This window comes from Leptosomus discolor, chromosome Z (assembly GCF_034619465.1).
Source record: "Leptosomus discolor isolate bLepDis1 chromosome Z, bLepDis1.hap2, whole genome shotgun sequence".
Lineage (NCBI taxonomy): Eukaryota > Metazoa > Chordata > Aves > Leptosomiformes > Leptosomidae > Leptosomus > Leptosomus discolor.
Genome location: NC_141419.1, coordinates 93,731,808 through 93,875,986, shown reverse-complemented (window position 1 = coordinate 93,875,986; position 144,179 = coordinate 93,731,808). Strand labels below are relative to the sequence as shown.

Sequence of the window (144,179 nt, the reverse complement as noted above, 5' to 3'; positions counted from 1 at the left end):
GACAGGGTATTGGGAAACCAACACTCCCCCACTCCCACAGCTTCAGAGAATTAGTTTTGTTGATATTTCATGCCGGTGTAAAAGCATCCCCTTACTGCATTGAGCTGGTGTGCTCAATACTGATGACAGCACAGAGACAATTAGTATTTCCCTTATCTGGAAAGATGGAGGTCTCGATCCTGCAAGTGACTAAGCTCAGATGGATTCTCGGAGCACCCATCTGCGACCATAATTCCATCCCTACAGATGTTTGCAGGACTGAGGCATAACTTTCTTCCTTATTCATGAGTCAAAAACTTTGAGAAAATGTTGTTTACACCTCTTGGCCAAAATAAGCCTAAGGCAGAAACCGTAGGTCTGTGTGAGGGTGTTTATACTCCACATGTCTGCGGAACACAATACGATGAAAGACTGTGCTGTGTTGCCTTCTAAAGAAAAGGTGATGGCATTCTTGTCCCCTGGCAGTGAGCATAAGCAAATCTTTTAGAATGTTTTCCTCTGTGGGGAACTGTCCTCCAAGCCCACTGGTGGAGCATTAAGAACTCAGGCCAGGTTCTGATCATATTTCTGTTTTTTGATGGGTTTGAAGTTTTTCATTCGTCTTTCAACTAGACTTGACATCTGTACTCAAAAGCTAATTTTCATTTTCTTATTATTGATGTCACAATAATAAATGTGTACATGGAGCATTATATAATAACAAACCATCATATTCAGATTAAGTAGACATACACACAGATAAAATAGATGCTTTTCCACTGCTCAGGAGTTTATTTAACCTATTTATTTTGTTTGTTAATAGTCATATTACATTACTGAGTCACAGTTCCTGAATTTCTATCAGCGGAAAGTCGAACTGATGATAATAGGAGAACCTGGCAATATGCTGGTTTAAAGCAGTCATTTTTCTGTAATAGAACAAAAGCTTCAGTTATAACAATGGCACATGATCCTGTTAAAATTCAGTCCATTGCCCTTGAGTTCAGCTACATGTGCAATTACATTAAAATAATTATACATTAGTAGCTACCAAAAGTAGAAGATTCTTGACTGATTACCTCAAGTTAAAGCCATCTGGACAAGTTTTAAAACCTTGCTCTGTCATGGTACTCAGATGGTTGCTCTTTGATGTACCTAAGGGAAGTAATCAATTGAGTCTTCGCCTTTTGTTTGTTTCCTCATTGCCCCATCCTCTTTCACACTTGCTGAGCTGCTGTTCTGCCCTCCTGTCTGTCTTGCTGAGTGCATCTAAACTCTACCTTATACAAGGGTCTAGACCAAGAAGTCAGACTGGGAAAAGAAAGTTTGGTCCCTATTTGTGTTGATTGTCGTTGCTGCCAGAAGAAAGATTCACGTAGTAGAACTGTGCTTTTACCCTGCTGTACCTATGTTACCAATATGCATCACTTGGATGTCTGCAAAATCATTAGCAGTGAAGTAATATTTATCAGTAGGGTAAACGGTATTCTCATTTGGCTCTAGAGGTACTGGTGCGTTGAGATGAAACAGCCCCCTGTTTTACAGACAGCGTTTTAATCTGAGCCAAAGACTGCGTTTTGCCTTTTACATAAGGGAACCAAAGCATGGGTTTTGTGAGCAAGTCAAATAAATATGTATTCTAATCTCAGCAGAGACATCAGCAAAGCAGAAACTGGAACCCATTCTTTAAAGGAGCACTTGGAGGTTAATTCTTGCTGCTAGCAGCTGTGTTATTATGTTAATAAAGACTGTTAAGCACGCACAGAATGAATGAATTGCACTGTGTCCTGATAGCAATTTCAAACTGTTATGCTTTTCATAGGGCACCACTGTAATTTAGGCTGAAGCACTAATGCTTCATGATTTCAATTCTATTACACAGACTAACAATGATAAAACACTCAAGAATGGAGTCAGTAAAGCTTCTACAGGGTGTTTCTTCTTGTTCAAAAGTAATTAATCACACGAATGGCCTATAGGTTTTTAGATGTATGTGTCCTTATAGATAAACTGGTAATTTTATCTATTCTTTCACAGTTTTTAAGTACTTTAAAAAACGTTTGAGCTGCAGTGCTAATGTTTTTCAAAAACACCTAAGGCAGTTCAATGTATAAGTCCATATCCACAAAATATTAAACACATAACTCCTAAGCTGATCTTTTTTCCAAAAAGTGTCTGTAATCCTTAGGACTTTCTTGCTCAGTGGAAACTGGCCTCCTCAGTCCCTTTTGAAATAGAACCTTGACTACATTTAAAACTGTCACCAGCATGTTCAGAAGTGTTTGGTGGTAGCAGTGAAGGAATCACTACAGCAGTCTTCCACGGGTGCAAGAAGACAGCTTGCACTTTTGAAAATCAGCACACCATAGCTGGGAATCAGCTGTAGACTCTGGTTCCTTTAGCTTTAGATCTTAAAGAACAATCTCACCCACAAGGAGAAAGTCAGTGGGTATAGAAAACAGTCAACCTGGTCCTGAAATACGGGGAGATATGTCTGGAGTGCAGAAGAATTTTCTCTAAAACTGTAAAACTGAGAAACTTCCAATCAAAATGTCTGCAGCATTTTTTAACCAGTGTGGGAAGATAGATCCTTGCCACAGCAGTTAGATTATCCTTCATTTCACGTTTCCAAATGAAAAAAGCCAGACTGCTAAGTTTCAGGATTTGAATCTGTGACTGACTAGTCTTGGATGAATAGATCATCACAGCGCTGTGATATGTGTTCCCAGTCCTTATGCATACACCTGCTCTATAAATTGCTTGGCCCCAGGTCTCCAGAGGATGCAACTTCAGAAGGTAGCTGATGTATTTCGAATGCTGTGCCTTGAATATTTATCCACTTCGGGGAGATGTAAGATGGAGGACCCTGTTAGAAAACAGGCAGTATGTTTCCCAATCCATTCCTTGTACCACATAGCAAGAGAAAATTGTATGCAATTCTTACTGGAGGAGCTTTTCAGTGTAACTCCCGCAGCTTAACCTCACATAACCTAACAGCGAACTGCAGGGATGCAGCTCCATTATGCCTTAATGTCTTTTTTTTTTTTTTCTCTTCAGGAAACTTCACTGTATCTAATACTTGTGTGGGTGCTGTAAAGGTCACATTGCTCTACAATAAAAGCCTCCATAAATAACTTTTTGGTTTTGACTTTTAAGAGCACAGTAGTAAGAAAGTAATAGAGAGAGAGCTATCCTGCCCCAGAGCACGGGGGGAAGGTTAGAAACTGTTTGAGCACATGGTTGTTTGACTGAATGTTTTAAACGGGTTTCCTTTAGTAACATTACAAGTAGAAGCTGGGAAGCCTGCACTGCCATTCCACCACTGGAGTAACAGCAATGGTATTTCATGTTTTGCTTCTCTAAAAGAATGAATGATGTGGAATAAGCTGTGATGACACTGCAAATTGTAGAGGTAGTCCAAAATGACAGACCTAATCTCCAGCTCTTTCTGTTGATATGATGTGGATATTGTGCTCAGGCAAACAGCACATGGGGCTTACTGAGTGGGAGGAGGGAAACAGCCTAAGATGTTTTTCAAATAAGTGCCAATAATCAGGAGAAGGGCAAGCAGGACTGGTACAGGCTCCCTAGAAAGCACTGCAGGCATGGTGAGGGAGGGAAGGGACTTCATTTATCTCTCAATCAAAGGCTGAGAAGAAGAGTAGCTGCTGTGAAAAGATTACACGGAGGGCCTTGCAGACAAGGTCACTTTTGCTTTCCATCCTGCAAAGCCAGAGAAAAGAGAAAGGAGTTCCAGCTCTCTTGCCCACCCCCACCCCCCAATTCATCTGCACAAAGATTCCCTCAGCTAGAAGCTCATTCTTAGCAAAGACCTTTTGAAAATGAGCCATAATTAATCTGCAGCTCTGCTGATTTCACTGTGAGTCTGCCATAAAATATTGTGGGTGTGAAACTACTGTGATGTGCTGAGTCTTGGGCAGCAAGAGAATATTGGCTTTGGGAGCCTTGCTGGATTCTGGCCATGTTCGGGGATGACTGAGGTGACTAATTTTGCAACAGTGGCAGAACGATGTCCCTTGTTAGTGTTAATGCTAGTGGTCTTATAGATGCCGGGTCTGTGCCAGACGTTTTGGATCTGGCCCACTACGTCAGTCTTCCAATGCTTTTATGTGCTCCTTTCAGACAAAGGATAGGGCCCAACCTTATGCTGTGGGGCAGCCCAGCCCTTGCCTTGCCCTTTTGACCCTTTTCACTAAGAACCTGCAGCCTTTTTCTTTTTACGCAGCTGAACGCTCACCACATGAGCCATGTTCGCGTTCCCCCAAACACACAGTAGATACGCATTTCGTCTTGTGATAGGGGTGCACACGGGACCAGACGATGAGAGCTGCTTGTTTGCTGTGGCTAGATTTGTGCATGCACATGGCAGCACGGTGTGTCACAGCTGCAGTTCGGTGACACGACAGTCCATATCGAGTGTTGTAACAGGGATGGACTTGTCATCAGGACCCAGCAGAAAGCCTTCGTGGCACACCCCAAAGGGCTGGTACTGCTGCTACAGAAATGTGTTTGAATGAGCTTCCTGTGTCATGTAGGAGATGTCAGAAGGGAGGAGCAACATCAGGATGTTTCTATCCATCCGTTCATGCTTTATGTGGTAGCCAAGGTTAAGGTTTACTGTTCCTGAAAGCAAAACTGGACCAGGGCAGAGGAGGCCAGCAGGTACATATATACTGGAAGGGCGATGTCAGGGAGGTGGGCCAGCAGTGGATAAGCATCTGGCACAAGTCTCTCGAAAGAGACTTTGTGTCCCTCGGAATGACGTTGAAGGGATCAGGAGCACAGGTGGGGGTGTCCTCTGTCCTCCCAGCTGGAGAAGATGGTTTGAGAGAAAGGAGGAGAATTGAGCAGGTGAAGGACTGACTGGTGCCATGCTCGAGCTCTCAGCTTCCCACACCACTTGCTTCGTCCCTGCCCTCACAAGTCCACTGTTGCACCTCTTCTCCACCTCCTACCATTGCCCCTGCTCCTTCCCCTTCCCTCTCACTGTGCCTGATGTTTATTTGGCATGGCAGGGTTAGAAGAGGGGAAAAAAGCAACAAAAAGTCTTTCTTCTTCCTGTAGATAGTCGGCTTTATCTTCTTCCTTTTGCAAGACCTGTTCTGCAGTGACTGATCAGGAGGCTATGGGATTACTCTCCATTCAGTCACCTTTTATTGCTGTATCGGATACCTGCACAGAGGGGCAGTGCAGGTTTTCAGAACAGATGGTCACAAAATAAAACTGAATGCAAAGAGTGATTAGGATACGATAAGGTTTAGGAAACCTGTTCTGGGATCCTCTGTGAAGACCTGTTGTGTTATTGTAATTTGAAGTGCTGAGAATTCTTTTAAAAGTACCTAGACTGGAAAACAATTTTAATATACAACATGGTAGTTCTTCCATTAATTTTCAGCAGAATATGTTGCTAACGACTGTTCCATGGCAATTATTCATGGAAGAAAACAGTAATAATAAAATTAAGTAACTGTTGGGAAACACTGTGTAATAAAATTAGTTGCAAATGGAAACACAGTATAATTTCTAAATGATAAATTTCATGTATTTGTCTATGCTTTCTTCCAGCAGCACTCTACACCTCACAGCCATAGGAAGCTTCCTATTCATTGTGTATGCCTGGTTACTTAGCGCCAGAGATCAGAGGAAAGGTGGAATTTGGAACGTGCTGGTGAATGTTAAGGTTACCACTCTCATCGCAAATCAGAGTGCAACATTCTCTGAGCCTAAATCTTGGATTATTCAGTGGGATTTAGGCTTCTCATTGCAGTGTTGGTGCCTGGCTTTCATTAAGCCCTTTGAAAGTTCCTACAGATTATTCCTATTCTTTACAATAGTTTTAGAAGCATTTCTGTGAGAAAATTGTGACCATTCCCAAAACAGTAGTTTTACAATGTAAGACGATGAACTGGAGTGTGGTGCTCAAATCGTACATACAGTTGTGACATGGAAGGGAACAAAGCTGAAAGCATTTGAAACCTGAATAAATGATGTTTCAATTTAGAAGTATTAGCTTTTTATCAGAATTTCAGAAAGTGTTCTGTTTGAAAAAATTTCACAAGCATCTCAGTCAATTCATGTTCCAAATGTGTGTTTTAATTTGGTGCCAAAATAAGAGCCAGAGTTTCACTACATCAGCTAATTGGCTTCAGTATTCTATTGTCCTGGTCAATTCAACAGGAAAAAGAAAATCCCAAGCTGGTCTTGTGTTTCAGAGGTAACCACAACCCCATTGATGCCAATGAAATCGACGTTGCTAGCGGTGACACTGTAACAGTGATTCCTTAAAGTGACTTGTGTCCTTTACACTGGGAATCTGGAAGCGCTTGTAGCAGAGTATGTATTTCCCACATGTTATGGTGCTTTTGCGTATGAAAGAAAGAAAGAGCAGAGTCATCCTGACATGTATGTAGAAAGGTTATTTGTTCCTCAGCATGTTGGGAGAACATACGCTACAGTTCACATACTTTTCTGAACCGATGTCTTATCCACCAGTAGCTATTTAGTGTGATAATGGCGTTTGATAGACTGGACACAAACACCATTGTCACACTCCACAGCTCTGGTAGTAGCAGATCGCTAGTCCATGGAAGAAGTAATATACACAGTGTGCAGACTTCAGCATGGGGGCTTCAAAGATCTGCAAAACACAGAGGAAAGACCATGTTTATGCATATTTATATGTGGTACATCAGGATTTTTACCCAGCAAGTGGGAGATGGGATTCTGAATTTCTTTACGGTGAATATTTTGTCTCTGCTAGCTCTAGTAATGTAAAAGCTAAATAGCTTTAAGTGTGCCTTTACAGGCAAAGGAGATGGGCAGGCATCTTGAGAAAGTAATCGATCCTGTCCTAAGAGACAAATTTGTGAAGGGAGGGATGAATCATTCTCTGCAAGGACCTGTGTCTTTCTCTTACTGATGGAGACAGCTCAGAATGAGCACCTGACTTTTACAGAGACATGTTAGATCTGAGGAATCACAATGCTAAAGGTAATACTTGTTTTCCATATACTTGTTTTTACCAGCGTTTTATAGCTAGCCCACTTACAAGACAGCAAGTTGGTCTGTACTCCCAGTCCCACTTCACCTGTTTTATTCCATGCCAGTCCTTCTACGGCACATCAACACGGTGTTTCATCTCTTCCCAGGACAGTTTTTTTGATTTAATAGGACAGATTGTGTTTCTGTGTTTGTGTAGCCTGCAAGTCTAGTAACATTTCTGCATATTAGTGAGTATAAAAAAATCCCATAAAAGATCCTGCTTGTCAGGAGCAGACCAAGAGCACACAGACGGTAACCGGGGGTCACATGATGCACAGGGATTTGTAAAGCCATGGAAATTCAGTTATGTGTCATCATCACATCTGAATGCTGCAGAGAAGCAGAGAAAACAGAGGAAGAGGAGCATAGGGAAGGGAGGAGATTAGAAACCAGGGCTTGGGTGAATAGTAGTAGCCTTTGGATCTTACTCTTCTAGTTATTGCTTTTTCCTCAGTGTATGAAGACTGTCAACTAGTGTGATCATCTATGCAAGATCATACTGGATATTAACGGGAAGAAACACTGACCTGTGCAGATCGAATGTAGCTTTGTGAAAGTGCAGACCAGATAGTGAATGTTCACTAACAGGAATAACAAAATAGTACCAGTAACTGATGGATAACTGTAATGGGGTCTGCTAACTTAAAGAAAGGGGAAAAAAAGACAAGACAGACCACAGAGTGGAATTCCTTTATTCCCCTGGAATTGGTAAAAATCTCTCAAGGAGAGCAGAGTACCTTAAACTTGAATGTTCCATTTTGCTTGAATTTGGGTAGGTTTTGTGCGTGCTGCATACCAAAATGTTTTTTGTAGCGACTGAAAACTTGAACTTTCTGACTCAAAAAAGAATGCTTTATGGACTAGTTAGAAGCAGGGGATGGAGTTGTCTTTTTGTGCCAAGAGATGAGGACGGAATGTCTTGCTGTAATGCTTTTAAACAAACTGTCTCTTTTTTTTTTTTAAGCTTGGTAAATGCATTCCCATTTTTACATAATCGGGAGCATTTGCTACCCGTGTGTAACAAAACTAGACTCTCCAGTAGTCTTCTGGATCTGATTGCATTTAACATAGCAGAAGACTGTTGAGCAAGTTAAAGCATTCAAAAGGCACTCTCAGATCCTGTGAGAACTCCTGCGATGTGCTTAGCCTTTCCGTCAATCTCATTTTTTTGTCTTTCCTACTTCGCTGCCCTGGTCATGTGTCACTCCCATTCATTAATAGCCTTAACACCTCTGCTTTGTTCTCAGTCTGCTGTCAGCACTCCTGTTGTGCACTCCAGCTGAGAAACCAAAGAGGCACAAGTCTCTTTCATCAGTTGTTTGTAAAATCTAAACATTTGAGGTACGTATGCTGAATGTGGTACAGCTATGGAGGCAGATCACATTTCCGTACTTGTTGGGACCAAGTGGTCACCATTTGAAACACCAGCATTTGTAAGTAGGAGAGGCGATCCCTGGCTTGAATCGGGGCATGCTGCGGTTTGTGAGAAGTGCAGCTCTGCGTGCCCCAAAATAGGAGATTGTGTATGGGCAACTGCCACTAGGTCAGCTGAAGGACTGGAGCTTGTGGGGAGTAGAACACAGCGCTCTGAAGGAAAGGATCCAGAAAAGCATCTGCTCTCCAGATGAGATGGAGGTTGACAGCTACTGCAGAAACAGCAGCTCTGGTTTCAGCCAGTGGAAGGAGCTGTAACAGGTTAAGGACAAGGGCATAGGGCTCCCAAATACAAATGCTTATATGCAGATCATAAGGTAGGGAAATTTAGCTCACTGTTCTACAGCGTCAAACGTTGAAGTGCCAGCAGAGGGGAGACACTAACACTGACGTGTATGGAATAAACCTGAAGCACCAGCTTACTCTGTGCAGGGTAACAATTATTTCCTCTCCAATCTTTACCTTTTGATCCAACTTCATGTCTTTTCTGTATCTTTCTTAAATGTAATCTAGTTCAACCAGTGTTCATTGGTCAATGCAGACTCATTAGGGCTCTGGACCAGTTTAACTGCTGGTTTGCAAATACATCTAATCAAAGCTCAGGGAAAGCATGAACTGGCTGTATGAGTATGAGCTGAGTTCTGAGTGGCCCTTGTCTGGTGAATAGCAGAGAAATGAACATTCACTGGCTGCTTACCAGGTCAGACTGATTTGTTTTTCAAATGTGATTATTACAACTGCTCTGTCATTCGCAACCTTGTCAAGGAGTCAAGCATATAAACGCCTGGGGAGGGCTGAAGCTTTTCCAAGTGCTTTTTGTCTTTCACTGATTTTGTCTGTGTTTTGAGTCTGTACATGCTGCAGTGGGAAAGAGTCGTGCATTGGAATGCATACACCCAACTGTCAATCAGATTTGCAGATCCAGTCAGGCCGCTGTGCAGTCACAGCTATGAAGGAGACTTCTCGAAAAGAAGGAAAGGAGCTGCAGCACCCCTGTGTATCAAAATGGCACTGAATCTTTTGAATTAATGATGCCAAATACACAGTCACCCCCAGAACATATTCTGTCTGGTCAGGATCGAGCTTGCCGTTGTAGACCTGAGGTCCACAAAGTTATTTTTAATAGATGTGCCTATGCTTTAGCTGGTGATAATGAGAAATGAATGCCAAAGGAACAGAAGTACCCTACATAGCTTTCTAATTTATCACAATATTAGTCTTTTTTCCCCTTACCTTTCCTCGTACTCATTTCACTCGGCTTTCTCTCTGCAGCAGAGAAGAAAGGTCAGGCAAGATCCTACTCTAATTAAGCTCCGAGGAAAAGCTTGACAGCCACTGCAGATGCAGTGTAAAGAGCAGTAGAGCCCCGGCAGAAGTGCCTCTGGACTTGACTGTGATGTATACGACAGTAGCTAGCCACGCAATGATGCAGCTGCAAGCAGGCAGTTTTATAGCTCCACAGCTACATGGAAGCTTCCAGCAATTCAACAGGAATATTTCCAAGATAAAAGGTAATGAAAGAAGGAGAAATGGCCACTCGTTTTTAGTACTGCAGTGGAGAAAAAAACCCAAAGGAGTGGGAAAGTTACAGGTTAGTACAGGAAGAAAGCAATGTATAAACATCAGAGAGAAAAAAAATGTTCTTCTTGCTTCTCTTCTGCTAGACATTTGTATAAAGAATATCATTGGAATGTTCCAGTTGAGAAGATCATTGTGAAGAACAAGAGGGGTTTTTCAAGAAGTATCTTGATGGATCACAGAATCTCTCTTTTTTGTATATCCAGACTTGGAAGCATTCCTGTAACCCTGGTGAATTCTGACTAGGCTTACTGTTAGCTTCCCTGCCACCCCTCCTTTTTTTTTTTTACAGTGAACATTTAGGGTGGCTCTCCCACTGACGCTAATAAAAGCCTAATCACTTTAGAAGTGCAGGCAGTGATCACCATGTGCAAGACATTAAATCCTGTAGAATTACACAGACAGGCCACAGGACTTTACATACTACTTGGGTATCCTGAATTGTTTAGTATTCAAAATTCACCTGCACTATTTTCTGTTTGTTAATACATTTTAGCATTTCCTTTTCCTCATGCAAATCAAGCACAGGAAGGCACTTACCATCTGACACAACTGCCAAATGATGTCTGGTGTGTCGATAGGGCTTGTCAGAACGGAGTCTCTTGCATGACATTTTGCTGAATGTCACGGTATTTTGATCTTTGGAGGTCTTGGGTTTCTTTTATGAGTTCCCAGTGGTGGTCAGCTGTTGAAAATCTCTGTTTCCAGTGGACACCTTTCCCTCGCCCTTTATGGGATCCTGAGGTTTTAAAGTAAACAATTCATTGTCTTTCTGATAAGTCATATTAAAATATTGATCTGGGGGAGGGAGATGGCCCTCACTGCTCAGAGTCAGTGTCACCTTTAGTCAAACAGACTAAGGAATGGAAAAAAAGCTCTGAAATCTCAATTTTCTCTGTCCCTTCAGAGAGAGCATATGTGGGTAGGGAAAAATGCAAAATATAGGGGGTTTTCAGCTGCCTGTTTTGCTTAACCCTCAGATGAAGAATGTTTATTCTGGCTTCATATTAATTGCTTACTTCTTCCAGCGACACTGATTTCATCAATTCCTCAGATCACAGTGCTAATCTTACTGTTCCTTGCTGGGTCTTATCAATCTTTTTTTCATTTTTTAATTTTGTTTTACTGTCTCATCTGCACAGGAATTTTCAGAACTCTTAAAGAGCCTGTCACATTTTTAATGCGTTTTACTTTCCAGCACACCAATGAGATGGGGGTAAAAGTCTGACTTCAGTTGAGCCTATCTGAACACCAGGCAAAACCAGGAATTAAACACAAGTTTCAGGACCTCATCCAGATAATCAACAACTAGATCATTGCATAAATCCCCAAATTTAGGGCATGATAAACTTTCAAAATTTTTTGTGAAGGCTGATATGGGATTTGGACCTGAGGTTTCTCTAAACAAATTAAAGTTACACCTCCAGTACAATAACCTTCCTGATAGTTAACTAGTTAGTATTTCATTGCTTACTTCCATTATCGTGCTTCTATTTGAACATAAATATTTTGTTACAGTCTTAGTAATAGAAGTTTTTTTTTTTAAAAAAGCAGAGTTTTCAATATAATACTTTACAGAAGTGAGGAACCAGGTCACTTTATGGGTTTTGGCTGGATGTTTCCATCCAGCAGCAGAAAACCACTGCGAAATCAAACCTGGAAAAAATCCTGTCTTGCGCTCTCCGTGCTTTCCAGCTGTAGTGTAACTAGACCTTCGACAGCACATAAACACTGCTTCTTTGCCTGTTAACATACCTTCTCTCAGCACTGCCAGGGTGAGATGAAACAGGCCAGTATATCTGAGCCTAAGAATTGGAGCTCTCCTTTTGTGAGAGGGGTCCTGCACATAATAGATTCAAACACCCAATGCAATACCGTGTAATGGGAACCCCCCCAAACAACAAAGCCACTAGAACTCCCTCATCTTTACCCGTTTATGGCATGTCTTTTCTCGTTTAGATTGTCATGCGTTTGACCTGCAAATTTGTCATGGCAAGAACTATCTCCTACTGTTTCCTCATTTCCAGAGAAAATGCTGTTTCCTAATCACAGTGTAGCTCCAGTCTCAGATACACCAGTAATACAAATAATAATGTCAGCAGTCATGAATAAAAGAAGGCACTGACCTGTGCTTTCTGTGCTATAATGAGGCTGTATTTATAGGTTTTTAGCAGTCTTATCACTCATACACAGTTCAAGAATAGATTTTTTTCCCCTTTTAAAAAACTCCAGAATTTATAATTCTCAGAGATTTAATGACACATTTTATAACCTTGGTTGTAAAAGCAATGTTAGTTGCCTGATGTAGATGATCCAGCTGCTTCACTGTACCCTTTTCCAGTTTTGTTAAAGACTAACTAGCACGAAGCACAAATTAATAGTGCTAACAGGTGACATTTAGTAGGGAAGCAGAGAATGAAATGAGACAGGAGAAGAAAAAGAGCCCGTGCCTGAGTTTTAGCTTTCATACTCTGTGCTGTGTGACAGGGTGTTGAGAAACACAGTGAAATTAAGAGTTTTGCAATAATGCAGTCCTAGTCACTTGCTTTTAGGTTAAAAGTGCCAGTAATCTGTGCTTCCAAACTTCAGATGCTGTACAAGAAGGGAGAGCATGGCTACGTGCCAATTTCAGCTGGCTACGCAGCCACTTGGATGCACTGATGTAGTCTCATTTTTTTGTCCTTATGAAGACCTTAACAGGAAGGTGACTGGGGAAATTCTGGAGTGAATCACTGTGTGGCTGATCACCAAATGTCAGGCAAAATCAGGATCTATTGAGCTCAAAAGAAACATTTCCACTAACTTGTGAAAGATCAGGATAGCATGTACAGCGCTGTACGTCTGTACGTTCTTTGTGTGCAGACGTCTTGCGCCGTGGGGCCCGACAGTGCCGTGATTCTTACTGCTAATAGAATTCCCCTAGCATTAGGAAAAATACACCCCCAGTTACAGCTATTTTCTCTGTTTAGAGTCCCAGTGGTTAGGGCTTTTTGATGGTGCTCTCAACCTTTGTGTTACCTTCTGTCCTTGATCTCTTTAGAACACTCCTGAAGTGGGGACTGCTTTTCAGTTGGTGTTGATACTGCTTGTTCGCATTTGGGACTTGTATATGCACATGGTATAAAGATGACAGAGTTACTAGTAGTGGTAGTAGTTCTAGTTCATAGTCTGCCCATAATAGTAGGACAAGGTTTGGGGAAAATATTTATGTAAAAATTACCTGTGCAATTATACCAGAATCCTGGGTGCAAGCTCCATAGGCCATTCTGAAAATATAGATGTGCATTTTAAGTCTACAGGAGGTGTCTGGCAATTTGCTTAATCATAAAAAGAGGGCAAAAGACCTCAAATTTAAAAAAATGCAAAATGCCACGTTGTCCAAAAACAATAGAGAAAGACTGATATGTGCTACTTTTAATCACAGAGGAAACACCACTTGGTATTTCTGGGATTGTATTTCTGGAAAAACAGCTGTTTTCCTCAAAATGGCAATCTGCAATTGGAAGTGAAGTACTTCCTGCTACACATGGAGCCACTGGTGAGAGTCTGAAACAGCATTGCAACATTCATTACTGTTGCAGACTGGTTTGGTTCCAATTCTTTGAAATTGAATACCAAATTATTTGGAAATTCCTGAAAAAAAAAAAAAAAAAAAAAAAAAAGGGGCCGGTCTGTTTAAACGTTACTAAAGGTGACACAGGGACAAATAATGCAATACACATTGCACATTCATCTGAGGGCCAAGTTCTTCCCTTGAAAATGTCTAGGTATGACCCCAAGCAAAATTATCTAACTTTGAAGTTCAATGGAACTTTGAAGTTGGCACTGCTCAGAGCAGAGGACTGAGTCCTGTGACCTCCAAGGGTCCCTTTCCATCCTAAATTATTCTGTGATTCTGTGGTTCCATTTTATGTGCATAGCTCCTGTTGACTGAGGTGTCACTGTACAAAGAACGACATTTGATCCATACAAGAGTTCTTTCCTATCATTTTTCTTATATAAAATGTGGAGGATACAAAGAGTGAAATAGGAATCTGAGGAGTGGAGTCTTCTCTCTGTGGAAAGAGTGAAGGAACAACTCCAAAACTGAAGGAATAGTAAGTTACCACAGGAGCAAAAACCGGGCTGTGTTAGGAGGTTTTTCACACTGGGAAGATTTAACAAACACTAAGAAGCTATGGTTGGCTCTGCAAAATCTTAATGAATTCAATGAAGACCAACAATTCTGTCAAAAAAGGGGTTAAATATGCTGTGCGTGCAGATCTCACTAGTGATTAGGAGAATTGGTTTACTCTGTTTCAAAATTATATGGGTCTACAAGGGTTTGTGAGTGCATAGATCCCTTTGGAAGAATAAACCTTCCTTGCAGCTGGTTAATTTTGATCGTAAATACATTAAGTGTTCAACAAAATTCATTTACAAAGCCTGTTTGAAAGGGCTTAAAGAAAACAATTACTTCATTGATTTAGAATAGACTTCAAAAGCCAGTTTCACCATTCAGCTCAAATGGCAGACTTTCAAACCAGAGTTCATTTGCATGACCTGAAAGAGGCTCACCTGAATCTCTTCTCATTCTTTCTTTTTTTTTTTTTTTTTCTCTCTACACTTAAAATCAGAATAGTCTGAACTTTATATGAAAGGAAGAATAACACAGAGAAGGATCATGGTGCACATGTAGAGTAAGTGGGGAGAAGGAGTGCATTGGGAAGAGCTTTCTCTTCCTCATTTGGATGGCCATGTTATCCGGCTAATTTATCACAAACCTCAGTTAAAGTGAGTTGCAGTTTCGAAGGAGATGGGAAACTAGATCCTCAGTTGAGGAGGGAGTTAGAGCAAAAGGTTCTGATCTGAAAAATCTGGTGGTATAAGGTACAGAGGTTTAAAAAGGAACTACTGAGGCTCCAACCCAGGGAGACCCCAGTTCTGCAATCCTCTGGAACCCCAATATTTAACGACTTTCTTGCCTAGATTCCAGCCTCAGAACTGTTGCACTAGTGGCCATTCACCTATGAGAACTTGAGTTGCATCTTTACGGCTTTGGTCCTATCTTTAATGAGCGTATAATCAATACTCTTAAACTGATTTGTGGGTGGCTGTTTCACCTGTGGAAAAATCCCGTTACAATCCACCGGCTGCGGGCATGGCTTTGTTTAAAAATTTCAGAGAAATCTGGGTCAAAGATTTAGGCTGGATCTTTTTATGGAGAAAACTGACACATATCCACCAATGTAGCCGAATTTATGCCTTTGCTATGACCAAAGATTTTCAGTGAATTATGCTGATTTACGTTACTTCAGGCTATGACCATATAATTTTTGAGAGGAAATTGCTACAGGAATACTTGGGCTCAAAGTGGGCAAAGCTGGTATATGTCTGTTTATCGCAGATCACTACAGTATTCAAGGGGCATCAACCTTCACAATCATTCAAGGAAGCACATTTACCAGTGCCAATACCAAGTATAATAGACAAAGGTGAAGTGTATGTAGTGCTACAACAGTTTAGATCACCAAAGGAAAAATGTTGTGACCCTTGGAAGCCAATGGCTAGTGGTTAAATATTACCTGTTCTGGCCATTCTGACAACTAGATGGAGAAAGATTAACTTAGAGCAGTATAAAGTAGAGCAAAGGTATTTAACCTGGAAACCACGATCTCTTCTGATTTCTACTGGGGCTCAGTAAACGAAATTGATTTGAGTTTCCCAATCATCAAACTCATTACATCAGTTCCAGATCATCCTGGCATTCCCCATAACGGTTCACCATCTGACACAAAGAATTCAGGTTGGAGATTATCTGCAGATTAAGGGTGTAAAGTCTGACTAACGATGTACTGGCCAGGAAATCTCTGTTTCCCTAGCAAGTTAGTTGTGTGTAGAATTTAGGCAATTTTGATGTAAGCAGATGGCTAACAGATAAAATTTACATTTATTTACCTGTCCCAGGGGGGAACTCCCTACCCCCCCAAGAAAATTACTCCCTCTGCAAACACTGTTATGTGGCTCCTTAGCTCTTTCGCCCAGCTCAGCTGTGCTGCTTCCATTAGCCTGGGACATTAACTGTCCATCGGTGCTGTCAGAGGCACTGAACTTCCTTTTTCCTGTCAGCTACTGCTGCAGCCTACACATTTCAGGCAAAGCATTGATCTTATAAATCAGAAACCACAGCAAGATAAACTACTTAGTAATGGACATTTACAAAGAACATGAGAATTTTGTGGCTTCCCCTTGTTCCTACGTTTTACCAGGAGGTTGGTAGCCTCCCCCTCCACATACAGCCAACTGCGAGCACCCAGCACGCAGCAACCCTGCCCTGCCCTGCCCCCACATTATATACAGTATTTTTCTGAATTTGTGTCAGTGAATATCAGTTCACCATGCTGCTGTACAGTGATTTCTTTTTCTCTGGCAGCCATTAAATGCATGGAGTTTAGTCAATATGCCATAGATGGCTCTCTGATCAGAGAAATGTGTATCACAGCCTCTCTCTTGTCCATGACTTTGATCTCTCCACACCACAGTAGATACTGACATGTTAGACACATACAGAAGGTTTAATCTTAGAACAGTAAATAAAGGCTAGTCATTTCAAGACTATTGCCCTAAATCGTTTTGGAGTCCAAATCCCAGTAGGATTATTATCTTCAGGAATCACCGTAGTAAATCAAACCTTTGCTCAGCAGTGCCTGTGCCACCTACCTGAGGAAACACAAAAAAGCCTGCTCAGCATTTGCCACCTCCTCTGGTCTCCACGTCAGTTTAATATCTTGGTAACTTCTGCTCATGTGCGTTGAAGGATTGTGTGTCTGCATGATAGCCCTGCGCTCGGCACGGACGTGTCCGGAGCTTTACCTGCAGGACTGGCCGCGCACGGCAGCCATGATGTGGTCAGTGCACTGAAGGGATTTGGGGTGAGCCACCACCTGTTCTTTAATGGCACTGAGCTGCGCGTAAACCAGAGTAGACAGAGCACAACATGAAGGTCTGTGATGCCAGCCCAGCCCAAACACTGGAAACCAAAACGTCCCTTTCTGGAGGGAAGGGTCAGCCCGTCTGTGGGGAGCAGCATTGCACGGGCAAGTTCAACTCCAGCAGCCAGCACGGAGCAGTTAGTGAAAAGTCTGTGTCAGGGGGCATTAGAAGTAGGGTGGAAAGGGTGCTCGGTACCTTTTGCTTGCTGTAGCCATCTATAATTAATCATTATTTATTTTAGCTTCTCAGCCATTGGTGAAGTTCATTCTAGATGTGAGTAGTCACAACATGCCTGTCCCCTGCCTCCCCACGTGCTTCAGGTGAAACCTCTCAGCTTGCACAATTAGAAAGGATTCAGTATAGACTTTCACACACCTTTTATTATTTTTGCTTTTTTGATAAAAATTGCAGATGTAAAAATTGGTTTGGCCTCTTGAAAAATCATGGAGACAAGGTCTTTATAACTCCATGTTGACACTTTAACCTGTTCCTCCTCTGCCAGTTTGACCTGGCTCTGGCCAAATGGTGACTGGAAAAAGAAATCCCTACAGCTGGCCTATGTACTAAAAGTGCATAAAGTAAAAACCAAGTAGCCAACATAAGGCTATTTAGGTACAGTTTGGTAGGGTTGGTTTTGGTTTTTTTCCCCCCTAGATTTCTCTGCACCTATTCCCCCAATTAAATAGAAAAATAATGTCTCTATAATATCAATGTTTTGGAAAAGGAGTAGTTACAACAACAAAAAAATTAGTCATCAAGTATTTTATGTGACATCGCAGATGCTTTTCTCGCTAAATATAAACATTACACAGGTATCATGCTTTGTCTAATCAGATCGTTTACTAACTCATTTACTGTCCTAAGCAGCATGAAACTGAATTTCACATAGTTATTCCAGTCCTGGATGCCACAGCTCTGCTGAACTGAAGTACTTTTTACAAAATCCTGATTTCAAGACCTCAGAGGAAGTTAATCTGCTGTTTCTTTTTCTAGTCTGTCTCTATGGGTAGTTGCTGCTCCTGCCAACAGAATGGGTCTGTAGGGCAGGGCAGGGGCCTCTCAGGTGCAGCAGGTCTTTATTTGCTTAGAGTAACACAGGTGCTGAGCATCAGGCATTGTAAGTTCTCTTGATGTGTTGAAAAAGATCTCTCCAGGGGAAAAAGAAAGAGGACTAAAGCAGGGAGCAAAGGAAGGCAGCCAGTCCTGTGAAAGAGTTGAAAAGCTCTCTCCCTCTTTCAACAGCAAAAGCTTTTTTGTTAAATCGGTAGCTGGAGAGCGCTATGGAAAGGATTTTCTTTCAATAAGCAGAAGCTGGTTTTCAGTTAGAAGCCTAGATGGCTCTAGCATTTGTTAACTGAGCAGTTTACGTTTTGCAGATAACTTGCAAGTAGAAACAACAGGTGAGTGAAATATGGATCTTGAGCTCAAGGTAAAATGAAGCAGTAGCAATTCCTGGCCTAGCACTGAGAATTGCAACATTATTTAACAAAAATACTGGAAGAGGAATTCTTAATCTGCTTTACAGGCTGTGGAAACAGGGTTGAGAGTTACACAGGTTGTGGACAAATAGGAAATTAGTAAGTCTTCATTAACGTCAGGTGTGAGGGTGGCTCAGGGAGACTTTTTAGAGACTTCTGAGTCTGTAAAGGGATACTCAGTGTGGCCAGATCTTCAGAACAGTGTGTGTTGAATTGGAGAAGCTTACCTGTTGCACTCGGAATTAACCTTACTGGATAGTAACAGCTCTGGAGTTCTTGGGACCGCTCTTCTGGACTGACTTGGCTGGAGTGAATAAGCGTACAGCTGACAAGGAAGTAGACTTCTAATCTTTGGTTGTAATGGGATGACTGAGGTTGCAGTATTGAGCAATTAAAATAGGAGGTGTTGTTCCCTTGGCGTGTATTGAGTTTGATGACCTCTATAGAATGGACATCCATGGGAAATGAGCTGGATCAGAAATACATGACCAGAAAACTTGCTTCCCCCCACCTTCGTGCTATCTTATAGCAGAATAAAAAGAAGAGTGTGGTTAATGGAATCAGAGATGGCCTTGTGTTTCAGCCTCCGGATGGCCTGGGCAAGTGTGACAGTGTCTGGGTCCCTGCCACTTCTGCAGGTTTTGTGTTCTGAAGGAGAGGGAGGCTTCCTGGGTGAGGGTGTTCAGGACAGAGTAACAGGGCCTCTTTGAAATTGGTGCGTGGAAATGGGTGGGTTTGCCGTCTGCTAGCTAAGCAGCATGGCACAGAGCTTCCAAAAATGTTTTGCTGATGTGTGATCCCAAAGACAGTGTTGGTGCCTAGGCTAAGGTGTTCATGTCCCAGCAATTTAGGAGGTCTAGGCCTTACCAAATACCCATTTGATGTTTACGCTAGCATCTGTAGCATATACATTAATAGAATGACTTAGCTGTACGTGAAACAGGTATATTGATGCTGGAGTCCTAGCATCTGAGACAAGAGGTCATTTTCTCCCTTCTTTGCGAGTCTTCCTTGGCTTCAGTGATATGGTTGTTCCTTGTGCATGTTCTTATAATACACCACTGGTATGTGACACTGCAAATGTGGGCTTCTTTTCAAAAAAGGAGCTTGAGCTCAGTGTAAAAGGGAAGAGTTTCTCATCGTCTCGCTGGGTGGGGAGGGGAGGTAAGTGACTGAATGCATGAGCTCTCTAAAAAAAATCAAGCTTTCTTTAAGGTATTAGGAATAGGATGCCAATAATAGGAATTAGCTGCCTATGTAACTGCATACCAATTCAGATCACCAGAGCTTTAAATCTATTGCCATGACCTCGCTAGTTTTCCAGGTTATACAACGTTCTGCTCACAATACAAAGAAAAATGAATTTGAGACTTCCTTTTTTTCTGTGCTTCACTGCTTAATATCTCATTGCATTGGTATTAGTGTATTTTCTTTTTTTTTTTTCTTTTTTTTTGAAATAGAGAAATGATGATCCACTTGTGAAAGAGGCAAGCTCTTTTTTAAAGGAGAAAAAACCCACACTGGTAAAGGTGGGAGGAAAATTGTTTGGTTTGCAACAAATGCCTACTTTTGAAATATCTATGTCTTGGAAACACTTTTATTTGGAGATACTGCCGAGATGTTTTAGCAACTTTTTTGGACCAAAGTATCTGCTGTCTTAATCTGTAATAGTCCCTATAAGAATTATATTCCATATCCACGGTATAGCCCCTGTAATGCGATATGACACCCCTGTTTTGCTGAATCATTTATATCATCTTGCTGTTGTTTCTCAGAGCACAAAGTATATATCTAAGCTACAATTTTCTCTAGGTCACATGATCTTTTTAAAAATACATATTTAGTCTCTGAGGCATCATCTTCAGCTGAAGAAGCCTGAATTTTCTGTTGTGTGGCTTTTTTTTTTTTTTTTTTACTTTAAAAGCTAAAACTTTCTACTGGCACTAAAATAAGGCAACACTTTCCAACCTCTTGTTATTTTTCTGTTGTACTGGAAATCAATTCAACACATGCAATTCTCGTTTTAGTAATATCAGCGAATTAATTTTTATTTTTACTAAATAGATAGGCTTGAGTTCATATAAAGATCATAAAAATCGGTTATTTTTATGTGCCAATTAAGACTCTTAATTATGCAGTTTGCAGTCATTTCAACATTATCTACTTTCAAGACTTACTCAGATATTATTCTTTTGGCTTATGCTTGCAGGATAAATGCTGTATGAAATGAAATTTAGAACTCACCTGCTGTTCCTAGAATACTCCTGAAAACTTGTTTTTCTTCTGAAGAGGTTTATTATGACTGGAAAAAACAAAACACCACCTATACAAATCTTAATCTCTGTCACTAGTGGAGAGTGGATTATTTCCTCCAGATACTAGCTGGTATTTTTCCAGCTTACATTAGAACATGTCTGTGTTGTGCAGCTGCCTTGAACATCGTGTGGCAGGAACGGCACTGTACAAAGGTGGCAGTTGTGTCTGCTGTGCCAAACCAGGGGCTGCCTGTGCTGCTCGGGGTCAGAATGGGCCCTTTCCTTGCATCTGCCTTTGTTAAAGATTACTCGGTCTGAAACTCATCAAGCACAAGCCTTCTCTTAGATTTTGTTGCTACTGTGGGTATGGCTTCTTTAGGAAGCCTGGACTGTCATGTGCCCTTGGGATTGGGCTTCGTTGCTCAGGGTGGCACTTGGCAAGGTCTGTTCTCTAGAAAAATTCATGGCAGTTCCAGCACCTGTGGATGTGTTTGGTGTCTGGGAGCCTGTTCTCCTGTTGGAGCTGCCAGAGGCTGCGAGGCTCTACAAGCACAGTGCTTGATGCCTCTGGGATAAAAGAGGTTGTAACTGAGACACTCGTACTTGGTCTCTCTCAGCAGACTGACAACGTGCTAAACTGAGGTATGCCGTAATGCTGGGTGGCTGCTGATGCGGAGAGGAACGCACGTTTTAACGTTGTGAAATCTGCCTTCTGGTGGGGAAAATGCACATAGGTTCCCAGTGGGACTGGTGAACTAAGGTACGATAGTCTCAGGGATAGCTTGTTGGAGATGTTTCACATACACGAACTTTGATGTTAAATATTAATCATTCTTATCAGCCCTCTGTAAGCTCTGTGCCCTGGCAGCCAAGAGGGCAAACCACATCCTGGGGTGCATCAAACACAGCATGACCAGCCAGTCAAGAGAGGGGATGATCCCACTGTATTTGGTGTTGGTGTGTCCTCACTGTGAGCACTGCGTGCCCTGCTGGGCCCTACCGCTTAAAAATGGTGTGAAGGCCCTCGAGTGTGTCCAGAGAGGGGCAACGAAGCTGGCGAAGGGCTGGAGGGCATGTCCTGTGAGGAGCGGCTGAGCGCTCTGGGCCGTCTCCTCTGGAGAGGAGGAGGCTGAGGGGCGACCTCGTTGGTCTCTGCAGCTTCCTGAGGAGGGGACGTGGAGAGGGAGGCGCTGAGCTCTTCTCCCGGGATCCAGGGACAGGACGCCCGGGAAGGGCTCAGAGCTGCGCCAGGGCAGGTTCAGGCCCTTAACAACGTGCTGTGACTTTGTCAGCCCTGGGGGGTCAGGCTTTTTGTTAGCAAAACTGATTAAAAGTAACACCAGAAGTAGTAATTAGGATATTACACACTCAACTTTCTGAAGTTACTTTGAGGCTTATTTCAAAATCTGAAGAATATTGGCCAAGAAGCAAGTTATTTGTATTTTCACAGTTAATGTCTTAAAAGACATTAAGATGGGGGAAAATTCTACCCTTAGGACTCTTCTCAGATCTGTCTCAGACTATGTACCCTGCCCACAGTAGCAAAATAGTCCAGAGGACAGCATGCCTTATTTCCAGGACAGAGTGCAAGGACTTTCAAACTTGTGCGATTTGTTATTTGTGAAATTCCAAGGCAGGCGGGGAATGGCTTGGGCTTTTTTCTCAAACCCGTCTGCGCTGCTGCAGTTTCCAGAGGTTCTTGGAGTAACAGATTTAACAGAGCACCAGGTGCTGCAGGAGGTCTCAGGAAATGTGACAGAGATGTGCCAGAGGCTCCTTGTCCTAATGCCTCTGAGATGGGAGCTGGCTGTGCCACAGCAGAGCATGTGGAGCGTGAAGAGAATTGTAACCAGTTGTTGTGGCCTTGGTTGTGAGAGAAATCAGTGAATATCCTGGGGAAAACCCCATGGCAGCACCACTGGCAGGAATTCTGATGATTTCTATAGGGCCTGGATTTCACCCAGTGTGTACTATTGCAGCAGTTACTGTATGAATTAAAGGATTTTGCTGAAAAGCGTAAAGATGAATGACTGTATCTGTTACAGGGAGCATGGGATACAGCTACTTCGAAGTCAGGCAGCATCAGCCGCAGGTTTGTGAGAGCTGGCGGAATCGCCTTTGCCCCAAAGAGTGGGATTATCCTCAAATAAAATTTTCCTGAAATGCATCACTTGACAAAATGTTTCAACTGGAAATTTCAAACCTGAAAAAGCTTCTATTTGATTTGTAACTGCGTTTTAACTTAATTCTTGAAAGCTGGCATGAATATTGCAGTCTGAATTAAAGTAAAAAATGTTGCTTTTTAAGTGTTATTTAAAATTATTGTATTTTTTATTTGCATGAAGTTTTGGGGGTTTGGTGGTGGTTTTGTTTGTTTTAATCCAGTTTTCAGGTACTACGGTTGGGAGTATGAGAGCAGGAGGAAACAGCTCAGGCCAGTGAAGGGTACTATGTATTGCTTATTTGAGTTCTCTGATCTAGAGCCTATTGAAGGGATGCAAATTGCAAATGATGGATATTGAATTACGTCCTTAATTTTTAATAAAAATCAACATTCTCTCTGTTTCTTTAATTCAGCTATTTTAAGGACAAAGTTTTCAATCTAGAGGGCCTCGTGTTCCATGCATGACCATTTTAACAAGTTCATTTGATTGACCTGTTAAAACTGCTGGTGTGGCAGTTTAGACTTAAAGCCTTTTTTCATCTTGTTAGCTATACCTCGTGAACGAACAAACGTACGTACCTAGCTTTAGTCACGTCTGACAGACTAGAATGAAGTGGGGGGGGCGGGGGGAGCGGGGCAGGTTGTGCAGGGAGTACGATGCTGGGAAAGAGTTGGAACGCTTTTGTGTGGAAAAAAATTGCACATCTCTAATCTGAAGGATGCCATGGCATTCAGAGAAGGGAAATCTGCTTGATACAGGGCTTTTTGCATTTGCAAGAAATCTTATCAGGTTCTTAAAGAACTGAAGCTGACAGGGGGTGAAAAGGAAAGCCTTCATATAACCAAATAGTACACAAGGAAAGAAAACGAAATGGAGACAGTAGTTGTCCGTTTTGTAGGAGTGTCTCAAGGATCTATAGTGGCTTTTCAACGTGTTTTTAGGATATAATTGGCACTTCATAATGTGAAAGGTTTTGCCGAATCCCTGGCTTGAGTTTTTTGGGTGGTGTTACCCTCCCGCCCCTGCTTTTGGTCTGCCAATAGGAACTGATAGCCAAGAACAAACAAGCTACTCGATGGATGACCAGATGGACTGTTTGGTCATTGGACTCCTGTCCTTCAGGATATGGGCAGGTGTGCTCAAACAAAGCTATTTAAACAGATGCCAGTGGCACAGATAAAAGGTGGTGTGGCTATATATGGGTATTTATACATCAACCTTAGAGGCAAAAATGAAGAAAGGAAAGGAAAAAAGGGGTTTTTCATTAGTAACTGTCCAATGGGAAAACCCGTTGACAAATTTTTCTGCAGATGAACTTAAAGTTGCTGTGACAGTCAAATGAGTCTCAGTTCTCTCTGTTAAATGCCATTCATGCTGGTATTCTGTTGTTGTTAGACATTGTTAAGTTTGGGAGTGTTCTGGATTTTCTTGGGTAACCCATATTTGTGCATGCAGTAGGTGCAGAAAGACCTCTGACTCCCCTGAAGATTGTGTTTGTTTCCCTCCTAAGTTGTTTCCCTGGCAGCTTGATGTGGACTGCTACTTACACGAGCAGTCTGCCTTGTTTTTCCTTCATTCCCCATACCCCAATCTGCCTTACGGTGCCTGGTTTCTTTTCCTGGGCAAAAGATGCGTGGGTCCATACCAGACGCATTGCCGTAGAAGTTGCTGTAGATCGAACTGTCATTCAATGCAAAATGTAAGAAACTGTCACTTCGTAAGCTGAGGTGAATATAACTGGCCTCTGAAGTGCTTTGAATGGCTTCTGTCCGTTCTTCTTTTCCTGTGAGTTTAGATACAAGTGGTGGCTTGGTTTTGGTAGTTACTTGTCCTGTGAACAAAGGAGTGAGAGCAGGGGATGCAATATGTTCAGTTACTGAAAAGAGCTAAAAGACATACAGGAGTGGTGTAGCACTGTTTCTTCATCCCTTTCTTTTCTTGTCGAGCCAAGTGAAACCTGGGTAAGGTTAAGAAAACGGATCTTTGGAATGAAGTTGAAAGGAATGTTCCCATCAGTATTGCTCAGAGCCAAGCCTGACTCTGCTTACTGCTCTGTGCAGCTCTGCGGGTGAGAAATTATGCTTTTGTCACCAGAAGGGAGAAAAAAATACTGAGCTACTTGCACTGATGCTGTTAGACGACTGTGTTTGCGGAACAAAGAATAACTTTGTAGTAAGAATAAGCAGAAATTGAGATAATGAAGGTATAATTCACATATCTGTAATTGTTTGTGGTAAAATTATCAGTATATTTTGTGTATCTGTCACCAAACCATGTTTCAGGGATTTGATGTGCTCTGTGAATGAATCAGAGGCCAGAGATTTGGGAACTGGATCTCATCCAAGTTTGCTGGCTCCTGCATTCAAGACCTGAGAGAGGCTAGACGCAAAGCAACTGTTAAAACTTCTAAGGAGAAGGGATCTCCTTGGGAAGCAGGGGTGTTTTTTCATTTGTTTTTCATTTAAGTTGGAGATGAAGCGAAATCTTGCTTGCAGGAATCCGCACTGGGGGAGATTCGAATTCTGGTCCTAACTTCTGGTTTAGAAGAACTGATACTGACTCTCTTTAGTGTTTGTCTCTATGCTTAAGTCCTGAGGAACTCTGTGTTCTAGAAGCCACTGAAGGAACAACAATGCTCATGACAGTTCACCATAAAAGGTTTTCTTAGCAAACGATACATCAGCATCTCCATTATTCTGAGAATTCGGAGTCCAAAAAATCTAAAGATAGTTGCATTTTCTTATCTTACTGGAGTTCTTAGCAGTTCTTCTCTATGCCAGGACGCTGCCGAGCGGTAGTTGCAGGGCCTTTGCACTTGCGCTTAAACTGCTTCGGTTCGGATTCTTCTGGTACAGTGCTGCTGCCCATGTGTAGGCCAGGAGAGCATTTGTCAGATCCTGGGTGTTTGAGGAATGCTGTGATTTGTCTTGGGCTGCTTCCCTGTAATGTGACGCTACCTGCCTTCCTGTCTTGGGGACTAATTCTGCCTGAATATTGGATGATCTGCAAACTGTTCTATTAGGGTCAGTGCTTGTGGTTACAATGAAAGGCAGAAGGGAGCGACAGGGAGATGTTTCCTGCCTCGATATCAAGTAACAAAGTCCTTTATGAAAAGGGGAAAAAAGAAGTCGTAATTTGGACTGCATGCTCCTTTATTTTTTTATAAACCTGGGGCACAGTTGGGAAGTATTGAGTCCAAGATGTGCATCTTGTAACAAGCCATTGTTACACGATTTCTATTTACATTATTGTTAAATAATCAGAGACAGTGAACCGTCTGCATGCTTGATGAGAAAGTAGAACTGTTTAAAACTCGACAATTTTCTTAAAAGCTGTTGTTCACAGAAATAAAGCACTGGAGCAAAGGGAATTACTGGGATGGGAGGGAAAATGTTGTCAGTTGTTGGAACAAGTAGCCCTCAATTCCCTGAACTATAGATGGACTGCAGAGGAAGGAAATTCCTAGACTTGCCCAAAATGCTAACCTCTGTTTGCTTCAAAGTGGTTTTTTTGGTTTTGTTCTGTGTAAAGAAACCCTTAAAACTAAAGATATGTTTGGTGTCAGCATACTGAAATATTTAGGGGTCCAGCAGAGATGCGTCTGTCCACTGCATGTGACTAATATTTGCTGAGTATTGATCTAGTGTCTCTGTTATCCTTTAACTTTAGTCCAAGGTTCAAAGTTTACTTCTTGTTTAAAAACTGCTTTCACAGGGGGGTCGTGTCCTCCAGCTAATCCAGTAGTGATAGAGGTCTGTGAAATGAAAATTGATTTCAGTGCAACTTGGAGGAAAGCTCTGAAGCCCATGCAGAAAGCCTCTATGGCACAGAGAGGTGTGCATGCCCACAAACACAGCGGTGGATAGTGAGCCTGAGAAAGTGACAAAATGGAGGAAGGAATTGGTCCAAATTAGCAGAACAAGCAGAAGCCTCAGGTTTGTCCCGCCTGTTTCTGCACGTTGTCAGCAAAATGGAAGCTGTGGTTATAACTCGTGCGATTTGCATCTACGCTAGCTTGAGCTGGCAAAACTGGGTAGTAAAATACTGGGAACCAGAATACAAATGCTAATGTTTGTATCTTTGCACATGTTACGGTGACTTTGCACCTGAATTACTTGCACTGGGTTGAGGCAGTGACTATTGCTTGCTTTGCTGTGTAAATGTGCACTACAGCTAAATTTTTTTTAGCCAAGAGTGAGCGCAATCAGCACTCCACAAGATCAAGCTCACCATATTCAAGTTGTAGAACAACAGATTGGTTTGGGTTGGAAGGGACACCAAAGACCATCTAGTTCCAACCCCCTGCCCTGAGCAGGGACACCTTCCACCAGACCAGGCTGCTCCCAGCCCCGTCCAGCCTGGCCTTGAGCACTGCCAGGGAGGGGGCAGCCACAGCTGCTCTGGGCAGCCTTTGCCGGTGCCTCACCGCCCTCATTGTAAAACATTTCTTCCTTACGTCTGTTCTAAACCTGCCCTCCTTCAGTTAAAGACTGTTGCCCCTTGTCCTGTCGCTACAGGCCCTGGTAAAACATGTCTCTCCATTTTATAAGCCCCCTTTATGTATCGAAAGGCTGCAAGGTCTCCCCAGAGCCTTCTCCAGGCTGAACAATCCCATCTCTCTCTGCCTTTTTCCACAGCAGAGGTGCTCCATCCCTCTGACAATCCTTATGGCCCTCGTCTGGACCCACTCAAGCAGGTCCATGTCTGTCTTGTACTGGGGGCCCCAGAGCTGGATGGGATCTCATGAGAGCAGAGCAGAGTAGAGGAGAGGAGAAGAATCACCTCCCTTGACCAAAGGATAATTTCAGTTTTATCAGGTCTGAGTGTCTAAAAGCTAGGCAAAGGTTAAATTTAAACTTGCATGGTTAACCCAATTGCTGTCCCTGTGAATATATATCGTTCCCTATTTTATATATTCCCGGAGTCTTACTTCTGGGATGTAACTCAGAAAGCAGACTTCCCTGGCTTCAGAAAGTCAATGGCAGTTGACGGAACAGCTGCCACGTGTCATCCAATAATTTCTTTGCAAAGTTTTCAGCTTCCTGAATGTTCAGACCTGCAAACCCATCATATGTTAGTCGCCTGTTCCAGTGCTGGTAACTCTCAGATCTCAACAAGAGCTCGGTACTGGCATACCCCGGTGGATCTGGACTTAGCCAGGGGAAAGTCCAGCTGCTACTACAGTGGCTATTGCCTTCCTCTTTGCTTTCGTAGTATAACTTGCTGGAATGGTAGGTGTTTCAACCAGCTCCTAGGTTATCAGCAAAGACATTGTGGCAAATTACTAGAACACTTAAATTTGAAAATATTTGAAAAAATAAGCTACAGGCATAAAATTTTGAAGTGGTTGCGTTGTTGTATGCTACTGGTGGAGAATTATCAGAGAGAGGAAAATGCACTGAAATTTAAAGTGAAAAACTTGTATTAATAAGGTTGAGAAATGACAGTCAGGGTGAAAGATAATAGATTTAGAACAGTGTACATTTGTAGTGACTATATCTTAAGTTTATATTGTATTGCACTTTAAACTTAAGAGTCTGATCTGTCAAGCTGTTGAAACACCTGCAGCAAACAGCAGAAGTTGGGTGAAAATAGCAGATGCATTTGAGCAGGAATGAATTTAGTTTGAACAAGGGTCTCAGTCAAAAGCTGGGGAAAACAATCAGTGGTAATCACCAAGAGATTATTTATCGTATTGGAGATGTTTGGAACGGGGGCGTTCCCTGTTGGGTTGCCATAGCAAACCCCAGGTGCCTTTCTCATGGTTGCTTGACGTAGGAATGCAAATGATGATGGGTTTTATGTAGAGTCAACCTTGAAATGAAAAAAAAGCATGAAATTGTCGTTCCGTTGGATTTAAAGTACTGAAGATTGCAGAGGCAGAGAAGAGGTTGGCTCTGAGAAGAGGGTCTGGGCCAGACTTTCTTAAAGGCCTTTCAGCCTTTTGCGATTGCCAGCAGGCTTTCGATGCCCCAGTGCTCATTAAATATAGTTCTAACCAAGTCTTCAACAGTAGCTGTAGCTCACATGCACAGTTGCCCTACTCTGTTATCCCTGTCTAATTAATGGCCTAATATACATAATTAATTTCTGGGCATTAGCATATACAAGTGGCAAGGTCTGTCTGCCCTGCCGTTCTGAGGAGCGGGGGAAGCATAGCTGAGCACAAGGTACGCAGGGGTGATGCTGTGGGGGCAGGGGGTGCCTGGGGCTGCCTAGGGCACTCCGGTGTCCTTTCTGCTCCAGCTACGCCCTGGAAGTTGGTTGGTGCCAGAGTTGCAGGAGGCAGTTCCAGACGTTACCGAAGTTCTTTGCCAACCTGCAGTTGATGGGCTTGCTGTTCAGGTTGTCACCAGTGACGTGAATATGATTGTCCTTCCTGTCTGTTTTGTCTTCCCTTGGTTGGTCCCAAACCACTGTGAGGACTGGTTTCCAGGTGAGGGAACCAGCTCTGGAGGCCACTTGCACCCGGCTGTCTTGGCACAGGCCTGTAGCCAGCTTGTGTTTGAGACACCATGTGAGGCACGGGTGGGTGTGTAAATCTGCACGAGTCTGTAGGGAGTGCTGCTCTGAGAGCCTCTGGATTGGAAGCCATGGCAAGCAAAGGAAACCAGAAACTTCTGGACTGCATATGGAGAGGTGGCAAGCAGGGTAGAGGTGTCTGAGGAACACAAGGGTGAAGGTGTATTAGGTTAAAAAATTAGAGGTGTCAAGTTCAAAACAAAGGGAGGTACGCCTTCACACTGGAAATGATCATGGATGCTGTGCCCAAGCAGCTGTAAATACCAGAATTTCCCATGACACCAGAAACTTCTTATTTAAAAAAAAAAAAAAAAAAGTTATATGGCAATTTATTTAACTGCAAAGAAAAAGAAGCCATCACCACTGTAGTGGGTCCTTGAGCTGCACATCACTCATGTTTGAAAGTGCGCTTGCTGAAGCACCGCTGTCTGCCCTGCTCTTAAGCTGTTTTGGCAGAATCTGCAAATCAGATACTTGTCCAGCTGGACCTTCATTTTGATCTGGTATCGCTGTTTTATTAACAACAGCAAGCTTAAAAAAGAAAAGCAATTAATTTGGACAGTGCAGGATTCTTCCCTCGTCAGTGTAGGAAGCAGCCGCGTTTCAGGTCTGGAAACAGGAATGTGTTCACTGCGGGTAGTTACTGCAGCGTCTCCTGCGGGTGGCTGCAGGGTGTTGTTGAGGTATGGGCATTGATTGGGGTTGGAACAGATCGACGTGCTGGGTTTCTGTTTGCTTCTCAAGGGCACCAAAACGTTATTGGCCATGTACAAATGGCGTGTAGTAAGGGTTTGCACCAGTGCTATTGACCACTTAGGACGCTACCTTGCCACAACATGCCCAATTAGAAACACAAATGGAATTGCTGTGGTGGTGGTTGGTTTTTTGAGTTGTTTTGATTTTTTTTTTTTTTTTTTGTGAAACCTACTGGATGTAACTGTGCTGAAACATTTCTACACGTACAGGTATCGCTGGAGGAGATGTGTATGTCAAGGTGTTGTTTGTTTGTTTGTTAAGCTCTTGTTGTGAGGAGTGCTGGTTAATTCTGCGTTTCAGCATGCCACAGAGTTTGTCGCTTTACGTGCCAGGATGTACAGGAGTCGTTGGTGACACAGCTGAGCTGAGCTACCTCCAGCATGAGGGAGGCTGCAATAACTGCTGGTGGAGTTAACTCAAACCTGTGGCCTGGCTGCTCCAGCTTGGGCAGAGGTGGAGGCTTGAAGAAAGGGGAGGAGATGGGCAGCCCCTTCAGAAACCAGCAAGGAGGGAAATACAGATAAACTTTGTTGGTGTCTGTAGAAAGTAAACCCATTGCTGCTCTGTGGTGTCAACACAGCTGAACAGTAAAGAGACTGGCGCGTTGGTGAATAAAGCAGCAAGAGCAGGTCACGCTGCAATTGCACATTGGGTGACGCACCGCCACGTCACAGCCCGCACAAAACCCACGCGGTTGCCAAGCTAGGAGGCTGAGCTGTCTTAGGGTTTGGTGGCCTTAAGAAGTCATGTGGCAGCACGAGTGAGCTCCCAGTAATGGGATTCCTAACGGGTGTCCCCATCTATTGGGAAGTGGAACAGTATTTCTGATGGCAGGTGGTTTTCGGGGTCGTATAAAGAGATTTCTTTTTTGTGCCGGTTGCCTTGGCTGCCCTTGTGCCTCTTCCTCTGGACATGTGCTTAAACGCCTGGGAGTGGGGGGGGAGTGCCTTTTTTTTTTCCTCCACCACTTCCTTTTCTCTTTTTTCTGCAGCACATTGCAGCTGAAGGTAGCTGTGAGTGTTTGCATGACCCTTGAGGTGTGTTAGTGCAGGTCAGATCAGTGGTGCACATGGGCCGTGCTTCACATGGAGCTCCGAAGCCTGGAGGCTGTTTTGTACTGATTCTGTATTAAAGACTAACAGGTAATTTAGTCCATCTGCAACTGATGTTGGCTGAGGACGAAGGTTCTGCATTCCTAAAGGGAGCTGTGAAGTCAGAAATAGGACTCGTGGTGGTTTGGGTTTTTTGGTTAGGTTTGGGGTTTTTGTGGGGGTTTCTTTTGTTTTACATGTGGTGGTTTTGTCTTTTGTTTTCAGTTAGGCATTCACACTAATTAACAGGGAAGGCAACGTCAGTTCCGTTGCTGTTAATAGCAACACCATCGGAACTGTAACGCTGACAAACCAAAACAAAGTTACCGACATGGAGTTGTGTCGTGAAACTGAGCTTGGTGGAGTTTGTCTCAAGCAGGGTGTGAGCGGCAGCACAGGCGTTACTGTGGGCTGCAGAGGGCTGCTGCGAACACAGGCAATGTGCAATAAACATGAAGGAGCCTTCGCACCTCTTTCAGGTGTGGCTTAAACAGGAAGAGTTTGTACATCAGGGCGCTGCTCTGCACGGGCACTGCAGACCTGGGTAATGTGAGGACAGGACGGCTTGTGGAAGTCCGATGGAGTGTGGCGGTGCTTGGGTTAGAAAGAAGCTCTCGGGGATTTATGCTGCTTCAGCTGAAAACATTATGCGCACTTCCCGAAGCCCGTCTTGTGTTCTATGAATGCAGTGAGGGTCATGATAAAAAATCTCGGAACCCCTTTTACGGAAGCTGGGATGTGGGTGGTGCATTTAATCACTTAAAATAACTTGGGTATAGACCTGACTGCACGTGGGCTCCCCCAGCCACCCCCAGGCTGTCAAAGCCTTCCTGCAACTTGTGACCTTAAGGCAATTTTGCATTTTAACAAAACAAAACCAAGCTTCAGTTAGACAAAAAATATATTTGAAGTATAAAATGCTGTAGCTTCCATAATTCTTTATTAAATATTTAATGAAGTTGCATCATTTCATTACAACAATTTCATTTTGCCACATAGAGCTTTTGTTGTCAGGAAAACAAACTACAACTTCTTTTACTGCTCCTCAGAAAACAAATGGAAAAGAATGACTTTTGTCCATGAACAAATTGTTTCCCTCCAGTGCATCAAATCCAACCACAGTTTAAAGCTGTATTAATTGTGAAAATGAGCATTACTTCTAAGTAGTAAAATCAGTTTTAAGGTAGTTTAGTGTAATTTTGAATAGCCTTCTAATGTGAGGTGATTTTACAAAAAAAAATACTATTAAACACTGTTTTCAATCTGGAATGTCTGACACTTTCACATGTTTGGAAATATCCCCAGTTTTAGATTTGATTTAAATTTTATGTTTGCAAACACAGAACATGGCAACACTGTTTTCTGGAGTTCCCATTTGGGTTTGGGAACCTCACGATTGCATGGTGGTGACAAATCCTCTCTAAGGCCAAGAGAGCGCACTGAAGTACAGAAATGCAGCATGTTCTGGGGATGTGGGTGCATACATACTGTGTATGGTTTTACAGCTGCACACTAAAAAATTAAGGAAAAATCACCCAGAATGTTCTATGTGGAAAATAATACAGAAAAGGAAAAAAACCCAACACATAAGTGGAGGACAAACATTGACAAAGAGATGGTCAGAGGTGCCTGTCAACAGACATGGGGCTGACGAGGGTTTGCAGTGATGGTGCCCTGTGGGTTCCAGCTGCGCTGCATCAGACCCCACAGCTGGGGGGCGGGCTGGTGGGTAGGTCCTTTTAGAGGTGCCCTGTGCATGCTGAATACGTGTTACGTAGTGCGACATCACGGCAGATGGGTGAAGGCTGTTGGGATTTTTCTTGGTGGGAGTTTTACATACCGAAGGAAAAGGTTTTATTAAAAAGATAAGAAAGTTGATGTGCATTTCAAGATGTCCAACCTGGTAACGTGCTTTATCTCCTACTGTACATGCCGAGGATCAGCCCTTGCAAGCACAGGGGTACGATCACTCACTTCTGACTCTGACCGGTGCAGCCTGACTCCAGCTTCCCCTCCCTGGGTTTCACCCTTCGGTGTCACGTAAGGTGTGTCACCAGGGCGCAGGCACAGGCCGCTGCCACCGCTGCGTGCGGGTCCCGGTGTGCGGGGGCTGTGGGCACAGCGGCAGCACAGCCCCTGCTGCGTGGCCCGTCCTCAGGGCACCAGCTGCTGCTGGTGCATTGGCCGGCGTCACGCTGGCGTGGCCCTCCTGTGCCTGTCCCTCGGGACCCGGAGGGAAGGGGACAGCAGTAAATCTGGTGGTAACAAAGGGGGTTTCTTGTTACTTTTGGACTGACAGCTAGAAAGTGGCCCTCTCCAGCAGCCAGGCACGCAAGCGGCAGTTAATGCATGTTAATTGCAGCCCCACGAGGCACGGGTCTGTAAGACCCCACATTCTCTATCGTGACTAAAAGTTTTATAAAACATTTGCCTCCTTAAGAGCAAACAAGTAATGCCTTTCTGATGACCATTTATTAACCAAGAAGTATCTGAATGGAAACTTTCAAAATACTGCTGGGCTATTTTTGTGGTGAATGGGCTCAGCTGTCAGCACACAAGCGTGTACTGTGCTGAGAAGGGCAGAACACTACAGTGCAAGTCCAACTGGTGTGTTGGCTGCTTTGTGTTTTGGATGTTTTAAGTAAATGAGAACTAGTTACCTTTTTTTCCTAGAAAGATTCCTTTCTAGGAAAAGATGTTGCTTCAGGTGCTCCAGAAGGACTCTGAGAGGGGAAGTCTGGAATCCAGCTTAGGAATGTCAGGAAACATGTTTAATAGAAAATGAATCTTAACCTGTGGTCAAACACTAAAATAACCTTCCCCCCCTCTGTCAGCTCTTCAGCCTTCTTGCTCACACACCACCCCTGGCTGAAACATCCCAGCCCCAAGGCTGCTTCCCTGCAGTCGAGCGCAGCCGTGCTGGTTTGATCAGGGGAGAAGGGCAGGGCTGAGCAAAGCTGTTGGCAATGAGGTGATGTTTTGTTTTGGCAAGTGGTGCCACCTTGCTTCCTAAGCCTTACGTGGGGTCCTGGGGAAAAAGCCCACCTGTAGGTAAGTACGTGGGCAGAGCGTACAGGACTGAGCATCAGATGGCTGAGGCTGTACCCCCAGACCGGCCCTAGTAGCACTGTCACCAGTTCACTTCAGTGGATCAAGTACAAATCTTTCACTTTTAATCCGTCACAAAAGAGATGCAACTCAGACATTATAGTTTAAGCATGCAACATGTCATAGGTAACAAAACTGGTTAGATAGTGGTGTATATTAAATAAATCTTTGTGGTTAAGTAAAAAATAAATCACAAAACCCATTGCTGAGGAAGATGTCCGCAGGCTCAGCTCTACATCTGTGTTTTTCCTTTATACATCATCAGCAGCCAAATTCACAATTGATAGATATTGCACCAGAAAGACATGTGCGGTGAGAAGGAACAGAACAACGTCAACATTAATGATAAAAACCAGATATGACTTCCATGTGTTGGTTACATAAAGTGCCTGCAGCGTTGGTGCAGCTGAAGCCAAACCAACCCCGCTGTTCCTCAGGTATTGTTGGCAAAGGCGCACCAACAGGAGACTGCACAGGTCTGTTTTCCATGGTGCCAGGTTCCACGTGGGCAGCAGGGAGGGAAGGAGAATAAAAGAACCACTACACAAAGATGACAGTGGGGTTAAGCATCTGTGCCTGAAATGATTAATGCCAACCCCACCCAAAACGCTTTACAGTACACGTAACTGTTACCCACAGGGAGGCAATTTCTTTACTGAACATGAGATCAGGCATGCTATGTTATGGTTCTCCCTTGATGCGTAGCTATTCTAACAAATTTTATACAAAGATGCAACGTCCAGTCCGTACTCCTGGATACAGAACAATCTTTCTGTGCTCAATGGAAAGAGTTGCTCTCGAGATACAGCCCACGTAGAGAAAACTGCCAACATAGCTTTCTCCTACTTTCTTAATTTGGGTTTGGGAACACAAGGCTCAAAATGCGCTGTGAAAAAACAACACTGGCATCAAGTCTGGTACGAAATTAAGAAAAATGCTCATTTTCCAAGTATATGATATTTAATTGTAATGAAATAAAATCTGAAAATGTCTAAATCAATTAAAAAGTAAACATGAGTTGTAATACTATACCTGTAAAATGATTAATTCCATTCATTGTCATTAGAAATTATGTAAAATATTTATTAAGGGCTTTGCCTACAGAGGCACAACATAAATAGAGTAAGTCCTGCTGAAATGTGAGCAGAGATCCTGCCGAGCGGGTGGGAATCTGCTGTGGGGGCGTCGGATGAGCCCCCACAGGTGCAGTTCAGGCTTCTGGGTTCGGGCGACGGCTCCGTGGAAGGGTTCGCTCCGTGGATCAGTGCTGTGCAACTGTCCTGCCGTAGTCCCTCCGGGTCGTCAGGCAAATGCAAAAGTGCAAGCTGAACTTGCGTGGAGGGGGAAAAGTCAACGTTTTAATCCACTCCCTCAAATCCTTGAGCGTTTTCAACTGCCATAAGGAGCTTCTCTCGCAAGTCTTCAAAGGATTCATAAAGAGGTAAGTCTAGGCGATTAAAGCTGAAGTTTAGAAGGAAAAAAAATCATTTAATGATCCACTGAAAAATACACATCTAGAAACAGAAAAAGGTTAAGTAATTTGGGGGCTGCAACAAGACTGTATCTTGCTGCCCAAGCAGGGGCAAGCTCCAGTGTGTCCTCTGCAAACCCAGCTACTGCCCGTGGCCCCTGCAGGGAGCAGCTGAGACCCTGCCTGGACCAAAGTGAGGTTCTGGGAATAGCTGTGTGCCTGTTTCCTTTTCGGAGCTGAATGGGGAACAGGTTAAAAACCACTCAGGCAAGGAAAAAAAGCCACCAGGAATGCTCCCCCTCCCTCTAGCTGACTGAAAACCTTTCATCTTTGTCAGATGGCTGCTTTCCTAAGGCTGGGCAAAGACGTTCTGAATTTACAGGACAGGCCACCTGGGGGAAAAGAAGAATGAACATCCAGAAGGTCTTGAAAAGGTCCTGTAAAATCTAACAGACAACTGAAACATAGAGGGGAGGGGTTGATTTTGCAATGTGTTTAGGGTTTTGTTGTTTGTTTGTTTTTTAAATATAACTTTTTATTCTATAGAATGATTATTTTTATGGAAAGACCACCATTCTGTACTAACGTTCTAAAACTTAAGTTTTCCTATATAGCACAACATGTTACCTTAAAAAAGCCATATTCTTGCTGTGCAACAGAGCAAGACAAAGACTTGCACCGAATGATTTCTGTGTGTGCAAATCCTACAAATTAGGGTCAAGTTAAGTCATCTTACGACCTCACATTTTCAGTGAATTGTCCAACAATTGATGGCCTCTACGTAGCATGGCTTTCTGAGGCTGTTTGGGTACGTCAGGCTGCCTCCAGCTCATCATACCCACTAGGATGAGGGAACATTAAATCATGAAAAAGGAGGAAGGGGAAACTGGTGAGCATAAAAGCTGCCTGCAGTGTGGCTCGGCTTCGGGCCGTGATGGCTGATGTAGAGTCACAGCACCGAGGAAGAAAGCATCAACCCTGATTTGTACAAAGGGTCATTTGCTTTCCCAGCCTGTGGATACCCTCAATGTCATAGTTTTCCAGAAGGAAGGAGGAAATCCCCAAGACACATAAAAGATGGCAATGAACAGTACCAGCCTTACAAGGTGAGGCGTGGCTTTTCCTTACGGTGTGCCCTGTCAAACTCCTGTTACAGCCCCTCCCTGGGGCAGTTTATTGCCTTCAGACTGATGGAACAGAGCCTATGGTTTAATGTCAGTGTCGGTCAGAAAATGGACCGAAGCATGGGATGTAATTCCTCTTGTGCGTTTTCCCAATCCCAGTTTTGACAGGAGCCCCAAAACAGAGAGCTGCTCCCGCCCTGCCTTTCCCACTGTGCTGCAGTATCACCCAGGAGTGCCGGACTGCTCTGTGACCGTATCCTTACCTGCAGCGGCTGCATGTGCCTTCTTGGACAGTGGGGGGATTGTAAAGTCTTCCTGAGGCGGAAGGCACAGGGAAGCCTTTAAGCGCTTGTGAGGGACGGGCCTGCCCCCTGGACAGGACGCGCAGCCAGCGAGACAGACGTCACGGCAGTCTGTAAGGTCGCAGGGCTTGCCCCAGCAGGCACCGAGGACGCTGCTCCCAAACCCAGCACAACATTTACGCACCCAGTAGGGTTTCTGCACTCTGATCGGGACTGTGTCGCAAGTACCCTACAGGAATGGATTCTTACATGCTCGATACGGGGAAAAGCCTTAAGGCACAAGGGGTTCAAATCACTCCCGCTTTGTCACGACGTCAGTTTAACCAGCCCTTGCTTAAAGCAACGTGCAGGCTGCTGCACAGCATCAAGTGTGATAGTTAACGCCTGGTACACGGGCAGCAGCTTCTTCAAATGTAGTGTAAACCAGAGCGGGGGAAAGTGATCCCTTCTCTCTAACGCACATTTTAACACGCAAGTAGTTACGAGAAGAAACGTGCTGAGTTGAAAGGGTTACCTGAATATAATAAAATAGCATTAAAAAGTCTATTGGAAAGGCTGCAATAGAAGGAGTTTATTTTGGACTCATTCACCAGCACTTATTGAGGAACACCTAACTCCTGCTTGTTCTTAACGCAGCCTTTCGGACGTCCATTTCAGGGTATCCCATTTGACAAAAAAGCTGTATGACGCAGCGCTAAACTCTGTTAGAGACAAGCATGTCATCGGTCTCCCCCGTCCTTGGTAGTACGACACCACAAAGCAGCTACGTAACTTCATGCTTTGATGACTTACCATGTGTGAGCTCTGGGCAGCTTATCAGGACTTCCCCATTGCTCTATTGTAAACAGCTGAGGACCATTTGAACCTGGAGGAAAATGAATCATATGGAATGTAAGTTGCTGGACACTACAGCGACTACCTCGGTATTGTTTTTAACGTTAAATGTTCATGTAAGTTGTAGACTAGATTTTTCAACTGGTACAAAACTCCCTTAATTAAACCTGCAGTAAAGCAAATAGGAACGTGGTTAGTTATTTCCAAGCCCGGTGAGCTTGTTAAGTTACCCAGCCGCCTCTGCGTAGAGCGGAAGTAGCAGGCTCAGGCACCAACATTTAAAAATGGAAGTGAGAAGTGCCTGGTTAAACATGCACCCTCTCTTCTTCATAGGGCCTGAGTATCCTTCCTGTTGACAGCCAGAATTGTGTCTAGGTAGCACCCACGGGGTACAAGACTTTACTCCTCAGCATGCCCCCCGACATGCTCCAGTGCTCTTGGCACCCAGGGTCGAAGGCTGGCTGGGCCTGAACCCCAGGAGAGCTCTTATGGGGGAGCAAAGGCTGCCTGGGTGACAGTCAGCCGTGCCCAGGTTTTCTCGTTCAGGCGCGTACGGCCGTGCCAGCAGCGAGTGTGCTCTGCAGGCGGCCGAAAGGCAGCTCACCATAAAGTTCAGCAAATCCATTCATAGGCACGCGTGACGTCCCAGTAACGAACTGCAGTAATCGAATCCGTTTTTCAGCATCCATCAGTAGAACGGCCTGTTGACAGACACACACACACAGAGTCGTGTCACTGTCACAGCTGCTGCGTCATTGCTGAAAACCAAACCCAACCTGAGTATTTGTGAGACTGTAGCAGACACCCAGCTCTGGCAGATGCAAGCAGCTCACGCACCCGCTGTGCCCCGAGGAAGCACGGAGCAGCCCTTCCCAGCTGCCGCTGGGCCCTGGCAAGGAGGCACTGCGCTGGGGGCCGCGGGGAGCTGCGCCTGCTGGCCACCTGCCTGGGCTGCTGGCCTTTGCTGGGGTCAGCAACTTGTGCTTGCAGGGAGCTGGGGGCCTTCATGGATTTAAGAAACCCAGAAACAAAGTCTGAAGTGCGTACACGAGGCTGTGAGATTCCTGTATTCTTAAGAAAAACAGCCCTTTGAAACATCTACGGGTAAAGTATTTTAGTAGTTTTTCTGGGGACCTACATTTTCATAAAAGTATTTTGCTTCAAAAACACTGCAAGACACTTCAGATAAAGCCGAAGATCTGACTTCACATCTTGGTCTATGTCTAGCATAGTCTCTCAGGAGCACCACGGCTGCCATTTCCAACAGAGACAGACATGTTATTCAGCGGTTCTCATGCAGAAGAAAGATTTCATGACAGACTCCGCAAAACAATACAGTAACTTCCATTTTTAGGAACAGCGAAGCCTAAACCAGTCTTACCTTCCAGAACCACTGGATAACAGGGTGATTTGGGCAGTAACCGTTTTTGTAGATCGTGTGTTGTCGCCAGTCGTTAACATCAACGTCGCCAAGGCCACACATCAGTAACTGCACATGGAAGCAGATGGTTACGGCGTTAATCGGGGGTGGTTTTGTGTTGCCCTGTACACTTTATCAGAACAACAAGGTGACGCTTCCCCTCCGTTGTCTGACCTTTTAAACAGCTGAGCAGTGCAAATGTAAGCGCAAACATAAAGGAGAGTTTGAGCGTCCCTTCAGGAGAATTGTCCAAGGACCTTCCACTTCACTGGAGAAACACAGCACACCACGACATACGTGTGCTTGGTGTGACAGTGCCTTTTGTGGTATTTTGCTCAGAACATGTCTTGTACAGGCATTACTTCAATAAGCCACTCACATGCTTTCATATGCACATACTCAGCCACCTCACTGAATAATTACAATTTTTTGTGCTTTTATGTGATCAATATATTTATTAATTAGGGAGAAAAATCTCATTTCCCTCTATAAGCAAATCATCTTTGTCTGCAAATTCTCTGAGGACGAGTAAGGGACGAATGATGAGCCTAGAACATAATGTGTCTTCTGCGATGAGCACTACGGAGCTGTCGTCTCTGGCTGTCGAGTAAACAAACTTACCTCTAGTTCATTTTCATCAAAAATTTTAATCAGATCAATAGGGAGAAGTTCTGTGAATCCCTAAAAGAAAGCACAGCAAAGTTAAAATTCCCATACTGCGTAAAATTAAGTTTTTATCTGACAGGATCTTTGGGTTCAGGGAACCAAAGTAAAGGATAGAGGATGAAGAAGGTTTTTTAAAATGAAATACACAGTTGCTGAAGTACGAGTCCCTAATTTAAAAATTAATCAGTAAATTATTTCAAGCTCAAATAATTTAAGCTTGAAAGAGAATGATCTTATTCTCATAAGGGGAAGAGTATCCATTCTCATCAAGGTTTCACCACAGAAGAGAAGTTCCAGAGTTGCTGTGGTTATGCAAAGCTCCCCACTCCCCTGTGTAAGAAGTCTGCAGGAAAAAAAGTTATTTTTGGGGAAAAAAGGCAGCTAAAGAATCTTACCTCCAAAAAAGCGTTCATTTGCTTTTGCACTCTGTTTACGAACCTCCACTGGATGACCAGGCTACAGCAGATAAACAAACAAAACCACATAAGCACACTCGTGAGAAGACACCACTCAGCGTGCAGAAGTTTCAGCAACACCCCCCCCCCCCCACCACCCCATTTTCAGTGTCTCACTCGCAGCTTCAGCCGCCCCCCAGCCACATGCTGGTGCTGAGGAAACTGAGCAGCTTTTTACCAACTGTTCAGTTACCGCATGTCAAAAAGTCCCCAGAGACTATGAACAAGTTTCACTAGGAACAAGTTTCACTATGGGTATTTTCACGTCTGCATGCAACACGAACTACACATGTCCATGTTTTGTAGCTGTGACATTTCTACATCACCAAGAATCTTTTAATTATCACTGCCATGTCTGACATCAGCCTGGCTGTTCCCACGGAGATCAGCCCCAGGATGACACAGCACAACAGCCTGCCTCTATAGGAATGCTGTACGATGCTTTACCGCTTTCTAAACGAGGCTGTAACCCAGCCGCCGGGTGCTGTGGGGTACCTGAATGACTGGGCATTTCAGTCTTCCAGAGCTCGGAGTAATTAACCGTTCCCAGCAAAGGCTACAAAATCTAAGGCTAGAGGGAATTAGACGGAACAGCCTGCCTGGAAATAAACAAACAGCCGAATAAAAGCTGCACTATCCAAGGAGAGGGCTTGCACGCCAGCACTAAGCACCTACAGCACACCCCCTCGGGTCACTCTGGAGATCCAGCGCCTCTCCTACCCCAGCAGTTCCATCCCTCATTTGCACGAGAGCAGCAACTGCAACGTTTCCTCACCTCTGAAGAGGTGCTCATTAAGAACGCCACCAGCGCAGCCGGGTTCACTGTTCTACATTCTGGTAGGCAGAACAATCAAGGAAGCGTAAAACGAAACGTAATTTAGGATTTTGCCGACTGCTGGTCGCAGCACTGGCACCGGAATCCCGTTTCCTACGTGGGCACCTCAGGAAAGCAAATGGGTAATTTAATTCACCCGACTTCGGTTCTTATATTGGCCATGGTTACGTAAACTGAACTTTCCATCCCTGCACTGGGTACTGTTCATTTGCTGGCTACTGGGAAGCCCCTAGTGTGATTTCCTCATAATGCTTACAGAAATAACTTTGATTTTTAAGTAGCAGCTATTTAGTCAGTTTATGTATTTTCCTTCTTTTTGGCAGTAAGTGTTACCTAATAAAACAATGCAAAGGAACCGCCAGACTTTCTACTGGACAACGATTCTTCGCTATCTACGTGATGCCCCATAAGCACTACGAATGCAGCATTTGCACGTGATGTTACGACACAGAGGTGAAAACAGAATGACCTTTGTGACTACACCAGCAGTTTGGTGGGTTTTTGTTGGGTTTTTTGTTTGGGTCAGTTTGTTACGTAAAGTGTAACAACTAGAATAGTTCTAGCCTAACAGATTCTGGGGAAAAATATTTGAAAATTGCATTAATCATTTCCAAATGAGAGCAGACAACTATTGACTCTGAAGCTACAAAAATACTGTGGCTAACCATGAAAGAATTATCTAGACGTAAACCTAACGCAGCTCTGAATTTTGGCCCATGCAATTTCAGAGCTTTTCGTTTCTGCACTATGATGGAGATAAAAAAAAGATTACAATGTCTAATATTTTGCATCTGAACACTGAAAAAAAGACCTACCTGAAAAATTAAAGGGCTGACAATGCAAATACATCACACACAAAGAAATGGGGAAAAAAGCAGCAGCAATTGCTGATTGTTGCGCCATTACAGCCCAACCACCGTCACACGCACTGTGAATGAGATCAACCAAGAGGCGCCAAGTTCTCCTCCCCGAGGAAGGCTGACGCCCGCACAGAGCTCTCCCCTGAAGGCAGGGCATGATGGCAGGCGAACCCGGCGCTGGCGCACTGCGCAGACCTCCTGTCCCCACCCGCTCCTCTAGCGCTCGCTTGGGGCCCCTCAGACCTGCGCTCACTGCTGTGCTGCGACCGAGCGCACCACGGGAAAACCTGCGAGCTGGGGTGGGAGCCCATCGCTGCTCCGGGGACCCGGAGTGGAGCTCGCTGCCCACGGCCCTTGGGCGACAGAACCGGCACGTCTCCAACGTGAGCTGCATCGCCCCAAGAGGTGCCGTTCTTTCCGCCGAGTAATTCGGATGCAGGTGTCTGTCATCCAGGGCAATCCCACCCCTCCTCTGATGTTCCCCAAGCCTTCACATCGAGACAACAGTTTCCTACCACGTCCCATGCTCCCCTGGCTAGTGCGGCTCACAGAACAGTAAGGGTTAAAATTCAAACTTTCTAAGGATTAGGGTATAAACGGTGTTAACAACAGGATTTTCTTTTAAACGGATCTCTGATGATCTAGTGTGGGACAACCTACAGTAATCGCAGCAGGGCAAAGTCTAAGACACGTACAACTGTGCTCTCTTACACTCACAATAAATCCCATAAATGGATACATACTCAATGTATTCCCTTTTGTTCTCATTTGTTACCATGATTTCGGACCCATTTGGCTTCAGGTCAACTTGATATGTCTGTATTTTCAAAGAAGAAGAAACAAAAGAAAACAAAACACAACATGACATTATTTCAGGACACATTTTTCACAAAATCCACTCTCCTTGAGCAGCATTTTACAAGTAGCATCAGAAAATTATTATGCTGTTATAGCTAATGAGACATCACAACATTCCACTCTCAAAGATGGCATCATTAGGGACAAATGATCCTATGATCACTTGCAAGGCTGAGTTCTTGATCACATTCATTAGCAGGTGAGCCATCCATTCCAAAGCAAACTTTCAGTCTGAACAGCAGGTTCGTTTGGGTAAAGAAAACATACATTCCATTTTAATAAGGGTGGAAAAATGCCTTCCAATTTTTCAAAATGCTTGGAAAAAAACAATTACTTAAAATCCACAGAGAAACTGTTTGATAAAAAAACCAAAACGGTAAAGTAGAAAAAACGATTACAGAAACGGTTGAGCACAAATTTTCTGAGGATGGTGTCACCGTGGAGTGCAAGACTGAAAAAATCAAATTCATTACAGTTCACAAGAAACCACAGCAAGCCCAAATAACGTACTTATTTCTGAGGAAGGTGGTTTATCAGCAGAAATTCACAGAACTAGCACTGGGTGCGTACCAGGAAGGCTACAAGTTGTCAGCTTTTGCCAGGCAGCACCCACACAAAACTGCCCCAAGCTGTATCCTGGTGTTTACAGGGGGCATGGGCGCCAGGCTGGGCTAACCTCTGGAAAAGCCCGTGTGATCCCAAGCATTCGGTTGCCGGGAAGTCGTTACTCTGTTCCAGTCAACTTGCCCCATCGCTCCAAAGGTACGGGTCCAGTGGAAGCGACCAAGACGTGACCCTGTGCGCCCCCATTCAGCCACCACGCCTGTTCTACAGCTGTTTCTAATCTTTAATAACAAAGTCAGAAGCTGCGGCTGAGCAACAGTCAGACAGAAAATTCCTTAGCTGATAAGGGGAGCCGCAAAAGGAGGCGGCTGGGGAGCTCCTGTCAGGGCTGGACTAACACTGAAGGCAGCAGCAAGGAGGAAGACAGTACAATGGCTCTGTCTGAACAGACCCACTCCTGTACAGGCAGGAACGACTGTACCAGTAAGGAACAGAAATTAACAGGGAACCTACATACCTCAAACACTGGTTTGTTCGTTCCTGAGAGGCCAGAGAAGGCAGGCCAGAACCTGCTCTGCTGCCAAGTTAAACAGGACGAAGTTACGGACCCTCAGCCATGGGGGCACAAACAGGCTTCCTGGGGGCTGCTTCCTCCTGCCCACCGGAAGACACTTTGTTTTTGAGAAACGAGAAACGCTATTCCAGAGCCACTGAGAACTCAGGAGGAATCCAGACCTCCTCTTTCTCTGCTTTTCAAAGATAGCTCTCCATCCTTTACAGGCTGAAAATACTTACCAAAACCCTATTTTTGGTTACTGAGTAAGGAAGGGTAATAAAACCACAAGATTTATGAGAGGTTTCTTGCTTTTCTCTAACTCTAGAAAAGGTTTTGGTTATAAAGGAAGTATAAACAAATACAGATGCTTATAGCAACACAAACACCTCCCTCGAGATACACGATGCCCTTGTGGAGCGGCGTCGTCTCCTGCTCAGCCTCCCATGGGCACTTTTATGGAGTTTCAGTAGTTTAGCAGTAGATGAGGCACAAGTGCCAAGAGTGAGTCAGGGTCCCTTGGCTTCTAGTAGTCCCCAGAGTGCTGGCAACAGCCAGCAGTACGTGCAGAAACACCCACATAGCCCCTCTTTGCCGTACCTTCTGAATTGCTGGAAAGCATCCTGTGTGCATTTGGACTGACAAGATGTTTCCAGCTCTAGACAGATAAATTCCTCCCCACTCCAGCACAGCCTAGCCTTGTACCCCTGAGCATATTCAGGCTTTCCTTTGGTAGATAAAATTTGTCACACCAGTTTTGCATCTCACCAGCAGCCTGACAGAAACAGAATTATTTTCTTCTGGGATCAGATGCATCTATTGTAAATTAAACAAAAACTGGTCTTGCTGGCATTGCCAGAATTAGCTATTTGAGGTATTAAAGCGTTCGGAGAAGAGCAGAAAGCATCTCCCAGTAAGCTGATTTATGCTTTGAGTCAGAGAACAAACTTCTGCCACCTGAAGTGAAAGCTGGCAGTGAAAGGCTATGAATAACTTGAAGCTGAATTGTTACAGAACAGAAGATAATGAAAATTACCAACAAACAACCCAGTGTATTACAAAAACTTCTCATCCTGGGGCTTTAATATTCATCCTAATTTTCCACATAACCAATAACCTTATGTTGTTTCAGGAAAATGCAACAAGCACTGAGGAGTGGATCAGAATGTTCCTGACAGCACGTGGTGCACACACGTTTTGAACTTTGGAAGTCAACTTTTAAAACAGGCACCGTGGTCCACAATACCAGTGGCCCCTGGAGCCAAGGTATCTAGGTCTAAGAGCTAAATGAAGTGACGACACTAAAAAGGGTCCTAAAAGCCTATAAGCAAATTGATTTAAGAGACCCAGGTAAGCAGGCTGAGCCCCAGTACTGCACAGACCCAATAAGCTTCAGCCACTACCTGTGTGCGTGCATTACTAAATGGTTCAGCCCCACAACTGGTAAACAAATGAAAAACCCCCAGTCACGGTAGGCAAGTAAGTTCAAGCTCATGTAAATAAGCTCATGACCTATTTGCCCCTCAGTCCTCAAACTAAATTTAACACATACACTTATGTACAAGGCTTTTGTGCGCACCCAAGTCACCTCCACGCAGAAGCGGATAATCTCTGAAGTTTGTTTTAATGGGATTCTCGGTAAAGACCGACCGTAAATCCAGGACAAACTGTTCCATAAGCTGCTGTTCCAGCTTCTACTGACAAAACGAGTTACGCCTTCGGCTGATGAATTCTGTTCCCACCTACCCACTCACTTCCGAATTGTTAAAAATCTACCCAGCACTTTCCATTTGTAAGGGAGGAAGTGAACCAGAGACTGTGAACCTTTCAGAACACGTGTGCTTCCCTGTGCTGTATCGTCTGCCTGCCCTACTGAAAAGGCACATCGACAAAGCGCTTCACTGATCGTAATTCTACCACTTTGTCCTTTGAGAACACCTTCAGCTATAAAACCCCAAACAGCCCCAGGCTGAGACTATCTTCTAAGGGGACTGTGTGACACCTTTAGCACTCCGCACTGCAAGTATTTTACTCCGCTTCAGGCACTGCTTTTCACCCAGATGTCATATTGCTTGCTGACAAGAACATCGTTTCCTTCTTTGGCATCCCCAACCTCCGACAGCCCAGGAAGAACGACAGATCAATATTCATAGTCTGCCTATATCGACCATTAACATGCAAGTTCCCAACCATGAGATACTGCTCCGTGTTTCATGACTCGTTGGCAATCACCAGTAGTAAGATGGGAACACGGACTTTTGGGATAGCTGTTACCTACCTGTCCAAAGTTCTCCTCATCTATGCAAAACATGAGATCCAACTCTGTAGGGTCATTTTCCAGGATCCACTTCAAAGAGTTGTAGTATTCACTATCCTACAGGAGATGGTAATTAAAAAAGGTTTGAAAACGTCAACATTAAATGTATGGTTTAAGCTTTAAATTGAACAAGTAAAAACATCTGAAACTGGAACCCCAGAGGGACTGGAGAGATGAGAGCTCCTTTATTTGCAGAGGTACTGTAAAGCAGGGTAAGACGGATTACTTTATTCATATGTATTTTTCTTAGATGCTGTATTTTTAGATTCATGTAACTATTCTTAATTGACTTGTATTTGCACCATTATACAACACAATAAATTGACTCTACCTATCTGTTAGGTAAATATGTGCATAACGTGTGAAATAGTGGGTTAGAAAATGCTGTCTTGATAAAACTACATTCTTTTCCACATAATTTATATACCACTTCATTACATTGACAATATATTACACAACAACTGCTTGCATTGTTATTAACAGCCTTGAAGTTTGCTGAATAAAAGACCCCTCTAATTTCCTAAAAGGGGCATATCTTCATCATGTATTAGGTTCATAATTAAAGACTGATGAAAGAAAGACAGAAAGAAGAATGTGTAGCTATCGTTAAATATTTCTGAGTAAGAGAACCGAAGACATTAAAAATAAAACTAAAATTCTTTACTCATGTGTGCTTCAAGAGAACGACCTGCCACAACTTGGTGACTATGAGACAGGGAGCTGGAGGAGAGACTAAGCAGTGGAACCACCGTTCATGTCAGTAACTGACAATCTGTCAAGCTCTGAAGTATCAAAAAGAATAAACTGTGTTTTATTCTTATACTGAGTACACTTTTGACAAGACCAGGGACAGCTATGGCAGAGCTAAGAATAAGAGGAAAAGGTTTCCCAGCTACTTGCAGGCACACAAGAGCCTGAAACTCCTTCTAAGATACTTCTGGACATGCAGCTCACTGCGAATGCCGACAGTTTACATGGGTCTTACCACTGACTCCATGTCTTTCAGAGTTATTGGTTTCCCCAGCATCATCTTGTAAAAAGGCCTGATGAAGAAGCCTGAAAGAGAGGAAAGAGTGTTACCTCTGCTGTTCTGCAGTTTCACCTCACAAAGACATGACTCCTCAAGGCTAACACACCGCGGTGTTTCCTAGGTGCCAGCAAGGAAGAAACCTCTCAAAAATAACGTCGCTGTAACTGCTGAAGTTAACACGGCAGGCTCGTTCCTTATTTAGGCACAGAAAGTCCAATTTTTCAATTACAGGAACGATGCCATTAATTACCGTATGCCATTAAACACTGTAACATTGACAGCAGAGACACAAAAGACGGGGAATCGAGCCCACGGTGCTCTAACCCATTTGAAACTGCCATTCTTCTCTCAAAGGAGACGCTAGAAAAGCAGGTTGGTGAGCTTCCTCTCGTAACACACCGCACTGCTGCTAACTAACACGTGGTCATGTTTGCTTGCTTGCTTATTGTGGGATGTCAAAGTTCGGCAGAAATCGTATCTTCTCCTTAAATCATTCAGTAATAATTTTACAGATCAAAGTATGCTGCAACTGACACTCACACAGCTGCTCTGGCTGCAGGTCTGCATGGAAATGGCTGATACAAACTTAGTGATTTTCCTTTAGAGATTGTGATTACTTAGCAATGTGGATACTGCAGTTTTAACATGAGTGGAGAAAGGAGAAAAACTCTCTACGAAATGTATTTGTTGAGTGAGACACTGTAATTCTTGAATCACCATTGACAGCAGGAATGCCATTTCCAGCAGTTCCAGGTCCATTACGTTCTTTCAGACTTTGCCTCCAGAAATACTACACTCTAAAGCACGTGAATTATTGATTTCTTTCATGAATTATTGATTTATTTCATTTAATAACAATCCAGTAACAGTAGCACAGCCACACAGCGTAATAACTCACCGTCCAACAGCTTCCCATGATATACTGCCAGACCAGCAACCCGACCAATAAACGTGAAATATGATAGATGATCTTCGTTACAAAGACCTGAATTAGGATTAATCTGAAGTGTATAGTTGTCCCTTTTTTGGGGAAAGAAAAAAAATATCTAAATAACCAAGTCGTTAAATAACCAGATATTCAGACACGTTAACAAATAATTTGAGCTCAGGGCCATTTCCTGCTCGTTTCTGCAGGAGCGTAATCATGTCATTTGTCCCCGCGTTCCTGAACAGACGCATCTGACAGGGGCTGGGTGGCTGACCCAAGCAAAACTGTCTTGTGACGACCCTGATGATTACTTGACAAAGGCAACTAAAGCTCCTGCTTGGGGGTAACAGGATTCCCCGTGGCACTTGTCGGCGGGCTGGGCTGACCTCTTCAAAGGACAGAAGCGCAGCGCTGCTGAAAACAGTAACGTTTTGCCACCAGCTTCAGCGGAACAAGAATTTCAGCTGAGCTCTCTATTCTGCCTTCTGCTGGGCTGGATTACCCAGCCAAATTTCACGGCTTAAAATTTTAGGATTCTCTTTTGCAGTTGCTGCTTTTAGTTCTTGAGATATCTAAAGGCACTGAAGAGGAATTACTTAGAGGCCCACGGTCCAGCTGCCCTGGGATACACGGCGTTTCACTAGCACCCGAACTGCACGTACAGAGAACATCTCTGGGATACACCTAAGCCCCGAGACACTGGAAAAAGCCAACAAAGGACTAAGATTTTTTAACTGGGTAAACAAGGCGTTAAGACCCATGTCAAAGCGTGTGTCACAAGAAGACACTAGTGTAAAGCAGTATTTTTAATTTGCTTTCTTCACCTGTTAAGAAAGATTTGGGAGTTTTAAGTAGATTTTTTTTCCTTATTTCTTAAAATAACCAGTTAGATTTCTGAACCTAAACTGAATCAACATTGTATTTAAGACAGCTACAGTGACCCATATCCCAGAAGTGGAAGTATTTCAGGACAAATGCTTAACCAGTGAACTCCATTAATGCATTCTGTGCTAGGCCAAGCTGTGCTTCCCTCCAGCAGCGACTGTGTCTTTGCTGAGACACAAATGCCAGAAAACTCTCATTATGCAGTCTTTGTTCATCTACTTTACAACCTACTCAACACTCACTAGAGAAAGGCATGAGCTTGACGTTGACATGAAGGCACCAAAACTACTGCCTGCAATTAAATCCCTCCTGGCTGGCGCCAAGCACATCATGTGGAATTATGTTCGGTATGCGAAACCAACCGCACTTTAACCAAGAGACCTGCTCTTTCATTTACACTAATGGATTACTCAAAGGTTTTAAAATTGGAAAAAACCCAACTTACACTTCTGCAAGGGCCCTGCTGTGTGCCTACCGAAATGCAAATGAGCAGCTGTTTTATGGGTCAACAACAAAGGGGCGCTGTAATTCTGGATGGCAAGTGTTGTACACGGCAACGCCTCCTGTCTGACATCGCTCCTGTCACAGTTTCGCTGCAAGCAAGGCAACCCTGAGTATTGTCTTAATAACAAAACTGTTTTATGAGATTTCAGTGACAATTTGAAAGGTTCCCTGAAAAGCAAGTAGGAAGCGATAGTACACAACAGAGAGACTTGACTGGTGCGAGTGCATACTGCTGCACCATGAAGGCTGATCGAACGACTTCCCCGTGTAACTTCACCTCTTATGCAAAATCTAACGTATATCCCTTATAAATGGAAATATTCTAATGGACACTTACGTTGCTGAATACTCAAAGAGACCATAATAAGGGTTAAACATCTCCTTGGACAAGAGAAAAAACCATTCTCTGGCCACACCTCCATAGTCAAGTCCTTTTTCTGACTCAAATTCAATCCAGAGCCTGGCTTTTAGCACATCAGGTCTCTTCACCGACATGATTCTTCTGTAGGACTCCTCAAAAATATTATTTCTGTGTAGTTTCATCTCAAATCTGTTCGGTATATCAGCCTATGTGAAAGAAGATGATACCATACTTGTTAGTCTCAATACATAAGCCTGTGGGCAAATTACTGACCAGCGGTAACAAGTAAACGACACGTTAGATATCTGATGCATAGTCTCCCCTTATTTTTGTTTTCCAGGGCTCTCCAGGTCTACAGGCTGGTAGCACATGGTGAACTAGGTATGTTCCAGTACAGCGGTTCAGAGATTTCTGTGATATTTGACAGAACAAGGAGAACAACGAGAAAAGTAACAAACAAACCAAAAAAAGGTGAGAACGCGACTGATATTACTGTGCTCTATTTTAAGGGCCTTTTAGCTTAAAATGGTAACAAACGCGCAAGATTTATGCAACCGCTTTACTCGCACAGCTGCAAAGGCCGAACAGTTTCAGAGCAAGAACGCCTACAGCACCATACGCCCCACAGCACTGAACTGCAAAGACGGGAACAACAGAGACTCGGGCCGCCAAAGTGTTTTACAAGTTCTATCTAAATAGGAGGGAGCTGATGCCCATTACGATTTAGCCCAGGGAGCTGAATTCAGACAAGACAGAAGAGAACGGGGCTAAGAATTTGTAGAAAGATGATGGGATGGGCAGACAAACCTGATTTTCCTGGTAAAATCGACTTCAAACAACCGTTTCAGAAGGTTTGCTCTTTCCTGACAACTGAAGTGCTCATTGTGTGCAATCACCAGTCAAACTCCAGGTGAAAACTCAAGGCACTATCAATAAACAGGTGAAGACACCAGCAAGTCCCTCTTCAAGTTACAGCTGGTGTGGCCAAGGCTGGTCACTGTTAATTATGAGTCAGTACCATACGGGAGCTAATACTGAGTGCTCTCTTACGTTGAGGGTCTTACTGAAAAGCCTTTTATTCACAGAACAACAACACTCAAAGCTTGTGCCAGATCCAGCACAACTGTGTGCTCTGCTCTGCCCTTCAAAACGCACTGTCGAAGATGAAAGACACCTATCAATCCTCAGGCCTATTTTCAACCTAAGGGCTTGTAAACTAACCCACCGACGAGTCTCAGCTGCAATGGGAAATGGTGAATCACTGCTACTTCCTCGCTGCCACATCACTTTGACTTTGCACTGATACAGAAAAATGTGAGCCTTAAAGATTTGTTAATATTTTTGTTGTGGAATCAACAAAATTCAAACTTTTCTTCTTCATTTGTTCGGTTCCTACTTAACCCTTTTAGGAGTAGCACAATCAAGAAAAATTGGCAAGTGTGTTCCAGCGAGATACAGCCCATTCTGTGCCTACACTTGGGATAGCCTGTTCCTTCTCCCAGACACAGCGTAACCGATTCCAGCACAAAGCGTGCTTCTACTCACTGGTTTCTTCAACTTCTTCCGGAAATAGTCGTATTTCTGTTTGAACTCCCTGGAATACGGAACTGCCTATCAGAGAGAGAATCATAAATACAGATTATTCCAGCTATTGAGCAGTCTGATGTTCCAACATTATCTAAACAAAAAAGCAATTTAAAGACAGGCTACCTACATATGCACGCCGTAGGTTCATCTAATGAAGCCCACCACGGTGAAGTACAGCAGCCAAGATCTTCCCATTTCTCAAGGTGTAATTTGAGTTAAAAGGTATGAAAACTTTCAACCCAGTTCTTCTGTTTATCAATGACTTACCCTCATTTTTTTCTTCTTTTAGGAACAAAAATTGGTTTTGCTCTTTTTTTAACACAGACAAAAACCATTTGGAATGTATTGCTGCCATCCATGTGTCTCATTAGGAAATAATGATCATGCCACATGATACTGGAATTTAAAATGGCTAGTGCTACCACAGAATACGGATCTGCACAGCTGAAAGTGCTACGCATTGTTAGGTGCTGCTCAAAAGACACAAAATTCAAAAAATTTGGAAATGAACCTAAGAACAAGGTAAAGGGCTCCAGTAAAGCTGTGACATCAACTACAAACACTGTTTGCCCTCCCAAAAGTGACGGACCCATCCATGTATACCTACACCACCGAGTTAACTAGGCAGGGGAATGGCCATGGCTAGAAATTATCTTTTCAGCCCAATGTAAATGAATCTTGTTCTTAATCGTTCTCAAACTACCATCAAACTGTATCAAAACTATTTTGTAAATTACTTATAATGAAAATACACACCTTCATAATGTCTTTAATTCAGAATCTGAAAGCATTTCATAAACAAATTAACATTCTTTTGAACCAAATACTCAGTGCAGCTGCCTGTGAGTTAGACCTCATTCTTCAGTAACAGCAGCATCACAGGACCACTTTGGAAGTTTAAAAAAAAAACCCAAAAAACACAGCGAAGGCTGGTGGAATTACATTAATCAGCAGAGCTGGAAATGGGTTTCTGGCATACGTAAACACCCCTTCACAAATGCCACAGGTCTCTGCAACATTTACGTGGATTTCCAGATCCTAAAGGCCTCTCAGGAGGCTTCCAGGCATGCACCAACCACGGTTTCACAAAGGTTCCCACAAGCCCAGTCAGTTGGCGTTGGAAGGACATTTCTGTTTTAAGGCTGTGCTTCCCTCTCCTGATAACATGCCGTACGGGGAAGGAAGGTTCGACACCAAGCTAGACGTCTGCCGCCGTTGGGGTCAATCCGATCGCCGCCCGCCCCAGCGCTCAGCAGACGACAGCGAGATGCGTTCACTGCTGCCGCCCACTCGTCTCCACCAGACCCCTCCGCTTTCGCACCAGGTAGGAACCGCACACGGACGCCCACCAAGGCCAGGCCTTTTGAGGCGCCAAGTCGCACCGGACACGAAAGCGCCGGGCCATGGAGCAGGGGCTCAGGTCAGAGCCCTCCGCACGCCGGACTGCCAGTCCTGGGGCTGCGACCCCATGAGTCAGCCTTCAGGGAGAGGGCCCTAAAGCGGCGCTGGGAACGGAACCCACAGACAGGAACAGGCTGGAAGAGTGATACTGAGATAGGCCCAGGTCTGGTGCTAACAAACAACCCCTAGATATTGAAGTGAGATTCCTGCATTCTCTGTGGGGGTTTTGGGGTAATTTTTTGAGAATTAAGAAACCTTAATTCTCTGGTTTTTGACACCATACACAACATCAATCTAACCAGGGTGTGGAAAGACCCTTCAAACAAACAAACAAACAAACGGCTTTCTGGCCTCGCTCATAATATTTTCCAACTCCATCCTGAGTTCTCCTTTGCTCTACTGTTCCTTCAAGAAGGAAGAGCAAACCTAGCAAAACAACAAGCTGAACAAATGAAGCATGATTTCTTGGGAGCAAAGGAATGAATCTGAATTCCACAGGACTGCAAAAGTTACATTCTCTGTTCCCCAAAGGCTGAATCACAACTCACGAAGCGCTGGTTCAAGTGCAGTGTCTGGCTGAGGACTGGGATTTGGGGGCAGGGAAGGTATGGGCTGGCCTGGAAGAATTGTGAAATGCAATTTCAGTAGTTCTTTGTTTTTGTCATGGCACCAAAAATACAATTAAAAGCATTAGGATGAATCCTTAATGCTTAGCTGGCTGTAAAATGCATTTGATCTCGCTTTCTCTTTAAAAAAAACCAAACACACAAATAACTGTTATTTACTTAATGGGATCATGATTGACCCTTACTATCTTGAAACAAAATTTCCCAGATAGTCTTTCTCATTTATGCTTAACATTTCTGGGAAAATAAACATTAAGAATTTATATAGCATACTGTATATTAGTATCTCAAGCATTAAGTGCATGATAAACAGGTAAATCACTCCAAAAGCAATTATGTACAAACATGGGATTATTATTAATCTTATTAATGAACAAGAGCAACTGGAATTGTACATGCAGTAGTTAATCTGCTGTGTCCTGAGACCCTTAAAAATCCTGCGGATTTGCACCTGGGAACATTTTAGGATTGCAAGTCTGATCACTCAGAATACATAACCTGGCATAAACCAGAATAAAAGGGTCAGGAATCACTCCACATATTTGAGGTTTCAAAAATTTGATATTAAAGTAAAAGCACGTCTTTATTTTTTCTAAGGCTAATATTCTGAAATCTCTTAGTTTATCTGCAGTAAGTTTTATGTCTCAAAACTTACAGACCCTATTTGTGTCTTTTTTCCACTCTGAATCCACATAGTCACAACTCTCCCATATCTCCCACATATTGCCTGGCAGTATGGTTTAGGGGTGTACTTGGTAGAGCAGGGTTGATCTCAAAGATCTTTCCCCACCTGAATGATTCTATGATATCAAGTGGAAAGAGCTTTTTATTATCCAGAAATCAAAAAGAGAACAGCACAGTGTTTCAGCTCAGTAAAATTCTCTTTGTCAGTAATGACTCAGATGATGGGTAAATAGGAGCATTTCTCCTATACACATCCCCGAAATCTTACAATCTAGGATTCAGCACGAAGAACTTGGTCTGAGATTCCCAAGACCTTCTGACTTATGATTTAGAGTGGACATGTGCCCTTCACATAGCTTAGTACAGAAACACACTATTTTAACACAATGGAGGAATACAAGATAAGATGCAAAGATTTAACATTGTTCATATTAAGCAATTTGTAATATCAGCAAGGGTGGAGAAACAAAATAATCTGAAGAATATTTTACACTTACACTATTTTAGATGTAATCTATTTAAAATCACATTCCCCCCCTCTCCCCAATTAATCTGTCTGGATATCAAAAGTAAGCTAAAGATATCACTCTACTACTTTTGTCCTGGAATTTCATCATCACAATAAATAGCAAACACAACAGCAAAACCCATGCTGAAATCTTAATTTTTTTTACTTTTTAGCCAGGGATCACATCAGTAATGGATCTCTTTCAGAAACCACATCCATCATCACCAATTAGTGCAGAAAGCTTTGGGTTGCAGGTGGAGGAGAATGAACAAGTGAGAAATGATGGATTTCCGTGTGTTTCAGAAGCATGAAACACCATTCAGACTATTTAGCTATGCATCTTACAAATGGATGGTGCTTTACTCGGAAATAACACAACAATATAAAAACTAAAACCAAACAAGAGTCTGTCCTTCTGAAGAGCCTTCTCTTCCTCCCCACCAAAACAGAGGTATTCCGCGATTTACTGCCATATATGCTGATCAAGAATATTTCCTAGACGCTCCAAGGCAGAAGCCAACTTCAGCCGCTCGTGTCTACAAGCAGGAATCAGACCATACCATGGGAAGCATTCCCTACCTAGGTAGCTATGGCCAGGAAAGCTTCCAAACCCATCCCACTCGAACCTTCTGTCTGACCTGGGAACTGGATGCACAGCACTGTTGTTCCAAGTGTCCCGGTGATTCCCAGTTAGCCCACTACCGCTTTGGACCACTGGCTGCTGGCAGCAGGCTGGAAGAGTCCCCAGTGCACTCCAGCCTGTGAGTAACAAAACAGGGTCCACAGAGCGGTACAACCGTCTGAATGCTGGGGACAAGGCATCAGTTTTGGGGCACCCTGGCAGGCTGCCACACGATGGCAGCTCCCCTGCCCTTGCAGACTCTCAAAAGCTGGCACCTGAGCCTGCCGCGTCCGCTGGGAAAAGGCAATGCAGGCGGAGGTCCTGCTCCTGGTCTGTCCGACCTCATCTGGAGGATGGGCATGACCTGCTGCTTGACAATGCCTCCTGCCTGTACCAAATGTACGTGAATCACAGCACGTAATGGAAAAAAACCATAGCAGTACTTACTGGACCAGTAATTGCCGGGTTCTGAAGTCTGGGGTCTTCCCACTGGGTAATTTTATTATCTGTAAATAACAAAAGAAATTACATCATTACTTCTCTGTTACCACACTGTTTATGTTGCTTTTCTTCTCCCTACAACTGTTTTCCCTACCATTTCCACAACTTAGTATTTCAGGGTTAGAAAAGGCTGCATTCACCCATCTACATCAAAACCCCACCACACTGTTTAGTTGAAAACACTCATTCAAAAGTGCAGAACTACAACAGAATCCAGTGTATTTACACTGCTTTTATTTCAGTGTCTGTAGCAGTAAATATGTTCTCTTTGAACAGGGTCTTGGATTCAACTGACATTAGAAATACAGACTTCATGCCTGAAAGTTTAAGGAAGCCAAAAACTTTAGCAAATGACAGACTAAGTTTACTTTTTTGAAATTTTTCATAGAGAGCCAAAATCTAATACTCTCAAAAGACAGCCTGTATTTAAATTTGGAGGGATTAATATCTCTTAAAAAAAAAAAAAAAGTCCTAGACACTGATTTGATGCAATGGCTACAGGACCACTAAGGGAGGCAAAATTGTACAGTTACGGTACAAAAGACCATTCAGTTTTGACCAAAGGAGACGTTGGCCCTAACACAACAGAATCCAGTCCTTCCCACCTACAGTTTTTAAGAGCACCAGGAGGGGGATATGGTAGGGCTGTACAGGACCACAGTGACACTCTCCCTGCCTCCAGACAACTGCTCCTCACGAGATTCTGAACACAACAGAGTCACAACAAAATGATGATGTTGCAACAATAAGACAATGCTCCAAAAACCAAACTGGTTGCCACCTGCGGTGGCATGGTTTAAGTCACCCATCTCCTGCTCTGCAAGGGGAACAACACACATTTGTAACATACGTGGCTTTGGTTTATGAGCTGTGTGTTAAGACAGTCCAGATTTCAAGTTTTGTAATTGCTAGGTTTGGTAATAAACACGTTAAGTTTCAAGAAAATTGTTTTTATGGCTACTACAGATAAAATGAAAGAACCAACCCCCCTTACATTAAACCACAAGTATTCTCCATGTTTCTGCAGCTGGAAAAGACCGGTATGTTTTGAGCATCCCAAGCTAGTTTTAAAATGGACTGGGATTTGAAAGGTGACATTCATTAACTGTTAACTGAAGAAAATTCAAAAAGATAACAAGCATATTTCAGGAAATTTGATCTATCAGTTAATTTAATATTAAACCATTATTTTATTTCCCTTTACACATGAAGTCTATTTAGGGCTTATCGAAGTTATGGAGGAAGGCCGTTAGACTGACAGCTCCAGAAACCATGCAAGCTCCACAGAGCAGAGCTGCCATGAAGGCATGACTCCTAACCTGGCCCTGTTCAGCCTGCTTCAACCAGTCCAATTCCCTTCCACAAAGTTTACTGGGTTTATCCCAATTCATTCCTTACACCTACTTCAAACTGACAGCCACAGATCATGGTGGTGATTTCTAGGAAATCAAGGACAATAGCACTGGAAATGACTGCAGGTTTGTCCATTCTTTCTTACTGCCCTACATACTTAAGAGCGTGTGATGTTACTGATGAACCTTCGTCTGTTTTTCCAGTGCATTACGGTGACAGGGACTTCACACTGTAAATGCTATTCCAGGGCTTAAATGCCCCAACAATTAGAAGGGTCTAACATGAACCACTCTGCCTGGAATTGTAGCTCACTCTGTCTTCCCCGAAGTGGATGCGGATAACAAATTAATTTCTTCTGCAGCATGTTTTTGAAAATCCACCATCTCCCTTGAGCCTTCACAGAAATACAATACTCTGTCTTTCCTCATAAATCGGGCTTTAGGGCCTTTGAGGATTCCCTCTTCTCCTCTGGTCCTTTCCAAGTGGTCCGCTATTTTCTTGAAGTTGGGACCCCAGGCTAGATACAGTATTATCATAGCCAAGACATTACCAGGGCTGATGAGATTAGAAGGATTACTTCAAGTTTTATTTAAGATACTCCTGTTGATACATCACAGGATGAGTTAACTCCTGTCCAGTTGACGATACTTTTCATGCCCTTTTCAACCAAAATTCTGCTAATTATTCCCATTCTGAGTAACCCTTTACAATTCTTATTAAACAGCACCTTACTTCACAACAGTGGCAATTTGCCAAACTCATTCTGATTTCTCATCCTGTTCCAGTAACCACGTCTCACCTCTCCTACACTGCTGCCTCCTGCTGAACTGACAGGTACATTCCCCATAATTCACTGTCCAAATCACCAACAGATAGACTGAAGAATGGTGGATTCAAGACAGACTTGGAGGGGAACCCACTTAATATATCAACCCTCTGTCAGCGAGCCAATGGTAACTGTTCTGAATATGGCTGGAAAACCTTTGCGTTTTCCTTCGTGATACCTTCCAACAGGCAGATCACGTTTTGCTATAAGTTTCCCAGGAAATGCAGAAGTACACGCATGCTACAAGGAACAGAGAATACTACTTTATTCATGGGTGGTAAATAATGCTGACTTAGCTAGCTAAGAACCACTTGTGGCAAACTTGAGACTGTATTTTTTGTTAAAAGACTGATCGCTGCAGAAATTAGAACTGTTTACAGTTAAAATCTAAAAATACTACATTTTCAGGCTACTATGTTACCTCAATTATTTCAACAGTACTTGGCTTTACTAGTTTATATGGCACGCCTGACAGCAGCTAGTATTGCCCCACAGGGAGAGGTTTCTGCACTGGTTGCACTAGACTTTCTTATAGTTTCTCTCAGGGATGAGAAACACATTTCAAAAACAGGCAACAGTATTGGACAATCATGCAGAAGAATTACAAAATTTATCTGGGAAAAGAGGGCATTGATAGTGGCTGAGTCTGCCTGACGACGTGTGTTCCACCTCAACTAATTGCTTTCGCAGAGAATGACTGCAATGATGGCCGGGTTTTCGTGGCAATGGACTCCTGAGACCCGCCCGCCTCGGGGGAGCCCAGCTGACGGCACCCACGACTGGTTTCACTGTACGCTCTCGAGTCAGCCATGCCACGAGCCAGCAGGCGCTGCCACAAACCCATCATTACGGGCAAACGTCGCTGCGCTTCCTCATCAGCACGGTGAAAACAAATGCCCCGGCTGAGCTCGCTGGGGCCAGCCACTGAGCACCCAATGCTGCTTGCAGTCGTCCCCTAAACACTGAGCGAGGACAACCCTGTCACGATGAGCTGCGACACGTCCGCCGCGTCACCACCTCTGCTCCCACAGTCCACGCGTAACCGCAGTGGTGTGCCTCCAGATTGAGGACATTTGCTGGAAACAAGCAGCATTATTAAGAAAACCCTCTGAACTTTCATAAAAACTGCTATATAAAAAGCTATAAAAACTGTGATCAAAAGAAGGAGTAGAGAGATTTCAGATGCAAATAAATTTAGTTCTGTAATAACTATAAATTCTTTGGGGAATTCTAATTAATGTACAACTTTAACATTCTGTTTACTTTGAGACCAACACATGCTTGAGTAGATTTAGGAGACTGAAAAATCTAAACTTTTTAAAGGAGGTTGGGAGGATCAACGATTATACGGGTATTTTAAATAAGCCAGTTTTATCCTGTGACTTCAGTGGCAGCAGTTTAGAATAATTTGGCTTATTTAAGTTTCCAGAGATCTGTTGGGAAAAACAATTACACAAGGTATAAAGAATAATAATTCTGTACTGATGCTTGAAAGAGGTTAATCTTCTGCTTGACGAGTGTATTATTTCTAATTTTTATTTAAAACTATTTATACAATTTCAAAATTTGCATTACTTTGGAGAGAGTTTTAAGAATAATATGGATTTAGTAATGTCATGTCTACAACTACAGATAAGCGCTGCTGCCAGTGTTACTGATATTACTGATACTGAAGGAAAAACACTGTACGCTCAAGTATGTGTAAGAGTTTAAGATTTTAATTCTATAAGTTTTGCGTAGCATATGTACCCTCTTCTAATGGTTTTGGAAGTTATTTATTTCTGTGCAGATTATGCCATCAGTGGAAATATCTCTTAAAGTCCAGCTGAAATCTTAAAAAAAAGAGACAACCCAACCTTTCTGGCCTGCTTTATTTTCAAACAACAACAAAAACTCACACAGTAGTTCTGAGATGCTGTAATAAGACAAGTCTACAATGAAACATCACTTACACTAGAACTTCACTAACAGAACTGAGTAATATTAATGGGCTGGGCGCAGTTTAACATGCTACAAATAGGAAATAAGATCAGAATCAGCACTGCCACAAGACCTTCTTAAAGGAGGGAAAAGAGGACTTAGCACCGCTAATTTCTCCACCGCCTATACATGGAGTTGTGGCTGTATGGTCTTTTCTCATCTTATTTTCTATTCCTAGTGTATATTTTAATTTATTAAGTGCAAATAAGCCATGGGATCATCAACAACAACAACAACGAATCCAAAATATCAACAAGAACAAAAGAAACCACAAAGAAGGAATGTTAATGCTTCACAAGTCAGAGAGGGACAAAGCTTGATGAGCCAATTAAAAGCAAGCTTTCAGTGAATATACAGTACCGTATGAGGGCACTAAGTCTCTGGTATCAATGTCTCCACATATCAACACCTGGCTTCCTAAATGAAGAGTAAAATTATAAAGCTTTCACTTCAATATTTATTACCTCCCTTTGTCTATTTGTTGTAGTACCTGAGTGCTTACTTACTATGGTCTATATAAAATGTTCTTCCATCCAAATGTATTCTTTCCTCCCAACCAGGCTGGAATTAGGGAAAAAAAAAAAAAAAAAAAAGAGAGAGAATACGTGAAATACTACCACTCTGAAACAGCTTGAAGCAATACATTATGCATACCTACTTAAATTGTCTGACAGATACTTGTGAAGTAGAAAACACAAAATGACCACAGATGCATTACGCCAAGGCCAAAAATCTAGGAAGAGCTGGCTATAATATATATATATCTTTATCTATCTCTTTATTTATCTATATTTACCTGAGTAAAGTACAGGTAACTGTATCCAATACAGTAAATATTTCTTTTTATAGCTTGGAAGTGGAAACTTCTGGCATCAGAGTTTATATCCATTTCCTACTATGAGGAAATGATCACAAAGAATAGTTTGTCCATTACTGGTCAGGTTTGAGAGTTTCTGCTCCTTCTTCTGAGACACACATGGCTTATTTTCTGTAAATATGCAAGCCAGGATCCCATTACAGTGGGACAAGAACGTCTAACCTAGTGCTCAATTCTTCCCTTTTTATCCATTGCCTCCTCTCGTCTTCCAAACGATTATGGTATAGAAAGGAGAGAGGAGGCACACCGTTGGTCTATGGCACGCTGCCCAGTCTAGCACTCGTTCCACCTGTATGCTGTACATAAGCTCCAGACTTCTATAAAATAAGGTGAGAAATGATTTAATTTCATTCTTTTTTGAGAAACTCTTGTTAAATTCTGTAGTCATTCTTACCTCACCCACAAATGGACTGTTTAAGTGAGTTTATATCTGTAACTAATTATGGATTTCCAGTGATGACTGTCGGGCTATCCTGATTTCACTGCATGTTTTACCTCTTGCAATTACAGAATCAATCGTAAACTGGCCCCTCAGTTACTCCCATGCAGCACCTCCTATCCAAGCAATGTGTCCTCAAAGTTTAATGCATGCTCAACGTATCCGAAGAACTGCAAAAGAACAGCTACTTCCACGGCCGTTTTCTCAAGGACAAACCGCATTGCTGCTGTGTTGGAACCAGGAAACGCATCGCAGTAAGTACAGTGAACTGCGCAGTTTTCAGTCTGATCAGTGATTGAAGGATGCTGGGCCTGACAAGTGGCCTAGCTCAATGTAAATACAAGGCAAAGCTGTTTGCTAATCAAGGCAGGGAGATTTTGGGATGTTTTAGAGGAGGATGTCTGATCACAGGTGGTAACCAAGGTTATCGCCCCTCACCAAAGGCGGCATTTCCCACTGCTCTTGCCCAAAAGCAGCACTCGTTTTGGTCTGCAGGCAGAGGGGTTCATCTAAGTAAACTGTAACCCAGCTCAACGAAAATGAGCAAGATTAAAGACTTGTTATACAAACTGTTTAAAACTAAAATAATTTAATCTGCCACGTCCTGTAGGGCGGGACAGCAGCCTCCTCTGCCGGCATGGCTTTTGCAGACATGCTGGAGCACCGAGAGTGCTGGTGACAACAGTGTCTTGCTGTCACAAAGGCTGTCACTGTTGCAAGTACAACTTCAGCGGCAATTTCCCAAAATTACGCTTAGTATAGATTAACTCTACCCTGTAAAATCACCCCAGAAAACGTGTTAGCTTTCATAGACTAGTTTCTGCCATTAAGCATGCAGTTTTTTAAAAACAAAGCAAAGCTCTGTATTTGACATGGCTGTAAATCAATATTATACTTTGGTTACAAGTGTGATAAAACTTCTGACATTAAAGTGATAATTTTCTCTGCAGAATATGGAAGTTTCATTGCAAAAATCAAAATTTATTTAGCTTTCTGAATGCCAACACATGCTGGTACATTGATAGAGCTTGCTTTGAACAATCTGCTCCATTTTTTCCTAAAGCAACATAGTCAGGATCCAGCCAAGGTAAGTTTCTTCAAAGCTCAAAGCTTCAGTTAAGCAAAGAAACACACAATCATTTTAGAAAGTCTTCGGGCTTCAAAGAGCCAGACTGATGCATAAGAAAGCTTTCTGGTGCTACACATAAACGTAGCTTTAATATCTTCGAGAAGTGATGACAGCAACGTACATGTCCCCATACAATGCATAACTGCAGTAACAGATCAGATCACATCAGACAGCTGGTATATAGTAAAATACATACACATTATCACTTACAGGAAGTGGGCCCAAATCATTAGGGTTCAAAGATGCTTTTGATCTCAAATGCACTGGAAATTTCAGCCGTGGATCCTCCTGTAACAGAAATATGGAACCACAAATCAAACAGATCAAGTTAGATCTACACAAAATCACACACAGAATTACCTGGAAATCCTCCTACATTACAGTTATTCTTTCATTCTTGTGTTTTGAGCATAAAAAAAAAACCCATACAAAAGTGACAGAACATTTGGTATCTGGATGTGTCACATTGTCAGGATTCATACACACCGAGATGAGTTTTTAAACGTTAAGAGTCAGTTAGGGCGATACAAGACTTTGACTCCATTAAGTGTGCTACACCCAGAGACACGCTTCAGAAAACACAGCCCTGTTCTTAGGAATGCATGCACTCCTGCAAGTGGCATTTAGATACATATGTGCACTTTTGGCTTTTACAAATGTGAGAGAAATAAGCCATCCTACGACAAAAAGGCTGGAAAAAGATGAAAATAAGCTCCTTACATTTTTATTAATGCACAGGTATTATTATATCACTGTCCAAATGAGGCAAAAAGAGGCAAGTAAAATAGGTCACCAAAGACAATACTAGACAAAAAATGTTTGAGATTTCCACAGACACCTGGGAACACCACTAAGAACCACCATTAAAAACATAACTGTGGTTATAACTAGTAACTAGTGGTCGCTGGGAATCTGAATGCTGCCAAACAAATTAAAGCACAACTCTCATATTTCCAGGTGGATGTGAAATACTGGCTTGTCTTCGACATTTTTTTCCCCTAGTGTAATTTTATTTCTTCAATTTGTTGACCAAAATTGCAGAATTATTGAAAAACGGATCCTCATGACATAAACCAAGTAATAAAAAGGATTGCATTAACTGAAGCAGATGAAGATACATTCTATTAATAAAAAAGCAGTGCTAGTCACAGTGAACTACAATACAATTATGGACAGTCTCAAACTAAACAGTAATCCTCCGTATGCCTCTAAAACCCAAATTTGTGGACTTTAAAGGACAGTATTTGTATATAATGATTTGAAAGTATAAAAAGCTCAAACGCAAAATGCAAAACACTGTCGCATGGGTATGGAGCATAAATGCACCAAAATCTAAGAGGATATGAATAAATAAGTTTCTTTCCTCCGAGTGCAGCGGTGGCAGCACTACAGTCATTGCAGGGAACTAGCTACTCCAGTCTGTTGCTACTGCGCGTGACTGCACGGAGGATTTGTGAACTCCCCACATCGCCTTTGTAAAAAGTTAGGCTGACAGGTCCCCCCTTAAAGGCAAGGCAAATGCCACAATAAAACAGGAGGTATACAGGCAGGAAAACAAGGACCAAAACATTTAAAAGATGGCAACCGATTTAAACTTCATCACCTCGAATTTCTCTTACCCACGTAGTAGTTTTAGTGTTATGATCAATGAAGAAGGGCCGGCCGTTGGGTGCTATTCGCATCTCCCAGCCAGGAGGAAGGAAGCTCTGTGCAACTTTGTGCTGTGGTTTAGGAGAGTTGTAAGGTGAGGGCTGTGGAGACTGGGGATTGGAAAGGGTGTCCTTCACTGCTCTGCGCACGGGGGAGTCCTTCATACTCTGCCGATAACAAAAGAGATTTAAGATTTGTCAGATGCCACTCAGCACTGTAAAATGAGCAAAACCTGGTTTCACAGCAAACAGTTTTTCATTCCAGATGTAATTAACCCTAAGAGTTAAGTGCTGGGACTGATTTCCTAGAACTAACTTAGCGAAATTCTGCTCCCTGCAACCCACTGAGCTTTTTGCTGAGGCACACGGTGCTTTATCGCTCCCCTCTGCAATGATAACCTCCGCAGCATTTACATTGGATCATATGTTTCACTGCAGCTGCCCTGTACGCATCAATATTTCAGGTTACGAAGGAAAAAACAAAAGCATTGCTTTATGCCTCATGGTGCAATACATCTCACTTCACAAGAGAGTATCCAAGTACTATATTTTTGAACATTTTATTAGAAAATGAAGGACCAACATGAACATTTACAAAATTATTCTAGCTCTATTTGTGGCTTGTTTTGAGCTGCATTTGGATGGAAAATGCAGTTAAGATTACAGTGTTCAAAAGTAGCATTTAAAATATCTTGCATTAAATAAAAGCTTTCCATATGTCTTGTACAGAAAGAAGTTAGAACATTTTACAATAAAATAACTACCAAAGAAAAGAAGTAACTTCTAAAAAGTTGAACTCATTTTTTTTTCCTCATGGTTGTATCCTTTTTAGTACCAGTAAGTCTACACCTTACTTATTTTTAAAAAAAAAAAAAAAATCAGAGGCAGGTATAAGATGACAAGTTTGTGCTCTTCAGCACCCTCATGGTTTCTGGGCACGGAACAAACTATCCACCCAACTGATCAGCTGAATATTCCGCAGTGAAAGAACACTGGTTTCGTAGCTATGGGACAGGTTATTGCCCTCAAAAGCTAGCTCAAGTTTTGAATACTTAGTCAGTGACTTCTGCCAGCCAAACTGTTTAAAATGGCAATAGGGAGTGGAACACCCTTCATGTTTTAGTTTAAGGTATTGAGAATATTTTAAATTAATTTATTTAAATTACAGTAAACTTGTCTTCAAAATTAAGAATGGCAAGGGTAGCTTTAAGTAGTTAATTGTTAAACGGTTCATCTGAATCACATGTAAGTAGAGATAATTTATTTTAAATGTGAACTAGAATGACCTACACTATGTCCAATAATCTGACCTTGTTTAACAACTTGCTCAATGCTTTGAATACATTTCGGCATAAGGAACAAAGAAGAACGATGGATAAAATGAACTAAATGTTACAGTCTTCACTTGACTGTTGGCAAACTTGTGCAGGGGCAAAGGTAGGGCATGGGCAGGAAAGGGACGGTGGGAGAGAAGGACAAATGAGGCACCATACATGAAGTCTGAAGAAGAAATTTTTAAGAACGTACTCTCCTCAACACAGCCCTGTTTAACTGATCCAAGAGTGCTAATCACCCTTTCAGGAGTAAAACACCTATTGTCTTTGACTGTGTAATAAGCCACTTAGGTTATTCTTCAGGCACGCTGCAGTGAATACCATTCAACAGTATTCTGAATTACTTTTAAAGATACTGAAAAGAAATTAAATACCCTTTTGAAAGACAAGGAATATAAAATGCAAGGGGTATCTTAATTTCAAGATTTTACAAACTCAACTGCATGTATTATTATCAAAGTTATCAGCACCAGAACAAATGTTTCAGCTTAAAAAAAGATTTCTGATTTCATACACTGCTAGGACTTGAAGGGAGTCACAGCAACGTACGCTTCAGACGTGCGCACAGATGACAGTTTAGCTAACCAAACCAAATAATCATATATAAAATACATGACTCAATGGCCATAAAAGTTAAGTAATACTATCGTACAACACAACGATCCAGACGGCAAACTGCCAAAGAAAACAGCAACCTATCAGGGCAAGATCCCTTACAGGGAGAAGTGGCTAAAACGGAAATGAAGTCATAAGGCCAACAAAGAAGGAGAAGTCAGACAGAAGCGATCTGTCCTGGTAAAGCATTTCTCACCTCTAGTGGAGCAGACAAAGTTACTGTGGGTGAACTGAGGCTACGAGGCCGTCTTATCTGGGGCTCGCTCAAGTGGTTGCTGCTGTTTGCTGCTGACCCGACCATGCCATCTTCTGCCAGCTGTTTCAGAAGGAAAACCAAGGGAGCCAATTGTCAGAAACACAGCTCATCCAGAGCTAGGACACTTAAAAAACGATGCAATTATTTATTATTATTATGAAATATTAAATACACTTTCTTAAAGATCAAGTATGCAATTCCACTGGCAGGGCAAATAAAGTACTATTCATAGATCAACACAACTTTCAAATTCAATCCTAAGAGAGCATTCGGCTCCTTTTATTAGTTCACATGTACCTCTGTAAATTCCTTCCACTGTTACAATCAACTTAATCTGTACCTTAATATTAAAAGAAATAACAAAAAAACCCCAGGCATTGAGTTTTTTATGATAATCCCATGTTGTCACGATGCCTATCGTGTTAGGATTATTTTTTTTCATTTCAAATTTCAGAGCTCTGAGGAGCTGCTTCAACTAAAATTGTGCTCAGGACAGGCTAAGGGTTTGCTAGCCAAACTGAGCCTTATCGCAGACCTACGTACCTGCATAATGGGCCGGGTCCACGTCGTGGTGCGATTGTTATGATTGACGTAGTAAGTACGGCCCTTTGCATCCTTTCTTTCCTCCCAGCCCGAAGGTAAGCCTGGGGTAGTGTGGATGTAGGCCACTGAAGGCTGTTCAAGCAAGAAATCACTGTATTGTTATTTTATAAGAGCTAAAAAACCAAGTCTGTGTTTAAATAAAAAAGGAACTTGTTAACTTACAATGTTCTTAAACACAACAAACATATGGAAAAATACGGTTTCTGATTTCATTTCATATAAGCTCTTCTTCATGTACCTTTGAGTCAAGTAATTTTTTCTTACAATAGATCTTTTGATTCACTTTTGGACAGATTCAGGTATCTCGTTCAAAAACCAGCTAAGCTTATTTGCCCTCAAACTTTTTAATTTGTAGATTACACATAATGACAACAATGAACTTTGTGTTTTAACGATTATTACTTAAAAAGATGGATGCTTTTTCCTTTTATTAGCACGGGTAAGTAAGAATTAAAGTAACCGTGCAGTCGAGTCAAGATCTCCCAAGTTCTGGTCTTTTTACCACAGGGTGTCTTGAATCAGCTGCAAGAACTATTGTGGGTCTGAAACCTGAAATTTAACCATTCTGTTATAGTGACAAATGTTGCGTTCAGGGTTAGGTGTTCTGAAGACACAAGTTACACCCCAAATCGGAGCCCCAACTTCGATATGAAAAGATCTTTTTACTAAAAGTTCCACAATAAAGACATTGTTCTAATGAAAACGTACAGATACCGGTCACGGTGCCAAAGGCACTAACGGTCACCGAACAAGTTATGCCACTGTTCAACACAACAGTTATGTCACCATGTGCTGCTGCTGTTCTCCTGTGTATGTCCTATGAGGAAAATGGCCAATGCCAGGACGTCTTTTTTCTGGGACAGACAGAGGGCGAAAAAAAAAAAGCATTGTAGCACAAATAGCAAAGCTTCTCGGAGAAAAACAGCCCAGGGAGAATTTAACACTGACCCCGTCTGCGTCCGGACATGTATTTTAGAAGGGGAGGGTGCCCAGGGAGTTACAGATTTTAGACCACACACTCTACATAAATCCACATGTCCATTGAGCTCAGTCACTTTGTAGCTCGTGACTCCGTTAAGACATCACTTGTTCGTATAACGGATGACAAACAGGTATCCCGGCTGCCAGTGAAGCAAACCAGAAAATCAGAATTCTCGGGATGGGCGTTTTCCTCAAGTAATTGGTGTAGATACTAAGAGCTAGAGAGATACAGGAACTTCTGTCATTCACAGCAGACAGAAGCAAACGGCTCAACTGCAGGAGGGTGGTTTTGCTCTCTAGGGAAGCCCATGGATTAACAGTCGCACCAAAAATGTGGTATTTGCAAGGGGCTTTTCAGTATCTGTGTCTCGCTCTCTGGTTCAACATGCATGTGGCTTAATAATTAATCCCATTAGGATATACATTCCTATATTCATTATCTGGAGACTGCACTGCTAGAGATTGCTTCAGTTTTTCACACTATCTACCTTGACAGCAGAAGGATGATGAGACCTAAAGACAGAGTGAAAAACAGTGCCTGAGCTGCAGTCACACCAGTTTGTGTGGTGCTCTAGTTCACCATCAATAAGACTAATTCCTTCAGAAACAGGCAGCTTCACAGTGCTAAGAAAACGAACCAAAACACCTTCACCTAGCAGCCTGCTTTTACCATGGCTTCCCCTGAACAGGCTGCAGCAATGTACATGTCATTTTCCTTGTGGACATAAAATGTGAATTTATTGGTCCTTAAAGAATTTCAGGCTTAAATGCTGACAGGTAGAACTGCAAAGCAGCCCAGCAGACAAAGGCAAAATTGTACTTGAACTGCTAAACTTGCCTAAAAACTACAACTATTGTCTTATTTCAAACAATAGTCTTCTTTACATTAAAAAAACCCCACCAAAAACTAAAAACAAGAAACCCAAGACCAAACCCCCTTTTTTTCAGGTGGTAAGCCCAAAACAGGAAGAATTCTGACTTATGTCCTTCCACAGAACACATGTTGCCATGCAGCAAACAAAAGGTGTATCACTTCCACCTCTGCCATTTCAGGGCATCTGATGAGAAGACGTGCTGCTGTGCCACATAAAGGGGAAACAGAGCACACAGACTGAAGTTTTGGGCAGAACATCACACCTTTTGCTGTCACTTCATGTGCGGTCTGTGTGCATTTTGTTAGTAATGGAGTTGCTCTAATTACCGAGAGACCACCTCAAATTCGGAAGTCAACACAAACTCAGCTCTGCACAGCAACAGTTTCGATTTTAGCCTCAGCCCTGATATTTTATTGAAGGTATAAAACAGTGGCTGGGAAGAGTTGGTCACTAGCACAGACTCTGTGCAGTGTCAGAGCAGCACGTCTCAGCCTCACATCAGGGTCCAAGGGACCAGGGGTCGATATGGGCTGGGTTTCATCCGTTCTCTGGGAGCCCGAGCTAAACCACTGTAGGCAGCCACGTGTGCCGCAGTAATGCTGTCAACAACTTGGCATGAGCAAAGGCGCCTCTGCTGCGAGCTTTTTTGACCACCTGAAGCACAGCCTGTTTCAGGGCTGACACATACGCAAGCAGCCTGCGTGCCGGCAGGAGACCAGCTCCACGGGCAACGACTCCAGCAAAGACGAATGACCGGAGATTCAGTCCTGTAAAGAGTTAGCCACCATACACGGCTCTGGGCTCCTGATTCTCACCAGGTGAACGTCAACCAAATTCCATGAACACCTGGAATGGAGGCTGGAATCCAAAGCAGGGCACAGGAGTAAGAGATTAAAGATGCTTAAGGAAGACTCTTTAAACTTTTTTAGTATGATCTTAAAATAAAACCAAGGGAAGAATTGGCCTTGAAAATGATCAAGTACCTTCCCATAGGTTAGAAACCAACTGTTAAGCTTTTTACTTTTAGAGAGGAGCCTTCCTGGTAAAGTGACATCTGCACTGATGACCATGCTTCTGATGAAAAAAACTAAGTCTATGTAACATAAACATTTCTAATCCTTGTAATTCAACTAAAAATCCAACACATTACGAAAAAGTGTTATTCCTACCTTACCATACTACTGCCCTGAACATCTAAACAAACATTGAGACTGGTCTCCTGGGAATTCAGGGTATGTTCTTCCCCTTATCTGTCACGGCTACCTATAATAAAGCATACTTTAAAAAAAAAAAAAAAAAAAAAAAAAAAAAGTAGCCTGAAAACACACTTGTTTCTATTCTACGGCTATGTACTTTTAATATTCAATTTATTTTAAACCTAAAGTAGTCACTATCAAATTATATATGCAAGCTCTATTTAAGAAATACATATGCCAAAGGTGTTGAACTAGAAAATTGTAATGAAGTGGCATTAGCCAGATGCATTAATTCACAGTTTGATACACCAGATGCTATATATTTTTGCCACAAAACAGTAAAAGGAAGAGTAGTAAAAGCTTAAAAGGACTGAAATTTGAAGTCTCATGAGAAACAGCACAAAAAGATTTTTAATTATATTGAATTCATATTAATTTAAAGAAATACTTTTTGCCAGATTTGAGGAAAAAAAAAAAAAAAAATCACTAGCCACTGCATTACGGCTGACAACACAAGAAAAACCTATAACCACTCACACAATGCACAGGATGAACAGGATGAATGCAAAACTAATGGGTAAAAGGTTATGACCCAGTTTCCAGTTCAACACCTGCCATCAATTCATTAATACCTTAAACCCTAAGAGTGCCGCTGGTGCTCCTCGTCAGCCACGCTGCACTAGGGCAGGCGTAACGTTTTCACGGTTACACTTAATACTGAGCGGACCAGCGTCTTGGCAGCTATCGAAAGGCTTGGGCTCGGGCCCACGGGGGAGAAAGGCCAGGCAGGGTTAGGGCATACCTGCGTGCCCTGTAGTAGCCCCTCGGGCCCCCCAGCTCGCCCAGGCAACCCACGGCTCTGCAGGGTGCTTCCTGCTTCAGTCCCACTCGAACCGAGGGTGGCGCCACGGCAGCAGTATCAGTTTGATACTCAGTTATTTGCAGAAAAATATTAATATTTTGCTCTAAAAAGTATAATCAAGAGCAGATGCTCTGCCAACAAGAGACTTTCGTTACATTACAGCTCAATCCAGCACACATTTTAACTAATGATTAACAAGTCAAGCAGATTTTGCAAGGACACCAAAAATTTGCCATATGCAGGAACAAAATACAAGCATGCTCCTCTGATTCTAAAATTCAAAAAATTGTAAATATAGACAGTATTACAGAGTGATGCAGCAACACCCAAATTAAGATCTGACATTATCACACATAAATAGGAATCATACCAAGTTTAAATGACACTTCTTCCCCTGAAATAAATTATCTAGGAGCACAGATATTCATCAAAGCTATTTATGATAGTTACTGTAAAACTATTTCCATGAAATAACTTGCTTCAAACTGACATTTAATCAGGCTAAAAAAGAATGGGATGTTTTTGACAAAGTCCAATATAAATTAAAACCACTTTCCTTGCATGACACTTCCAGAAAAGCACTGCCACAATTTCACTGGATGACCAAAGTGAAAGTTCAGCCTTGGATTGCTGAACAACTACTCGAAAATGAAAACTGCCATCAGACCATTAAGAGCTAAATGATGTATTACTGTACCTCCATGGTTCTCAAATTAAGATCAACTTTAAGAATTAAAAGGAATTAGTCTACTGGAGAGGAGTCACCATCCCTGGAGGCGTTTAAGAGACAGGTACACGTTGTACTTAGGGACATGGTTTAGTGGTGTTGGCAGAGCTAGGACAAAGGTTGGACTCGATGATCTTGAAGGTCTCTTCCGACCGAAACTGTTCTATGGTTCTAAGGGAAGACAGATGCAAGCTAAAAACACAGCTACACGTATACTGATTTGATGGCTCTAGTCCCTGATTCTTTCAATACTGGTTTTTAAAGAATTACGTACGGTATCTTTCCTTTTTAGAAGTGCATAGCTTTGCTAAAACTCAGTGGCATGGCCGCATCACTAAAACATGCTAGTTGTTTGAGTGAAATCGCAGTGTGTTGAGAAATTTTGATACCACCTGAAACAACAACAAAATATAACTATTGATTCAGTGGCTGTATTTCATTCAATGCATCGCTGCTTTATGAAAGGACGTTCCTTACTGTACAAGACCCAAATCTACCCATATTTTATTTAGAGATAGTGCTTGATAAAGAGTATTATTACCGTTGGTTCCTCACCACCTGTGACAGTTGAAGAACGAGCTCTCCTAGATGGACCACTCTGCTGTTAAATGATAATTAATGTTACAGATAAGTATATTTAGTGATGAAGGTCACAAATTACTGTCACATCTTTAGGAGTAAGAAATCACAGACACTCAAATTTATTAAAAGAAAGCAATAAGATGGAAATAATGTTTAAGATAATAGCAAAAAAACGAGTCTTCCGTCACTGATAACCAGCTCAATCTCATACAAAAACCACCAAGGGAACTCCTTTCAAGAATTCTTGTATCCAGTTCTGTATGTTCACTATTGCTACTAAGATGAACATTTATTCTAAATGTAACGATTTCTTTCTTCCCCCAGAACAAACTGTGTATGTTCTGCCCACAAACATGGTATTTGAAAACAAAACGGATGTATCCTGGTCACCAGTGAGTGCGCAGAAGGAGACAGATAAACAGATGGAACTGATACTGTGAGTTTTCAGTGAGGATTAACACAGTCAAGAGCAGCACTGTACTCAAAAAGACACATGTATTTAGTTGCTAGAAGATAAATTATCGTTAGCTCAGTAAGGATTAAATATGGTTAAGATCAGGTAACATCCCTGTTTTAGAGTGATGCTTTCAATTGTGAACATCTGTTAGCAAAATGAGTGTTCTACGACAACAAAGTGAAAGACGTATCTCCAGTCCCAGTTTGACTACACCAGTTAAAGAATCCCAGACTCCACAAAGCAGGAAGAAACCCAGACTCCATCAAGTGATATTAAATAAAGAAGCAGAACACCTCTGGAACAGACTGAATTCGGAGTCAACCTTGTCTAGTGGAGAGAAGACAGTTCAGGTGTAACTGTACCGGAAACCACACCATTGTCTACCCAGCAGAGAAAGCAGAGAGACATACAGCACTTCAGAAGCAGTGCTCTGAACAGCGGCTGTTTCATGCGTCTGTAAGCAGCCAATGGGGGTACACTAATCAACTTCTAGAGCATGCGAAAAAATTAAATCGAGAGAAAAGCACTACGGTCATTGTAAATGTCTGCCCAACAGCAACAGAAAGAACAAGCAAAGGAGAGACATCAGCTTCAAATACAACCTTATGGATACACTCTATTTACTCAGTGTTTCCATTAAAAAGATACACAAATTTGCTACTTTGTAGATCCTTATGTAATATACTTCTAATAAAAAACTGGAAAAAAATCCTGGAAGAAAAAATGTAATTTTTAAAAATATTAAATTATTTTGAAGAACTGAGCAGTTTTATTCAAAAGCACATCTTGCACAGCCCCCTTATAAGTAGCCTCACGGCCTCCCACCTCTGCGATCCTCGTACTTGGGTTGTAGGATGAAACATGTAGAACTTTCTATCAATTAGAGCAAAGGTGTGCACGGTTACGATGTGAAAGAGAATCTTTTTTAAAAAAACATCTTTGTATCTTTTCCTGTTTGAAGAATCTACTGAAATAGAATTGCAGAAGCAGCTGATCACCTCAACCACTCTGATTAAAAAACTACATCAGATGCAATTCTATTCAGTTCTGTCGTACGAGGACTATCACAAGGCTCTTCTTAACTACAACTAACACCAAACCTGTTCAATGTTATACAGATTCACACATTCCAAGTCAAGCCAATTTATGGGACACAAAAGTAAACCTGACAGGAGAGTCCTGTGGCTGCTACAGTTCCAAGATAGATGGTGCTACTGCCCTCTCCTACCCCAGCTGAAAACACCCCTTGGAGTGCAGTACCTAAATTCCTATGTTAGGTAACTGAAGTTAGTGTGACTACACTGTCAGTCTCAAAACATTTTTCTCTCTCATGAATGTCCTCATTTTAGTTGATGACCATGACAACATTAACTTGGTACCCATTACTGTTTGGGACAGTCATATGCCCACACGGCTACTGATCTGCCTCTGACCAGAACTGACCTAAGAAAAGGTATTATTCAGAATCAAAGAATGTTCAAGCAAAAAGAAATAGAAGTCAGCTTTGGTTTACCAAGGTTAATTGAGACTGTTCAGCAACTGTGTCTGTTACGCTGCAAGACCGTAATCTTGAAGAAGGATCTCTTTGCTAGAAAAAAAAAAGAAAGACAGACATCTTTAAGTTAAGGTGTCTTAAAACACAGCGTTTTATTCAGTAATTCTACTTTTCTCCCATTCAATCAGAACCCCTAAAAAAAATAATATTTATGTTGCAGTGTCTTCAGTTTTAATACTTCTACAGAAACGTGGCAAGCAATGAAAAACCCCAAGTCTCAGCATTCTATCCTGGACTGTTTCAGATTAACTGAGGAAAGGAAAGCACTTAGATACACATCTTGTACTCATCCTCAGCACTCAAGTTACAATGTTTTATGGACCCAGTCTAAGAGAAGGGGCTAGGCCATCCCGCCTGGGAAAACACGCAGGAAAATCAACAGCTGTGCACTGAGCAGTAAAGGGGAAGATTAACTAAAGACATAATGGGACGTGAAAACGCCATGGAACTTTTGAAAACTATTTTCAGGTATCTTTGGAAGACATTTTAGAGAACCTGAAGGAACATAAGCAGTATAAGGAAAATGTAAAACTTCTGTCTGAATACCGGCAATGTAGCCCTTGGAAAATCAATAGGCTGGAGTCAGCAAATCTCTACACAGGGCTTCCTGCAACAGTTAGCTCCTATAGTCATCGCTTGCACAGGGGCACGAGGGGAAGCCCATCCTACACAGGTGATGCTTTTGTGGTTCTTCTGTCTACAACAGCCTGAGCCTGTGGCTGGGAAAGCAGCTGGTTCTGCAGAACTTTCACTGGGATTACAGCCACAGTGGGCGTCTTACTGAGAGCATCTGTTGGCATATTAAGAAATTTCCAACTTTGCATCTTAGTCCGTGATGCTCAGCTTCCTCTTCAATAACAAAGGATAATGTTCAATAACATGAACGGCAGCTTCGGAGTTTACTGGTTACCAAACGGCAGAGAAGTGCTCAGAAGTTTGCTGGTAATCCAGAAATTTCACACAAAACCAAACTAATGGCCAGAGACAGAACTCTATATTGCAGTGATCATGAGGGCAGCTACAAATGTAATATAAATAAGACCAAAAGAAAAGGACAGTAAAATACACAAGTTACTAGACAGATTATTTATGTTTTACAGGGATAAACCTCTTTGTCACAAAATCTCCTGTAAACAATTAGTAGCTATGCTATTTTACCAGGCAGTGGCATAACAGTTTCTCTGTTGACAGTGACCCTTCGTACATGCTATTACAAAAAGGGTCATTCGTTTTTCTAAATGAGAAATTTCAACATGAACAAACTCTGATTGAAAAAAGATGCCATTTTTTTTCCCCCTACTATCATAAAACCAGTACCAGAATACAGCAGTATTACCCCAGGCCAAAATACTAACTCCAGGAATTCTGGTTTGAACTCAGTTAGGATCAGTGAATGGCTATGAACGTCTTTGGAAAGACCAAATACAAAGGGCAACTCTTATGTTAAAAATCCTCTGTCCTCCATGATTTTGTAAGTGGTGGGAAATATTAGCATAAAAGCAGGCTAATTTGCCTGACAAGAAAACAATTTAAGAGAGATGGAAAAAAATCTGAGCACTTAAGCGAAGAACAGTGTTTCTTAGACAAAAATTAAGCAGATGAAATTCTTCTTAAAAGCAGACATTGCAATGAAAACTGTAGCTGTAATAAAGCTCTTCAGGGAATGAAAGCTTCACCTTGGTTTTCATTACTTCATGGTGAAATTCACAGATGGTATGCATTATTGACAAAAATTAGGCATGAAAAATAAATCCAAAAACCAAATACTATGGATGAGACCTCAAAGTCTTAAAAAAACATGCACTTAAAAATTTACAGTAGTTGTTTCAAAAAACCCAAGTCTTAATTTTCCTATTTGCTTCTAGTTTTTGAACTTCCCAAGTCAAAAAAACACCCTAAACCAAGCAGATACAACAGCCTGTCTGCTTGGTACTAAAATATCATTGCCCATAAACTTGTGAGATTTATCAAAAAAAAGGTGATGAAGCGCAGTGTGTCAATGACTGAATGCCATTCCCTAAGGGACAGGCTCAGATTATAAAGTGACAGCACCTGAGAAGTGACAAGGATCCATAATCACATTTTCCACTTGCTACAACATTGGTTTTGGGACTCAGAGTCACACCACAGAGGCTTCTTCACATCCCAAAATTACTTCTAAAGATAATTTCAGCTTTTACTTCTTGATAACAAGACATTCGCTAGGTAATTAAAAAACGTTTCGGAAGGAATTAATGTGCCACACTAATATTCTTTGTATTTAAGAAGGAACTGATCTTCTGCCTACATTGGTTAGCAACCACTGCCCTGTAGAATTAATACCTCGTCTACAAGGTGCAGCCCAACATAAGAAATACGTCCCTATTACAGTAATTCTGAAATATCCCCATAGCTGGTACCAAGACATCTCAAAAACATTAGGCACGGCAGCAGCCATCATTTTTTGTTACTCTCATGAGAAATCCCATATAACAAAAAAAATAATCAAATACTGTATGTCATGTAGTCATGACAGACGGCCACAAAGAAAGCTATGAATAGGACATTTCAGTTGGAAAGGACCTACAGGGATCAACCAGTCCAACTGCTTGACCACTTCAGGGCTGACCAGTATTCAGTAAAATCAACTGGCATCTAAACAGCATTTCACTTCAAATGCATTTTCTCACATGGCTTTTCAGTGTGGTTTGATTGAGGTTCTAAGTTCCATGTACAGAAATATGGGTAATTCTTAAACAGATTATTTTGCATAACTGATGCCTCATCTTTAATCAAAGAGTAACTAGCTTCACCTGTTTCTGGATATCAATGGTACAAGTATGAACGCACTAATAAACAAGCAAACGACTAGCCTATTTATAGCCACTCACATGGGCACCCTTATGTACCACTGAAAGATAACGAAGCAACACGATGAAGCAAACTACTTGAGAGGCGTATCAGAAACTCCAGCTCTTACTTGGAAACATCAGTCCTAAGAGCACATGCTGTTAAAAGATCAGTGTGCAAAAAAAAAACCAAAACCAACCCCAAACGAACAACCCCTGAAAAAAAGACGCAATTACATCTTGCTTCCCTGTTATGCCAAAGATCAATGTGAAAGGGTTTGTCTGACAAACGTATTGACCAGCAAGCCTGAAGTGTTTTCTGGCACTGCCTAGATACATGAGGAGAGTGACAAAATACCTTAACACACACACAATCACTCCTCAACTATCTGCTGGCAATCTAGCTGCGTTGTAGATTAACTGCGTATGGATGCAGAGACAGAGGAGCTGTCTCTGTGCTGACCGAAGGTCAGGCTGAGTGCACCACGCACGCTGTTGGGGAAACGTGACTGTAAGGGCTTCCAGCGTCAGCCCACAGCGTGCAGACCTGAGACAGCTCTATGTAAAGCCCGTTTAGAGCTGGTGGGTTTGGGAAAACCCTGGCTCCAAGCTTCCTCCATGCAAGGTCATGAAGCTGATCTCACAAGCCTTCAGGAACCTGGACGGGGAGGAAATGTCACGTGGACATACCCTAGCACTTGGGTTACGGCTTGTGTTCAGCTGGAAGCGCCAAACCTTTCCTGCCTACCTGGCTCAATCCGAATGAAGCTCTGGGATCCCTCCGTACTGTGCTTGCCAGCCTCCAGATCGGGAGGATTTATTAGCCCAGGGTAAGCACTGTTCATTCACCGGGAACCAGCTCAGACTTCGGTGCTGGATGAGACCGGTGAGCCCTCGGAGAGGCCCGAGCTGCGGAAGCACAGTTCAGAGACAGGAGCTGCCCTGGCAGGCGTGCAGGGGCTGCACACTGAATGCCACTGACCCCCCCAGTCTCCGCACAGACCTCTGGGTACCTCGGTAAGGCACCTTCGAGTAATTGTTTCTGGTTTTTTCTGTTACTTTCAGTATCCCAACACCCTTACCCTGGCTACTGCACAGTAACAGAGATTTTAACTGCTTTGACAAATTCTTACTTTGCAAGTGCAGTCCGATTATAATTTTTAGTGCACTGATAAGAAAGAAGCTATCACTTAATGGCTCATAAAAGAGCTAGTTTGTATAGGAATATAATTACTGAATTATTTTAATTAAGAGAACTCTGCAGCTACACAATTTATTATTGTTAGTGTGAAAAAAAAACTAAGCCTTGATTTTGCACGGAAATTATTTGATTATCCTCCTGCCCTCCAAGTGAAGGTGTACTAAAATCTGCAGTTATCTGCAAAAGCACAAGTGATTCTTTATGCAGACAGTTAGCCATCAGAGCTGTAATTTGCCAACTAACCTCTAGATAACATTAAAATCATTGTAGGACACCTATTGTATAGGCTCTTTGTAAAAAAACCGGCACCTAATCACAGTTCTATTTAATCAGAACAAGAGTACATACAATTTCTTTTCTCCTGAACTGCAGAGGTTCCTTGATGGCATACAGCAAGAATAAAATTAATACATCAGAGCATGATGTTCTGCTTACTACTTAAAATGTTTTCTTAATCATAGATAATATAAGACATTCCCCCACTTGCAAGTGCATTATCCTTCTTTTTTGTGGTATCATCAGTCTGACAAACTAACAGGTAACACAAATACAGAGCAGGGTTTTTGGGTTTACCTCAAGTAAAACTGTTATGGTGACAGACAAATTTTTTCCAGACTAGCCATTTACAACTCGGGGAGGATTTCACCAGAACTACCTACTTCCCATTCTAATCCTTTGTTAGTCTTCTAATAGTTGACTCCATAAACTACAAGGGATTTATAAAACCCTGATATAAGAAAGCACACGCTTTAATATAAACATGTACAGTTAAAATACTGAACTTAAGAAAAAATATCATGTCATAAAACGGATGATGACTGAAAGAGCATTAGCAGTTTTTCCTCTTTCCTTTGGAAATTCTTTGTTTGATACTCTCTAGTGTTATATATTTTCTTTTATATCAGCAACAGAGTCCGAAGACAACCTCCCACAGAAGAAAACATTAAATCTAAACTGTGGAATTCTATTGTTCAGGGCAGTTTGCTCTATGGTGAAATTATGATGCATTTTTTGGAAGATAATTTTCACTGTATGCTCAGGTTTTCCTGAGACGAGCAATTACCACCCATCCGTATAAACGATTCAGATTACGTCAAACTAACAGAAGATTACAGTAACAGAGTTCTATACAGACAGAGCATCATGTCACGTACAATCAAAGAACTCAGTTGTTCCCCATTGGAATCAGGAGTGACCTGAAGTCTTCTGCTCAGTTCCTCAGACAGCTCCTGAGGACTGGTACGGGACACTGGTGACGCAGGAGGAGGTGGCAATGACAAGCTTAATGAATCTCCACTTGCACTTGCCTCCTCTGAAATGGTTTCCCAAGGCTAAGAAAAGAGAAGAAACTATGTTAAGGATTTATAAAGACAGTCTTCTTTCCCTTTGCCTTCTATGCGACCACCTCATTGTGACAAACACAGGTGCGATAAACAGCCTTAATATTTAGTGAAAAAACCAATCCCTAGAACACACAAACAAGCATTCTACTCCCTTTGAAACAGACACAGTGAAAAATGGTTTTCATGTTGACTTCAAAATGGTCTTCATGTTGATGATGATGCAACGCCTTATGATGTAGATGAAAGGATGCATTAAAAAAAGCTCTCATTAAATAAAATCCATTTGAAATTCTGTTCAAAACTTAACTAATTCTGCACTCTTACTTAAACTTGTAAGAAACAACTGTTGATTTTAATTTAGAATAAAATGCATAATAGAAAGTACTCATCAGTATCTGCAAATCAAATATTAACAGGTGATGTGTAACAGCAGTTTCAGCAATCTATCTGTTGCTCTGAATAACAGTGAACCAAAACTAGCTTTCAGAAATAATTTTGTCTGTGATTCACATAAAATATTCCTTAAAGCTGAATGGGATTAGAGCTTCACACAAACTCTTATTGAGGCTGACGAGTATCTTAGCAAATTTATTTATCCAGGTACAAATTCAACAAACACTCACCCTGAGTAGTAAGATGTCAAAATTCTAACTAAACCCAAGTATTTGGGGAAAAAACCCAACAGCTTCTCCTTCCTCTAAATCAAGACACTAAAGAAAACTGAAGTACATGGCAGTTCCAGTCAGTATGTTTCCCTTCTTTTTACAAATTCCTCGACTGTCATTCAAAGCAGAGTATTGCAAGTGTTTCTATCAATTTATCTATAACAAGCAGCACTTGGAATTATAAATGTTTCTCCCAGCATTTTAAATAGTATTTAATATTGTGCATACATCATCGGGCACCCAGAAATGCAGGGGACCTTGAAAGTACAGCTCTGTTTAGGGTTTTTGTTGTGTCACTGGTATTTACTAAGGCAACTTCCACAAACACCATGTAAGAACATTGCTGTGTACGCTGTATAGTAATTAGCTTACAAATGAGAAACACATCAGATGAAGTTTAGTCAACTTCTTAAACCTGAGGCCTTTACATACCTCAGGAATGTCTCCACTCTCCACAGGTTCCGGTTCCAAGTCCTCACTAATGTGTCTGCGAGAGCGGAACCGCCTATGGGCTGCTTCTTGGTTTATCTGTCTGATATTGTTATCTGAATCAGATCCCACATCACTGGACAGCGGGGGAAAGAATGCATGTGAAGGAGAAAAAAACAAGAAAATAACAAATGTTAAACTAAAGCATTACTTCATCCATTGCATTCAAAACCTCATTAATGCTTTTGATTATGCAAATTATTATTCTTGCATGTGTCAGGCTTCGTAAGTAAGAGACCATTCAATCCCTCAATCCAAAGTAAATAAAACCCGAAGCACTTCACAAACATCACAGAATCATAGACCACCAGGTCGGAAGCGACCTGAAGGATCATCTGGTCCAACCTTTCTTGGCCAGAGCACGGTCTAGAGAAGATGGCCCAGAACCCTGTCCGGCCGAAACTTGCAAGTGTCCAATGTTGGGGAACCCACCACCTCCCTGGGGAGACTGCTCCGATGGCTGACTGTTCTCATTACAAAAAATTTTCCTCTAGGGTCCAATCGGAATCTCCCCAGGAGTGACTTGCACTTGTCATGTAATGCTGGAAATTAACGTTCTTTATACACCAGAGCTATCTGAGCAGAAATGGAAGTCCACACTCCACCACACTAACCCACCACTACTCAGCCTCTCCTGGGATTACCAGAATCATTCCTGACACATGGATTTTACCTTTGACCCCACCTTTAGGTCAACTACTGTTCTCCTTTTTGTGACAGCCAAAGCCAAGGCAAGCTGTTGCAGCATGGATAACTTCTTGAACTGGCTGCCTCCGCTAGCTTGGTTCACACCAGCAGTGGTGGAAAATACTCTGGTTCCCTTGGCGGAGACCAGGCTGGCTTGGGGGCCTTCTCAATGTGCACAGCTAGACATAAACTCTATTTCAGTACTTAACGGGCAGACGTTGTTAGAAGGCAGTATTGTATTTGAACCTCTCCTTCAGGATGAGGGACTGTGACTCAAAGATGGTCACGCTCAGGAAAAGCTTTGTGCAATCATTTTATCACTGCATGTTTTAAAGGACCATGAGAAACGAGCTACTCTCATATTCCTACTGCAGACACGGACTGGACAGCACTCAGTGTTGCTCCTTGATGACCATCTTAGTATCTGAGTCACTGGCCTAAAAGGGAGAGGTCATGGAAACTACTTTAGACCTCAAGCGACATTCTGCTCCTAGTGGTTTCCTAAAGGCTAAATGGCGTCACTCTGAAGTCTTCACTCTTCATCAAGCCTGGTGTCACGCATGAAGTTTATCAGTAGCAACCATGCGCTTCCTTCCAAACTATCTGTGACGACATCTAGCTAAAAGCCAACCCCTGAGGCTTTCATTTTATACACCCGTCTGATGATGACACTTTCTAGTGGTGATTGCTTTTGGTAACGGCCAAACATTTCTGAATCCAAGTACTCTTTACTTCATTTAGCATAATCAGATTACAAGGAGGTTTTAAAACAAATAATTTATAAAACCTGCTTTTTTTATAGACACTTACTGACCATTACGATTCATAATGATCATAGTTGAGGAGATTTCCTTGACTAAATACCCATTGCTTAGTTCGTAGCTCAAATAGTTCAACAGTAAACACTTCAAAACATACAGAACAAAATTTAATTCAATTCTAACTATGACAAACTCATCAGACAAGAACAACAAACAGCACCTTAAATAAGGGCAACACACATTTGCGTAATTTAGCTATGATTATGAATAGTCAAGAAAGAATAACCGTTAGTGTTGTAAGAAGCAACAGTGGAAAAATAGTCACTACATAAAAATAATGCAAGATGTTTAACTAATACATGATTTCAGTATAACTCAACACTGTCAGTTACACAGATTTTTTAAAACATAAACTTGCCACAGCTTTCTAAATCTAATAGTAAGAAATACATAATGAAGACTTGAAGAGGAACTCCACATTAGGACAACCAGTGCACATAGGTAATGCAGTCTATACACTGAATAATAATCAGGATCTCCTCAAAATTAACTAGTTTAACTTAATCAAAATGTAATAGAGTTGACTTTTTTCCTTACCTTTTCAACTGTCTCTATAGAAAAAAAGTAATTTATTCCTGTTAAATTACTTTCTGAAAAATTACACATCTGTCTCCCAATACTTGTTAAATTTTTTGTTATTAATTAACAACCCGTACGTTGTTAATGCACTGACTTCCCTCCCACCCCTTCAGATTTCCTAGCACTTCCCAGAACACCTATGTGTATGTGTGATGTGCTGGGGGTGGGGAAGTCTCTTTCATTCTTAAAAAAAAAAGTTTCCTTTTCAACTGAAGAGATACAGACTTTGGTTCTCAATTTACTAGCACATCTGTGAAAGTTTTCACATCAATAAAGTATAGTTTCAGATATGTAGCACGGCAGCGAAACCATGATTAATCTGTTAACGAAAAGACTAGTGTGCCTTTATACACGGCTTCATGGAAGTCTTGCTTAAGACTTTTGCCAGCCTTGAATTTGTAAATTCAAATCAGTTATGTTTGTTGGAAAAAAATTACTGCCCTTATTGATTTCACTGCCACTTACATTAAACTTGGTCGGTGCCACTGAGTAGTCCTGTTGTTATGGTTGACATAGTAAGTCCGGCCCAGGTTGTCCACCTTTTCTTCCCACCCAGGAGGCAGCGGAGGAGGTGGTAACTCCTCCTGACGTTGAGATGTGGAGTCACTGGAATCAACCACATCCCATCCATGCTTAGGAATGACGGGAAAAAAAATAAGTGAAATTTTAAAGTGCAAGCTACAGAGAGAAGTTATTTCATTGTTTCTTACACTAGCGTATAGGTGCAGATTCTGAAAATTTTCCGAAGTTCAAAAGTACTTAAATGTAAACCATATAGAAAGAGAATAAACTCCACGGTTACAGTGCGCACCTCATTTCAATGACAAAACCCCTAAAATCCCATCAGTCTATTACAACAGGGATTCCCAAACGTATTTGGGTGGCTGCTTGTTCCAGTGGTTAGGTGCTAGGTGCAGAGTCCCAGTCAAGAAGCCAACGAGAACCAACTGCTAACTTTTGAACCCAGAGACGCCTGGCCTGGGAGGAGAGCCCTCACTCCCCAGTCGCAGATGACGGCTGCACTCGATTAGTAAGGCACATGTGGGCTGACGTTCACTCCGACAGGCCGAATGGCAGCTAATTCTTAGAATGGATGATGGCTGACAGGAGTGCCGAGAAGTCTTTAAACCTGCTGTGCTTGCATGAGCTTTATTCTCTGCAAAGTCAACGTTGCCAAGGAAATAAAGAAAACTGGTACAACACCCATTTTGAAACAGTGTCTGAAGAAGAGGCACCTAATACAGACCATCACGTTTATCAACTACTTGCACAGACTTTCTGAATTCTTCTACATGGCATGACTTCCACTTCTACTTGCTCACAAACTGAGTCAGACTTCAGAACTCGTTGTGGCAGCTGAAATACTTTGAAATACTTGAAATGGTTAAAAAAAACCACCAGGTAACAGTTAAAAAAAAAAAAAAAGCTGGAAAGGGGGAGGAGAGCAAGCTGCTGCTAAAACTGCTACCAGGGTTTTAACTTTCAAGGTACAACTTTTCCTACAGTTATATTTGAATCTCTTAATAACGGGAATGCTTCCAAAAGCATTAAGCCTTACCTCAGATTCATCCCTTTGATCGTTGTTTTCTTCCTCTGGGCCACCATTTTTAGGCATATAAGCCATCTTCAGTCTCAAGAAACCCTTTACACGAGATTTGTGGCTAGAAGATAAGGAGGTACATTTCACTCAACAACCCTTAAATAGCTGCAAATAACAAACGTTGAAGTAAGAAATGTTTTAAAATACAAAGGTCCTCCCCCTCACCTTCTTGGTCTGAGAAGGAAATCCTTAAATGTGTATGGCCTTTCCATGGTCGGGTCTTCAGTCTGTAAGCATTTAAGAAAATGGCAAATTAAAGGGCTTGCCCACAAGTAGAGAGACCTATCAAGAACATTCACATCACAGATGCGGTAGAAATGCTAGAGAAGACGTTTACATAACGAGGTTAGAGCAGGCAGACCTCTCCCAGTGCGTCCCACTGGCCGTGACCACCTGGCTGCGAATACTACACCAAACACCATACAGACTTTCTTTTCACTGACTGAACTCTTTTCCTGCAAGGCATTTCCTGCACTGAGTGTCCACTTCAACTGAGAGACAGACTTCCCACTTTTCAGAGGGATAGGAGATTTTAACCAAATCAACAGGACATCAAAGCATGCATGATTAAGAAGTACTGATTCTTAGTACTCAACTGCAAGGAACATACATAAAATAAGCAGCTGTGTATTTTAAGCAAGGTTTGTAGATAGTAATCAGATAATATTAGAGAAAGTAAGGGCTTCGACAAAAAGTGGGCAGTACAGTTAGAACAAGAAAGCAAACATTTGTTAAGAAATACACCACGTGTCTCCTACTAAGGTAGTGGAAGGATGAATGGGGAAAATATTGACTAGAAGATAAAGATAGACAGCATGTTTAGCACCAAATTAGTACACACACCTGAATCAACATATAAATAACAAACTAGAGAACGAGAACACACTCGGGGGTAGGTAGGTAAGCACCCTGTGGAGACACTGCCACGCTACAGCTACAGAAAGAACAGCTGTTCTGAGATACATGTTGTGAATCTTCCCAGAGGAAATTTTTTGGGGAAAAAGTGCTTCTGTATATGTGTGCCTACTGTGAAAGTAACCTCTCCCTCTCCTATTCAGAGCTCAGAACACGTGAGGAAAAGCAGCCAGGCAGGCACAGGCTGGCCCGATGCAGTGGTGCGGCAGCTCTCAGCTGATGTGCTCCAGCCATCTCACAGCTCCTCCCACGTGAACAGTGATGCCACACCTGATGTTGTCACATCTTAGTAACTGAGACTTCACCTATCCGTATAAAACAGACTGAGGTACCCGTACAACGGTATGTTCAGTGTTTCAGAGAACATCCGTACATAAGTGACCCTGAAGGCAGGCATTAACCCAAGTATTTAAACTCTAACTTCTAAAAAAATAGAAGAAATGTCTCCAAATACCAGCTTTTCTAAGTTATTTTATTCGTATTTTTTCACATATAAGGTATTTAAGCTGTGTGAAAGTGGGAAAACACCCAAAATCTGTACTTTCCTACCACACAGGAAGAGCAATAGGCACTTAGGTGCCTCTTACGGAAAAAAAAAATCTACTTATGCACGTCTAGACATTAAAAGCTCTATGCATGCATATAAAAAGCTTGTCGTTCATGAATTGAAGAACAGACAAGGATTTTAAGAAAGAATCTGGATGAGAAGTGAATCCTGGATGCTGAGAAATTTAAGTGATACCAGAGAACAACTGTCTTCCTTGTCCCTGCAAAGGGAATCATTTCTCCCAGTTCCTGTGCACAGTGGGGCTTTGTTGTCCACATCTTTCTTTAAGCCTCTAATGCTACGCTGGGAATGCTTGCTGTAAGAAAAATTACCTGGACTACTTCTGGAAATAAATTCTACATAACATCAGGGTTTTTCACATCCGGTGATGACACAAAAGAGCACGCTGAGACAAAAGCACTGCTTACCGGAAGGTGGCTAAGTGGCACATCCACTTGGCCCAGGAAGTCGTCTCTAGTCTGTCAAACAGAAAAAAAAAGGCAGGAAAAGGAGTAATTTTACATCAGAGAAGCAAAAAATTGTAAACATCAATCCAAACACAATGAAGCAAAAATAAAGATGTTTGAGCACCATTATTTTAGCAATTACTGGTTTCTACCCCTTTATTGTTGCACATTATCTGTTGTTATAATTTATCTATTTCAGCATTTTCTGTGACAGTTCAAAATGGCTTCTTAGTCCACAGTATGCATGCTAAGCACTGATGAAATTCTGTTTCCTTTGACAACCTATGCGTAATTCAAAGCACAAGGTAACAATCTACTCTTTTCACAAATCAGCCTCCATGTGCATTAAAAAGCAGCGTGAAATTTCTGTTCACCACGTTGTTGAAATGTTCCTGCCAAACCTTGGTGACTTTTCTTTTTTAAGGAAAAACCTCATATGCACATCTGACAGGGAAGGGAGGGGAACCCAACATCCAAACAGTGAAGATAGAACTGCATGAATCATAAATATTTTTCCCCAAAATAAAAAATTTATTTTATCATTTTACCAAACAGAAACCAAAGTATTAGAACTTCTGGGGTTTTTTTCTAAAGAATGCTGTTCCATTAATTCAGTGTGCTTCCTTTGTGAGGAACAGTTACACCCTTATAACCAGCCTTTCGAGTAATCTGGTATTTCCAACTTGAGGATGACCATTGATATGCTGCTGCAAGTTAAGCATGCAGATGTGGTTACACCAACATTTGGGCCCCACAGCACCGTCACAAGTTCACTTATGCACAGTTATGTCCAGTACAGGTGACAAACACTACTGTTCTGCACATTCTTCATGATCTGTTTGATCACCACCTCCTCTCAGCGTGCACCGGCCAAAGGCACCGTCTCCCACAAGAGGTAACCACTGACAATCTGACAGTGGGACCTGGTCTCCATCTGACTATACCTCTATTGCTGGGTATTTGAACCATTACTCACAGCTCCACCAACTATATTCCATACCCATTGTACAACTATGAAGAGGGCAGGATAAAGAGAGCCCTTCAAGGTCTAGGTGTTCACAGATCTACTTGATCTTTGCAATACTCGGTGATTCTTGAAGATGCTCAGATGGGACTTCATGTAGTTACCTAATCACCATTCATACCTACCACTTGAAAGAGCATAAAAATTCATACAGATATCTCAGTGTGCTTCTAGCAATCCACTTACAAGGACAGACAGAAGAAAAGGAACATGAAATATTAGCAGAGGTGGACAAACCAAGGATAAACTTTGAGAGGAAAACGTGTACTGTTGTCACCCACTCGACAGCTCAATAAAGCCTAGAAAGAATAGCTCTCATCAATTTTCTGACCAAACAGTAATGTCTGTTCACTCTATATATTCAATTACACTAGATGTAACATTTCTAGATGAAAATATTTGCATACTGAATGGGCTGTGATTGCTCTAAATAAATTATAACTTCAGAGCACTGCTCAGGTGTTATCTTTATCACTTAGCGACACTTCAAAACTACTCCAGCATTTTACAAGTCTTATGATTAACAGCATCACTTGAAGAGGAGAGTTCCACTTGTACCTTTTATTGTCAATTAATCTAAATATTGGGGGTGATTTTTCTTTAAAATGTAGATGTTACTATCCATCCACTTTCAACATATCCCTATGCAACCATAAATGCGGGCCATCTCCCTCTTTGCATCACATCCACATGGATCAGTTGATCTTCCCTGCTGGTAAGTAATAGAGGGCAACACGGGAATAAAATCAACAAAAAGCACAGACAGTATAGTCAGGCCCTGCACGAAGAGATTCCTTGCAGTCTCGGAGCGCTGCAGTACCTCGAAACGCCATGTGTCTGCGTAGCTCACCGGTACTACAAAGTACCCTGGAATGGGGCAGAGTACTCACACACTGAAAATGAACCAAATCACCTGCTCCCACCCAAACACAGTTCACAGTGAGACCACCACCACAGGCAGCAGCGTGCTGGCCTGCAAAGCCAGGCCCAGGCGCTCTCAAGCACTGCACAGAGAAGGAGTAGTGACTGGACCAACGATATTCAGAAGCAGCTGTGCAGACACCAGAGAAATATTCCCATTTCTCCTTTATGAGCAGTTTGCCTTTCTGACAGATTTCCATTGACACGTTTGCACTTAACCTAACTGGAGTGCACAGTACCTAGGGAGAGTATCTTCAGCGCTGCACGAGGTTGCCCACATGGCGGTGATGTGGACGTGCCGAAAGTAAGGTCTGCAGCTAATCTAATCTACTCATTGTTTACGATTGTCATTTGCTCCTTGATAACAGTAATTCACTGTTCTAGCAACTTGACCAAGATTCCTTCCTGTGATAAAAGCCATCAAAAACTTGGCAAAAACCCCAAGAACCCAGAAACTCCACAAAACCACTGCAGCACCCCAGGTGACTTCTTGTTGAAGGGAGAGGCTGTGGGAAGACAACTCACAAGCCTTCCTTCGTGCTACCAGAACCCAGAGGAACTGGGCACCTTTTAAGCCCCGTGGAAGTGACAGACGCCTCATGGGGCACGGTGGGGCGTTCCTCCAGCCCCTCACCACAAGGAGCCTTCTCCCGCTCTGGTCCCTCAGAAGCACACTGAATGCCCGCCCTCCGGGCTGTGAAAGGTCTCCTGAGCGAACACAACACTCTCACAGAAGGGATCAAAAGGAACAGCGGGGATGTCGTGCTGCTGCCTCTACGCTCTTAATTCCCACCACTGCTTATTATTTCTTTCGCCATCCACCCACGTCTGAGGAAACATTTCATCTTACAGTAGCTTTGGCCTGAAACGAGGCCAACCCCCAAAGAAACTGCCTGAAATGCAGATACTCTTTCATAAATCAAAAATACGCAGGCTGTTCTAAAGAGAAGGTAACCGAGTAGTGGCATGGCCGTACGGACAGCTGTCACGAGGAACCCTACCCAAAAGCACCCCGCAGACAGAACGAGGCCTGGGCCACAACTGCTCACCCCTTGCTGACCAGGCGAGGCTGGTGTGGGCTGCAAGACCGGGGATCCCTGCTGGGGGGGGGGCGGGGGGGGGGGGGCGGGGGGCGAGTGAAAGCTTTGCCGAAGGAGCCTGGGCAGCACTGGCCCAGCTCCCAGCCCGCGGCATGGGCCGGAGAGGAACGGGCGGACAGGGACACAGCGCAAGCAGCCCCAGGGCCCCGCCGGGCGCGCAGGGAGCCTGCCGCGGGAGCGGGTGGTGAGGCGCGGTGCAGGCGGGGTGTACGCAGGGTCCCAAGCGGTGCCGGTTGCCAAGCCCCAGCGGACCCGCCACGGCAGCGACGGGCTGCTGGGGAGGTCACTGGCCATGTCCCAGAGCCCGCAGGGCCAGACCCCGCCAGCCACCGCGGGGCCAGGGCTGCCCCAGCCCATTCTACTGAACGCCCGCATGTGTCGGGGGGCCCAGCAGGAACCTCTGACGAGAAACAACCACCCGCACACGACACCCGTGTTTTGTTAATGCACCAAATCTGAAACTTATGCCACTGAATGGGGTGGTTCTGTTCGTGCTGCTGCTCCATCCCAAATTCCCCCATAACCATGACATTATACTTCAGGTAACAGCAAACGAATAAAACGTAACGATGAAGCAGAAAATGCCGATTCTTGTAGCTTATTAAAAGCTTCAACAACAAAGGGAGCACTTTTGTAAAGGTTTTTAAAAGCCTATGTAATTGAATACAAATACATAACATTTCCAATGCTATAGGCACATGCACAAATGAAAGATAACTCCCTTGAAAATTAATTTATTTTACAGCCAGACTTAAACCATCCATTGACAATCCTACACTTACCAATCATTTTAGTATCTTACCTAAACGTGATGAATTCTACGCATTTTCATCTAGATTGGAAATGTTATATTCAACAGTCAAAGGAATGAAATTTTGGCAACAGATGAGGTATAGAGTAATTAAATAGCATATACGTGTTTGTTTTGTGAGATGGTCACTGTGCTCAAAGTATACTTGGTATTCATTAATAAGACATGAATTTTCAAAATAAAGCATATTGCGTTCTTCAAAAATCAACTGCCTGTCAGGGAAAATAGTTTCTCCCATATACTGTTTATGATACCAGATATCAGCCCTAGTGATTCCCAAATAACCTGCTGCTTATTTATAACTACGCTATGCACAGAATTCCAGGAAGTGCATACTGCTGCTCCAAAGCCAAGTTTACATATTTCTCATAGCAGAGCATTAAGTTCAATATTAAAATTTGTATTTCATATGCTAACATCATAAGAATTCTGTTTCTACTACAAAGACAGCAGAAAGTCCTGTAATCCCCAAAGCACGGACACATACTGCTGTGCCCTATGCCCATGGAAGAACACAAAAAAGAGTATCTGCACCAAGGAGCCTGCTTTTTTTCCAAATTTAAGTAAAAATAGCTAACTGATTTTTCATTATAGAATTCTGACTATTAATCTTCTTCCTAGCAGCTACTGGAAATAAACAGTAGCACGCACTGCTTTTACAGAATTAACACATTTCTCCTTTAATACCGGCAAATACCAAGTACCTTCCACTTCCTGCTTCAATACAGATACTCAAATATCAGCTACTCAGAAGAAAATATATTTCCCAATCTCTTCATGTGGCTTTTAGTTCAAGAAAAACACAACGCATGGACACAGAAAATTTTCAGGCTGGTTAGAAACAGAACTGTGACCAGACACGGATTCAGTTTCACTATATATGTGGGGAAGAAGGTCCTTCCTTAGTGCCTGAGATGGGGAGGAAACCCACCACGGGTTGGTGCAGATGGTGGGGACATAGAGACGTGTCTATGAAGTTCCCTCGGGGCGTTTCTCCACAGACACATGCACACAGGTCACCTACATGCAAGTACCAAGCCTGAGATATCTGATACACTCTGTAAGTAGACATGCTGTAAGCATACCACATATTCACCTGATTTTAACATGTCTAGAAATCCAGACAACTGCTGCATCTACACTGAATAACTGATTCTACCTGGTATTTCCAGATGCTCTGCAGCCTGGCCGGGGCTACAGCCGCAATGGTAGGTTTGTGCATAACATCCACGTACGGCCCTGCACAAGTTACACAGCTGGGAAGGACCAGGAAGGGACAACAAAACTGCTAGCGTGCGCTGCCTTTTGGAGGGGCCAACCCCTCCTTACATGCCCTTATTCTCAGTGTCTGCTCTGTGCTACCCGTAACGTGGCTTCTGCGTGCGGCAGACGTGATAGGAAAAGCGCACGGTCGGGGTAGAGGGGTAGAGGCATGTCTTGGACGCTTTGCAACAGTCTCGCTGCAAATTCTAGGACAAAGTATTACAAAAGCCATCCCAAAATGTCCTATTTAGTCCTTAACACTCCACAGCGATTTAAAAAAGTTACATGACCCTCGGTTCCAAACAACCTCTTGCCAGAAGGGTTTTGTTTGGTTGGTTTAGTACCCTTCCTTCTGAAGAGAAGAAAGCCAATGAAAAGATGAACCAACCAGCTTGCTAAAAAAGTTTTATTTTTATTTTGCGTGCCACATCACAAACTGACAAGTATTCCTCACCATCCATTTTAATTGGGAATTAAAGAAGGACAAAAGCCCACTTCACAATAATGATATTTCAAAGTAACAAAAAAGCTCATGACTATCTGAGTTAGTAAATGAGCACTATTTTTAAAATCTGGAGTTTATTCACTTTTACAAAGGACGTAAAATCTTCTTTCTTCAGATACTGTCCTATTTTCCTGCTAGGTCTGTCAAAATGAAAGGTAATCACTTCTAGGTTTTGGCAGAGACATAAATACATCCCGTCTATTTAGGAAACCCAAATCTGTCAACCATCTAGTATATTTACACATTGATCTTGTAGAAAAGCAGTACTAATGCAAGAACCCTTTTCATCACTCTTCTGTTGCTCAAACACATCAGGCATGTATGTTAGCTTATTCTGCACACTGCATTTTCTTGAGCACATGAGAGTTCCCCATTATATCAGCACAGAATCACAATGAAACCTGGTGACTATTACCAAATCCCAAGTATAGACAAAGACTCAGATATCCAGCAAATTACAATGGGAAAAAGGATGCTTGACCTGTTGAGGTTCATGGAACCCATTCAGCACAATACATTTGTTTTAAGCAATGCCCAACACAAGGAAAATAAAGAGAGACAATCCTGGTCTAGTATTCAAATGCGTCAATTCTACATGAAAATATAATCAAATGTTACATGTTTCAGCTCAATCTGCAAGTTAAACTGACCACCAAGCATCACTCGCCTCAAAAAACAGCACCAAAAATTCAGTAAGTCAAGCAGCTGCTGAAACGGTCAGGAGCAAATTTAAATAAAAATAAAATGCAGTACAAGAAACTACTCAACACAGGCCCCCAAAGTTCCCAGAAGTCCCAAGCAGAAAAAAATTAGCCATCCATGCTAGCCTAAAACTCACAAAAATCCTACTGCAACCCCCAAAAGATCACACACAGGTATGCCACCCCATCGCAAGAGAGACTAAAGCTGCATGGTGAGAGCCAAGAGAATTGGAAGCATGTTGCTATCCACCACTCAACCCTGGTGCCTGTTGCAGCCAGCCAGCACAGACAGTAGTAGAAGCTTAGAAAAAAACAACAATTAAAGAATGATTCACTTCTTCCTTGATGCCTTCTATTCCCTCCCATCCCACCTCCCCAAAACCATCAGGAAGCTTCAAGGTCAACAAATTGCTTCCTCTGAGGCACAGCAGACACAAGCACCGCATTAAGGAACTGTTACGCCGGGCTTTGCACTTGCACACTCGTCATTACACCTCACTTCTGAAAGGAAGCCAGTCTCAGAATCAGGTACTGTTGTTGGGAGCAGCAGGGGTGGCAAGGTTCAGGCACCCATTTTCCTTTAACTTTAGAAAGGTAACACAGAAAAGGAGAGATGTGCAACTGAGGAGGGTAAGGACAAGTAGCACAGGTAATAACCGCTGGAAGAAAAAAAGATACTAGTTTAAATCAGATTTAGAACGGAGTAAATGTATGTATAATTTTACTAGGTAGTAGAGTTTGTATTTTACCTATGGTATCACTGAAGATCAAGATTAGAAGACAGCCTTCATTAAAGGCAACTGCATGAGAAAACCACTACTGTTAAGTGCTGCTAGTAGTCAGGGACTTAAAAAAGCTTTAAATAAAACCAACAGAACTACTTCGAAATTCTTTCTTGTGCCCAACAACTTACAACGTGCAGCACGTGAGATTTAGATGACAAGGTGACACTCACAAGCCAAATGCATGTAAAAATCAGTCTGAAACTTGATAGTTGAAAAGCCAGTAAGAAAAGCCTGGGATAAAGTTACACCACCCCAAAAGCCCTTAGTCTACTAAAAAGAATAGAAAGGAAAGCATCCATCAACATCTAGGTACAAAACATGAAAATTTAGTTGCAACTTAGGGCAGTATACATGCACTGTAATTTTACTTGGTACTGACACAAAATGGGAAAGAAAATTTTTTAATTTCTTTAAAAAAGAAAATTAATAAAGCATTGTATTGATCTTAACTTCTAACATTTAAGTCTGTTGTTTTCCAGAAGGGAAAGTGTCTACAGGTAACAGTTAAGCTGTTGTAGACACTTAATAATTGACAGCTAATTTTTTAACAAAATCACAGAATAATCTCAAAATCAAAAAGGCAATGCTTCAAGAAGGGGTCTAATAAGCTTCCAAGAATGAGACATACGAATTTGTCAAAAAAGCGTGACACAGACAAAGCAGCTCTTGGGAGAAAGAAATCCCAAGTAAAACTGGAACACTACTTGGTATGTGTGACATTCAGGACAAGCACTTATCAATGAAAACTTTCCTCCCCTTATATTTTCTTACAAGACACGTTCTTGCAGGAGTACCTGCTTATTTTAACTTTGGAACAAAAGATAAATATTACCTCAGATGTACACCTACTATTGAATCTTAATTCTTTAAGTATATCTAAATACAGTATTCACTATAAGATAAAACAGGACATTACAGCAACCATCGCAAATTATGGCAAGATCTGAGTAACAGCTGAGGATGTATGAGTAACTACTACAAGTAGCTTAAGTCTGCTCAGCTTTAGGCCAGGCTAAATAGAAATTAGCAGTCCAGAACATAACAGAGGTACAAAACAGGTCAGTCAGGAGGCTGATCAAAAGGCTGCACGAATGATGTGAAGGATCTGCAGGAGTGGGCTGATCTCTCAGGTCAACAACTGGTTCCCAAGCTGGTATGGACAACAGGGACTAAGCTTTTCATCCACGTGTGTAAGTACCTGACTGGGGGGAGCAAAGGTTCAGCCAGACTCATCAGTGCCCAGCGACAGGACAAGCAGCCACAAGCAGAAATCGAAACACAGCAAGTCCCACTTAAACATTAGACCAAACTTCCTCCCTGTGAGACTGGTCAAACACTGGAACAGGCCGCCCAAAGACACTGTGGGTTTTCCATCACCGGAGATAAAGCCCAATCCGACAAGGCCCTGAGCAACCTGCTCTGTTTCGCCTAGATTTGAGCAGGGGGCAGACTAGAGCTCTCCAGCCTCAGCCATTCAGTGACTCTGTGACTACTAAGTAGAAAAAAAAAATCCTCTTTTTGAATTACTTTGTTTTGGATAAGACAGTATGGTCGTGTCTGACCAGCTGCAGGCACTTCCCATTGCAAGAAGGCCCAGCACGCAACGGCAGTTCTCCCCTAGGACCTGTGCTCCTGCAGAGGCTTCCCCCTCCAGACACTCAAGACCTACTTCAAACTCAACTGCTGAGCTCAACTATGCCAGGCAACCTCTAGTAGATAACTGCCCTGTTAGTGCTTTTTAAAATACACTTTCCTGCTGAATTTCCACACATACCTTTCTGGTTTATGTTTTTATTTTCATCTGGCATCTTCATAAATTCATATGTATTTCCACATAAGGTCTGAGAGCAGCCAGATGGTAAGTTAACACATTAGCATTCAACTGATGTGCCTTAGAGGAACTTGAAAAGCAAAAAAATCCTAATCAACAGAAAAATACTATACTAATACATACACACACACTATACTAAATACTACAGTATAGTATACTACTTACTATAGTATATACTAAAAAACTCATACGTGTACACAAACACTCCTAATGCATACAATTCTCCTCCTAAGCAAAGACTTAAATGTTGCAATTCAGTAATAGGTCAAACTGGTGAAATCTGTGTTGCACCTTCTGACCCCTCAAGATGCATTTCCATCACCAACTTCTCAGCTGCCCCAGGTCTTGCACTTTTGAAGACCTTCCTGTTTCTAAAAACACAACAACACACCATGTTAAAACTGATCACAAGTACACCACAAACTTCTGAAAGTGTCTGAAAATTTTACAACGTCGAAATAGCAGTTAAAAAAAAAAAAAGGCATTTTGGCTATGCAGCAGAACTTGATGAATATGTACATGCCAAATGCACAGCTCACTCTTGCATATCTTAAGACTTTATTTCCACGTCAATGAATTCATGCCCATGACAGGAATCTAAGAAGTCAACAGACAGCATACTTTGGTCGGTTTGCAAGCTGTCACCTGAGATGTCGCACCTCAAACATCTACATGTTGTTATGGCACTGATGCACACGTGCGATTGTGAAACTCAAGTATTCACGAGGCATTGTAAGCAGCACATCAACAGCTGCATCCAGCCATTTACTGAGTAAAGGCAAGAAAATAATTCAGATAAAGGACTGATTAATGTGAGACTTCCAGTCCATGCAACTAAACTCCCATTTACAATCGTTACAATTAGCTCGCAGTGACAAACGCAGACCAAGCCATTCCCGACCCAGTGCTTTCTGCTGGTGTCCTCCCCGAAGAAATTAAGCTGTTTTTAACAATGGAACATTAATTGTCTGATCTAGTTTGTTGAGTAACTCCACTAAGAATTCCACTGGCATAGCCGAGGCGGATAGTTGGTAGAGCACAGAGGCAGAAGGCAGCGCAGGAAGGACAAGGCAGGCATGTGTTGGGAACGGTCACAGAGGGGCTCCCACTGAGTGCACTGGTTGTGTCAAAACACACTGGTGGGCACCTTGGCCTGGGAACCAGCAACACTTTCAAACCACTGGAGTGATGTCTCATCAACACGTATGGAGGAAATCGAAGTACTGGGTAGAGAGACTGGGAAGACGCAAAAAGAAAAAAAAATTAGAAGGCACAGCAGTCTGTATTGCTGTATGTTGACACTCCTGTGATGTGGAGGTGAGTCTTGATCGGCTCTGGTTATCAACAATCCCACAGAGGTTTTCAGAGGCGTTACGGTTCCCTGGCTAAGTGCCAGACTGGGTAATAACACTCCACCCACTTACAATTCCCTTGGCATTTTCACTTGATCATGATGTTCCCAGCTTCCTGACCTAAAAAATACTGTGTACTATTTCTGAGCACCATTTAAGCAGATGTCACATTCCAGCCCAGATATTGCTTGATTTTAGAGTTGGCTGACACGATCCCGATAGTAAATTTTACCTTTTTTTTTTTAATTCCTGCAGCTTCTGATTAAAGTAAAATACCCAAAAGTCCACACTCAGACTGCAAACACCCAGCACCATGTTCCAGCACACAATTAGGGGCCTAAATTATTGAGGCCTGGACTGATGGCAGAAACAGTCTGATGAGGTTCAGAGCCCACCTTACATTTAAATTTATTCTAAATAAATTACTGCTATGTTATTTCCAAACTTTTCAAGCCACTGAAACAGCAGCAGGCAATATCCAGCGGTCAAGAATGGCTGTGTGAAGGACACCAAGGACGCTCATGTGAACACAACCTGGCGGCTCTGGATCATGACACCGGTAGGCTAGGCGTGCAGGCAGGGATCCGACGGACGCGCTTCCAGGCTCAGGTGATGGGAGGGTGTGCGACAGATATTGAACTGTTCTGAGGTCATTCTCTCCCAGCAGTGCCCCATTGCAAACGTACGGGACGGGGCGGTAACCACGTGGAAAAGCCTGCAGAGCCGTGTGCGCGCAGGGCTGCATGCACCCCTCAGCTCTAACTGGGCTGTACTGGAGGCACGCCAATGCGAGACCTTCAAGCTGCGAACAGAGCTAGGTAATAAAAAATACAAGATGTTTTGCATTACAGACGCAGATCTCATGTCCGGTGGGTGTCTCAGAGCCAAATCTTTACTTTCTGTTGTTTAGCTCCTCATCTTTCTTTCACAGCTAGGTCCTAGAGCTCCTGGCACTGGGGAGAGAGGGAGTCACCCAGTGCAACCCACCGCAGCCATGGGCCCCGTCCCATTACCGAACAAGGCTGAGGGGCTGTTAGCATCACGGGATGACTGTAATGCTGGCAGCCTTAGCTGCAAAGAATGATCAGTATGCCAGTGCAAATCGTCCCCTCAAGGTGCAGAAGTACACGAGGCTTTGGGGACGGACAGCCAAGCTCTAAGCTGCTGTTTTCTAAGCACCAAAAGCTCATGACACAGTTTAAGCTGGGAGAAGCTGACAAACTAAACCGACCTGGCAAAGGCAAATACGAGACTGTAAAGAGGCGATGACCACCCAGCAAATTCAGCAGCCAAATTGTTAGAATACAGAGTGCAAAATTAAGCAAGAATTAAGCAAATTTTACTTAGGCATTACTTAAGACCTGCACTCTGATGGCACACCAGAGATGATGTACCATCACTGCCGAATGCAGCAAAAACGTTGCACGAGTTTTAAAGACTGTCTCACTTACATAGCACTAAATTGTCACAACATAAATGCAATAGCTGCACATACCAAAAAGAAAAACACCAACTCAAAAGCAGAAAATACTTGCTGCCTTTACACAGAACTACAGGAAGTCACACCTTGATAGAGAGAAAGCACAGAAACACGTTACAGTGACAGAACAACATAGCAATGTCCTGGGTTTTGTTACTTTATGAACAAAACCAGCACTCATTTTGTAAGAGCAATTATTCTAATACAGGAAGCCATTGCTGCATTAAAAGTATTTTTACAGATAACACAATAAAAATCAATCATTTTGTCCTCCTTAGCCAGGGGAACATGTTTAAAGAAAACAACAAAAGAAATGGCAAACTCAGACACACACATTCCCTTCTCCCTGCAAAGACAATTAGATCTCTGGTTTCATTAACTTGTCTCTGAACAACCAGAACCCTTAGATTTATGATACGGTAGCTGAATGGGGAAAACACTTTTACTGAAGGCTTTAAAAATGAACGAAGGGACCCCGAAAAACCAAAGAGGATTTGTGTTCATGTAAGCATTTTTTAATTATATTTTTGTAAACTAGCAGCAAAACATGATTTTCTTAATTCAAACAAAGCACATTGATCTTTAACTGCTTTTGACTATAATCTTAAAATATTAATTAGCCATCACAGATGCCTTTCTGCATCTAAGGCATATCAACTCCCTGATCTCACTTGCATGAATAAAGCTACAATGATGATTTTATTATATTCACTTAGCATTTGATGAAAGGAATTACAGAATTAAATTCTTAGTTGGCAAGTTTCAGAAATTCTTCTCTCTTCTTAATAACTGAACTGCAAGAAAACTCTTCTGATTTATATAAACTTAAAGGAATTCTGTCAGTTGCCAGTGTAACCTCTCCTTTCTAAGTAAAATATTTTCAGCAGTACTTTCTAGTTCCCAAGCGTAGCTAAAACTCCTTTTTTCCATTTAATAATAGCAACTTATTATCCTTTAACAGTTAATCTATGCAACCTGGCCACAAATTTTTACTAATCTATTCTTAATCAATGATGTTCTAACCAACCTAGGTTTGAACGGTCATCACCTTAAAATCTGAGCTGAAATTAAACATGGTTATCCCTTTAAAGTAATAGATAAGAAAACGAAAAGTCACTCTCCACAGACTTTGCAAAAGTTTAACTGAAAAAATCTCATTTCAAGACATGAATTCAAAGATTACTTCCATGGCAATACCCCAAATCATTATTATTCCAGTGTATTTCAGACATAGTCACCTAGATTTGTACGACAGAACCTTAAACTCTGGTTTCAATTAAGGAGGAAACCTCATATACCAGTCTAATTAGCTAATTTGTCTAACTGCACTCGCAGTCTCTCCTTCCTTCCACAATCATGATAAAAACAGCTTAAGATAAAAAAAGAGAAACTGTCACTGATTCTGCACTTCAGACCACATGAAACACTTTCTTCCTTGTAAAATTACTCCTGTACCAAGCTTTTACTAGAATTGCATTATTACAAAAGTAAGGCTAAGCTTTTCATGTAGAGAACTCGTGCTTTAATTCTGCACCTAAGGCATGACAAAGTAGGAACCAAAAGCAAGAGGAGAAATCGCTAACACTAAAATGATCTGATTAGAAATCATTAGATGAGAACTAATTATAGTTTATTACTACTGGCATTAACAGCTAGAACCTTTATTTAAAAGGTGGCATTTTTAACTGCATTCCAAATGCCAACAAAATAGATAAATATTCACAAATCTAAACTTAGTGTTCTTAAAAGCACAGCCAACATGGAGCAGCAGTCACTTCAGTCCTTGCTAACCGCTTTCGTACTTGGAAAGGCATTGCACTGCAAAATGTTTTTCTCATTACCAAAGCTGTCTTTGCGGAGAGCTATTTCAACAGCAAACCAGAGAGACCCTGTCTCTTTCCAGCCTCTCCGAACACTGGGATTCCTTATTAACAGCCTCTCTAGATTTTGCAAATCTGACTGCCTTATCAGTGTTACACACGCTTTCACAAAAAAGGCACCATCAGCACCTTGTACCGTAAAGAAGTCCACGCTGGGCTGTGCTCTTCCCCGTAGGCTTCGGGCCCGCAGTCATTTGACTCCATGCCAGGTTGAGAGAAGGCAGAAGGGTAAGACGGGCAGCGACAGCTCAGACGTTTAACTGACTCCGAACTTTTTCAGGTAGTCCCTTCGGTACGCACAACCTGACTGCACCTTCCTCGAACGCGGACAACGAGCGTGCCTTCCCCCTTGCTGCCCTTGGAAGGGAATGCTAACGTTGCTTTGCGCTGCGGCACAAACACACCAGAAACCAACCAGCAGCCCATCGCCTTCACCGACATCCCTAGTGCTTTGCACACTTGCTCTTCTTTCTAATTGCCGGTAAACACACTCCTCTTGGACAGGACAGAGCAGAAACAAGAGGCAGCCCCTCATGAGAGCAGGAGCTGCAGGGAGTGACTGAAAGTGATGGCACAGAAGTTGGCACCTAAAATGCACGAATCACTTGGCTTTTACTCTTGGTTCCATCGCTTACGGCGATCACCCCTAAGGGACGCTGATTACTTAGACGCAGGTTGCACGTCAGCTACGTCCAACAACAAAAAAAAAGAGTTACTGACTTCCCCGGCACAGTAAGGATGCAGCTAGAAACATAACTCCTAAACAAACACCGCAGCTCTGGGGTTCTGCAGAGCCAGGTTATGATTCCAAAGGCTTGGGATCACGCCTGTACTATGGCAGGTGCCCAAAACAGACAGGGGATGGCTTTTTGTGCTGACCAAAGCCAGGCCCCTGACCACAAGGATCACAAGATGCCTGATCTCTAGTAGTTGGAGTTTGGTAAAATTACCTTAATCCTAAATTCCCAATTTCTTTTTTTAATGCCCGATCCAACGTGGTTTTCATGACATTCAGGGTAATGGCAAAGTTACTTCCTAAGAAACAACAGATGACTTGATAGCATAGATGATTCACCAAGTTGCTTCTGTCAGATTCTTTAAGTATGTAAATACTATCTCCCATTTTTCAATCAATATATCCAAATGCCAGATTTTTAATCTATTTTTTCATTATTTCTTTTTGTGACACAAAACATTCAAGATTTTTATTAAAAAAAAAGAAAATATTCCAGTAACTTTTTCTAAAAAGCAAAATATTTTAAAAAAATATTTTGCATTGCAAACAAGTTTTGTTGTTGACTGCATACTTTTTTTGGACTTGGTATTTTCTATTTTTAATTCATTTTTTACAAATAAGCTCTGCTGATAGAGGCTCCACATGAAACTTTGACTTGGGGACAGAATTTTCTACCTAACAGTAATCTGAAGTTATTCAGTGTTTGTGTTGAACTGTAAGGCATACAATTGAACCACGGAATAAAATCGAATAATTTCTGGCGGTAGTGGTTTTTCATATTCCAAATCTTGAGTGAAAGTAGAGCAAAATACAAAGACTAGTTTATTTCCTAAACAATTACCTTCTGTTGCTTGTTTGTACAAAAATAAACAAGCACTTACTGTTCCTCTAATAGTATTCACAGAAAATGCAAGAACAGTGTCAGTTACATTTTAGTTGCCACAATACTTTCCTCCCTAACGCAGAGTCAAGTCTGCGTGGGGACACACCTACGTGAACTACGCCTTCTTCCCACGGGCCAGCTTTCAAAACGTGTCGATTTACAGTGCTCTGGACAACAACCCGGACACGGGAAAGAACAACCAGGGTACGTCAGGCGTATCAACAGGTTGGACTCAACAGGTCGGCATGTGTTACTCTGTACGTACTAGTGATACCCCCGGCACACTGCTGGGCGTCAGAATGAATTTATTCTCATTCAACCAGACCGATCGCATGTTAAGACTTTTACTGTAAGACTTAATTACTGTAAACCCTCTGGTATCATTTCCATCCACTAAGGACAGTTAACGATGAGACACTGCGCAACGGGCTCCCAGGATATCCCCTACCCTTGTGCATGTTTGCTCAAGATCAATGATCCCTGACAAGGTAAAAACATGTAACATGCAGACAGAGGCCCTTCATGAATCAAACCAGAAATAAAACACGTCATATTTCAGTTGCAGTTTCAGGGACAAGGCAGTAATGCTCCAAAATTGCCACAGCTGAGTGAAAAAAGTCTATTTCCTAAGAAGCATGGACAACCACGAAAACTAGAACTTTACTTCAATGGATTGACCAAGCCACACTACAGAAGTGTAAGTTATTTAAATCCTACAATATTTCTCTTGCGTTGCCACTGCTTATTTAAACATACTGAAAACCGTTGGGCAACTATGCCAAGATCTGATGCATTCCTGAAACATGAGTAATAGCCAAAAAAACACTGGACAATGCCAGGGAAAAGGCAGCAAGTTAAAGATTATTCCACTCACTATAATAAAATGGCTTCCTATTTAGACCCCTATTATAATTAAATGTATGACACACATACATGTTTCTGTACTGGAAACAGACTTCTATTTCCTCGCGCTCAGATGGGTAACAGTGACAAAAGGCCGTACCTGTGACGTACGACAAGTGAACACCCGCTATTATCAGTAGTCTTGCATTACAAACAGCCTCTGAAAAGATGCGAATCCGTTTTTCTTCAGCTATTGAACAGACTGCAGAGGGAATAAGTAGACGAGTAGCCTTGGCAGGAGGAGGGAGTTGATGCCCAAGAGATCCTTAAACAGGCCTGAATCGTGAGAGGCTTTGGAAAATAGGAGCAGAATCAGTGTGTGTGCGTGAAAGGACAGGTCAAAAGTCTAGAACAAATTAAATGCGCTAGGGCAATTTCTGCCTTTTGTTCCGTAAGAAATGAAAGAATTATTGACAGAAAAAAAATCAGAACAAAAATGAAATAATAATCTTCTGAAGTTTCATTATAACTCCTCAAGAAAGAACAGTAAGGCACATGGGAAGGCTACAATGAAATGGACTATGGATCCACAACATGACCATCAAGTAAACATCACTAAGTTCCAAAATATTAAAAATATTGTGCATGAGTTGATTTCACTTGCATCCCAAGAGCTGAAATCAGGCTAGTAACAACCTAAAATGAACACGTGAAGCCACGAATTTATGGCTTCTCATTAAAATTAGGATGGGGAATCCACACACAGAAGGAGCTGTTACTGGAGCCATAATGCTGAGAGTTTCTTATTTTCGTGATGACAGAAACTCGTCTGTAACTGCAAAAGGGAAGACAAAAATATAACCAAAAATGGAACCCTTACCAGTCAGTTCCTACAGCCTTATTCATGTACTGATTTGGAGTGACTCCTACCAGCTTTCGTTCTGTTTGTACCATTCTCTACTCCTGAAGGAAACCCCTGGATAAGTCTCTCAGGACCAAAGGTGAAGTACCACCACCAAGAGTTCAGCTGCACAACCACAGCTGTACCACGGAACACGCTTAACCTGCTAGTGACGTTTAGCTGTAATTTTTCTTTTAACCTAAGTTTCCATGGTTAAAACAGACAGGACAAATGTCTCCCCATCTTTCAGCACTATAAGAGCAGCTAATGCAGAAGGGATACCAAAAACTGTAAGCTGGTGAGGCATTTCTGTACAATAATCTGCTCTATGACACAGCAGACCTCTCCAACCTATAACAGTAACGTCAGCACATGGTGCTAGAAGAGCATTCCCATAACAGTTAGCTGCAGTAAGGGGAGCAGCACAGCACTACGGAAATCTCTGACTTGTCCAGACCACTTCATCTATTGAAAATCACTGGACTGCAGGTAAAGGTATTGCATTTTGAGAGCCAATTTGCCAAACTGTGTAACAACGTAAGCCAATCTTAACCTCTTTCCTTCACACGGGTTTTGCCACGTTTATGAAAAGGGCAGCACCATAAGAGCAGTTTTCCAAAGAACTCTTGCTGAAACCCTTTTTTCTTGGGAGTTACATGAAGTCACTTCAAGTTACACGAAGTACAATCTTCCATACATACCTAACATACTTGATTACTGTATTTTAAATCAAGGTGTCTACAATATTTTAGCAGCATTAGGACATGATGCTACGACCCAGTTTGTGCAAGTCAAATCTTTTTAATTTCACTGTGACATGAAAGCATTGCAAGCAGTCAACATTTCTGAGCCACCCACCAGCAGGAGGGCAGTCAATAGTGGTACACCCTCGGCATTGACACTGGGTCATACAGTGCTCAACATCTTAATTAGTGACTGGGATGGTAGGAGAGAATGCACCCTCAGCAAGTTTGCAGGTGATGCAAAACCAGGGGGAGCAGCTGGCAGACGAGGTGGTTGTGCTGCCATTCAGAGAAACCTAGACAGGCTGGAGAAACAGGCAGAGAGGAATCTCCTGAAGTTCAAAGGGAAATGCCAAGTACTGACCTGGGGAGGAATAACCCCACTCCCCAAGAAAGAAGAGGAAAACAGAATCACAGAATCGTTTAGGTTGGAAAAGACCTTTAAGATCGTTGAGTCCAGCCGTTAACTCAGCACTGCCAAGTCCACCACTAAACCGTGTCCCTAAACACCTCACCTACACGTTTTTTAAATACCTCCAGGGATGGTGACTCCACCACTTCCCTGTTCCAATGATTGACAACTCTTTCGGTCAAGAAATTTTCCCTGATGTCCAATCTAAACCTCCCCTGGCACAACTTGAGGCCGTTTCCTCTCGTCCTATTGCTTGTTACTCAGGAGAAGAGACCCACACCCACCTCACTACAATCTCCTTTCAGGCAGCTGCAGAGAGCGATAAGGTCTCCCCTCAGCCTCCTCTTCTCCAGGCTGAGCAGCCCCAGTTCCCTCAGCTGCTCCTCCTTCGTTGCCCTTCTCTGGACCCGCTCCAGCACCTCAGTATCCTTTTTGCAGTGAGGGGCCCAAAACTGCCTGCAGTATTCGAGGGGCGGCCTCACCAGTGCTGAGCACAGGAGCATGATCACCTCCCTGCTCCCACCGGCAGCACCATTGCTGATACAAGCCAGGATGCTGTTGGCCTTCTTGGCCACCTGGGCACACTGCTGGCTCACGTTCAGCCGGGTGTTGACCAACACCCCCAGGTCCTTTTCTGCTGGGCAGCTTTCCAGCCACTCATCCCCAGCCTGCAGCGCTGTGTGGGGTTGGTGTGACCCAAGGCTGGGCGCTGAGCACTGGGAAGCTGCCTGGCAGAGAAGGCCCGGGGGGTCCCGGCGGACACCAGGCTGACCACGGGGCAGCAACACCCCCTCAAGGCAAAGGTGGCCAACAGCCTCCTGGGCGGCGCCAGGCAGAGCACTGCCAGCAGGCTAGGGGAGGCGAACCCTCTCCTCTGCAAAAAGTCCTCACGCCTTCCGTACCCAAGTTAGAGAGTCAGGAAATAATGGAAGAAAGTAACGTTCTCTCTTGACATTACATTTGGAACACGTTGCTCTTCAAAACAGCAAAGAAATGTTTGTTCTATGAAGCAGAAGTAAAGGATATAGAGCACATGCAGAGCTCCGGCAACCGGTATATAACACAAACATGTGCACATCTCTTAATAGCTGAATTTCCACAAGCATACTCTTCACAATCAGGAGCCTCTCCAAAAACAGTTCACTGAACTGTGCTTGAAACTTTTACCGAGTGCCCCAATGCTTTCTGCCCTCAAAGCTGTACGTCTGCAGTCTTTATAAAGTTAAAATACATATTGCCACTGGTACAGGAGAGGCAAAAGTCTATTTCATACTGTGAATATGTCTGAGACTGCATGGAAGGATTCACTAAGGGATCACTATCCCTCATATCTAACAGAGTAAACTATTCAAATTCTGTATTTACGTGTATAGAAAGGTACAGAATCTAGAAAAGTGATATCCGAAGTTGAAAAATTTTAGATGAGAGGCTAATTTGGTAAAGTCACAGAGCAAAAAGAAGCCAGGTTGACAACAGAAGGATTGTTCCGAGGAAGAGAGGCTGCTGGCTCACCACAGGACACACAGCTGCACTTCACTACTTGGAACTTTCAGACGCCCAAAAGTTCTTCGTTTGTCGAGACTCATATTTAGCACTGATTGCTGCTTGCCTAGGAGAGGGCAGACCCTGTGGAGGATGCACAAAGCATACTACAGCACACAGTGTTTGTGAACTGACACACAACCCACCCACAGCTACTTGGGTCATGGAACTGGTAACATAGTGGGGGTACGACCTCAAAATTCCAAGTTCGTACTGTAGAAAAATGAAGATAAATGAATGCAGCGTGGGACACGGAAAACACCAATAACCTTTTTTGTGACTACGTGAAGAAAATGACTAAAAAGCTACGACATTTCACAAAATCTCCTGAAATACAGTTAAATGGAAAGTATCAGGTCCCATCGTTGTGGGATCCAATGTGGTCCAGTTAAGGGTCAGAGACAGGCATTTTTCTTTCAGATGTGCAGATGGGCAAAGACCTAAAAGACTGAGAGCCTAGAGGACAAACTTTGTTCAAGCCAACTCGGGCCTCTGACACAGAAGGGCAGCTGCCTTCAGCTCCCTCTGGCAGTGCAGAGATACAGTTCAGTCGGATTATCAGATTTTTAGACCTGCTCAGAGCTCTAAACGGTGATGGACGAAAGCCTCCAGTATCCGCATTTCTCAGTCAGTTTGGTCCTTGAAGGTAGCTGCCGTGAATGCAGGACCTTGCGCTCCCAACACATGAATTTTGTGATCTTCCCCACTGACGTGCCTATTTTATTTAAACTCACTCCTTGTGTATTAGCAAACACTTATTTCATTTCCTTTCAGAATTATTCCCTATGCAGTACTGCTGCTCACATCGCTCACCTTCAAAACCAGTAGTTCACAAGACTACGTCTCAAAGTGATGTGTAACTGTGTCTGGGAACTAATGCTGCTCATACTGCTGGTAAACAAGTGAGGTAGGCTTGGGAAACTCTGCTGTGGTGTACCACACTGAGCAGACTAAACAGTATAATCAGCTGGCAAATGGTTCATTAATATGGCCTTGTGTTGCAGGCACTACGAACCGCTCAAATGGCGCAGACCTTTTATTGTCTCTGGTACCACTTCTTCTTTTCTCCTCTGCACTGTTCTACTTATCCCACCTTTTTCTTTTGCTCAAAGAGATGTCCTACTTTTTCTGTCTCTTTTCCTCAACAACAGCAGTTCAGCCTTTTATGCAGGCTTTTGGATTTCACTACACATCTGTCACGATCAATTTTTCTATGTATGTGCTTTCTTGGCAGAAAGCAACTAAGAAATATAACCTGCAGAAAAGCCAAGCACTGTAGGAGTATAAATGCTCTAGAGTGCTAGGGGGATTTATATTCCCTCTAAAGCTATTCCAATGCTTATAACATATCCTGGAGAACTGCAGCAACTGAGATCCGAAAAACATAAGGGCTCAAGACGCAGAATGTATGCAACTCTTGCAATTGTGCTGAAAGATAAGCAACAGGAGGGCAAAAGAAGTTCAAAATGGACATCACCATCTCTTAAGACGTTAACTTTTGCCTCCTGCTGCTTCTTGAAGAAGGCAGCTGAAAAGTATGACAGCAATCTTCTCCCATGTTGGCTTGACCATATGCTAAGGTTTGACAGGGGGAAAAGCACAGAGAGGTTGGAATGCAGCTGCTTTTGAAAAAAGTTAAGGCTGTGACTTCTGTAGGAATGGAACATGGACAAAACTGGAAAAATCCAGAAGTCATAATTTCTTTCTCTTAGAATTGTTCAAAAATGGAATTGCTATTTCAATTAAGAGCTCAGAAAACAGAGGGATTAGTGGTACACCATTTCCCGGAGACGTGACGTTTATATACTCTGCATACCCATGTGTGAGCAAGCAAAGTGATGTACTTTATAAATCTTCTAACCACCATTTCTTCTTTCTGCAGCAATTCTTCCACAATTTCTGGTCAAATTTACTGGCTTTCTCCATATAAATTAGAATAATTTTCAAGCAAAGAACCGCAGCAAAGAACTGTTTCAACTGTGCAAAAAGGTTCTTGAAGAACAATCATATTTTTAGTCGTCCACCACACTGATGTAATATTCCTTTATTACTTAACACCATTGCCTGAATTCGTTCTCCCCAGTATGTACACCACTGTACTAATTTCAAAGTAGTAGTTAAATGCAAGAAAACATGACTCAAGGTGAAACAAAAGTCCCCAATTTTCCACTGAGCAGACACACTAATTCCTGCTGCTTCTTACTCTCCTTAAACGTGCCGTATGCTTGGGCACAAGCCACTACGAAGGGTTCAGGGCTGAAGGACCAGTGATCCACACAGTGCTCTGAAATTCGCTGTAACTTGACCACATAACACAACGTACTCAAATGACCAGAGGCAGGTTCTGAAGCCACTAAATGTTTATCTGACCCCTTGTGAACTCTTAATAAAATACTTGGCTGTACGGGCAGACAAACAACAACTAACATTTATACAAGCTACAATTCCCACCGAGAGCCTGTCGGTTCTGCCCAGCTACAGAATTGCAGCGCCTTCACCTCGAAGCGGAATTTTCTCTTCGTCTGGAGAAGCTGAAAATGCATCTTTACAAGCAACAGTCTGGAAAAGTGCAATTTCAGCCAGCCTAAGTAAAAACGTGGGATCAAGCTTTTGCTTAAAAATTACGCGCTAGAGCTCCAGCAGCACTTTGAAAGTTCTGTTCCTCCTAAATGATGTGTGAGCATCCTATAAATTGCCAGGGATGAAAGGGAAAAACTCACACTAAGCACCTTCTCCAAGTATTCAGTTATATTATGTTAGGACCCATCAACATGTTTATCTTGGACCGTGACGCAGTACTTTAGGTATGCGGCTGACGGAAGAATCGTGGACCGAGGTTCAACAAAAGAGAACGGTGACAAACGGGGAAAAAAAGCGGTGAAAGGACCAGGGGGCAGAGAAACGAGATAGCAGTAAGGGAATCAGAGAAAGCATGCTGACATTTATTCAGCCGAAATTTTCCAAAGGTACTAAGTACGTTCTTTCAACCATCTAATCCGAGTAGCACTTATGTTCAGCGCTATTAGACTTGGCAATATGTGACATAATATTTTTGCTTTAATGATTTTCCTAATGCTATGGAAAAAAACTAAAATACATTCTAACAATCCCAAATGCCAAGTTTAGCTGACGCAAGGACGCATTATACCTGTTCTTTATTGGGACACTGCGGGGAAACATGGCTATGCACCCCCAGAGAGAAACAGGAAACTACTTCATGTGAAGACCACTGAGATGCTGATTAGTGGACAGTTAACTAGTCTTAATTTCTTTAAATGGATGATCATTTACACCAATACACGTTCAATAACGTTTTTCTTTTGAGACCTGTTAATTTTAAGTGTGAGCAGTAACACAGGAGTCCCCTTTCAGCTGGTATTACATTTTGCATAGAGCAAGGACGCAGCGTCTTAGTTTACACTTCAGATTGTTTGATGAATTATGTTATTACAAGACTATTCCTCAGAAGTACCTGTAGGAGAGTTCACAAGCTGACATAAAAACACCCCACCAAACAACCTGCATTCTTACCCTAGCTCATACCTCATGACAGGGAACCAAAACCATACCAATTTTAACTACCCTATTTGGTCAATGATTTTTTTTTTTCCCTCTAACACAACTTGTTTCTGACGGAATTTAAGAAGTTATGAAAATTCAACTTAAGAATAATGTGAATTTTTGTTTAATTAATTCTTCAATAAAATGATAGTTACTAGTTCATGTAGATCAGTCAATAATATTTACTGCAAGGTCTTTATGGTGGATAATTATTCATTTTCATTTCAGTCAGTAAAACCAAACAGCAGGGTAACTGGTAACATAATCTCAGAGTGAAAAATCAAGAACATGGGGAAAAAACCTTGAAAAGTTTGTTTCACGTTGTGCACATTTTTTTAAAATCAGCTACCAATCTATTTTATTTTTATCCTGAAATTCTGCACAACGGTGTTTATATATTTAAAATTTGATTATAAGAAAAAGCAGGAAGGCCAGAACTCCAGAATTGTTTGCTGCAAATGTTTGGTCAGAAATGCTAATCCCCGTAAAATTCAGGGACATGACAAAAGGCGGGGGAGACTTCTCTCCAGCTCCAAGCCCACAGACACCGTTTGAAGGAGGCTGTGGTTGCCGCGGTCGGGACCACAGCACAAGGGAAACGCACCCAGCAGCTCCGCGGAGAACGGAGCTGGCGCCGCAAACTGCTGACTCCAAATTCTCTTCTCCCTCCTCTTTCCGCATCTGTTTCGGCTGGCACCCGACACGAGGCACCCAACCGACGGCACCCGCCCCACCCAGCTCGCTGCTCACCACAAGCCCAAACCCGGAGAGGGGCAGTTCCCGGGGAGCTGCTGCCCCACAGCGCAGGCCGGCTCGCCAGCCGCCGTCCCCTCCGTCCGCACCTCCGGGCGCCCGGCTCCCGCTCCTCCGCGAGCGGTGTCAGGGCAGCGCCTGGAGCCGTTGGTATCAGGAAAATTTAGGCAGGAGTGATACATTTCAAAGGTCCCACTGTGGGATAAAGATGCATCTATGAAATGCCAAATTAAAACATTTCACATTTTTATGTACAGATACACTCTGCAAAGTCCACACAGGGAGAGCAACCAAACTCTCTACACAAACCTTTCTCTAGCCCCCTTTTTTATTTCTCCTATGTTAACAGAAACCAAGTCTCAAAAAACCTAGTGCAATGCGATGCTAACTCTCTAAGGCAACACTCCTCCACGAGATTTACGGTGGGGATGGCACCAGTACGACACAATTTTCGGTTCTCCCATTAAATATAAAGCAGGTAAAGTTCGCTTTCCCTTAAGGTGTTTGCGTTAGGGTGGATGTTGCAAGGTCAAAAAGATGTTAAAAAAAGGTGAGGTCAGACAAAATCAAGTCTGTTCAGACCAGTTTCCCACACTTAAACAGTTACTGTAAGGTTTTCCCGTAGTTGGCTAGTGTATCATTGCCCAGAAAGCCCATGTCTGCAAAGAGCAAACAAATTATATTTCGCTTGCTCAGTTAAGGTCCGATATTTTAATACAGGAAATTAAAAACATGTAATAGATCTCAAGTAACGTCACCACAAACTAATTGATTTCTGAAAACCCCTTTGGTTTCGGCTTTAAGCACCAAATTGTAGCTTTTTTTTTTTGTGTCTCATACTTCACGTACGACTCAAAAACTTTTGGAAGCTGCTAGTATACAGACTCCCTTCAAGCAAATGGTAATGTCTTGAAAACAAATATAATTTATTTCATGATGAAATTTTTATGCCCAGAATCAACTTACAAAAGCATATTTAAACCCTTCATTACATCCAAATTGACAATTAATTATGTTTTAAACTACTTCCATTGTAATTTCTAATACTCCTCATTTTACTTGTTCTTTTTTAATGCTGTACATGCAACTGCACCCGACTGACTGGAAAGCACAAACAAGGAGAGAGACTGACTGTTCAATGGACATACGTTAAGAGATGAAAATGATCACAGAGTTGGTATCAGATTTGTTTTCTAAAATTCAGAATCAGAAGATTAGTCTTAAAATAAAATGCCTATCTCTGCAGTGCGTATTGACCCGTAATGCCATAATACTGTTCACGCTGGAATCAAGATAAAATCTTCAACGCACTTCAGAATGTAAATCAGTAAAACAAGCAAATATTAAGTACAGTAACATCTTGCTGTCAAAGACACAGCAAAGCCTGCCTTTTCAAAAGTCTATCAGCCTGAGGAACCAGGAAAATGTAGGCATATTTGTGTGGCTCCTTCAAAACAGTCTTTCTTCCCTGATGGTTGCTATGCAAACAGAAGCAACCTTTTATTGAGAATACAGATTGTCCTTTCAGATGAACAACCATCTTCAGCACATTTCCTTCATTCGGTAGCATTCATTTACCGAACCTTTCCCACAGACAAGTATGTTCAGGGAAAGCTCCATTTGCAGGTTTTCTTCCCCAGAGCTGAACGACAACACTTTCATCTAGAGTAGGAGACAAAGCAGACCACCTGCAGGATGTTGCCAATATATGAACAAACCAAAATAATTTCTTTAAAATATGTGAGAATTTAAAATTCTTCCAATAACTCAGAATGATAATGGCAGAAGTTGACAGGCATAATCCCGAGGACTGGAGGACCTGCTACCCCTTTTGAAGATGTCAGAAATTTCTGCATGCTCATCTGTCAACAGAGAACAGGCTGATACACACCATACACTGAGACCCACAGACTCGTTGCTGAGCAAATAAATTCTGCAGCGCAGCTTTGCTGACCGGCAAGCTTTCCTCGTGGCCACCAGGTAACACTGCGCTGCGAACGTGCATTGCCTCAGCACGGCTTGTGCCTGTCCCAGACTGTGTCTCCCCGGTGGCAGCGGTGACCATCGGTCCTCCGCAGGAAGCAATCCCCACCCCAGTTTCTCATGGACGGCCGGCAGGTTTTCTTTCAGCAGCCTGCTCCGCCGGCTCAGCCCCCGGCACGGCACGGGCACCGTGAGGCACTCCCCGCGTCAGACAGGCTGTTCTGCGAGGCTGGAAGGGAATTGGGAAAGCTGAGAATGTCACCAGCACTGTAAACTATATAAGTAAATAAAATCTGTCGGAGCTACTCTGTAGCTTAACTAGGGTGCCTTGTAGAGGATCTCTTGCAATCCAACACCCTAAAATGTCAAATATTTAAAAAACCCTTCATGACTCTGTCGAGGGCTAGAAACCCGTATCACGGATTACTGAATTCCGAAAAGCTGAGTGTGACTAAACACACTGCTGCATAACTGCAGGCTGCATCACCAAACACACCGCAACTGCTCCCCTGCAAGTATAGTTCACTTGTGTTTATAATAATTCAGTGTGCTGGCAAGCACTCGCCGATAGGGCTTCTAAAAATAATGAAGTGTCAGGAATACAGCAGCTATAGCAGCCTCCCCCTTCTTGTCTTCCGAGAGCGAGAGCAGGACTCTGTGTGCACGTTGAAGGAGATTCTGCTCCACTTTTCAACAACAAAGTTTAGTTCCACTTCCACGGAATTTGAAGCAAATAAATGTCTTGTGGTAATATGAATCTGTGAATATGAAACCACACTTGAAGTAGATTTCAAACAACTAAATGGTTAACAAGTTTGTAATTTAAAGTCTTTAAAACACTAAGCACTAAAAGATAAATGTATTACTGCTAAAACACACCACATCTAAATTAGAGATTTTCACTGTCCAGGATGGTATGTGCAAAACGCAACAGATATAATTCTTAGCTTTGATAATAATGCTTTAGATTTTATTTAGCAACATAAATATTTTAAATAATTGTCATTTAACATAATCCCTTAAATAATACTGCTATTTCCACTTCCAGATATGCTGTGGTTTTTATTTACAGGATGTGGAGCAGAAGGAATTTTCAAAGCAGAAAAACTTTTTTCTTAAAAAAATAAAATTACATAAACTGTTTTAAACACTCACTTGAGGTAAAACTTAGGCTATAACTTTCTGCAGGAGGATTATCAGCCTCCAGTGTCCAGTTTGAAAGGATTTTCACCGTTTGATGAGTACTTTCCTTTTTAATTGTAAAGTAGCTTGCTTTTGATAATAAAAGTATTTAAAATACCATACTCCAGAGTTTTATGCTTGTGTGCTTGTCCAGCAGTCTGTTGAATACTAAAGCTAACGCTGAATAAGTAGGCTCCTGTTGCCTTATTTATCATATACTGTGATCATATACTAGTCTTTGCCACTAAAAAAAAAAAAAAAAAAAAAAAAATCTCTGTGCCTAGTAGCATTAAGACACTAAGAGTTCAACAAGTAACTGAAAAGAGCCAGTCAGGCTGTAGAAATTTATAGCTGAATGTCTCTTTTACTGAGGATTAAAATCCCACCTCACACCACAGTCTACACTCTCTCACTCTCTTCTAGAATAACAAAGCACAGCCTGGCAATGCGAGTCACCCGGGGCCATTCTTTGCAGCCTGGGCCGAAAGGGAAGGTGCCGCTTTCTACCAACGCAACCGAATTTACACCACGGCACAGAGTGCAGCATGGATTTTATTGGCACGACTCATCTAGTCAGAAGGAAGCTGCACCCTATCACCCTCGAAGCTTGACAAGACCTGGAAACCAGAAAGGTGTTTTGGTAAGGATAATGTCTGGGCCTGGAACTCCAGAATCAGCTTTTCCCACATACATAAGACACAGCCCAGAATTTTGTAGGTTTACAATATCAGAGGACTTAAATAGAGCAACAGTGAGGGGTTTTTTTCTTTTTATTTATTCATTCCTTTTGGAGACAAAAACCTACACAGTCATACTGCTGATTTTATTGATGATTCTTTCTGTACATAATTCCTGACTTTTGGAAGCTACCAATGCCATTCGATTAGACGAAAAAACAGATAAAGCACCAGATTTTAGATGAATGTATGCATTGTAACACATTTTACAACGAGATTTAATCTGGAAAGTAAGTAAACACGATAGATTTGGATTTAGAATAGCTTTTTGAACTAGAACAGTCATAAAATATGCACATTCCTACATTCTCCATTACTTGACAGCTTTTCTCAAACAGGAAAACGGCTGAACAGTACAAAAAGCAAATCAAGACACTTTATCTGGTTTATTATCTACAATTTTCTGTGGGTAGATCCATACCAAAGCTGCTCTGGCTGGCACCTTCAGTGTTAAGATCGTGTCAGCATTTCCATTATAAATTGAGGGCCTTATAAACTCAGCTTTAAAGAGATCACTGTGTACTGAAGCTGAAGCTCAGCATACCGTTTTTCCATGCAGGAGCAAACCGTTTATTACTGCTATTAAAAAAAGTGATGTTATTCCCAGCTCTTCTGCTCAAAGTTTTATTCTGGTTTCTTTACAGGAAAATACCAAAAGATACAGCTGTCGGGGACAAAAAGAAAAACACCTGACAGTGAAGTCCAATAAAGTTCAGAATCGTTTCCCAGGGGACTCTTGAGAATGTGCAGAGACAGACTAACAGCAGCACTGCCAACACTTGACTCTCTGAAAACTTGACTAAAAACTACGTATGGATTTCTTGGTTCTGCAAGACAATTGACAGTACATGCAATGTGCTATTTCTCCTCCACTCACACAGGAAAAAAAAAACCCACCACCCCCCAGCCCCCCCCAGAAATCAGCTTGCTCCTTGGTACTTTCCTTCTTGTAAAACTAGCTTCTGCTCGCGTGTTTGGACGTGATAGTCTGCCCCTTCCAGGAGAGGAAGATCTTTTAAGAGCCGATGTGCAAGCTGATGGAAAGGGCAATTAAGAAGCAGGCCAGGTGATTTCTGGATGGAAATAAAAAAGGGGGAGGATGATTACACCTGAAGGAAAGGCCTGAAGTGGGCTGTAACCTATGGCAGATCCCTGAACAGAAAACGATGAGAAAAATGGCAATCCCTGCGCACAGTCTGTGGTGGTCAGGGAGATACCTTTCTTTCAGTGCAACCTAGAGCAGGGTTTGTAGAGGAGACAGGAGGGAAGGAGAACTGATTTTGTCCTTGACAGAAAACCTAAAGAGACTCGAGGGATGGAATTCATCACCTCTGCCTGCAGATGTCAACAAAGGCCTTATCTGCACAGAACAGAGGCTTTCCAGATAGTCATCTGCACTCCTTGTATAGCCAGTGGGGAGACAGGAAATTCACAGCACTATTCATTTGAGCTATTTTAAACAACTAGCTAAGGGCAACATGAATTATGCTCTAGAAACGCGTGTTAGAGCCCAGGCAGCAATCCCTGAAGTAGGTCTCCAAACTTAGCCGCGTGCCACGCACAAGCTGAAGTCCCTGGGTAGCGTTAGCCCTGCGTGGCACGGGAGGACGCGAGCTGTGAAAGGTGCAGAACGCTTTCCAAACACCTTTGCCTGTTTTAGGAGACATCTGAAGTTCCACGAATATGCTCCTGGAATAATGAAGGCCGGCAGATAAACTGCTAACAGTCTGACTCGTGGTGGTCTGTACCGCTCAGAATGCTGTGCTGCGCTTGGTAAATGCTTCGGGAACGAACGGCCCAGCTCGGCTCAGCCAGCAGCTTCGCCCACTGAGCCCAGCAGCGTCCGCGCAGCCCCTTCCCACCGTCCGCACGGGCAGACAGGAGCAACACTGTGTGTGGAGCGACTGCTGGCTCCAGTACACCCCAGCACTCACTGGGAACAGGACAGGTCACATGTAAGTTCCTTAGGAACAGGATTTGTCCTGTTTTTGGAGTTCTCTGACATTTAGACTTGGTTCAGAAATTATACAAGAAGGAATTAAACCTCTTTTCCAATGCAAAAGCAGCACCATGTCCCATACCAACTCAGGTCCCAAGAAAGTACCAGCGTGGGGGCTAGTTAGAGGTGATGTTAAATTAAGTGCTGAACACTGTGTCAATGACAGGCTGGTGAATGACCACAGGAGTGGCCAAGAAGAGCAACACTACAGGAGAAAATTAAGGTCTCTCTCTGTGGACTGCATTAACTACCCTGAAACAAATAAACTCTGGCAATGGTTATTTGAATGGGGTGGGGGAAAGAATTCCTTCTCATTTCATTTCATCTTTAAAGATTTCCATCAGTTTTTCTCTTGCTGATCAGCAACTCATAAACCATTTGGTGTCTCAACACCATCTCAGGAAAGAGACTTTCAGACTGCCATATAGTTTACACCAAGACATTGAAGGATTTTTTTTTTTTAAAAAATTAAATTGATCAGTTTATGTTCAAAAGTAATAAACCAGAAAACTCAATCCAGAATTGAATTTCATACTAACCAAAGTATGTCTCTTATTTTGCAAATCACACTGGTCAAAATACAGAACTATGCTATTCCTCCCCCACCCTTTTTAATTGCCATACAGTGGTACATGCTTTATAAATGAAGGCATGGCACAGGGCAAGTACAGACAATTGCTGCTTGTTCACTGGAGCTAGGTGAAGTCACAGGATAGAAGTGCTAGTTACTGAACCACAGAATGGTAGGGGTTGGAAGGGACCTCTGGAGATCATCTGGTCCAACCCTCCTGCCAAGGCAGGACAGCCTAGAGCAGGTCACACAGGAATACGTCCAGATGGGTTTTGAGTATCTCCAAATTCTTCTTTTCCAACCCACTGGATCCAGGACAGACTGGATATTTGGTTTGATATATCAGTAATTTTGATATAACAATATCCATTTGAAAGGAATGGATAAGGAAAGAAAGTACTATGGCAGAAATGTGGCCTAAAGACGTGGCCAATGGAAGCTCCTCTACAAATTCATCATCTTCAAAGGACTGCAAACAATGAAATTCATCTCACCTTCTTTTGCTTCTTGCAGTGAAGGCTTAATTAGTGATTCAGATTGTTTCCTCCTTGAATATCACTGTGCACAGAAAACTATTTCCAGCTAAGAGAACAGTGATCTACAACGCTGGGAGTGGGAAGCCATGGGGCGATAATGCACAGAAACACAAAGAAGATAGCATAGTAGAACTAAAGCAGACACTTGCTATTGAAAACCATACAACTTGTGAGACTGTCTACAGAAGAAATATTCAACTAAAAAAAGCACAATGTTGGTCATCCCTTAACTAGTCTTTATTTTTTTATTTAAGTGTATTACATTTTTTCCAACAAAAAAAAATGAATAAAACTGTATTTTCCTCATTTGAATTTTTTTTTTCCCCAGGCATAAAAAAAACTGTCCCAAGACTTCTGTATCATAGACTATGAATATCTTGGGAGCATGGCGTGTCAAGAACTTGTGACCAAAAATAGGGTAACAGTAAACACCAACCTGTAAGGCAAGTTAATTGGCATTTTGTCATGATCACACCCCTTTTCTGACAAATCGCTGCCCATATATACAGCTGATGGGTCACCTAAACACACTTTTCTGCATGGAGAATCTGTACGCATCTCTGCGTGTAAGTTTCCATATATCTGATACTAATTCACAGTCCAGCTATGGCAGAAACACTGCAGTAGGGCTTCACTGCGTAAGGAAGATCTATAGAAGTGTTGAATTCTTTAGATACACATTTCTAATCCTAGATAGAGCAGAAATGCGCATCTTTTATATACATGATGTAACATCAGATACTATTTTAGTAACACTGGTGAACACTAGAAAATTTTCACCAGCAGTTCCTCTAAATCCACCAGCAATTTCATTGACCTGCTTTCTCTTAGGTCAAACCCACAAATAAACAATCCCTGACATGATTAAACAGACTCGACTCGTAGCTATCCTAGTGGGATATGAGAGAGGATGGTTCCAGGTTTTAAACTTGCCTAGTAGTAGCAACTTTCCAAGTGGATTACTACCAATTCTCTGCAAAGTTCTGCCCTTGTAAAAATCTAAAGAATGCAAGTACCATCTAGACTGAGCGCCTCTGCAACTGCCACGCTTCATGGCTGACTAAATCGATTACGAATATCGTTCCTACACGCTCTTAGTTTTAAGTTACCACGTGAAACCAAGAGTTAAGATTTTTCCTCAGCTGCATTGCAGTCGTGTAATCGTCACAGAATCACAGAATGGTAGGGGTTGGAAGGGACCTCAAAAGATCATCTAGTCCAACCCCCCTGCCAAAGCAGGACCACCTAATCACTAATTCTGTAGAAGGATTCCAGCAAACAACCCTGCCTTTCTCCTACACAGCTTTATCAATAGCTGTTGGCTCTGCTCTAGGCGATAAAAATCATTCCTGATCAACCATAAAGTTCACCACTGACACATCTGAAGTCCACTGCCTCAATGACAGGCAGAGGTCTCCCATGGAAACTGGAACTGGTATCCCCTTCCCAACCAGAATCCAGGGTATCAAGAGAAGCACGAAGTTTGGAATGGCCTATGACAAAGGGCAGCGTAAGGCAGGGAAGCGGATGTTACAGCCTTGAGGAGAGGCAGCAGCGCTTCTAGTTCCTTAATTCCATCCAGTTCCACATTCTTCAGATGAATTTTTTAACTACTTCCCATAGAGTCCCCACAAAAGCCGTCACGGGCGTTGCGCGTGTTCGCCCAGCCCTGCTTCCGCTTTCATAGAAAGGAAGTTTTGCCAAGGACAGCGTCCCAGCTAGAGTTTAGGCGACCAGTCGCTGGTCGGCCGCACGGCACCAGCCTGAACGAGGCACACCTCTTCGGCGCCCGCGCCCAAGTCTTCCCGGCACTGTGCAATGCAGAGTTCTGGCCCTCCGTGGCTGCTGAGCCGTGTTTATCCTAGCCTGGTCTTTTCCGTTCACATGCCCTGTGTCCAGCTGATAGCTTAGGAGCGTAAGCAGACTCCGAGTACTTCCACAACAATATTTGTTCTAAAATTGTTTCTAAGAAAGGAAAATAAAAGCCGAGTTGTGAGAAATGCAGACTTGCAGAGTCAAGAGTTGCCACTTTTGTTTGTTAACTAAATATAATTCAGAATCACTACTACAACATTCTGATGGCGCACTGTGTACTTTTATCACAACAAAGATGCCTTTGTCAGGTCTCTACAACAGTTGTCCAATACATGAGATTTCTGAAGTGTTTCCCACAAATACAGCTCTGCACTCACAAACCCCAAATCATAAACAATGCCAGTATTTGTTATATGCCGCAGTATATACACACACTTAGCAGCAGCCTATTGCATTACATATAAAATACCACAGTGGTCAAAAGCATTTGTAACAAGGCTCCCAAATAAAATTTTTCACAATTGGACACAAGCTCATACTTTACTCAGTATTTTATAATGACTTGTAATGAAATACATCCTGCTTGCCCAAAACCGCTTCTGCCTGAAACAGAAGATATTTGAAAGGTCATAAACACTTGGTAGCAGCAGGACTGCAGACGCCCGCTCGAATGTTTTCACTCAAGATAAATAAGGCCGTAGCAGCTGCTGCTCACAGCCCCAGGGCCATGCCCTATATCAATCAAATACACACAAACTTGTTTAACTGGAAGCGTCTAGAATTTTGGGGGGTTTTTGTTTGTTTGTTTGTTTGTTTTTTACACCAACAACTATAAAACATGGCAACTCTTCCCCTCAGCTTAACAGAACAAATATTTCAGGCACACCCTAACTTAACATCACAGGCCCGCCAAACCAACTTCTGTGTGACAGATTAAAAGTGACACCTTACCACAGAATGTTTTAGATGTAGGCAAAATAAAGCAAAACCTGCACCAAAATGCTTTTGTTCCCCACGCTCCCTATGGCATCTTGACCAGCCAATCACCTCCACCCACAGTATTTCTGAGCTTACTACAAATATGAGAAAACACCACTAAAAAGTTTTAAGTTTCAATTAATTCTCTGTTTTTGAAACTTTTCGCACTAAAAATGCAAGTACCATTTGGACTGTGTGCCGCTGTGACTGCTATGCTTCATGGCTGACTAAATCGATTTGACGTGGCAACTAAAACTGCGAGCACGTAGGAACAAATTTCGTAATTCTCCTCTGGAAACACTGAAGTATGTCTTTGGTATGCGAATCGTTACTACAGTGAAGATCAAAGACGGGACCTTGGGGGGTAGATCCATTGCGAAAATGGGAACTACTGCAGAGACACTGGGGCACATCTCTGCAGGCTGCACAGATCTGCAAACCTCTGCCTGACGCCTTGTACTGGGTTTGACATGCTATAGCTACTTAGCTAATTGGTTATGGTGGTTCTCCACAAACAGCTATTACTGGAAAGGAACAAGGGGTAGAAAATAGGAAAGGGAAAAATCAGACATACTTTTTTTCCCCACTTCATTTTTAGCATGAGATTTAGATTCATTTTAGCATGAGGGCACTTAACGTACCGTACTGCATATGCGAAACTCAAATGAAGAAGAAAAATCAGAGAAGTTTTCAGCGGGAACATCTGAAATGCAGGATGTTCTCAGGCTGGCAGGAAAGACACAACCCACGACATCTAACAAAACTGCTAGCTTACAGAGGCTGAAATGAAACCTGCACTGGCAAGGGATTGTATTTTTTTTAATTTTACTTTTTTAAAATAAAAGCTTAGGGATACTTTGTGATTTTCTACACACAATGTCTACTGAAAAGCTAACAAGAACGTTATACTGGAATAACTTGGAGACTATTAGCTTTTTCCTAGGAAAGCTGCAGAGTCATCATATGGCCTTGCTGCAGCGAGCAGCTGTCTTTGTGCTACATTTCACCGAACGAAAGCGCAGGGAACGAGAACACACACGCAATGGAGACCAAAATCTCTTCTAGTGAATCTGTTTTCACAGCTGGAGACAGAGTGCTTACTATTCTATATACAGCATCACCGAGCTCAGGAACTCAAGTGGGCAGTGTTAAATTGCACAGTAAAGCAATTTCAGCAAATGACTAACCTAAACCCTTAAGTTTAATTTCTACTTTGGCTTTTTAAGAACCGGCTTAAAAACATAAAACACCAATACTCTCCCATTATAACAAAGAAAAACCAGAAGATGAGTTTTGTCATCTCAAAGCAAACCCAAGGCAAATACAAACAAGACAACTGTTTACTAAGTTGTGCCAAGCCACTTGTACAGTTGTTTGATCAGGACTTGTGGCACACAAAAAGCAGGACATGTTTTTCATTTCCAGAAGGCCAAAAAACCCCAAAATTGCTATAAGAAAGGTTCTTTTTCCCCCCAGCTTCTTAGTACCCTAAGTCAAAATCTTGACTGGAATTATTCTAACATTTCTATAGCCTTAGCTACTAATCACACCACAACACAGGCTTTAAAGTCACAGAGGTACACACGTGCGTACGTTACACTTAGAAGGTGTCAAAGTATTTGCCTTTAAAAACAGAGTGCATGAAGAATTCTTCATGCAGCAAGGTCTCAGCCAACTAAATTAACACAAACACTTGATTTGCCATTTCAACGTTCTAGTTTTTAAAAATCTTTCCAGCTGATGTAACACTGAATTAAGAAACACATGTGACACTAGGATCTCAAAATATTACACCGGATGAAATCATAACCAAGAGCAAAGTTACGTTACAGTAGAAATAGAGATGATTCGTGGCTCGCTCCAGAGAAAGGCAGAACATTCTAGCACTAACAATGGAAGTGCTTCTGTCGCCTCAAGTCTAGAAGCCTTTGCATGGCAACTCTCCACTTTGCTAGCATGGCATACTCAGCATCATACTTACTGTGGTGCTGGCTGTCGTAGGACCAGGGCTGCCGTGACCCTCTTTACCAAGAGCCTGATTTTGTTCTTCAGGACCACGGGTGACAAGAATTCTGAAGTGCTGCTGCCTCGTGTTTTGATCTGGTCTGATTTTAAACAGGCATCCCTTCCCTTGAGGAATCCGCTCTACTGAATTGCTTCTAGATATTTCTGACCCATTCCTGCCATTTCCAGGCGGTTCCGAGTCTGATCCATCATCTGTGGGGCTAATTTCTTCTGTTGGCGGCTGGACAGGGTACGAAGTACTCCTTTCTAGCCGTATCCGAGGATACCTGACCAGTCTGTCCCCTTTTGTTCCAGTAAAACCAAAGTTACATTCACCTCCTGCACCTGTACCACTTGCCTGCGGTTGCTGTAACTGGAGAACAAAGAACTTTTTCCCTGAATTTGCCGACATATCTGGCACGTGCTGCAAAGACCAGCGCCGGGGTTCAGGGGTGGGAGCACTGTTTGGAGTCTCAGTACTGAAGGGTACCAGAGTAACCTGAGGCACGTCTGCGCTTGAAGCCCGATGCTGAATCCTCACACCGCTGATGTTTAAACCTGAAGCTGCTTCATGTGCCTCATCTTCTTGGGTAGCTGATGAAGCATCCTCACCCTGGTTATTAGAGGGAATAGTACAAAATACTCTACGATTACAGCAAATAGTTCCATTAATCTGTTGCCCTGACTCTTCAGTCAGCCTGGGTGGAGAATTTTCAGGAGTGACCTCTGGACCGCTCGGAGAAGAACAACGGTTTTCAACAGGGGCTGCACGCAGCTCCCTGAAGTCCGACAATTTACAAGGAAGTGTCTCCTCCGGAGATTCCAGGGTTGCACACTCGTCCGTGCAGCCGTTCGCCGCTTTGCGCTGAAGAGAGATCTGCATCGACGAGCTTCTCGTTGGACGCGCATCAATACTGTTCAGCAGCTGGGGAATAAACATGGATGTGCTCCTTTTTAAGGAGCCCACTTCTTGCAAATCGCTGCCACCACCATAATCCGCTCCGTGTCGGGAGAAAGCATGAGGACTGTTTCTTCTTGGCAAAGTGTGGAACGCCATGAAAAAGTCATCTTCTCTCTCCCGGTCGAGGATCCCCGATTCAGGGGCTGTGTTGCTTCGCCCAGAGCCAAAATGAAACCGCAGCCGATGGGCCATGGTTTTACAGAGAGAAGAAAAGGAGAAGGAGAACAGCAACAATTCAGGCACTGCCAGAAGTTAAAAACCAAAGACATAAACTCCAAGAAAAAGTGTCCCATCTGCCAAACTGTTAGCACTGCAGCCCTGATAGCGACAGATAGCAGAAATAGCCCAAGTGGCAAGCAGCATTCCAGGCATGATTGGGTAAGAGCAGTCAGCGCTCCTACACACTGTGACATAGGGTAGGATGGTGGGAGTCACGTGGCCTGGTTCCCCCTCTCCAATGCAAGCTAGTGGGGGTTTTGTTTTTTCTTTTTTTTTTTTTTTTTTTTTAATGCCAGCAAGAGCCTGAAACAGCACCTTCCCAGCTGCTCCTTTTCCATCAGCGAGGAGCGGCCCCAGCGGGAGAGCGCTCGCAGCTGACCGAGGCAGCGAGCACACTCGGCACCGCTATAAATCTAAACCGCGCCGCGTTCGCAAGGCACATTTGTATAAAGTGCGCACACAAAAATTTAACTGCAACAAAGCCACTTCAATTCAGTGTTAAAAGTTTAAGTCAACTCCACATGCGAATAAGAAAATATTCCAAGCTTAACATTTTAGTGCGCGTTACAGCTTTTAGGCTATCATGGCAGAACATGAATAAATATAGCACGGTTATGCTTTCAATTTTAACTGTGCTCATAACATGATGAAGCAAGCAACTTCTCACCTTTAAAAAGCCACAACTTTTACACTGTCCCTACGAACGCGATATACCCTGCACTACCCTGCGCAGCCTCTCTTAATTATTAAAAATTACAACAAACAAAGCAATCGTACATATGGCAAAGATTTCTCACACAATAAAAACAGCAGAAATGTGCAAGATGGCAGGAGACAAAAGTTTCAGTTTTACCAGGCAGTAACGACGAGGGAAAACCGGAGACGGGTGTTGCATGTCGTTTTGTACCGATTTGTCTTAAACACCGCACAGAAACTCTGCCCATTGCTGGCCGGCCTCCAGTGAGAAAGTTAGCAATATTACCACGAGTGTGACTGCCAGCACGGAATACAGTTACGCTCTCCGAGAGCCAAAAGACCTCAGAAGAACAGACAGACAGGATACACCAAAATGTAAAACAAACACCCTAAATCAGCTCTGTTACAACACAGAAACTCAGGGGTCTGACAATACCCACATTCGAAGTGTGCTCACAAAAGCACTTGTTGGCGCACGCTAGAGAAGAAACTGTTTAGCAAGAAGCGTTGGTTCGTTTCAATACACAGACATTTGCTCCCCAGGAGAAGCCAAAAGCGTAAGTTTTGTCAACAGCTGTGAAAAGTTGTAGGTGGAGGGTCAATACTCTAGATAGACATTTAAACCTCTGTTTGCAAGCAGCTTGTTTTCAAAAGAGAGAAAATGACCAATCACAAGAGAAATGCAAGCTTAAAACGATAAAGCTGCCAACAGACAGCACAATCCTTTATTGTTTTAGGTGCACTATGTGCCAACAAGAAGAAAAACATGAATAGCTTCTACACAGCAACAGTACTGCACATTGCCTTGTAGAATTACAGCTGCTGACATTATTTTATCTTATTTTTCAGATAAGACATCATCCAAGGACTCAGTCTCTCTTTGCACCAAAGACGAAGCTTGCGTCTTATACTCTCGATTTTGGTTGGGGGACAGAAAGGAAAGGTTGTACCGCAAAGATGGAAAGTGCTTTGATAATTTAGGAACATGAAGAAGAAACAAAGTTCTCGTGATAAAACCCATGCAAGTATTGACAATAAGTACTGCAGAGTAAAGGCAAAATGATCAGTTCAGTGTCTCCTCATTCTGATGGATATCTGCTGCTCTAAAAACCCCAACATACTTGCCTCGTCACTGCTCAGAACACCTTCTGAAAGGAAAGCGACGGCTCCCAAAACACAGGTTGTGCCTTCACAAGGAGGTTACGAGCCCAAAGGCAGACTGGCTACCAAAGTGGGACCACAGGAAGAGCAAACAGAAAATGGTTCAACAATAAAGCAGCACTGGAACTGCCAGTATAAGGCCAGTACTGCATCTTAAGCAACATATCCGAAACGAGTATACCAAAACCGCCATTTCTTAGCTGTCACTGTGTATAGCAACTTTTTCTGAACGCCGTTACGGTCCCACCGGGACACCCCGGCACACGCCACGGCCCTCCGCAGGCCAGCGCGATGCCTCTCCCACCAGCTTGGCTTCGTCCTCCACACCAGCCCACACGTACTCCAGCCATCCACCGGACACACGCACACCACGCAGGAATGTCAGCACGGTCCTGAGCCCAGGCTAATGCAGTCTGCCTCACCGTCGGGGTGACAGCTGGCGATGGAAGAGGACCTCATAGCTGGGGAGAACTGACTGATGATCTCCTTTAAGTTCAGATGGTAGAGGACAGTTTTAACAGGGCAAGTGGTCATTTTCATCGCTGTATGTCAGTAAGTACGCTCACGGTCAGCCCCCTCTCAACACACACTGTCATAGGTTTCACCATTTACTTCCTCCTAAGGGCGGATATAAGCATTTGGCTCCAAGTCCTCTTTCTCCCCAGAAGATTACAGCCTATATGTTTTTCTTTGCTCCGTATTTAACAGGAAGGCAAAGGAGAAGAAACTAATTTTTGGAGATCGATGGTTCCATACTGCGTTTTTTTGAATGGAAGGATCTTCACAACACTGACCCTAATCTCCACAAAGCACGCAAGTTTAGTAGAGGTTGTACTGGACCCAACAAAGAAAATGTTAAAACCTCATTTCATAAACAAAGAGATGGTGTTACAATTTTCGAAAGACAAAAACCCCAAAAATGTCATTCACCCAGCATGCCACTGCACTGGCATATTTAACCTAATACGTTCAGAATGACAGTGTCACTTGCCCCATGTATGGCTGTGTGAAAACCTCAGCTACTTCATCATAACAAAAGCAAGAAGCAGTAAGGCATCGGAAGCCTTCTCTGGAAGAGCTACTGCATCAGACAAATTAAGTTCAAGACTAAAACCGCCAACAATGTGCTGGGCATTATGAGGCAGAGAACTGAAAATATAAGAGAGCGCACTATTTTGCCATTACCTTAAACCTTCATATACCCACATGCTCGAGTACAAGGCACAGCTCCAGTAACCACACACCAAAAAGGATGCAGAAGTATTAAAAGGTACAGGAAAGAGAGACTAAAATGGTCAGAGGATGAAGCAGCTGCTTTATAAGTGACTAAATAGGCTGCGACTTTACTGGTTTGCCGTGGAGAAGCCTAAGGAAGAACACGATGAGGTTTTCACTGTCAGAACACCGGCTTAAGGAGGACCACTTTGGATTGACCCAGCAGGGTACTACTTTTGTGTTTCATGCTCTGACTCTTAGTCCCAAAACCAGCTGCTTTTTATGCTTCTACCTGCATTACTTAGCACACCTACTTAAACAACAGACAAAAATACACCTCTAAGATGTGCTCTGTTTTCATCAGCTGTGTCACACTGAGCCTTCTGATCAGTAAAACACAATCAAGACAAGCACTCACCAATCTGTTTTCATCAAACACTTCAAACAGGAGACGATGATTGGTTGGGTTCACCTACGAGAAAATTCAAATGTCGTCACTTTGGGCGCATTAGCTTGATGATAACAATATATGCTGTTAGTTCACAGTGACTGAACCAAGGCAAACGGAACAGGACTAACAGGTTTCATGTAAGTCTTCGGTTTTCCTTAAACTGGAGCACTAGAATACTGTTTCTAAACCCTGCTGCAACTACAAGCAGTCTGGCTATTAACATTAACACGTTCAATGCAGGGCAGTTACCGCATTTTTCTTTCGACGGAGAGCTCCGAAGAGGAAAGGCATGGCTGCTGTGTGCCGCCACACGGCCGAGAGGAATTTCAAGAGGACATCCTGGGCAAACCAGGCTGCTTCTCTCTCCTGTCACCCCCAGAGTGTGCTGCAGCCAGGAAGGGCTAACGCGGGGCTTCAGCTGCCTTGAGCACACCAGCAAAGCTCACCTGGTCTCAGGAAAGGTGGCCTGCACAAAGTGACAAGCTCCGTGTTTTGGGAACAAGTCCCAGGCTGGACAGACTATCAGGGCTCCCAGACCTTTTTTGTTCTACAGCTGCAAAGCTGAACTCAACTGTACAGGGCAAGAGTTTTACTGTATTTCTTTCAGAACATCACCATCATCTGTATTTCAGACTGCCCATCGCTCAGCATTTCTAGCCCTTTCATCACACATGCCTGTGGAAAACCCAGCAGAAGTCTTTCCAACACTTAAAACCAGCAAATACACCTCCAGAAAATTATTTACATTGAAGTCCTTTGTGTTGAAGGCAAAGGTGTTCGAACACTTCACCATAAAACATTCTCTTAGAAGGCCAATGACTGTCTAGTAAAACCACAGTGCTACAATTAATTCCTCTGCATTTTGACACGCAGACAGCTGAAGTTACCCCGTGGCAGAGCCACCTCTATAACGAGGGGTGTGCAAACACCAAAACCACTGGGATACAAACAGACAAACGTAGGCCCAGTCGTAATTCAGTGTCAAGACAGTTTCTACGGACTCTGCATAACTTTAAAGAGTACAAGTCCGTATTTTCCCTTCTGAGTACACTGTAAAAACCAGAATATTTCATTAGACACAGATGATTTTAGATATGTATAACCCAGCTGCCAAACCTAGAAAAGCTGTTTGGTAGATGTTTGAAAATAAAAATTCCACTTAAACCTCAAAAACCTGTGTATTAACAGTTACATGGGTGGGAATTAGCCGCCTAAAAGATCCCATGGGCAACACAGTCAGTGACTAAGACTCAGTGAACAACACTCCATACGATACCCATTTTTAACAATCTACGACATCTTTTCTCAAGCAGCTGTTTTAAGATTAGATTTTAAAACCCACTGAAATCCTACCTAACCCTCTTTTGTGAAAGCTACAGCTGCACTAAAATTAAGTCATTCTTTGGAAAAATATTTTCAACAACTAACAAAGTTGTTACTGCCCTTCTCATTCAAATTATGCTGGTTTTGGTAACTGCTATTTTAACTCCTCCTTTATCACTTTCAAAAATTTAAAATTATTTTTTCTGATAAAAACCACTCAGTTAAGCTACAACTTGGTTTTCATTTTAAGCAAGATCTCGAAAGATTAAAACAAATCTACAAAAAAACCCCATATTTTGACCTCTTTGGCAAGTAACAAAAAGGTCAAGAGAAATGACTTTTTCTATCTTCCTTCTCTACATTTGTATTTCATTATTTTTTGCCATAACTTAAATTTCATATAGCTCTTGGAAATAACTCAAATTATTTGCCACTGCATTAACATTTTAAAAACACAGCAAATATGCTCTGCTAAAAATACATTGTCCAGTAAGAAGTTTTTGTCAGATTAATTAATTCAAAACTTAACTCTAAATAAAATCTCAAATTGTGAAACAGACTATTTTCTAATTAACCTTGTGCCAATTTCTGCTGATCATTCCATCACTACAGAAACAGAAGAGCAATGACATCAGGACAAGTTTTTTTTAATGTAAACATATAAACAACAAATAAAAAATAAGCTTCTCTCCAAGCTCATAAAATGCCATGTGATTAACTGTATATGTTACAATAACAATTGCAAGTAAACAAAAACTTACTCTAAAATAAAATTCTTCGTTCCATTTTGGATTCAGTGTCTGCAAAAGAAATAAACATATTTACACACTAAAATTTCTTTAGGTTTGCCATTTTGCTATCATCAAAATGTGCATCCAAGTGACAATTTGGGGGGGGGGGGGGGGCAGAATGGAGAAAAAAGCCTGTCATTAAAAAGGTGGGAAAAAAAATATTGTCATCAAATTATTTAGAAATTCTCTACTGAGTAAACCAAACATGGGAGGATATTTGAGTCAGATGATCCTAAAATAGACGTCAAGTATAAATAGGATTCTACGAGAAAAAGGCAAATCACTGAGAACCAACAGAAATAAAACCTGAGGATGCTTAATTCCCAAGATCCATTTAAATGCAGATGAAAAGGGAAAAAAAAAAAAAAAATCTATTTTTTTAAACACAACGGCAACTTTAGGGCTACAAAAACAAGGACAGATTTATACAGTGAATTGAACAGAGAAAGAAAAAAAGAACAAAAGGAAAGGTTATTTCCTCTGAAGAGGTATGGCACTCTTCCTCATGTCCCCCAAGCCTATGAAGGATCCGAATTTTGTTCTAACAACCTGAATAAAAGGTACAGAATAAATTATGCATGTCGATGGCAATGTGAAGGGAGCTCAAGCCTGAAATAACAAATTGATAAACAGAGATGGCAGAACTACAAACATTAATGATTTGGGGAATTCAGAGTTGGGTAAGTTTAAAAACAAGTATATGTCCAACGGTTTTGTTTTCATGCCAAATCATTCCCTCATTCTCTCACATCGCAGAGATTTACCAGAAGAGCTGACAGTAAAAATTGGCTCTGCACCCACCAAAACGTCGTTATAGCGGAGCAGGAGAATCTTGGCTGTTTATCTTAACTCCTTGCTACAGACACCCTCGGCTCCTCATGCCCCGGACCGGGGGCTCCCCACGCCACCTCTCTCTACACGGAAACACAGCAGGGGCACCAGAGCTCAGCACGTGCTCGTAGGGTCACTTTGTGCCGACCACGGTACCGCTCCAAACCAGGGCTGAAGCTCAACCCCACACACATGTAACTCACCAGCAATGAAATCTACTACTGACATTTGAAAACCCTGTTCTAGAAAATTTAGGGGAAAGGAGGAGGACCAAAGGAAGTAATAGTACAAAAATGATCAAACCCTAAACCTCTGTGAACAGCTATGCTGCTGGTGAACAATTATACTCTCACAAGAGTTTTACCTGCTCACACTGAAGAAGTTTATGATAGTGCAGGAAAGGAATTCATGAAAAAAAAAAAAAAAAAAGACCACTGTAAAGGGTAGACAAAAAGAATAAAATGAGCATAGGTGAAGGAAGCAACAGGGGTTGGGGGGCAGAGAGAAACTTTTAGCTTTTTTGCCTTAAGGAGCACAAACGTATTCAGTAAAAAAAATGAAGTAATAATTAAAAAAAGTTACTTTTTAAATACTTGTGTTCATCAAATGTGGCTGTTATTGCCAAGAGAAGTTCCCTGTAGTTTAACAAATGAGACATGGTCTTGCACTAAATTTGAGGGCACTACTGTCCATCAATAACGCATTAATTTTGAATGCTGCTTCACCACAAACAAAAACTTCAGGAAATATTTGCTAGATTAGGCAGCACAATTTTTGGTAAATGTCCTGGTAACTGGCAGAAATTTCTTCTACTAATTGTGTGATTTGTAAAGGTGGGTCAAGTCAGAAAGTACAAACACTAGAATCCTAGCAAAGGAGAAAAACACTTCTAAAGAAAGGCTCCAGAAATAAATGCATGAATAACTTCATAAAGGATATTAGGCAGGGAAACAACAACAAAAAGACTCATCAGCAAAAACAGCTACATCCTAAAAAGGGCAAGTACTGTACAGATAAAGAACTGCCAAGAGTCAAGCCGAGTTAGATCTTCCACAGGATATCAGAACTAACACAAAGAAGGTTTTCCAACCATATAAATAAGTCAAGAACAGAGAAACAATGCTACTAAGCGAGGAAGCTCAATGGGGAGAGTAGGCATACTTAGATATGGGAAATTATGTTTAACATTACATATGGGAAAGGCAGAGTAACTAAGAGGGATCGGTGCGAAGACAGAGGTTGTCACAGCTGATGTAACATGAAGTCTTCAGAACTTGGCGCAGTCAAACTGAGGTAACCAGATGATCTTCATCTAGACTTTTAAAAGAAATTACACATGAAATCACAAGCCTAGTAGCAGGAATTTAAGGACATATGAAGCATCTTTCAATAAAGCAAAAAGCAAATACAGCTTTTTCTCCTGCAGAAGAAGAGAGCATTTCTAGCAGGCCATTCAAAAGGAAACACAAGGCATTAATCCAACGTTACAGCTGGAATAACTAAATGTGTGGAGGGAGGTAACGCAAAACAAGAAGCCTCAGAAATTCAGCATAGCTAGATCGTCCCACATGAATCTGAAATTTTTATGGTAACTTTATTTTTTCAGAGTAAGGAGACAACGGGCATTTAGTCCCTTTGGCTGTAACTCAGCCTGGTTAAGGGTAGGGCCAGCTGTGCCCGAGGACACGTCTGTCAGCTGCACAGGTAGTGGAAAAGGAGACCAAAAAGAGGAACCTGCTGTTTCGCCTGCCTGCTTGAAGGCACTGCTGTGAGAGTCACCCACTGAACTGAGGGAGACAGAAATGAGAAGAAAAATAAGAAACTAGTGAAGGGTTAGATGCCATCATACTAAAAGAAAAGTTACAGAGCTGAAGGAGACAATTGGCCGTGTCTTTCAGAATCACTCCTGAGATTGATTTGGCTCAATATTTTTTGTTAATGATTTTAACTCAAAATCAAGACATACAAACGATGTTTGCTATTTATGAAATAAACAGATCGCAACTTGCACAGCAAGAATACTGCTTTGAGGGCAGAAGGCTTGAAATGAAATTTAACAATTCAAAACAGAAATAACTAAAACTTTCCAATAGATGAGTTAATATTACTATTATGGAAATGACTGAGAAAGTCCAGGCTTTAAGTGACAGTTACAAGAAACAGTGAAATAAGGCAGATGCGATCCCAGGAACACATCAGCACCATCTCACCCTCAGCCCTCTGTCTGCAGTTGGGTGGTTGTGCAAACATCGTCCTTTTTCTCCTCCTTCCTAGGGCAGCACTAAGATCCATGAGTTCATCTCTTCCTTGATAGTCACCGCAGTATTTTCGTATCTTTACTACACCATTTTTTTTTAAATTTATGGTGGTTTTCTCAGAACATTCTCCTCTCACATGGCTCCAAAGCTGGTGAGTACCGCTTCAGATCAGCAGTAATGTTACAACCTTATTTCCAAACTAATGCTCTCGTTCCAACATCCCCTAACTGTTTGCACTGTAACTGTTACATTTCAAATGTGTGGGAGCCGAATATGCCATGTTTTCAGTAATCACGCTTTTATACCTGCAACACCTTTTCAAGTAAGGACAATGTTATTCTAATAAGAATTTAAAAATTAATTAAAATTTAAATTAATTAATTTTAAAAAGAAATCAGAAACTGAATAAAACTCTGGATGTGATCACCATTACTTCCCAAGAAGCAAGAGGGGGATGACAATGAAGTCCTATATCCATGCCACACTTCCCATCTCCTCTCCCCCCATCTCATGGACTTGCTACAAAGCATTTCTCTCGAAAGCCAAAGGATCCTGGCACCTTCGTGACCGGCCTCATATCCTCTCTGCTATCATAACTGTCCTGAGTTTTACTCACCAAGTTACAAATCAGCTGAGGATCTCCAGGTCTAGACTCAGACTACCTCACACTGAAATTCTTCCATTTCAATGAAGCGAAAGGTGAAGGATGAAAATCTCCCTCCCATCCTCAGGCATTTGCCAGTTAACAGGAGCGACCACACTATTTTAAGACAACAATAAACAAGCAGTACAAGAACTGGACTTCTCTAGACAGTTACTTTCCAGCAAGCCATTGTTTTTCAGGAACCCTGAAGCATACATTTTGCAACAAGCCCATAAAAGTGAACGCACAGTAGGGTGCAACTGCTGAAATGCCTCCCACTTCCACCGGGTTCTCTCCAGAGGAAAGGAGCTGCCCATTTAGTAGCTGCAAAAGTCTGAGCCCCTATTGCCATGGATCCAAAATTACTACAGTCATCCAAATTATTTTTTAAATAAGAAAATATTTTTCACCTACACTGATTTTATTCTTCTCATCTACCCTTTACGAAGTAGGAAGGCTTTATCAGTACACAGGCGCAGGCGTACCTACTTAATAGTTTCTCAGGAACACTGCCGTTACATGGCAACAATACGCTAGTTAAGACTGTGCCAGAACTACAGCAGCCAGGTATTTTGTAACAGCCTGAAAATGATCGACCAAGCCTAAGCATTTTCCATCCATATAACGTCAAGGACAGGGCTCGATTCCATGCAACTACACCCCAGGGAATGGCATGACAAGCAGCACGCTGCGAAAACAAGATAACGTGTGTCGTAAGAAAACCTCCCACATACTTGTACGGAACCGGCAATAAATCTTGAACCTATTCAATGGAACAGAAGATGCCACAGTCCGTGTTGTTACTATAGCAAACCAGGTACTGCTTTTTGGAAAAGCTAACGTTTTTTGCACTAATTTTAACGTCTATAAACTTGACATAAAACCAAGCTAGATGGGCTATAAATATATTTACAGGGACAGAATGAATGTAAAAACGCTGCTAAGAACAAGTACCAGTGGTTAACCAGGAAATCTTTTAACGACTACTTTGACTTTCCAACAGCAAACACGCCCTGGGTCCTGTGAAAAGTTCTGCTTGAATCTTCCAGGATTTCACATCAGTTTTCTCCTGACACCTAATGTTCTGATTTTAGAACAGCATCATTCTAGTTCATATTTTCAATAACAGAATTTTGCTCACTATTCTGTTCTACAACAGTGATTTCAATTGAATCATTGCTGACTAAAGTATCTTCATAAAAATGTCAACTCACTATTTTTCCCTTACTTATAGGTTGTGATTTTCTTCCTCTCTGCCATTACTACCAGTAATTAACCAAACCAAACCAAAAAAAAACACCCACAAAAAACCCTCGTGGAATTTTGTTTGTGTGGAATGAAATTAAGAACCCAAATAAAATTTTAAGTTTGGTTCTAATTAAAAATGAAAACATTTTCAGTGCATTTCCACGCTTTTGTTACAGCGTATCTTCTGTCATTTGGCTATTTTACCTTCCCATATTAAGAAAATATTCAGAAAATGGAAGTTTTTAAAGGGAACATTAAAGAATGATCACTTTTGCTAACAGTCAAATAAATCATAATTAAAGCAGAGTTTCTTGGTTCTTTATTTCAGCTATATCTTTCATGAAAATAAGACTTTGATAAAAATAACGTGAATGATGTAATGAGATTCGATAAGCCAAGCTTTAGAGAATAACATGCAACATATTAGACCCTGTCAACAGATCATGCACACTGAAGATGCATGCACTTGTTTTATTTCAGTTTGAAAAAAAACCCCAGAACCCAAACCATTATTCAGTTGCTATACACGTATGCAATAAATAACTGTTGTGTTACGTTACAGAATTGTGTTCTGGTATTCTTAATATTTCCAAAACAATGGAATGAAAGGAGTGTATACGTACCTTTTTAATAGTTTTTGTCTGCACAAGAGCAAGTTCTCTGTTCTCATCTGCTACATACAAGGAAAGTTTCACATACGGGTCACTGCAAAAGAAGATGTCAAATTTAATGGGAATATAATTTTACAGCCAAATGTAATTTCAGTATAAGCTTGTCATTTAATTGGGTAACAATAGCAGCTCTAAACACTTCTAGTGAAAGCGTGTTCAGTGAAACCTCGTAACTGTAGTAAGCTACTGAAACATTTGAAATACGTGTTGGAATATGCCTAACGAAATACTGACCATAGCCTTAATGATAATTTAACTTGCAGCTTTGTCCCATTGCCATGGACAAGAACCGCTTGCTTGCATACAGCTTCCGCTCACGAGCATGCACGTGGTGGCCCATTAAAACAACGTGAGAAAAAGTCTGAGCCATGGGTTTTAGAAGAGACTCTCTGTAACTAACCACTTGATGTTGACAGCAAAGGGAACGGGAATTATCTTGAAGAAGTGGTTCCAACCTTATGGAACTGTAAAACCAAGCTGCACAGTATCCATGGTGATACCAGTACAGCCCTTTGGTCCATCCGATACCCCTGCCCAGATCCTGAGCTCTCCTGCCCATGCCACGGGTCTCCGTCCCACCAGCTGGCTGCTAACAGGCGCTCGTGCACTCATCTCACAGACAACCCACACTCGTGGGCTCTCCCGAATGCTCTCGTGGGCCCTCTCCCCATCGGGTACCCTTGCCTGCCCCAGGGCCTCCGACTCGCTGGTTAGTCGCGCCTGGGGTAAGCTAGTGAGCACCACGCGTACTCTCCCACGCACTCTGCCGCAGCACCAGCACCCAGACTGTGACCAGCAGCCCCACTCTGACCACTGGCACTGAGCCCCTCACCTGCACCCTGAATAACCTTAATGAAGAAGATGCTCCCACCTTCCGCACAGCACGCTGACCCCATTTCAGTTTTTAGGCCCTTCTCAATGCCAGGCCACTGAAGATCAAACACTACCATGAGGGTGTGCACAAATGCTTCAGCCTCCATTCAACTCCAAGTTCCACACTCTATGAAGCAGAGTGAACATTAAATTTACAGCTATGTGGTATTATAACCACTACCTTGAGCTCCACAGAGCAGTAAGTAGAACCAACCACTAGGGCTATTTTCCACTAAGGCTATGTCTCGCCCACCGTGCCAGAACCAGCCAGCACGGACAAATCTGGCCTCAGATCTCCGCCCGGCAACCCCGCTTCCTCTTTTCAGAAGAAGAAGTAGAGATGTTCCAGAGACCATACAGTTCTGTCAGACACCTTTCAGATGTCAAACATGCCGCTAAAGGAGGTCACTGCTTTCACCCTAACTCCAGCTGCTTATCGCTGCAGGTTTCTACCCTCCAAATCTGCGCTTTCTAATTTCTTTCAGCAGGGAGACAGCAGCTAAGGGGTGATGTGGAGGAAGGCTCCATGACCCCAGTATGAGATGACGGTCTGCTAGACCCTTCCCAGTACCAGCAGAATACTACTACAGCTGTTGGGAGGTCTAAATGTTAAGACTCCACAAGGTCTGAAGAAGTAAATCCTGTATGCTACGGTAACCTTAAGTGTGCTAGGGTGGTTTCCACAGTCGTCACAAACAATACATCCAAATATAACCTTTCTTTTATGGAATAAACTAGCATGGCCACGAAAATGATCCGAGAGAGCTGGAACACCTCTCCTATGGTGGAGGGAGTCCGGGTTGTTCAGCCTGGAGAACAGAAGGCTCCAGGGAGACCTGCTTGCAGCCTTTCAGTATACAAAGGTGGCTTATAAGAAAGACAAAGAGACTTTTTATCAGGGCCTGTAGTGACAAGACAAAGGGCCCTCCTTCAGTTGGAAACCATTGTTGCAGGTTTAGACTGGACATTAGGAATAAATGTTTTACAATGAGGGTGGTGAGGCACCGGCACAGGCTGCCTAGAGGAGCTGTGGCTGCCCTCTCCCTGGCAGTGCTCAAGGCCAGGCTGGATGGGGCTGGGAGCAGCCTGGTCTGGTGGAAGGTGTCCCTGCCCAGGGCAGCGGGTTGGACCAGATGGTCTTTAAAGGTCTCTTCCGACCCAAACCAGTCTATAAAAGGATCCAATTGGGAGAAAAATATCCTGCAGAAACAGACTAACTTCATACAGGTATAATGTCAGAAAGTGGAACTGGAGCAGTGCCTCTGCTGGAAGAGAGGAAATGGGTGAAAGAGTAAAACAAGGACACTGAATTGCTCCAATGCTTCCCTTTCAAGACTGCAGCACAGTCAGCTGGACGTCAGTCTAAGGTTGCTTGAAAGAAGGATAAACAACAGACGTTCAGATTACCAGCCAATTCATTCAGAGATTCAGACACTCTCAAATACATCTCTCCGATACTTCTTAAATTTAAAAAACAATTTTGTGACTGTATCACTATAGAATAACCAGCAGTTGAGTGTTCATTATACTAGATGCTTAATTTACTTGGAAAATAAAATACCACAGTAAGGTGAAAATAAAGTAAGAATAAACAAGACATCATGTTGGATTGATTATTTGTATCAGCAGATGCACATAAATGCATCCACTTAAACGGCAATTAAATTCAGCATCAAGCTCCAAGGTTTAAAAGAAAACAAAGCATCACTGTGATTAAAAAGAAATGCTGATACTACTTTCAATTGCTTAATATACTGTGCTGCCTAATACTTACTTGCAAAATAGCTTATAAAAAAGAGCAGTAGAAGCCAGACATTCATTGCAGCCTGCAGGGGGGTAATCAAACACAGCCCTTCTGACACAAGCCAGAGTGAAGAAACAAGTTTGTATGGAAGAAGGGTTAAAAGGCAAAACTAAGGACTTACAGGGCTGTGAAATGAGAGTCTTAACCCCAACACTGAAACTGAAGAATTTCAAAAGAAATTGTTTTTAAATCAGCAGATCTTGAAAAAATTTTTAAAAAGGGGACGATTCAGTCGTCTTTCCACGGCAGTACCTAGCCCTGCAGGGCTCAGGAAGCCTCCCTAGTTTCAGCGCAATGCTGAACTGAGCTATTGCCAAATGTCTGAGTAGGCTAGGGCGCAGCTAATAAACCCACCGAGAGGGAAAACGGCGAGGAGAAGAAAGCAGATGCTCCAAGACGGCTCTGTAAAAAACAGCCCTGCCCAGCAGGGCCAGTGCGGAATTCAGCGGATCCAGAGCTGGCGCTTCAGCCGGGTCCTCCACTCTCCAGAGCATCTGGCACCAGCACGACTCCAGCACTGGGAGAACCCGGACCTTCCCGCACGTCCTTCCCCACAGCTCCAGGTAACAGAAGCAACCTGCAGAGAGCAAGCCTCTCCATTGTTTCTAATTATCATCCTGAACAACCTTGGTCAATGGCATCAAGGCAAAGTTAAGTATTTACCAACACTTTTCTCTGTTCAGTCTCTCTTCAAAATACTGATAAAATTACCTGTAGCATTTGTGACTCTGTACAATGTTACATGTCCAAAAGGATTTTGCGTCCCTCCCATAAACACCTGACTGATTCTTACGAGAATATTGCTAACCAAAACTTCCAAAGAACACAAAATTGTGCTTGAACAACAAAACACCTCACAGCCAAAATGTCTCCACGTTAAAGAGCATATTCGTTCCGAAGGGGAGCCATTAAAGAGGCACTGTAGACATCGTAAAAAATGCCACTGTAGAGGCATTACAGTACCATAAATAATCACTTTTTTATGATAGGAACATACTCTAACACTTTAAACTTAAGACTTCATAAGCTCAAAGACCTTTTCATAAGAAGTATTGTTAAAGAAAAGGTCAAGTTTACAACAATTAGGGTTGGGCTTTGTTTGTTCATTTTGGTTTTTACAGGTTTTCGTGATATTCCTCTCATACCCCAGTGCCGTGCCATCTTTAAACTTCTACTGTTGGTCACAAACGAAGGCTCACCCTCTTGAACTCTACCACTACCTGCAAAACTTCTTGAGGAAATTCAAAACTTATCTCTGGGCAGAGACACAGGAGACCAAGGATACTGAAACACCTCCATAATGAAAGCGGTCATGAGACTAGGAATCCTCTGACGACAGGAATTCACTGGATGTTCAAAAGCCTGCAACTGCAAGTGCCATGCCCCTATTTTAGAAAAGTGACTGTTATTAAAATCCGAGCAAAACATTCAACAACTCCAGTCATAGTTGATAATACATAATAATGTGGATGAAAAAACATAATAATGTGGATCCACCACTGAACACCTGCTCTCAGATGTTGATTTAGCTAAAAACCGCAAAACCCAAACACACACAAACCACCACGTCCAACCTGGCTCTCCAGACTCCCAGAACACACAACAGAAACATAAGAAATTACGATGAAAGATTCATGACTTCAGAATGCCTCTGGAATACATAAATACGGTCAGCCTGCCTGCGTTTCTCACAGAGAGATCGTATAGTGGAAACAATCTACTCAACCCTCATCTCAGGGGTTTTACCTAAAGGGCACACTAAAAGCCACAAGCCACGGTGACCCCTCCACAGAGAGCGCCTGTCACCAGCCATTCACCTGCCCGAACGGATCTGCCAAGCTGAATTCAGAACACGTTACCATACCCTCTCTCTCACGTGGCTTCACCAGGACTCCTAATACCTACAGACCATTGATCAGGTTTACAGAAACCCTTGGAACTGACCCATCACAGCCTTTGCCTTCCCGTCCACTAGAAGCTCCGATGAGTGTCAGCACGCTGATTGCCGGTGAAAGGAGAGCCCAGCAAGGAAAGGCCCAGGTAGGAACGAAGGGCAGGCAAGGCACACCCACAGCATCTGACCGAAAGCCTACTGCACAGGGAAGGAGGTGGGCACATAGTTTACTAAAGAGAAGTCAGTGGTTGGCAAATACTGTTAATAACAACAGGGAAGGTGGAGAGTCGAAGAACGGCAGAGGCACTTGATACCCTAGAGCACCATAGAAGAACACACTTATTATTGAAACCTTGTTCAGTGAAAACTGAAAATGGTACACACATCCTTCTCCTCAGCGAAGAAGTCTACTTTGCTTTGTAATTTCAGCTTATCCATTCAATTCCGGATGGAAGAGATACTGGATATTCCCAGATGGCACATTACGTGAGACGTGAACATCCATGAATACTCCTCTCCACCCTCTGCCCTCCCCAAACGCTGGGATCCTCGAAACGCAAGATCACAGAACAAAGCAGCACTCCGGGTACTATTCAACCAAAAACTTGTAATGCTAGGGAGGAAGATGGCTGTGAGCTGGATTAAATAATCACCAGTGGATTACGAAAAGACTTCTGAAAAGAAGCAGCCATCAACTTGAAAACAAGTGTAACAGAAACACGACCTTTTTTATTTTTTAAACAGTGCAGACAGAAAGGAGGGAACAAAGCAGCAGCCAAAACCCAGTCTGATGCCGCCAGGAGCTGCCCCACTGCCATCACCACCTCTGTCCAGGCTGGGCAGAGCACCCTCCCCGTCGGACAGCACGGATACCAGACAGACTGACCGTCCTGGCTGCGTGCATGTGCTGTGCACACATGCCACGAGCAGATTACAGGGGCAGCCTGGGTGCACATAAAGCTCCAGATGCTGCATCTCCAACAAGAAGCGCTTTAGATCCCCAAATCCACACTCTCCAAAGAGCCACGGGCTGCTTTAACTCACACAGCAACAGGGGCTGTGTGGGTGCATGAGGTAGAGACTGAGAAAGGGATCAGAATGTTGGGAGGTTGCATGGGACAGGTTACAGGTGATCATTCACACTCGTAAGCATCTAATATTGCTGCAACCTGGTGTGACCACACAGCCGACCCTGCTTTGAGAACAAGGCTGGACTAGAGACCTTCTGAGGTCCCTTCCAGACTGAATTTTCCTACGGCCCTACGAGTATATTCAAGTAATAATACTAGCACTCATTGATCCCAGAGGCAGTTTGTAAGAACACGCAACCAAACAACCTCATACTCGGTCCCCACCATCGCTGTCACCGTTGTTTAAAGACCTGTACCTAGTGTATTTCAACAGAACAGGAATTCACAACTTTCTTGTTCCAACCGTAAAGTTCCAAATACATTGTACACAGCTCATTAATTTAGATTACGTTCTATACAGACCAGTTAAAACACCTAAAAAAAAAAAGAGTATTTTTAAGTGTAAAGTGTGGCCAAGGAATTGGCTAAGTTTTTTTAAAAATTAATAAATCAGACCAAAAAAAAATACTGTTGAATAGTCTGAGTAATCTTATTGCAACTTATTCCTTAATCTAGCACATTAACACCACCCCCCCTTTCCCCCTGCCCTTCTTCCAGTTTTAGTGCCACCCCCTAGCTTCCAAAGACTTTAGATTAGACTTGGCTCCTCCGCACTGCACATTTCGGCAAGCCAACCATGCAACATTGAGCTCATTCTTCCACAAATTTCTCACATAACATGACAGTTTCCAACAGTCATAAACATAATTAGGCAATTCTTCTACACTGCAGTTACATAAACTCTTAGTGACTAGAATATATCTGACTAATATTAAACTTCTTGTGTTTGGAAGTCTATAAATAAAACACACAGTAAAGCCTTTAAGAAACTTAGAATCAGGCTCAGATTGCAACAACTAAATAAACCATCTAATTTTAAGTGCCACTAGTTCAGCATCTCCAAATTATATATATGGGTTTGTATGTCCAGAGACAGAAAAGCCTGACTTGTCTGAAAGGACTGCAGAATGAGAGCTGTGTTAGCAGAGCAAGGGTATTAGATAGCCTTATAGGATTCAACATTAATCTTCCCCAAAGGGTTGCAGAAAATGAGAGAAGACTATCAAAAAATAATTTAATCTGTCTTTTCGTCCTGACTCACCCAATTCCATTTAAAAAATTAAATTCAGGTGAAAAATGCACAATATTTTAAACATTCCGCAAACAATACTTTTCTATTCTTGCGGAAAAAATACTCAACAATCTAACTTGTTTTTAAACAATTCTGCATTTGGTATATGACAATATCATTACTAGCGCACACGTGCTGTGATCAGTCAAAATGGGAAAGGATGAAAGCATTCATTGCACTAACTTTAACTGTTCCACATGTTCTGGTGTGTAAAAATCTGGAATCTACTCCCTGCCCGCAATTTGTAATTTGAAAATCTCTTCCGGGCATCAGAATATGTTCAACCAGAGAAAAGTCAGAACTGACTCAAATTCTTAACAAACGTTAAAGTAAGCCTTCCATTTAAGAAAACAAACCAACAAACACACACCCTAAAAAAAGCCCACGAACACCTACCCACAAGCTTTTGTTGCAGAATGAATCCGTAGCACAATAAACCCCCGGATTTATCTTTTCTAAGACTCCCGGTATGTACGAAGCAGGTGCCCCTGCTCCTAGGCAAGGAGACGCTGACCAGACCCAGCAGCGCATCCCCCACACAGCAGCACACACCGCCACACCATGCCATGCGCGCTGGCGCCTCCAGAACGGACCCTGCTCCCACACCACCGACCCTGCTCCCACACCACCGTCGGGTACGTGGCTGCCAGCAGCAGCCCCTGCCCGCACAAGCGTGCAGGCACCCAGCTGCCTCGGGAGCCCACCTGCAATGCAGCCCCCAACTCCAGGCTCAGCCTGTTGAGATCTTCTGCAGGGAATGAAGGTGGGGTGACCAAAACACCCAACTCCTCCAAAAGCCTGGCTCGCTCCTGCAGCAGTGCCAGCTAAGCTGCTCCCACCCCAGCTCCCGAACAGCTGCAGTCTCCTTCTCAGCACGCCCAGGGGAGCCAGCAGTTTGGTTCACCTAATACGCCTGGCTGCAAACCACAGCAGTTCCCCTGGTGCACCGCAAGCTGTTCAGCTGTCACCAATGCAGGGCAACAACTGCTGCAAGGCAGACAGGACAGAGAGCCGACGTTCGCAAGCCCTTCCACCAGATCGTCACAAACCACACGCCACAGGTCTGTCCCACCTCCTCGCTGCAGCCAACGTGCCAACTGCCACAGGGCTTCCAGCGGCCCAGCACTACAACCAGAGCTTCTGGATCAGCTCCGCTCTCCGTTACAGCCTGTACTTAAACCACGGCCACCTTACAGCACCCGATGTCTAACACAAACAGGGATATGGAAAAACCCCACACTGACCACACCAGTAACAGCCCAGTTACAAGGGTGCCGAGACAGCACTTTGTAACTCATACTTCAAGCCCACGTTACCTCAGAGTTCTTGCATGACCTCCAGCGAACCTCTTCTCTCTGAGCTTCTCAGCGTTGGTAGCACTTGGTCACAAAGACCTGTGTGCAACTAGATGGAATTCAACAGGGCGTCAAACCAACTGTTACTACTAGTAAAAGGCAGAGTCTCTTTTTCCTAGGCTCTACAGCTGCCGAGTGCACTAGACATCACGCAGTACCAACAGGTTTCCTCAAATACCACAAATACACACAGCCACACCAGGTCTCAGTAAGTTCAAATAATGTGTGCTCTAACATTGAGATCTAGGTTAATACCTGCTCAATGATGCTGATCACTCACTTCTGATCATTAAGAAATCTCATCCCATACATATTTGCCATCTGCTCTGTAATTAACACAACAGGAGTTCCCAAAATCAATCTATCTACTAGGAAAAACTAAACAAGCTACAAAGTAAAGCAAGACACACTGGCTGAGCCTTCTTGGACAGCAGATCTAGTAAAAGCATTGAGAAAACTGGTGAAGAAATCAAAGAACAGGGAAAGAATGAAAGAAGCAGCTCCACAATTAAGAGTATAATTAAAATATGCAAAAGGTATCCCAGAGAACAGACACTAGACATCAAAGCAGTGGTAGAGAACTGAAGGAACTCCCAGTGGCTAACCGCATCCTGAAGTCCCACCAAAAAGCAAGTATTGTAGATGAACATGGCATCTTTGCAAGGTAAAACTGGCACTGATGTGGAAGATCTATTAAACAACATGAAAATTACTAAAATTGAGGAAAATTTGCAGAAGAACGACATACTGCATCTGATCTGTTCAAAAACCACTGGAGAAATTATCCACAAATTGGAATGAAACATACACGAAGACAAGCAGAAATACCAGATTCCTAACAGCAGTTTGTGCAGAAGTGTTAAAGAAAGGAAATGCTGATGATCCAGATGACAGAAGACACAGTGATAAATGAGACACCTGCTGAGAGCACTTGGAAAAAAACCACAAACCCAGTAG

General features: G+C 42.6%; 1 protein-coding gene across 4 annotated transcripts; it reads right to left on the bottom strand.

Moving 5' to 3' along the window:
• Positions 1-35,758: 35,758 nt before the first annotated feature.
• NEDD4L (NEDD4 like E3 ubiquitin protein ligase) lies at positions 35,759-123,719 on the bottom strand. 4 transcript variants are annotated; one of them, XM_086479610.1, is made up of 28 exons: positions 122,544-123,719; positions 86,696-86,746; positions 84,971-85,032; positions 84,764-84,866; positions 83,671-83,837; positions 81,062-81,194; positions 79,776-79,952; positions 74,551-74,625; positions 72,540-72,599; positions 67,298-67,429; positions 66,695-66,814; positions 64,520-64,717; positions 63,111-63,188; positions 60,962-61,016; positions 60,816-60,872; positions 56,243-56,301; positions 51,913-51,978; positions 50,344-50,573; positions 48,588-48,709; positions 47,645-47,715; positions 46,621-46,716; positions 43,111-43,184; positions 40,613-40,673; positions 40,173-40,232; positions 39,513-39,620; positions 38,736-38,832; positions 38,090-38,162; positions 35,759-35,861 (listed from the first exon to the last, which is right to left on the bottom strand). In XM_086479610.1, exons 1-28 carry the CDS (start codon positions 123,717-123,719, stop codon positions 35,759-35,761), a joined length of 3,864 nt encoding a protein of 1,287 aa, XP_086335736.1. The 4 variants fall into 4 exon arrangements, with proteins under 4 accessions (XP_086335736.1, XP_086335737.1, XP_009946894.2 ...); XM_086479611.1 differs by lacking the exon at positions 60,816-60,872; XM_009948592.2 differs by lacking the exons at positions 60,816-60,872; positions 72,540-72,599; positions 122,544-123,719.
• Between the last annotated feature and the right edge of the window lie 20,460 nt (positions 123,720-144,179).

Coding starts and splice junctions, on each gene's coding strand:
- NEDD4L (XM_086479610.1), bottom strand. CDS start 123,719: ATGGCCCATCGGCTGCGGTTTCATTTTGGCTCTGGGCGAAGCAACACA. Junction 64,718..66,694: donor CTTTGTCTGCTCCACTAGAG/GTGAGAAATGCT, acceptor TGTTATCGGCAG/AGTATGAAGGACTCCCCCGT. Junction 43,185..46,620: donor ATGAGGAGAACTTTGGACAG/GTAGGTAACAGC, acceptor TTGAAAATACAG/ACATATCAAGTTGACCTGAA.